At 38.3% G+C, this 104,431-nt stretch overlaps 1 protein-coding gene across 1 annotated transcript; it reads left to right on the top strand.

Annotated features, from left to right (window-relative positions):
- The first annotated feature begins 34,443 nt into the window (after window positions 1-34,443).
- On the top strand, window positions 34,444-101,109 carry TMEM65 (transmembrane protein 65). The gene is made up of 7 exons (XM_023224335.1): window positions 34,444-35,298; window positions 81,907-81,951; window positions 85,304-85,371; window positions 89,340-89,394; window positions 90,571-90,613; window positions 92,551-92,656; window positions 99,057-101,109. Exons 1-7 carry the CDS (start codon window positions 34,983-34,985, stop codon window positions 99,156-99,158), a joined length of 735 nt encoding a protein of 244 aa, XP_023080103.1. The 5' UTR covers window positions 34,444-34,982; the 3' UTR covers window positions 99,159-101,109.
- Window positions 101,110-104,431: the final 3,322 nt, after the last annotated feature.

Raw genomic sequence — 104,431 nt, 5'->3', positions numbered from 1 at the left:
AAGGAAGGAAGGAAGGAAGGAAGGAAGGAAGGAAGGAAGGAAGGAAGGAAGGAAGGAAGGAAGGAAGGAAGGAAGGAAGGAAAATAAAAGATTGTGATCGTGATGCTCTTTACTCGCAGGCTTCTGCTCAGGAACAGGTGTGGATAATCAGCCAATTATCCACAACTGGGTTTAGCTAGAGTTGATATTTTGTCAAACAAGCAAGACAGAGAGTGAGGACAGCAAGCAAATTAATAGTGTTTCAAAGATAGTAATTATAAGGCCATGGGATTTAGATGGGGCTCAAAGGGAGGGGAAGACCTAAGAGGGTTGATGGGTAATGAAAAAGTTTTAAGAGTCAATAGGTTAGAGACCCTGATAGGGTCAAACAATCGTAGATGTTGAATAAGTCATCTAGAAGGATAGGAAGTGGTGGTCAGGGTACAGAGCTATGATTGAATTTGAAGCTGTTGAAATTATTTGTGCTGACCAGGCCAGGTATGACCATGAGGAAAGTGGCCGAAATACCGGGAGTAAATGATCACTGCAGGGAGAGGAGAGATCAGGATGTTTTGCACTGAGCTAGGTAGAGAGAAAGTTACCAATACCAATAAATAGGCGCAAATGAAAAAGACTGGGCTGGGCGCAGTGGCTCACACCTGTAATCCCAACACTTTGGGAGGCTGAGGTGGGTGGATCACCTGAGGTCAGGAGTTCGAGACCAGCCTGGCCAACATGGCGAAACCCCATCTCTACTAAAAATACAAAACTTAGCCGGGCTTGGTGGCATGTGCCTTTAATCCCAGCTACACAGGAGGCTGAGGCAGGAGAATCTCTTGAACCTGAGAGGCGGAGTTTACAGTGAGCCAAGATTGCGCCCCTGCATTCCAGCCTGGGCGACAGAGCAAGACTACGTCTAAAACAAAACAAAGCTACGTTAATCCTTTATGACAGTTTTTGTGTTTTGGTTTTCTTTTTTTTTTTTGAGACAGAGTCTCTGTTGCCCAGACTGGAGTGCAGTGGCACAATCTCGGCTCACTGCAACCTCCGCCTCCCAGGTTCAAGGGATTCTCCTGCCTCAGCCTCCTGAGTAGCTGGGATTAAAGGCGCATGCCACTACAACTGGCTAATTTTTGTATTTCTAGTAGAGATGGGGTTTTGCCTTGTTGGCCAGACTGGTCTTTAACTCCTGACCACAGGTAATCTGCCCACCTTGGCCTCCCATAGTGTTGGGATTACAGGCGTGAGCCACCGCGCCCGGCCCCAAATGGTTCATTGTAATTATATTTGCATTTCTCAATCTCTCTCTGTCCCTCTGTTTTTTTTTTTTGTTTTTTTTTTTTTTTTTTTTTTTTTTTTTTTGAGGTAGAGTCTCACTCTGTCATCCGGGCTGCAATGCAGTAGAACGATCTCATCTCACTGCAACCTCCGTCTCCTGGATTCAAGCAATTCTCCTATCTCAGCCTCCCGAGTAGCTGGGATTACAGGCATGCACCACCATACCTGGCTATTTTTTTTTTTTTTTAGACAGAGTCTCCCTCTGTTGCCCAGGCTGGAGTGAGTGCTGCGACTTCGGCTCACTGCAACCTCCACCTCCTGGGTTCAAGCGATTCTCCTGCCTCAGCCTCCCAAGTAGCTGGGATTACAGGCATGCGCCACCACACCCAGCTAATTTTTGTATTTTTAGTAGAGACGAGGTTTCAACATGTTGGCCAGGCTGGTCTTGAACTCCTGACCTCAGGTGATCCACCCGCCTCAGCCTCCCAAAGTACTGGCAATACAAGCATGAGCCACCACGCTATCATTGGTCTTAATGGACCTCGTATTTAGTGCATTTATGTTATAGAACTTTTCCTCAAATGATATGTTTTCTAATGCTTCAGGGACAACATTGCAGGAACAAATTATTTTGGATGATTAAGAAGGGTAGTGAGAATAGGAAATTCAAACTGGAGAGTAATAAAGTCATTAAATATGGAGCTAGTCAGGCAACAGATAATTTATTGAATGAAGTTGCTACTGGAGCTATGAAGAGGATAAATAGACTTTTGATTTTGAGAAAACTTGAAACTCATGCGGAAAGGTTGCAATGACTCAGTGTCTCTCAGCTGTAAAAACATGTCCATGCTTGAACTTGTTGGGCCTTTGAGGAGAAAAAGCTTTGAACTCTGGAGCCACAGAGACCAGAGATTTGAATCCTGTCCATCGTTTATTAGCTGTGTGACCTTGGGCAAGTTACTGAATCTATCTGCACCTCTAGTTTCTTATCTAAAAAATGGAGATTAAAAATAGTTCCTACCTGATAGAGTTATTAATGAAGATAAAGAGACATTATCTGTATTGAGGGTTTAATACTGTAACTGAATCATGGTAAGCACTCGATAATGGTGAGTTATAATCACTGTTATTACGGTTAAATATTATCTATAAATTGGAGACACCAAAAGCCACTTTTCAAGGCTAACAGAATTAAATGAGATGACGAATACAAAATACACAGCACAGTATCTGCCATGCATTGAATTCTAACTAATTGTTAGCTATTTCTATGAAATTGATCAGCAAATCTAATGATCTAATCATTTAACTGAGAAGTGATAGAGCAATTGAGAAGTAATAGAGGGAAAAAGTAGAGCCCTCCCTCTCTTGAACCACTTACTCATTAACGTTAGCCTTTGACATTCTTTCTGGGCCGAGTGTGGTGGCTCATGCGTATAATCCTAGCACTTTGGTAGGCCGAGGAAGGTGGATTGCCTGAGCTCAGGAGTTCGAGACCAGCCTGGGCAACATGGTGAAACCCTGTCGCTACTAAAATACAAAAAATTAGCCAGGTGTGGTGGCGTGTACTTGTAATCCCAGCTACTCGGGAGGCTGAGACACAAGAATTGCTTGAACCGGAGGTGGAGGTTCAATGATCCAAGATTGTGCCACTGCACTCTAGCCTGGGCAACAGGGCCAGACTCTGTCTCAAAAAAGGAAAGAAAGAAAGTCTTTCCAAATGGAAAAGCAGAAACTCTGATGGAAATAGCTTCAGGATATAGGATTCCTGGTGTGTTTGAAGCGATGAGGAAGATTTAAGCAAGCACAACTTCAATTAGCCACATTCTTTTTAAGAGCCTACATCTGTTCTCTATCTGCAGATCAAAGTGTTATGAGCATTTCAATGAATAACCCTCATTTTTTTTCATAATAAGAACTCTGCAGCTCTGTTTAATTCCAAAGCCAATGTTCTTGGCAACTTTGTAATAGGGATGTCACCACTGAAAAGAAAGCTTTCACTTATTGAATTTATGTGATGTACTCCAGGCATTATGAAAAACTCTTACATACATTATCTTATTTGAGTACAGTCATGTGCCATACAATGACATTTCAGTCAACAACAGACCACATGTTTATGTGCTGGTGGTCCTGAAAGATTATAATCTTTATAATCTAACCTATAAGCTGAAAAATTCTTATTGCCTGGTGATGTTGGAGACATTATAACCTCACAGCACAAAGCATTACTCACGTGTTTGTAGTGATGCTGGTGTAAACAAAGCTACTGCACTGCCAGTCATAAAAAGTATAGCACATACAGTTGTAACCGCCCAAGGGGTTCACCTTGCCTGCCACCTAGACAGAGCCAATTCATCAAGACAGGGGAATTGCAATAGAGAAAGAGTAATTCACACAGAGCCGGCTGTGCGGGAAACCAGAGTTTTATTATTACTCAAGTCAGTCTCTCAAGCATTTATTTGGGGAGCAGAGTTTTTTTTTTTTTTTTTGAGACGAAGTCTTGCTCTGTCGCCAGGCTGGAGTGCAGTGGTGTGGCTCACTGTAACATCCGCCTCCAAGGTTCAAGCGATTCTCCTGCCTCAGCCTCCCAAGTAGCTGGGACTACAGGCACCACCACCACCACGCCCAGCTAATTTTTGTTTTTAGTAGAGACGAGGTTTGACTATGTTTGGCCAGGATGGTCTCGATCCCTTGACCTTGTGATCCGCCCACCTCGGCCTCCCAAGTGCTGGGATTACAGGTGTGAGCCACCATGCCTGGCCTAGGGAGCAGAGTTTTTAAGGACGATTTGGTGGGTGGGGGGAGTCCAGTGAGCCAGGAGGGCTGATTGGTCAGAGTGAAATCATAGGGAGTCAGAGCTGTCTCCTTGCACTGAGTCAGTTCCTGGGTGGGGGCCACAAGATCAGAGGAGCCTGTTTATTGATCTAGGTGGTGCCAGCTGATCCATCAAGTGCAGGGTCTGCAAAATATCTCCAGCACTGCTCTTCGGAGCAGTTTAGAGAGGGTCAGTAACTTGTAGCCTCCAGCTACATGACTCCTAAACCATAATTTCTAATCTTGTGGCTAATGTTAGTCCTACAGAGGCAATTCAGCCCCAGGCAAGAAGGAGGTCTGCTTTGGGAAAGGGCTGCCATCATCTCTGTTTTAAACAATAAACTATAAATTAAATTTCTCCCAAAGATAGTTCAGCCTATGCCCAGGAATGAACAGGGACAGCTTGGAGGTTAGAAGCAAGATGGAGTCGGCTAAGTTAGATCTCTTTCACTGTCTCAGTCAGCGAAATTTCACTGTCTCAGTCGCCTTTGCAAAGTCGATTTCACAATTAGGTACAGTATAGAATACTTGATAGTAAACAACTACCTTAGTAGTTTATGTGTTTACCATACTCTTTTATCTTTATTTATTTATTTTTCAGACAGGGTCTCACTTTGTCGCCTGGGCTGGAGTACAGTGACATGATCTCTGCTCACTGTAACCTTTGCCTCCTGGGTTCCAGCAATCCTCCTGCCTCAGCCTCCCAAGTAACTGGGATTACAAGCATGTACCATCACGCCTGGCTAATTTTTATGTGTTTTCTTTTTCAGTAGAGATGGGGTTTCACCATGTTGGCCAGGCTGGTCTCAAACTCAAGTCATCCGCCCACCTCAGCCTCCCAAAGTGTTGGGATTAGAGGCATGAGCCACTGCACCTGGCCCTTATCATTATTTTAGAGTATACTCCTACTTATAAGATAAACAGCCTCAGGCAGGTCTTCTTCAGGAGGTATCCAGAAGAAGACATTGTTATCATAGGAGATGACAGCTCCATGCATGTTATTGTCCCTGAGTGCAGGGGCCATTGAAAATAATATGCTAAGAATAAATAAGGCTCAAGGACAGTATCTCTAGCTAGTTGCACTTTTAATGAACTCCAGTAGTCAAGGACACTATCTCTAGTTGAACTTTTAATGAACTCTAGTAGGCGCCAAGAAGGCGGACAAATAAGAAAAAGTTTAGAGACAAGGAACTAAGCAGAAGGTTACATCTGGGTGCAGAAAGTTTGTTTTGCATTGTGTTATTTCTGCTGACGTGGGGTTTATGGAGTATAAATAAAGTGAGGCGGAGGCTCTAGGTGCGGCCGCCATGTTCTCTGTTTGTCTTTGTCTCTTGTGTCTATTCATTCTCCACCACCCCCGACATGGGCCCCAACACCTGAGGACCTTTATGTGAGACAAGATATGGAGGTGGAAATGCAGTGATAATGATTGTGACCCTGTGTAAGCCTAGGCTAGTGTGTATGTTTGTGTCTTCTTTTGAATAAGAAAAGTCTAAAAAGTAAAAAATGAGTAATTTTTTTTAAATGGAAAAAAAGCTTATCCAATGAAGACATTAAAAAAAAGAAAATATTTTGTTGGGGCACAGTGGCTCATGCCTGTAATCCCAGCATTTTGGGAGGCCAAGGCGGGTGGATCACCTGAGGTCAGGAGTTCGCGACCAGCCTGGTCAACATGGTGAAACCCTGTCTCTACTGAAAATACAAAAAATTAGTCAGGTGTGGTGGCAAGCACCTGTCATCCCAGCTACTTGGGAGGCTGAGGCAGGAAAATGGCTTGAACCCAGGAGGTGGAGGTTGCAGTGAGCCAAGATTGCGCCTTTGCACTCCAGCCTGGGCGACAATAGAGCACAACTCCTTCTCAAAAAAAAAAAAAAAGAAAATACTTTTATACAGCTATACAATATGTTTGTGTTGTAAGCTAAGTTTTTAAAAGTTTCTTTTTGTTTCAACAGCTTTTGGGATTTAAGTAGTTTTTGGCTACGTGGATGACTTGTATAGCGGTAAAGTCTGAGACTGTAGTGCACTGTCACCCAAGTACTGTCCACTGTACCTCCTAAGTAGTTTTTTATGCCTCAACCCTTCCCACCCTCCCTTTTCTGTGTCTTCACTGTCCATTATACGTCCATTCTGGGTTTGTTTTCTTTTTATTTTTTAGAGATGAAGTTTCGCTCTTGTTGCCCAGGCTGGAGCGCAATGGTGCGATCTTGGCTCACTGTGACCTCTACCTCCCAGGTTAAGGCAATTCTCCTGTCTCAGCTTCTTGAGTAGCTGGGATTATGGGCATGCACCACCATGCCTGGCTAATTTTGTATTTTTGGTAGAGACGGGTTTTCTTCATGTTGGTCAGGCTAGTCTCAAACTCCCAACCTCAGGTGACCCACCCATCTCAGCCTCCCAAAGTGCTGGGATTACAGGCATGAGCCATGGTGCCCTGCCTATACCTCCACTCTGTATGCCTTTGCATATCCATAGCTTAGCTCCCACTTATAAGCGAGAACATAGAGTATTTGGTTGTTCACTTAGAATAATGGCCTCCAGCTCCATTGAAATTGCTGCAAAAGACTTATTTTATTCTTTTCATATCTGAATAGTATTCCACGGTGTATATATATATCACTTTTTTTTTTTTTTTTTTTGAGATGGGATTTCACTCTTGTCATCTAGGCTGGAGTGCAATGGCACTATCTCGACTCACTGCAACCTCTGCCTCCTGGGTTCAGGCGATTCTCCTGCCTCAGCCTCCCAAGTAGCTGGGATTATAGGCACAGGCCACTGCACCTGGCTAATTTTTGTATTTTTAGTAAAGACAGGGTTTCACCATGTTGGCTAGGCTCATCTTAAACTTCTGACCTCAGGTGATCTGCCTGCCTTGGCTTCCCAAAGTGCTGGGATTAAAGCCATGAGTCACTATGCCTGGCCTATTGAAGAAATTATTATTTTTTGAAAAAGTAAAAAAAATAAATTTAGTGTAGCCTAGGTGTACTGTGTTTATAAAGTCTACAGTAGTGTGCAGTAATGTCCTAGGCCTTCACTTACTTACTACTCACTGACTCACCCACAGCAGCTTCCGGTCCTGCAACCTCCATTCATAGTAAGTGCTCTATACAGGTATACCATTATTTATTTATTTTTATTTATTTATTTATTTATTGAGATGGAGTCTCACTCTGTCACTCAGGCTGGAGTGCAGTGGCGTGATCTCGGCTCACTGCAACCTCTGCCTCCTGGGTTCCAGCGATTCCCCTGCCTCAGCCTCCAGAGTAGTTGGGATTACAGGTGCATGTCACCATGCCCAACTAATTTTTATATTTTTAGTAGAGACAGGGTTTTGCCATGTTGGTCAGGCTGGTCTCAAATTCCTGACCTCAGGTGATCCACTGCCTTGGCCTCCCAAAGTGCTGGGGTTATAGGTGTGAGCCACTGTGCCCGGCCAGGTATATAATTTTTTAACTTTTATACTGTATTTTTACTGCACCTTTTCTATGTTTAGATATACAAATACTTTCCATTGTGTTACAATTGCCTACAGTATTCAGTACAGTAATGTGCTGTACAGATTTGTAGCACAGAAACAATAGGCTATGCCATATAGCCTAAGTGTGTAGTAGGCTATGCCATCTGGGTTTGTGTAAGCTCCTCTATGATGTTCACACAATGACATCATCATCTCATGATGCATTTCTCAGAACATATCCCCACTGTAAGGTAATGCATGACTACATATAAACAGCTCTGGGAGGTAGGTAGCATTATTGTCTAAATTTTGCCATAGAAGGAAACTGAGGCTCAAAGAGAGTAATTTGTTCAAGGTAATTTGCAGCTAGTGAGGGGCAGAGGCAAAATGTTAGTCTAGGTTAGTCTGTCTCTGATGTCTCTGCTCTTAACCTTTATTTATACTATAAATACCCACCATGCACTCCTCTTATCTCCTTGAGCCCAGGGTTGGTAGCAGTACAACTACGACTAAGCTCTGGGTTACTGTGCTATCTCTTGTGGCTCCTCTACACCCATACCTTTGTAAATGGTCCTTCTGAAAATAACCCCTGTTCAAATGATCCTAGTTAGGGTATACCACCATAGGTGTCCTGCTGTGACCCTCACTGGTATAGCTCACTATGGAAGATATGGAAGAGAAGGAGTTAGTTTAACTACTCTTGCTTCCTTGCTACACAACATATATATGGGGTGCATACACACAGACACACACACACACACACACACACACACACTCTTCCTGTTATGAATCGAATGGGTACCCTTAAACTCCTATGTTGAAACCCTAGCCCTCAATGTGATGGTATTTGGAGATGGAGCTTTGGTGAGGTAAATAGGTTTAGATGAAGTTAGGAAGGCGGGGCCCTGGTCTGATGGCATTAGGGCCCTTATGAGAGGAGAGAACAGGCCGGGCGTGGTGGCTCATGCCTGTAAATGCACTTTGGGAGGCCGAGGTGGGTGGATCATGTGAGGTCAGGAGTTTGAGACCAGCCATGATCAACATGATGAAACCCCGTCTCTACTAAAATAGAAAAATTAGCTGGGCATGGTGGACACCTGTAATCCCAGCTACTCGGGAAACTGAGGAGAATGGTTTGAACCAGGGAGGAAGAGGTTGCAGTGAGCCGAGATCATGGCACTTGCCTGGGCAACAAGAGTAAAACTCCGTTTCAACAAACAAGCAAACCAAAAAGAGATAACAGAAGATGGAAAATTGGAAGCATTATTAGCATACTTCTCCCCCTTGGGAAGACAACATATTGTGTAGAAAATAGTGGTACAGATTCACACTGTGAACTTTTTTCCAATAAGCAATAGGAAAAGTGAAATAAACACCACAGGCCCTTTGAAAGAAGTGGCAGGCTAAGGCCTACACCGTGAGCCAGGTGGGAAACTGTAAGTCCCCAGAGTGTAAAAGAGGGATAAACTGCCCCACGGATATACGCTTACTGAGGGACCTGGCAATCCAGGCCATGGGGGAAGGCTTTAACCCTACCCAGTTCTTGAGCTGATTTAGTGAGTGGTGGGGAGTATATGAGAAGGAATGGCACCTGGACAGGCTTTGTGTGCATCCCCAGGCTCCAGCAGGGATGGAGCGAGGCGGTTCCTGAACCAACCTACCTCACAGGGGACTTCTGGAAGTCTGCTAGACCCAGGTAGCAGTCACAGGTTGTGAGAAGCTCCCAACTGAGATTTGCGATATTATGTTGAGCAGGAACAAATGCCCTTGGCCAGAACTGAGGGGCGAGTGGGAAGTGTGCTGCAGGCATGAGGACAGGAGCTGGGTGCCCCTGCTTCATGGGTGGACCAGGAGGGGCATGGCTTGAAAGTCAATGTTTCTGTCTTGGTCAGGAAAGCTTATGGCTTGGGGCGATTTTGAGTTCTGAGTGCAGACTGTCTGGAAGCAAGCTAGCTGCTGATAGCAGAACACTGCTGGTGTGACACCTGCTTGCCTCGACAAATGCATGGGAGCTGGATGGAGCTTACTGCCACCTACTATACCCCATTCCCCATGTGGATTCTTTTGTCCAGCAGAAATAGCTGTGCCCCTCCTGGGGACATTGCCCCAGTGGCCAGAGAACTGCCTTCCAATCCCCACTGGGGCTGCTACTTGCCCCACACATGAAGAGCCAGAGTGCAGACTTGCCTGACCCAGCCCCCCACCTGGCTTTACCCCTCTACCCACCCTGGTAGCTTTACACAAAGGATAGAAACTTTTGGGAGCTCAATGGGTCTGACCGTTGCTTGAGACATCAGAGTACCTCCCCTGGGTAACACAAAGCAAGCATAAATCCCATCTCTACCACTGCAGCTGGCACTCTTTCAAAAAAGACTGCTGCCTGGCTGTAGGCCAACGGACACAGGTAGAATAATACATGCACAGGAAGGAGAAAATGTGTGTGTGACTTCAGCTATCACCACTGCTTGCACTACCCTGGCTAATCAGGAGATCCTGAGCCTGTCTACGTGACCAGTTCATTATTACTATACCTGGCATTTGAGAAAGCCAACACAATAAGGCTATTTATAACCAAGGAATGTCACAGAGTTTCCATCACTCCTGTCACCCCATCAGAACTAGTGCTGGTACCCACTACTGGAAGACTCGAGGACAGGTCACATCACTGGATCCCTTGACGACATTCCCCAGTACCAGCTTGGAGTGCGGCAGCCCCACTGGGTGGCCAGACCCAGAGGAGCAGCAGCATTCACAGTAGTCTGGCTCTCGGGGACTGCTACTCTTAGGGGAAGGTGGAGCACACCACATCAACGGAGCACCTCATGGGACAAAATAATCCAGAAGGAAAGCCTTGAGTCCCAGAACTTTCTGCTTGTGGGAAGTTTTTTTCAGCAGAGGCGCAGGTGCGGTGCTGGGCTCAGCAGGAAAAGTCTCCGGCTGTACCCCAGCAGTCAGGCAGCTTTGGTACTTGTGAAGGGTTTTGGAGAAGGGGACTTCTTTTCTCTCTCATCTGCCACTGAAGATATGTCTGGGATACTCCCACGGGACCTCAGTGAGGGTGTACCTGCAGACAGCCTTTCTGGAACACTTTGGAGTGACTGCATCCCCACAGGAGGAGTACCCTCCAGGTTTAGGCTTGCACAAGGGGTAGAGTCACAGTTCCTTTCTACGTGGAATATCAAAATTGCTGCAGCCGAAAAGAGGTGCCCATTTGGTCTGAATTGCTGGAACACTGGGTCAAGAATGTAACAAGGAGGTGGATCACTTTCCTGCTGGCCTGAGGTGGCCTGAGCTGAGGTAGCTTCCATCCTTCCCTCTGATAAAACCTCAGTACATTTCACTGAGAGCTCCCTCAGCTGCTTCTGTCAAGACTGGGACCTCTGCCCACCATTTGGTATTGCTTTTACTCACCCGCTTTAGCCACAACCAGTTTCTACCCAGGGATACCTTCCTTACTGGTCTGAAGTCTGAAATGCTCAACCCAGTAAATCAAATATGTAAATATGTAAATATAAAAGTGCACCTCACTGGGGAATGTGATAAGCTTCAAGAGAGCTCTGACATTCCAACCCTACAGGAGATGATGAACCTGCTCACACACTCAGCATATTTCTACTACAACCAGCATCTGAGAAAGCCATCATACAAAGGCTGTCTATAACAAAGAAACTCATACAGAGTCTTCACCCCTGAAAGCAATGAGAGCTGAATTTGGCTACCGTAAACTGTAAACATTAAAGTCACATCCCCAAGGGAAAAAAGAAAGAATTTTCTTTTCTTTCTTTTTTTTTTTTTAAAGACAGTTGAATCAAAAATAAACTTAAGAATGACTAGAAGAGGCTACCCGGGTGCAGTGGCTCATGCCTGTAATCCCAGCACTTTGGGAGCCTGAGGCAGGCAGATCACGAGGTCAGGAGTTCCAAACCAGTCTGAACAACATGGTGAAACCTCGTCTCTACTAAAAATACAAAAAAAAAAAAAAAAAAAAAAAAAATTAGCCACATGTGGTGGCATACGCCTGTAATCCCAGCTACTCAGGAGGCTGAGGTGGGAGAATTGCTTGAACCTGGGAGGCGTAGGTTGCAGTGAGCCAAGATTGCACCATTGCACTCTAGCTTAGGTGAAGAGCAAGACTCCATCTCGGGGGACAGGGTTGGGGAGGGAAGAATAATTAGATGAAACAGTCTACCCAAATGAGAAGGAACCAAAAAATAATTCTGGCAATATGACATGATAAGGTTCTATAGTACCGCCAAAAGATTGCACTAGCTCTCCAACAAGGGATGCAAACCAAGATGAAATCTTTGAAATACTAGATAAAGAATTCAGAAAGCTGATGATTAAGTTATTCAAGGAGATACAAGAGAAAGGTGACAACCAGCATAAAGAAATTTTAAAAAATTCAGAATATGATAGGGCCGGGCGCGGTGGCTCAAGCCTGTAATCCCAGCACTTTGGGAGGCCGAGATGAGCGGATCACGAGGTCAGGAGATCAAGATCATCCTGGCTAACATGGTGAAACCCCGTCTCTACTAAAAAATACAAAAAAACTGGCTGGGCGAGGTGGTGGGCGCCTGTAGTCCCAGCTACTCGGGAGGCTGAGGCAGGAGAATGACGTGAACCCGGGAGTGAGCTTGCAGTGAGCTGAGATCCGGCCACTGCACTCCAGCCTGGGTGACAGAGCAAGACTCCGTCTCAAAAAAAAAAAAAAAAAAAAAAAAAAAAAAAATTCAGAATATGAATGAAAAATTTTCTAAAGAGATATATATCTTAAAGAAAAAACAATAAGAACTTCTGGAAATGAAAAACACATTTAGGGAATTACTAAAGGCAGTAGAAAGTTTTAAGAATACACTAGGCCGAGGGAGGTTCCAAGATGGTTGAGTAGGAATAGCTCCAGTCTACAGCTCCCAGGGTGAGTGACACAGAAGATGGGTGATTTCTGCATTTCCAACTGAGGTACTGGGTTCATCTCACTGGGGCTTGTTGGACAGTGGGTGCAGGACAGTGGATGCAGCCCACAGAGCGTAAGCCGAAGCACGATGAGTCATCACCTCACCCAGAAACACAAGGGGTCCCCTTTCATAGCCAAGAGAAGCTGTGACAGAAGGCACCTGGAAAATTGGGTCACTCCCAACCTAATACTGCAGTTTTCCAACAGTCTTAGCAAATGGCACACCAGGAGATGATACCCCACACCTGGCTTGGAGGGGCCCACGCCCATGGAGCCTCGCTCACTGCTAGCACAGCAGTCTAAGATCCAAAAGCTAGGTGGCAGCGAGACTGGGGAAGGGGCACCCGCCATTGCTGAGGCTTGAGTAGGTAAACAAAGCGGCCAGGAAGCCCAAACTGGGTGGAGCCCACCGCAGCTCAAGGCGGCCTGCCTGCCTCTGTAGACTCCACCTCTGGGGGCAGGGCATAGCTGAAAAAAAGGCAACAGAAACTTCTGCAGACTTAAATGTTCCTGTCTGACAGCTTTGAAGAGAGTAGTGGTTCTCCCAGCACGGAGTTTGAGATCTGGGAATGGACAGACTGCCTCCTCAAGTGGGTCCCTGACCCCCAAGTAGCCTAACTGGGAGGCACTTCCCAGTAGGGGCCGACTGACACCTCACACGTCCGGGTGCCCCTCTGAGACGAAGCTTCCAGAGGAACGATCAGGCAGCAATATTTGCCCTTCTGCAATATTTGCTGGTCTGCAGCCTCTGCTGGTGATACCCAGGCAAACTCCAACAGACCAATATTACACATTCTTAAAGAAAAGAATTTTCAACCCAGAATTTCATATCCAGCCAAACTAAATTTCATAAGTTAAGGAGAAATAAAATCCATTACAGACAAGCAAATGCTGAGAGATTTCGTTACCACCAGGCCTGCCTTACAAGAGCTCTTGAAGGAAGCACTAAACATGGAAAGGAACAAGTGGTACCAGCCAAGGCAAAAATGTGCCAAATTGTAAAGACCATCGATGCTAGGAAGAAACTGCATCAACTAATGAGCAAAATAACCAGCTAACATCATAATGACAGGATAGAATTCACACATAACAATATTAACCTTAAATGTAAAGGGGAAAATGCTCCAATTAAAAGACACAGACGGCCAGGTGCGGTGGCTCAAGCGTGTAATCCCAGCACTTTGGGAGGCTGAGACGGGTGGATCACGAGGTTAGGAGATCAAGACCATCCTGGCTAACATGGTGAAACCCCGTCTCTACTAAAAAATGCAAAAAAAACTAGCCGGGCGAGGTGGCGGGCGCCTGTAGTCCCAGCTACTCAGGAGGCTGAGGCAGGAGATTGGCATAAACCTGGGAGGCAGAGCTTGCAGTGAGCTGAGATCCGGCCACTGCACTCCAGCCTGGGTGACAGAGCGAGACTCCGTCTCAAAAAAAAAGACACAGACTGGCAAATTGGATAGAGACAAGACCCATCAGTGTGCTGTATTCAGGAGACCCATCTCACGTGCAGAGACGCACACAGGCTCAAAATAAAGGGATGGAGGAAGATCTACCAAGAAAATGGAAAAAAAAAAAAAAAAAGCAGGGGTTGCAATCCTAGTCTCTGATAAAACAGACTTTAAACAACAAAGATCAAAAGAAACAAAGAAGGCCGTTACATAATGATAAAGGGATCAATTCAACCAGAAGAGCTAACTATCCTAAATATATATGCACTCAATACAGAAGCACCCAGATTCATAAAGCAAGTCCTTAGAGACCTACAAAGAGACTTAGACTCCCACCCAATAATATTGGGAGACTTTAACACCCCACTGCTAACATTAGACAGATCCACGAGACAGAAAGTTAACAAGCGTATCCAGGAACTGAACTCAGCTCTGCACCAAGTGGACCTAATAAACATCTACAGAACTCTCCACCCCAAATCAACAGAATATACATTCTTCTCAGCACCACATTGCACTTATTCCAAAATTGACCACATAATTGAAAGTAAAGCACTCTTCAGCAAATGTAAAAGAACAGAAATTATAACAAACTGTCTCTCAGACCACAGTGCAACCAAACTAGAACTCAGGATTAAGAAACTCACTCAAAACCACTCAACTACATGGAAACTGAACAACCTGCTCCTGAATAACTACTGGGTACATAACAAAATGAAGCTAGAAATACAGATGTTCTTTGAAACCAATAAGAAAAAAGATGCAACACACCAGAATCTCTGGGACACATTCAAAGCAGTGTGTAGAGGGAAATTTATAGCACTAAATGCCCACAAGAGAAAGCAGGAAAGATCTAAAATTGACACCCTAACATCACTATTAAAAGAACTAGAGAAGCAATAGCAACCACATTCAAAAGCTAGCAGAAGGCAAGAAATAACTAAGATCAGAGCAGAACTGAAGGAGATAGTGGCACAAAAAAAACCCTTCTAAATATCAGTGAATCCAGGAGCTGGATTTTTGAAAAGATCAACAAAATTAATAGACTGCTAGCAAGACTAATAAAGAAGAAAAGAGAGAAGAATCAAATAGATGCAATAAAAAAAGATAAAGGGGTTATCACCACCTATCCCACAGAAATACAAACTACCATCAGATAATACTTTAAACACCTCTATGCAAATAAACTAGAAAATCTAGAAGAAATGTATAAATTCCTGGACACATACACCCTCCCAAGACTAAACCAGGAAGAAACTGAATCCCCAAATAGACCAATAACAGGGTCTGAAATTGAGGCAGTAATTAATAGCCTTCCAACCAAAAAAAGTCCAGGACCAGACAGATTCAGAGCCAAATTCTACCAAAGGTACAAGGAGGAGCTGGTACCATTCCTTCTGAAACTATTCCAATAAATAGAAAAAGAGGGAATCCTCCCTAACTCACTTTATGAGGCCAGCATCATCCTGATACCAAAGCCTGGCAGAGACACAACAAAAAAAAGAGAATTTTAGACAAATATCCCTGATGAACATCAATGCAAAAATCCTCAATAAAATACTGGCAAACTGAATCCAGTTTTCCACCATGATCAAGTGTGCTTCATCCTTGGGATGCAAGGCTGGTTCAACATTCGCAAATCAATAAACATAATCCATCATATAAACAGAACCAAAGAGAAAAGCTACATGATTATCTCAATAGATGCAGAAAAGGCCTTCAACAAAATTCAACACCCCTTCATGCTAAAAACTCTCAATAAATTAGGTCTTGATGGGACATATCTCAAAATAATAACAGCTATTTATGACAAACCCACAGCCAATATCATACTGAATGGGCAAAAACTGGAAGCATTCCCTTTGAAAACTGGCACAAGGCAGGGACGCCCTCTCTCACCACTCCTATTCAACATAGAGTTGGAAGTTCTGGCCAGGGCAATCAGGCAGGAGAAAGAAATAAAGGTTTTCAATTAGGAAAAGAGGAAGTCAAATTGTCCCTGTTTGCAGATGACATGATTGCATATTTAGAAAACCCCATCGTCTCAGCCCAAAATCTCCTTAAGCTGATAAGCAACTTAACAAAGTCTCAGGATACAAAATCAATGTGCAAAAATCACGAGTATTCCTCTACACCAGTAACAGACAAACACAGAGCCAAATCATGAGTGAACTCCCATTCACAATTGCTTCAAAGAGAATAAAATACCTAGGAATCCAACTTACAAGGGATGTGAAGGACCTCTTCAAGGAGAACTACAAACCATTGCTCAATGAAATAAAAGAGGACACAAACAAATAGAAGAACATTCCATGCTCATGGATAGGAAGAATCAATATCATGAAAAGGGCCATACTTCCCAAGGTAATTTATAGATTCAATGCCACCCCATCAAGCCACCAATGACTTTCTTCATGGAATTGGAAAAAACTACTTTAAAGTTCATATGGAAGCAAAAAAGAGGTTGCATTGCCACGACAATCCTAAGCCAAAAGAACAAAGCTAGAGGCATCATGCTACCTGACTTCAAACTATACTACAAGGCTACAATAACCAAAACAGCATGGTACTGGTACCAAAACAGAGATATAGACTAATGGAACAGAACAGAGTCCTCAGAAATAATACTGCACATCTACAATCATCTGATCTTTGACAAACCTGAGAAAAACAAGAAATGGGGAAAGGATTCCCTATTTAATAAATGGTGCTGGGAAAACTGGCTAGCCGTATGTAGAAAGCTGAAACTGGATCCCTTCCTTACACCTTATACAAAAATTAATTCAAGATGGATTAAAGACTTAAACGTTAGACCTAAAACCATAAAAACCCTAGAAGAAAACCTAGGCAATACCATTCAGGACATAGGCATGGGCAAGGACTTCATGTCTAAAACACCAAAAGCAATGGCAACAAAAGCCAAAATTGACAAATGGGATCTAATTAAACTAAAGAACTTCTGCACGGCAAAAGAAACTACTACCATCAGAGTGAACAGGCCACCTACATAATGGGAGAAAAATTTTGCAATCTACCCATCTGACAAAGGGCTAATATCCAGAATCTACAAAGAGCTTAAACAAATTTACAAGAAAAAACAAACAACCCCATCAACAAGTGGGCAAAGAATATAAACAGACACTTCTCAAAGGAAGACATTTTTTGTAGCCAAAAGACACATAAAAAAATGCTTATCATCACTGGCCATTAGAGAAATGCAAATCAAAACCACAATGAGATACCATCTCACATCAATTAGAATGGCGATCATTAAAAAGTCGGGAAACAACAGGTGCTGGAGAGGATGTGGAGAAATAGGAATACTTTTACACTGTTGGTGGACTGTAAACTAGTTCAACCATTGTAGAAGACAGTGTGGCGATTCCTCAAGGATCTAGAACTAGAACTACCATTTGACCCAGTCATCCTATTACTGAGTATATACCCAAAGGATTATAAATCATGTTGCTATAAAGACACATGCACACATATGTTTATTGCAGCACTATTCACCATAAAAAAGAGTTGGAACCAACCCAAATGCCCATCAATGATAGACTGGATTAAGAAAATGTGGCACATATACACCATGGAATACTATGCAGCCATAAAAAGGGATGAGTTCGTGTCCTTTGTGGGGACATGGATGAAGCTGGAAACCATCATTGTCAGCAAACTATCGCAAGGACAGAAAACCAAACACTGCATGTTCTCACTCATAGGTGGGAATTGAACAATGAGAACCCTTGGACACAGGAAGGGGAACATCACACACTGGGGCCTGTTGTGTGGTCGGGGGAGTGGGAAGGAGTAGCATTAGGAGATATACCTAATGTAAATGACGAGTTAATGGGTGCAGCACACCAACATGACACATGTATACATATGTAACAAAACTGTACGTTGTGCACATGTACCCTAGAACTTAAAGTATAATAATAAATAAAAACACAAGAAAACTTTATTATGAACCCCCCCAAAAAAACCAGACTCAAAGTTAGCAGAAGAAAATAAGTAGCAAACATCAAAGTAAAACTAAACGAAATTGAAACAAAAATACAAAAGATCAATGAAACAAAAAGTTGATTATTTGAAAATATGAATGAAATCAATAGACCATTAGCTAGATTAAGCAAGAAGAGAGGATTTAAGTAAGCTAAATTAGAAATAAAATTGGAGACATTATCACCAACACCACAGATATATAAAAGATAATTTGAGACTACTATGAACACCTCTATGCATACGAACTAGAAATTCTAGAGGAAATAGATACATTCATGGAAACATATAACCCTCCTAGATTGAATCAGGAATAAATAGGAATATTGAACAGAACAATAATAAGCAATATGATTGATCAGTAATAAAAAATTGCCAAAAACAACAAAAAAGCCTGGGGCCAGATGAATTCACAGCTGAATTCTACCAGACATTCAAAGAAGAGTTGGTACTAATTCTGCTGAAAGTATTCCAAAAAATCGAGAAAGAAGGAATATTTCCTAACTCATTCATGAAGCCAATGTCACCATAATCCCAAAATGAGGAAAGCACATAACAAAAAAAGAAAACTAAAGACCAATATCCTGATGCAAACAGATGCAAAAATGTTCAACAAAATGCTAGCAAACTGCATCCAACAGCACATCAAAAGGATGATACACCATGATCAAATGAGTTTCGCCCTGGGATCCAGGGATAATTTAACATATGCAAGTAACTAGATGTGATACATCACATAAACAGAATTAAAACAAAAACCACATAATCATCTCAATAGATGCAGAAAAAGCATTTGATAAAATCCAGCATTGCTTTATAATAAAAACCCTCAACAAACTAACCATAGAAGGAACGTACATCAAAATAATAAAAGCCACCTATGACAGACTCACAGGCAACATTAAACTGAATGGAGAAAAGTTCAAAGCATTCCTCCTGAGAATCGGAACATGACAAGGACACCCACTTTCACCACTTCTACTCAACACAGTACTGGAAGTCCTGGCCAGAGCAATCAGGCAAGAGAAATAAATAAAGGGCAACCAAATTGGAAAAGAGGATGCCAAACTACCACTGCTGATGATGTGATTGTATATCTAGAAAACCCTAAAGATTTACCATTTTTTTCAGAATTAGAAAAAACAATCCTAAAATGCATATGGAACCAATAAAGAGCTTGAATAACCAAAACAATCCTAAGCAAAAAGAATAAATATGGAGGCAGCACATTACCCAACTTCAAATTATACCAAAAGGCTATGGTAACCAAAACAGCATGGTATTGGTATAAAAGTCGATACACAGACCAATGGAACAGAGTAGAGAACCAATTAATAAAGCCAAATACTTAACAACCAACTGGTCTTTGAGAAGCACACAAAAACATATGTTGAGGAAAGGACATCCTATTCAACAAATGGTGCTGGGAAAATGGATAGCCTCATGCAGAAGAATGAAACTGGATCCCTATATCTCACCATATAAAAAAATCAACTCAGGATGGATTAAATACTTAAATCTAAGACCTGAAACCATAAAAATTCTAGAGGAAAACATAGGGAGAACTCTTTTAGACATTGGCCTAGGCAAAAAATTTATGACTAAGACCCCAAAAGCAAATGCAACAAAGCAAAAGTAAATGGGACTTAGTGAAACTAAAAAGCTTCTGAACAATGAAAGAAATAATCATCATGGTAAACACATAACCCAAAGAATGGAAGAAAATATCTGCAAACTGTGCATCTGACACAGGACTAATATTCAGACTCTACAAGGAACTCAAACAAATCAGCAAGAAAAAAACAAATTGTCTCATCAGAAAGCAGGCAAATGATACGAATAGACATCTCTCAAAAGAAGACATAAAAATGGCCAAGAAATGTATGAGAAAAATGCTCATAATCACTAATTATCAAGGAAATGCAAATTAAAACCACAATGAGATACCCTCCTACCCCAGCCACAATGGCCATTATTAAAAAGTGCAAAATCTATAGATATTGGCGCAGATATGGTAAAAAGGGAATGCTTGTATTCTATTGATGGGAATGTAAATCAGTACAGCCTCTATGGAAAACAATATGGAGATTTCTTTTCTTTTCTTTTTTTTTTTTTTGAGACGAAGTCTCACTCTGTTGTCCAAGTTGGAGCGCAGTGGCGTGATCTTGGCTCACTGCAACCTCCACCTCCCAGGTTCAAGTGATTCTCCTGCTTCGGCCTCCCAAGTAACTGGGACTACAGGTACATGTCTCACTAATTTTCATATTTTTTCTTTTTAGTAGAGATGGGGTTTCACTATATTGCCCAGGCAGGTCTCAAACTCCTGACCCCATCATCTGCCCACCTTGGCCTCCCAAAGTGCTGGGATTACAGGCATGAGCCTGTAATCTCATGGTTAAGAAATCTTCACGCCTAGGTGGAGATTTCTTAAATAACTAAAAGTAGACCTACCATTTGATTCAACAATCCCCCTACTGGTTATCTACCCAAAGGAAAAGAAGTCATCATATACAAAAGACACTTTCATGCATATGTTTATCAAAGCACAGTTCACATTTGCAAAGGTATGGAATCAGCCTAAGTACCCATTAAGTGATTATGAGTGGATAAAGAAAATGTAGCACACATATATGTGCCCTGTAAAAGAATGATATAATGTCTTTTGCAGCAACTTGGATAGAGCTGGAGGTCATTATTTTAAGTGAAGTAATGCAGGAATGGAAAGTCAAATACTATATGTTCTCACTTTTAAGTGGGAGCTATGCTATGCATACACAAAAGCATACAGACAGGCATAATGGACATTGACGACTCAGAATTGGGGAGCGTGGGAGGGAGGTGAGGAATAAAAAAGTACTTATAGGGTGCAATGTATACTATGCAGGTGACAGGTAAATTAAAAGCCCTTACTTCACCACTATACCATTTATTCATGTAACAAATAACCATGTGTACCAAAAGTTATTGAAAGGAAAAAATAAATACATATAATGTTTTAAAAAGATAGGCCCCATGGTGTTTATAGAAGTGTAAATCATCATCTATACTCACAGAATCCACAATCTCACTGGAAACAGAAATCCAGAAGATATAAAAAAGTAAAGTGACTTTGGGTATTTGATAAATTCTTGCATGACTTTTTTTTTCAACAGTTTCATATCACTTAATTTAGAAACCATCTTACTATCAGTTGTAACTTACAATGTATGGTGTTTGTCTTGTAGTGTGATATAAAGTAATGTTGTATTTCAATCCATACAGTTTTGGGGTTGTTTATGGAATATACTATTAAAGATTAAGTCATTTGCTACAGCAAAAAGAAGAGATAACAGAGAACTTGCTTGCTCCTCACCACTTCCCCCGTTTACATGCACACACACAAAAAGGCCATTTGAGTACATGGAGAGATGATGGCTGTCTATAAGCTAAGAGAAGAGGTGTCAGAATAAAACCTACCTTGACAGCACCTTGATCTTGGACATTATAGCCTCCAGAACTCGGGTTAATAACTTTCTGTTGCTTAAGCCACCAACATGGTATTTTATTATAGCAGACTGAGCAGGCTAATACTTCCTCTCCCCAGTCTGCTCAGTTTAGATATATCATAATTTTAGGTTAAATCAATATTCTGTGTTATTATGGTACTGTAAACACTGCTTACCTGTCACCTTTTAATGCATTGTATTTCTTCTCTAACGGAATTTTTATTAGTAGAGTTAAAAATTGTCTCAGTTTTTGTTTGGCAAATTTTCTAGGAACCTGTTACTAATTAATCTCCAAACTCCCATAGAGTGCAACTCTCCACTCAGTATTTCAAACATATCAGATAAACTGATTTTCTCTTCGTTAGAGGCACACCTTCCAAAACTTTCCCTTGCCTTGGTCCCACAGACTGGTTGCTTCCTCTGCTTGTTCCTCTATGATTTCCCTTTGTCTTCCATTCTTTTTTCCTCACTACTGTCTTAGATCTCGTTTCCTGGATCTCTTGGTTTATTCCTTCAATTTAACAGAGCACATCTTCCAGGTTCTTCCTGATATGAAGCATGAGATATGAATATTTTGAGTCTCTGACATGTGAAAAAGTTGTAATCAGCTCTCACACTAGATTGCTGGATATAGAATTCTAGATTGGAAATAAGTTCCATTGTGTTCTGGCTTCTAGCATTGCTGTTGAGATGTCCAAAACCATTCTAAAAGGGAATCCTTTTTACTTGAACTTTCCTTGATAGTTATCTGCCCTCCACCATTGACTTTGCTGCTAGACACTTAGTATCTTCCCTTTGTCCCTAGTAATCTGAAATGTCATGATGACATGCCTTAGGGTGGGTTTTTTTTCATCCAGTTTTCTGAGCCCATAGCAGACCTTCTCAATCTGGGAACTGTGGAGGCTAAAGAAACTCCATCCTGGAAGTTAATCCACCATGTTGGCCTCTAATTAACCCCTATTCCAGGAAGGCATCTAAGATTTCCAACTTATCTGTTGTCTTTGTGTAAGAGCAGGTACTTACTATAAATCCTGCCCCTAGGTCAAACAACCTTGATGTTATCATACTTCAGTTGTTCTAAACATCTTTTCTGAACAACCTCTCCCCTATGATACATAAGCCCTGGGTCTTGGGCTTAATGGTATGGGGATCCACCATTTTATCTTGCAGTTGCCTGAGACACAGACATGGCTTCTGTTGGTAAATCTCTATTAAATGATTTCTTTGTAAGAAACTAGGTTTGTCAGTCTCTTTCTTTGGCCTCTCACCTTCCTCAGACTTTGGGGGTAGGTTTACATAGGCCTGTGCACTGCACAATAAGAACAAATGACCTCCACTTTGGGGAACCTTCCTTCAAACATTTCTTTGATACTTTTCTCCCTTACATTTTCAAAACTGTTATACCTTCTTTAGCTATCTTGTACTTCCTGACCTAATTCTCTGATTTTGTCATTTATTTTCTATTTTCTATGTTTTGTATTATCTATTATCTACTTTTAAAGCATTTTTTCTCAATGTTATCTTAATCCTTTTTCTACATTTTTTATTTCAACTGTCATATTTTTATTTATTTATTTAATTTCATTTTTGAGAGACGGTCTTGTTCTGTCACCCAGGCTGGAGTGCAGTACAGCAATCACGGCTTACTGTAGCCTCCACCTTGCAGACCCAAGTGATCCTCCCACCTCAGCCTCCCAAGTAGCTGGGACCAGAGATGCCCATTACCAGGCCTGGCTAATTGCTTTTAAATTTTTTTTAAGAGACGGGGTCTCCTGTATTGCTCAGGTTGGTCTCAAACTCCTGGGCGCAAGTGATCCTCCTGACTTGACCTTCCAAGGTGATGGGATTACAGGAAGAGCTACCATACCGGGCCAAATTCTCACATATATATATATATATATATATATATATATATATATTTTTTTTTTTTCTCTTTAGATGGAGTCTTGCTCTGTCACCCAGGCTAGAGTGCAGTGGCATGATCTGGGCTCACTGAAACCTCCACCTCCTGGTTTCAAGCCATTCTCCTGCCTCAGTCTCACAAGTAGCTGGGATTATAGGCCTGTGCCACCACACCTGGGTAATTTTTGTACTTTTAGTAGAGACGGGGTTTCGCCATATTGGCCAGGCTGGTTTTGAACTCTTGGCCTCAGGTGATCCACCCACCTCGGCCTCCCAAAGTGCTGGGATTATAGAAGTGAGCCACCACGCCCAGCCCCATATTTCTAATTTTCAAAAAATCTTTTTCATTTTCTAGATGTTCCTGCTTTTATAGATTCCTGTTTTTCCACAGATTCAGTTTTTCACAGATTCAGTTTCTCTTCTTATTTTGCAAAGATTAACATTCAGGCTTATTTAAATGTTAAATGTTATTCTATGTTATGCATTTTCAAAAGTTTTATTTTGCTCCCTGTGTCCTCAGGGTTTTTTTCAAAACAATACTATTTTGGTTCTGCCTTTCCATTTTTAAGGCTTTCTTCAATTGCTTAATGATTTTAGGCTTTTGGCTCATATTTCGTATTCAAGACTGTGACAGCCGGCCTGGTGTGGTGGTTCACGCCTGTAATCCCAGTACTTTGGGAGGCTGAGGTGGGCAGATCACCTGAGGTCAGGAGTTTGAGACCAGCCTGACTGACATGGCGAAACCCTGTCTCTACTAAAAATACAAAAATTAGCTGGGCATGGTGGCCAGTAATCCCAGCTACTTTGGAGGCTGAGGCAGGAGAATTGCTTGAACCTGGGAGGCAGAGGTTGCAGTGGAGTGCACCATTGCACTCCAGCTTGGGCGACAAGAGTGAAACCCTGTATCAAAAAAACAAAAAACAAGCAAACAAAAAAACTGAGACAGTCAAAAGTTATTTGGACACACTAAGATTGTCAGGGCTGGTTAATTGGTGGGTTTCACTGTAGGGTGGTCTGGCTGAACTCTTACTGGGTGCTCAGAAAGGAGTTCTTTAAAAGCATGGCTACCAGTGTTCTTGAAGCAGACCAGAAGACTGACAAGGGATCCATGAGGAAGTGTGGCCTTAGCATCTTGCTTTTGGTATGCCTCCTCTCTCCTAGATGTGTTGGTACTCTAAGCCCAATGATGTCGCCCTGCTAGTAAGCATCTAGACTTCCGGGATGTGAGGAAGAGGCATGGATGGGGGAGGGATCTGGGCTTACAACTGTTCCTTTTAGATATCTTCAACTAGTTCTTTTTTTTTCCTTTTTTTTTTGAGAGACTAGTCTCCAGTATGTTGCCCAGGCTGGGCTCAAAATCTCAAATTCTTATGCTCAAGTGATCCTCCCTATTCAGCTTCCTGAGCAGTTGGGGACTACAGGCATGTGTCATCATGCTCAACGTAGTTCTTTTGTTTTTAGGTCAATTGTATCTCTACTTTCAGAAGTACCTGGTGCCTCCAATTCCTGCAGTCTTTTGAGGCTTTGCTTGAATTAACCTTCTTCTAAGTTGTTCCATTCCAGCTTAATTTTCACCATACTCTGGTCCATTAGGTTAATGACCACTCTTTCATCTGCTTTCCATCTTATATTAATGTATTACTGTCATCTCTTCTCTCGTTAACTCTGGGCTTGTGAGGCTATGTCTTTTAAAAACTCATTAACATTCCTTTTAGTGTGATTGTCCAACAGCATGATCATAATTATATGTGTTCAATCCACCATTTCTAATGAGCACTTTCTGTCCTCAATTTACTTGATTTTGCTGCTGTCTTTGTAACTCTAGACTACTCATTCTAGAAATGTTATTATCCTTTGGCTTCTGTGGCCACAGTATTTTTTTTTTCTCTTGAGGTATCATCTCATTTCTTTCCTAGGTTCTTTCTTCTTCCACTCTGTATCCCTTAAATGTTGTTGTTCCCCAGGTCTCTGTCCTAAGTCCCTTTATGTTTTCATTTACACATTTGCCATAGACAATAAAATCCACTTGCTTGGATTTAATCACTTCCTTAAGAATGTTGACTTGAAAATCTATGTCTGTGGCTCCAGACTCACATAAAGGTCAGAAACTGGATAGAGGAAAACAGGACCCTGTCTCTCTATATCCTAATCAGGTCAAACAAACGTCCTAGTGTCAAAATAGGTCCTCCCTTTAGGTAAAGGAAATAGCAGTAAGAAAGGAAGGCATTCAACTTTATAAAAACAAAAAACAGAGCCAAGGAAGAGCTGTATCACATATGTGAAGTTTTGTTTTGTCTTGTTTTCGAGATGGAGTCTTGCTCTGTCACCCAGGCTGGAGTGCAGTGACATGATCTTGGCTCACTGCAACCTCTGCCTCTTGGGTTCAAACAATTCTCATGCCTCACCCTCCCAAGTAGCTGCAATTATAGATGCATACCATCACACCGGGCTAATTTTTTTTTGTATTTTTAGTAGAGACAGGGTTTCACCATGTTGCCCAGGCTGGTCCTGAACTCCTGAGCTCAGGCAATCCGCCCTCTTTGGCCTCCCAAAGTGCTAGGATTACAGGTGGGGGCCACCATGCCTGGCCTCATATGTGAGGGATTTTTTGTTTGTTTTGTTTAGTTTTGTATTTTAATTTAATTTTATTTTTTTGTATTTTTAGTAGAGATAGGGTTTCACCTTGTTGGCCAGACTGCTCTCGAACTCCTGACGTCAGGTGATCCACCTGCCTTGGCCTCCCAAAGTGCTGGGATTACAGGTGTGAGCCACCATGCCGGGCATATGTGAGCTTTGGATGCGGTAAGAACCAATCCCCAAATCACACTGACAACACACAAGAGTTTATTTCTCTGACATGAGAAGTCTGCTGTGGGTTGAGGAAAATCCCCAGGAAAGCTGTCATATATTGGCTCACTATTCCGAGTCTCAGCAATTTCATGGAACATCAATTTCGGAACAGGTTGCAAATCTCACCATGGTAGGAGATGAGAGAGCTGCATAGTTGAGCACAGACATTCAGAAATGAAATATGTCAGGTCTCTATTCGTTGTCCAAAGCAAGCCACAAGATCGCCTGTAACTTCAAGGGGTCAAGGAAGAACAGTTCCCTTGGACCCTGAGAATTGAACACTATTGAATAGCAATAATCCATAACATTTAAAATATGAGACCTTAAACAGATAATTTGGCTTTAAACAAAGTATCTTTCTATTTGTATGCTCCTAGTACCTAGCGTGATAGCTAGTACAGACTGGGTGTCAACGTGTTGAATTGAGATATGTTTTAGAAGATGATTTGATAGGGTATCTTGGAAAAGGTGTTCAGCATATCTGTATCGACACCTTATTTTCCCTTCAACACAAACAGGAACATTGAACGTCTTTCAAACACTGACCTTTCTGCTGGGCTCAAAAGATGGAGCCATTTTTCAAAAACAGTTCTTGCAACATTTCTCAAAAGGAGACCTACAAATGGCAAACAGGCATATGAAAAGGTTCAACATCATTGATCATTAGAGAATTGCAAATCAAACATACAATGAGATACCATCTTGTTCCAGTTAAAATGGCTTATATCCAAAAGACAGGCAATAACATGTGCTGGCAAGGATATGGAGAAAAGGGAACCCGTGTACACTGTTGGTGGGAATGGAAATTAGTACAACCACTATGAAGAAAAATTTAGAGGTTCCTCAAGAAACTAAAAATAGAGCTACCATATGATCCAGCAATCCCACTGCTGGGTATATAAGCAAAAGAAAGGAAATCAGTATATCGAAAAGATATCTGCACTCCCATGTGTATTGCAGCACTATTCACAATAGCCAAGATTTGGAAGCAACCTATGTGTCCATCAATAGATGAATGGGAAAAGAAAATGTGGTACTTATACACAATGGAGTACTATTCAGCCATAAAAAAGAATGAAATCATGTCATTTGCAATAATGGAACCAGAGGTCATTATGTTATTAACATAATGTGAGAATAACCAGGCCCAAAAAGACAATCATTGCACGTTCTCACTTATTTGTGGGATCTGAAACTCAAACAACTGAAATCATAGACATAGAGAGTAGAAGGATGGTTACCAGATGCTGGAAAGGGGTAGTGCGGGTGTGTGTAGGGGAGGCAGTGATGGTTAATGGGTACAAAAACATAGTTCAAAAGAATGAACAAGACCTAATATTTGATAACAAAACAGAGTGACTGTAGTCAATAATCATTTAATTGTGCATTTAAAAATAAAAGAGTATAATTGGATCATTTATAACATGAAGGATAAATGCTTGAAGGGACTCACACCCCCCATTTTCCATGATGTAATAATTATGCATGGCACGCCTGTTTCAAAACATCTCATGTATCCCATAAACATATACACCTGCTATGTGCCCACGAAAATTAAAAATTAAAAAAATAGTTATCGCAGCTTCTAAATATTTCAAAGCCTCACTAAGAATTTGACTTTAAAGTTTGAAGAGGGGGCGTTTTATAGCCTTGCTTATATTTACTTTAATCAAAACCCTTCCCCAACCTCAAAGGCAAAGGTCAGCATGGAAGGGGAAAAAGTTACAAAACATTGTCTCAAAGAGTCAGGTAGTTGTTTGTGTGTTTGTGCCTGTATGTGCATGTGTATGTATGTGTGTGTGTGTCTCTCTGTGTATTTGTGCATGTATACACTTTTTATGTTGGGTGTGGAACAAAGACTTGTTGCGTATAGGTGCGTTATTGTAGGTGTTGCATATAAATGTGATATTATAGGTAGATAAACATGAGCCTCATAGAGTATGAAATGAAGCACAGAAGTTTTGAGTTTCCAATTGACAGTCCCTTTCTTACATTTTTCATCCTGTTTTCATGAAATAATATGTCTTGCCCTGTGCTTGACATTTTTTAGCATGTAGATTAAATCTTTTTTTTTTTTTTTCACGCAGTCTCACTCTGTTGCTCAAGCTGGAGTGCAGTGGCATGATCTTGGCTCACTGCAACCTCTGCCTCCTGGGCTCAAGCAATTCTCCTGCCTCAGCCTCCCAAGTAGCTGGGATCAGAGGCACCTGCCACCATGCCCAGCTAATTTTTTGTATTTTAGTAGAGAGGTTTCACCATGTTGTTCAGGCTCGTCTCGAAATCCTGACCTTAAGTGATCCACCCGCCTCAGCCTTCCAAAGTGTTGGGATTACAGGCGTGAGCCACCACACCCAGTCTAGATTAAATCTTTAGAAATGAAGTGCCCCAGTGGTGATGATGAAAAGCTGTATTGAAAGAATGGTGTAGAGGAGTACAAAGGACTCAAAAGAGGAGATTGTCTGTTTGAGATTTATTTAGGATTTCTCAGGTATTTTACACCAAAAGAATTCCATACTTTCTTTGTTTTTGTTTAAATTGTATATGCTTATCATAAACAATTCAAGCAAGAGAGACAAATGCAAAGGAGAAAGTTACAAAAATCATCCAAGTTTCCAACAACAAAAATGACCAATTTTACATTAGGTGAACATCATTTCAGGCCATAAACCTCACCATTCTCCAGTTTTCCTCTTACCTTGTTGCCTCCTGTGCCTCTTACAAGCTCTCATCCACGAGGAGTCCCAGAGTCAGGACCAGACTCTCTGCTCATCTCTATCTTTACCCCAATGGCATCCTGATCAGCTTATAGCTTTAAGTGATACCTGGATGTTGATGACTCCCAAATTTACAGATCCAAAATTCTTCCTTTGAAACCTGGACAGCTAGAATGCAAGGGGTTGTTGACTGAAGGAAAGCTGAGAAAACAGAGATCCTAGTTGTGTTCTCTTTCTTTTAGCTTTAAAGTTGAATTAGTCTCTGACACTTCTAGGTATTTAGCAGTAGACTGTATACCTAGAAGTGTCAAAATCTTGAGGCTTTTTAATACTACCGGTCATTTGTTGAACATCTACTACATGTTACGTACTGTGTCTTTCTTTTTTAAAACATACATTGTCTCATTTTACCCGCATGATTCTGTGAGGTAGATTTTCATAAAAATCAAAACAAAACCAAAACCAAAAAACAAAGGCTTAGAGTGATAAGCAACATGTCCAAATTGATACAGCTAGTAGGTGTTGGGATTTGAGCTCAGGGGATCAATCCTCTTTCTGGTATGCTATATCTATTTGTATTTCAATGTGAATTTTCACATCAGTTTGACAATTTCCATACACACATATATAGACACACAAACCCAGATGGGATTTTGATTGGGATCATACTGAATTCATAGATTAATTTGGTGTGATGATTAATTTTATGTGTCAACTTGACTGGGCCAAGGGATGCCCAGGTAACTCGTAAAATATTCTTTCTGGGTATGTTGGCAAGGGTATTTCTGGAGGAGATCAGCATCTGAACTGGTAGGCTGAGTAAAGAAGATCACATTCACCAATGTGGGTGGGCATCATCTAATACACAGAAGGCTGAAATAGAATAAAAAAGGCAGAAGAAGGGTAAAAATACTACCTCTGCCTGAGCCGAGGCATCTGTCTCCTCCAGCCCTTGGACATTGGTGCTCCTGGTTCTCAGGCCTTCAGACTTGCACTGGGACTTACACTTGTCACCCCCTGGTTCTCAGGCTATCAGACTTGGACTAAATCCACCAGCTTTCCTGGGCCTTCAGCTTGCAGACAGCAGATAATGAAACTTCTCAGCCTCTATAACCATACCAGCCAACTCCTCATGATTCATCTCTTTCTGTGTATATTTCTATATCCTATTGGTTGTGTTTCTCTGGAGAACCCTGACAAATGCATTTAGGGAGAACTGACATCTTATACTACTGAGTTTTTCAATCTTGAATTGGTATTTCCCTCCACCTATTTAAGTCTTCTTTAATTTTTCTAATAAGACTTTGTGGTTTCCATTGTGAAGAAACAATTTATTCACCACCACTATGGTGGGGCAGAGGCCTTCCAGGGGTCAGGATACTAAGGCAGGAACTTGATGGACGCGAAGTGCAATGAGGAAATTGCAAAAATATGGGCAGAAGAAATGGTTAAACGTTCCACCAGGTAAAGCAACAATTTCAAGAATTTTAAAGCAGAATAGCTGAGTGTATAAAGTTTCATCAATGGCAGGCAGCAAACAGCTGTGTGTCCTGCCAGCAACAGAGGAGCCAGGAGCTCTGGAGTGTATTTATATGATGCAGCTTGCCATGAACTGATGATTCAGCAGCAATTTTTCATGAGGAGGAAACTGATTGTTAACTGAGGTATGAGGGCTGTCCTCTTTAAAAGCGAAGAACAGGCTGGGCTGAAGCCAGGCCAAGTTTGCCTTCTGGGCGTCCCTTCCTTCTGTCTTCCATTTCCGTAACCCCCTCCAGCCTGCTAGCATTTCCTCTTCAGCACCATCATATTTCCTCGGAACCTCCCGTTTGCCACCTGCATCTAGACCTGCTTTATCCTATACCTCTCCACAGCCCCATAAATGATCCCCAAATCATCTCCCTCCCTAGCTCCTTCATTCATTCATATTTAGGATATTCAGCTGTTCAGAGAAGGAAGTGGTTAGGGGATCCAGTTAATACACATCTATGTTTTAAATGACAGATAGCTAGGTGGGCATTTCTCAAATGAGGGTCCAAAGACATAATCCTAGAGATTTGAGAGGTTCATGGGCATTTAGATAATAATAGCTGGTATTTAGTGCATGCTTGTCATGTATCAGGTACTGTTTGAAATGCTTTACATGTATTAATTTGGTTTCACTATAACACTACAAAGCAGATGTCCTTATCTCTATTTAACAGGTGAGCAAATTGAACATGTTCTTATTCCCATTAAACAGATGGGCAACCACAGAAAGGTTGATCAGCTCAAGGTTACACACCTAATAAATGACAGTATAAAGACTCAAATCCAGGCAGTCTGGGTCTACAGCTAGTGCTTTCAACCTCAGTGCTGCCATCTGGGGCTCAATTGAGCCTGGATGGTCCAAGATGGTGTCATGCATGTCTGGCAGTTGGCTGGGGCTGTTGGCTGGGGCCTCCTCCTCCATGTGGTCTTTCCAGCAGGATATGTCAGACTTCTTTATGCAGCAGCTGGATTCCAAAAGGTAAATGTCTTCGAGGCAATTTTCCCATGTGGAAAATTACTTTGATGCAATGGCAGCCTCCATGTATACACCTACAGGTCACGAAACAGATAGGCTTATGGGCCAAATTAAGAAGCTTAAATCACATTGCTTATCTGGCGGTTCTAAAACATATCCTCAAATGCTTTGGCATTACTCCTATTAAGATGTGGGGTCTATATCCCTTCCCTTGAATGTGGGCTGGCCCTAGAGGTTGGCCTGTAGGCAGCAGAATACAGTGGAAGTGATACTGTGTGACTTCCAAGGAGAGGTCAGAAAAGGCCACAAGCCTGGTTCTTTTCAGACATTCACTCTGGGAACGCCAGCTGCCTGGTGAGAAGTTCACCAAGCTGGAGTGGCTGTGTGAAGGTGCTCTGCTTCTCAGCCCTATTTGAGCTAGCAGCCAGCCATGTGAGTGAGCCATCTTAGCTATTCAGCCCAGCTGAACTTTCAAATGACAGCAGTTGTGTTGAAATCTGATTGATAACTACATAAACAACTCCAATAAAATAACTGTCCAAGTAAGTTTTTCCCAAATTTCTGAGCCTCAAAATTAACAGCAAAATAAATTGGCTACTTAAACTACTAAGTTTTGGCATAAATGTGTTTATCCAAAGAGCAGCAGTAATAACCAGAAGAGTTTACCAACCAACATAAAACAAAGTGAGAAGCAAGGGGAAAGGGGGTAGATTAATAAGCTTAGGATAGGCTGAAGGACCACAGAACCTAAATTCTGTTTTATGCATTGTTCTCATGTCTTATCCCTCTCCACCATCCAGTCTTCTCAGCACATAGTGTGGTTACAAGGACCAGATTGGAGAGTAAGTAGGGTGACTCAGCAGACTGAAGGGGCCTGGGTTCAACATACACTGTTCTGTTAGAGAGCTGAGGGGCAAGTGTGTCTGGTTATAATGGTAACTGGCATTAGTTGGCTTTGTAGCTAGGGGTTTATCTGCTTTTCTTGGGCAGAGATTACATGAGGCATAATAGCGCTACAATGGGTGTTACCAGTAGGTGTGCAATTTAGGGATGACATGGCTGTCAATCTGAAGGTAGTATGTTCTGTACCTTATTAATACTTAAAAGTCCACTTTGTCTTTCTGCCTCTATCTAAAGCAGCATTTTCATTTGTTTCATCCTTTTTATCTATGTTCAACACATATCCATTCATTCTATGTGTAACATTTCTCATAAGTGACTTGCTTCTACATTTTAGTTTCTCTTGTTTTATAATAGAATTAAATATTCCATAATAATATAGCAAAAGCATTACAACAACCCCCAATGAGCAAACATGTGTCATATCAGGTTTATGATGTCCTCCTATGTATTGACCAAAACAAGTCAAATAGCCAAGCCCACAGTCAATGCAGAGGTGGACTACACAACGGAGTGGATAACAGAAGGTGTAATTCATTGGGGATCACTACTGTAACAATCTAATACTAACACATAGCTAGGAGATGGTTGATGCAGGGATCAAACTTTCCACAGTCTGTCTCTGGAGTCTACACATTAAACTGCTATTCTGGAGGTGGTTGGGAATGGGTTCTTACTGAAGAGCTTTCTACAAACCTTGCTTCCCAGGCCCCACCCCAGTGAATCAGAGTATCTTGGGGGTAGGGATTGTGGGGGGATGTGGGGTTACTCCCATGAGCCTGAGACTGAAATAACTCTGCAGAGGATTCCAATGCACACTGGGGAACGAAGGGGATTTCAAAGACAAAGAAGATATACTTTCTGCACTCAAAAAACTTTCATTTCCACAGAGAGCATTCTTAATTGTTGTTATTACATCACAGAGGCATTACCTTGGAATTTTAAAAAAGAAGCGATTGCTTTCCATGTTTAAGTGACATCAGTGGTTCTCAAGCTTTCGTGTGTGTTATTAACTGGAGGGCTTGTAAAAACCCACACGACTGGGTCCAATGCCTACGTTCTGATTCAGGAGGTGTGAAGTGGGGTCCACTATTTCTCATGTCTAAGAAGCTCAGGGACACACTTTGAGAACCAGAGTTAGAGAAGGAGGAGGCTTTAGTGGTAACAATCCTCCATTATTCAGCTTAATATTCTACTTACACGTAGCACATTTACTACATACAAGTTTCTGGGCTGAGTGCAGCACTGTATGATAAGGATGGGATTTAGATCTTGATTACGCTTGAGCAGATTTATTAAGTGGATTTATTCTCTAAGGGTGCCTAAGCGTCATTAGACAGGTTCAGATAAAGCAGAGATCTCCCTTAGGAATAGATTAGGGACAGCTTAATGAAGTAGGAGACCTTTCACCTGGGCCTTGAAAGATGCCTAGGACTTGGACCAGGGGAAATCGTGGACAATCAAAGAATTCTTCCCGCTTTAGCACGGAGACAAAATCACAAGCAACCGCTAGGAAAGGTCTATGACATTCTTGCCTCTGCCTCTAGCATTAACAATTTGCACGCCAGCTGCTGGAATCTGAACGGGGAGGACTGTTCTCGTGTCAAGGGTTCAGTGTCAGACCCTCCTTGGGCAGGGGTGGAACTGGCCTCGCTTTCCCTTTGGGGCGCCCAGAGCGGGTGCATCAGAGCCGGCCTGGTCGGCCGAAGCGGCGGTGGGCGCTGACTTGGCAAAGGGCGCAGCTGGGGCGCTTCGTTCCGGAGCAGAGCGCCGTGACCCCGCCGGGGCTGGGGCGGCAGCGCAGTTCTCCGCCTGGCCAGAGCGGGGCCGCATGCCGGCGCACCTTTCAGAACGAGTTCCAGATGTGGGTTTGGCCCCAGGTTGGGGGCCGGGTGGCAGCTGTACTACCCTGGTGGGCGAGGGGTCCAGAGCTCTTTTTCCCTATTCCGACCTGTAGATTTAACGCCAGCACAGGGTGGCGCACCCTACCTCCTTCCACCTTCACGCACCGGCCAGGAGGGGACGCGTGTGCGCGCTCCTCCCCTAGGCGGGAGGGCGGCCCAAGAGCCTGCAGACTGCGCCTGCGCAGCCCCGCTCACACACGCCCCCCCCCCCCCCCCCCAACCTCCTTCCCCCTTTGCCCCGCCCCGTTCCCACTTCTGCTGCCGCTAGGGGTAGCGGCGGCTGCTGCTTCCCGGGAGCGTGGTTTCTTTGAGGGCTCGGAAACCCTACAGAGTGGGGACGTGGAGAGGCTAGAGGGTGAGAAAGCCGGCGGGAGAGGAGGGCGGCGCTGGAGGAGGGCGGTGCGTGGCTGACTCATCCCTCTTGAAGATCAGACTGGCAGAGACACACACTCGCCCGCCCCCCCCGCCCCCGCCGCTCCCCCCCAGCCGGGAGGCGCCCGCCCGCACCGCCCGCCCGCCCTCTGCGGGCGCTGTCCGGGCCCGGCCGTCTCAGAGAAAGTTTTTCCCATCGGAGGGTCCGGAGCCGCAGCAGGCCTTTTGGAAGGGAAGGGGGACGGAACAGGAGGCCAGAGCCGCTCGGGCCCGCGGAGTGCATGGTGCCCGGCGCCTCGGCTGCCTGGCAGGAGGACCTCGGGGCGGGGTCGAGCTGAGCCCAGCTCCTTCTTCTCCCCTCAGCCGCCCCAGAAACCGCCCTCTCGGACGGCCGCGGGGGTTCCCGCTCCTCAGCTCGCCATGTCTCGGCTGCTGCCGCTGCTGAGGAGCCGGACCGCGCGCAGCCTGAGGCCGGGCCCGGCCGCTGCCGCCGCCGCCGCCGCCGCGCCCCGCCCGCCGTCCTGGTGCTGCTGCGGGCGGGGGCTCCTGGGGCTCGCGGCCCCCGGAGGCTTCCCGGGCGGCCCCCGGCGGCTGGGCACGCACCCCAAGAAGGAGCCCATGGAGGCGCTGAACACGGCGCAGGGCGCGCGCGACTTCATCTACAGCCTGCACTCCACGGAGAGGAGCTGCCTGCTCAAAGAGCTGCACCGCTTCGAGTCCATTGCCATTGCCCAAGGTAAGGGGGGACCGGTGCGGGGCGAGCCCGTGGTCTCCGGCGCCCTCCTCTTCCCGCCAGCCTACCGGGAGCCCTCCGCGGCTCTGGATCTTAGACCCCCGCTGCCGCCCCCCTTCCGCCCCCTGGCTTGTCTGGCCCCACGCCTGGGACGGCTGGGGGCGGGGAGACTTTCCGCCGCCCGAATTTCCCCCAGGCAGGTAGGATGGGCGCGGGTCGTGCCAGGCAGCCGAGGCCAGCGCCTGGCTACTTCCTCCCCAGCCTCAGAGTCCGGAGCTTTGGCCTAAAATGCCAGTTAACACCGTTGGGATTGTGTTTTGATTTGCCCTGTGCCTCCCCTCCCCAACCCTCCTGTCACTTAGCCCTTGCTGCTTTCTTGCGAGTGTGCACCTGTATGCTGTGCCTGCTCCCAGAAAGTGCTACAAACCCGCCTGGCAGGAAGAAACTTTTTGAACGGTTATCAAATGAAGATGTATGGGTGGGTAGCCAAAAGAAGGCGTGTAGCTTCAAAAGTCAGGGATGCTCTCAGCTGCTTGTTTCCACACACCTCTGGTTGCGTTAATTTCAGCAGCCAAAGGAAACATTTTCCCCAGAAATGGAAAGATAGATTCAAGTTAAACTCCAGTTTTGGTTTTTCCCAGAGGTTGAAAGAATGAAATAAGGAGGTGTATTTTTTGGAAACCTGTGGCTCTGCAGTAGAAGTCAGACTTGTGCTCAAAAATAATTTGAAACGATGAAAGCAAAACAATTTTTAAGCTGGCATGTTAAAATAGGGTATTTCTAAAAGAAGTCCAGAATGGGGTAGGTCAGAATTTGAGTCTAGGTGAAAAGGCTAAGAGTTCAGAAAATAAAAAAGATGAAAGGAGCAGACGACTAAAGTGGATGTCTTAAAATATTTCTGCCACTTAAATACAGTTATGTAAACAAAACACATTGCTTCAGTTTGTATTACATTCTGATGTGTTTGAAAGTTTTAAAAAAGTTTACTTCCCCCTCTAAACTTGGTAGGTACATAAACATCTCATAGATTCCAAAGTGTAGAGCACATTGATTTGGATCATGGCATTTGATTTGCCAGACTTGAAAGTATATCTTTAGCTGATGTGCAGGAATGGAGGAAAGAATTATCTACCTCATGTAAGCATGACGTTATCTGTACTACTTCAGAAACTTGTTTTAGTTGTGGCTTTTAATCACATTTTTTTCCCCCTCGGTTCAGGGAATTGTGGACCAATTTACAGTGGTTGATTGATTCCAGACATTGTTTACCCACAGTGCTTTTACAGGAAAATGTAACATCCGATTAATTCCGTTATTCAATATGTAATCATGATGTTATATGGAATCATAAACACTAGCACATTTGTAATCTATGTGTGCACTCAATATGCAGTTCAAAAATAGTCAATTCTGAAAGTATGCTCCTTGGAAAATAATATAGTCGGTCATGTACTAGAACATTAACTTTTGAACCTTTCTCCACTGACACGATTATTTGAACACACATTTTACCTTTTCCAAGTAATTTCTTGGAAATTCTACATTGTCAACAAGTTACAAGATTGGAAGGCCCTATGAATATAGTTTCATGGCAGTTCTTGAAAATCATGTCCTGCAAGGTGACTGAATAATTTTTTCTCATACATTATTATTTTTGTACATGCCAGCAGTATTGCAGTAGCAATGCTACATTTCCTAATAAAGATAATATTTTTAAATTTAACAAGGTTTTAAATATTCTGAAAGGGACCTAAACGCTTTAGTCAATGGAGATCATTAGCATCAATTAAAGTTAGTTATGTTACTAATATGAGAGAGAAATTAGTAATTTAAATTGTTTTCTTTGCTCAGGAGAAACAGTCAATGATATTTGAAACAATGGTTAGTCAGATGCTTATCTCTCTTGTTTATAAGCTAAAGAACATCAAAGTTTAAATCAGCTATTTTTGCTGATGTTGATGACAAAATGATTGTCCTATGAATCAAATGACACAGATGCTGCTGCTTTGTTTGTATAGTCTTGGTGTTCACTTATTTTCAGTATCAATACACAGAGTTATTATGGAGAAAACTAGGATCATCACTTAGGAAATTACCTTATTCATTAATCATTTAAGGTAAAAGGGATTTTATTATGTTGGGAATGCATACAGCTCATTCCATTGCTGAAATCAACATTTTTTTTTCTAGTCAGATAAGTGAAAAACTCCCATGTTTTCTTTTATTGTTGCTTTTCAAATAATGTTTTCAAGTACTCAACCAATGTATTAAATGTGTATGAACTAAGTGCACTTTCTAACAAAATTAATTCCATTAAAAGAGCTATTTCTTGCCATAGGAAATCTTATGTGTCTTTAGATAGGGTGCTTGTATAAACTAATGAAGTGTTTTGGATTTGGTATGGAAATGTTACTGAAAAAATATCATCCATGCTTTGATATGGCAGTGGAATGTGCTGCTGAAATTTGGCACATTTGCCCTTATCTTTCTTATATGTTTTTCAGTAGGCATGTGATGTAATCTGTGATGAGATAAAACTTTGGAATCAGTTTGTAATAGATAAGGCAGACCTTGTGGGATGTCTTATCATAGTTAAATAGAATATTGTGATTTTTAAAATTACAAACTGATTTCTTCCCCAATTTTAAAAAAAGTTGAGGTTGCGCCTTGAATTTACCTGCTCAGCCTGATCGCTCTTCTTCCAGAAACAGAACATATTCTGCTGATAGAGCATTATTCATGTTTTTACAAGCAGTACTGGCAAGCTGACATTATTACAGTTGCTTTTCAATGTTAGCCAAAAATTTTAAAACAAATTTTCTTCCCAATTTTTGTAAATAATATTTCCATTTATAATTATTTTTAAAAGCTTTTAAAATATAGCAATTTGGTATTGAAAGATAGACAGTGCTCATTGTATTAGTTATCCATTGTGGTAGAACAAATTATCCTAAAACACAGTGGCTTAAAACAAGCATGTATTAGCTCCTAATTTCTGAGGCTCATGAATCCTATAGCATCTTAGTTGAGTATTTCTGGACCAGGATCTTATGAAGTTGAAATCAAGCTCTCAGCTGGGGTGGCATCATCTGAAGTCTTGACTGGGGCTGGAGGATCCATTTCCAAGAAGTCTCACTCACATGGCTGTTGACTGGATGTCTCAATTCCCTCCTGTGTGGTCCTTCACAGGGCTGCCTGAGTAGTCTCATGACATGGCAGTGGGTTTCCTCTAGAGCAAGTGATGAGAGAGCGAGTGTGTTTGCAAGACAGCACCTGTGAGCACCTAAGCTGGAAGCCACAGACTTTTATAACGCAGTCTTAGAAGTGATAGTCCATCTCTTTTGTCCTGACACATTGTGGGAGAGTACTATACAAGGTGTGAATACAAGGGAGTGGGAATCATTGGGGGTACATGTTTGAGGCTGGCTTCCACACTTTAAGGTGGTGTAATTAACGTTCATCAGAGAGTTACACAGGGAGACAAGAACTGGTATTGGAGAGGTACAATGAGAAATATGTTTTGAAAAAAAGAGCCTCTTAGGGAATATTTTTGTTATAATATGTATACTTAAGATATTTTAAAAATGAGATTCTTTTTACATGTAGCAAATAAAATACGTATTGTGGTGAATAGAGCAGTTTTTCTATCAATGTTATATCTTAATTAGCTTGCATTTTTTGGTTCCTCTATATGAGTGGTAATTGTGTGCTTTTGACATTTTTTACCATTTAGCTACATCTGTATACATTAACCAAATAATTCTAAACTTTAATCTTGTAGTCCCCCGGTTTTTGTGATTGTTTAAGGTAAGGTGAAGAGTTTTGTTTTGAGAACTTGCCATATAGTTTAAGAGGACTTTGACAAAATGAAAGAGTGGAAGATAAAGAGCTTATACTAAATTGAATATCTAGAACACTTAAAAATAAATTAGGATTTCTTATGGAATCCCTGTTCACTAGAGATCTTGGGCCTTTAACAAGATTATCCTCATTTTTTTTCAGCCCATTGCTCAGGATTATGTGAGAAAATAAAAATTCTTTATTTTTTATTTTTTTATTTTTTGAGACAGAATCTCACTCTGTTGCCCAGGGTGGAGTGCAGTGGTGCAATCTCGGCTCAGTGCACCTGCGTCTCCTGGGTTCAAGCTGGGATTGCAGATGTGCACCGCTGCGCCTGGCTAAGTTTTGTATTATTAGTGGAGGTGGGGTTTCACCATCTTGGCCAGGTTCGTCTCGAACTCCTGACCTCAGGCGACCCGCTCAGTTTAGCCTTCCAAAGTGCTGGGATTACAGTCGTGAGCACCGCGCCTAGCCGAAAATATAAATTATTTTAAGCTGTTAGCCTCTGGAATGGATTGAGAATAGTTTGCTTTTGTCCAGTAAGAAAAAGGGCGAGAAAAACATTTTATACTCCAAATTCAGATACGTGAATAAAGATATTTCAGTGTCTTTGTTGAGATAGTAAAAGGGAAAAAGGGAAGTATAGCTCCACCTAGGCCCGGCAAGAGGGGAAGAACAAGGACGTGGATAAGAAGTATGAATTGAGGCAAGAGGAGTGAGAGATCTCTGATGAGCCATGGGCTTCTGTAAGTTGAGTTGGGCTCAGTTAAATGAAGCTTTGCTACAATCAGTTATTTTAGCAGTATGGAAAGAACGTAATTACAGTAGTATATTCCAGCGAACTTAATTCTGAGTTCTTTAGAGTTACTGGGTATGTTATGTTGGATTGGTCTTATTACTAGGGATTACTGCCAGTAGAAGACAGATAATCAAGTAAAGTTTTTTTTTTTCCATTATAAAAGGCATATATGCTATTTAACAATGTTTAATCATCACTTACATATAACTGATGTCCAGAGTTATGTGTGACTTCAAGTAACAACCCTTCTATTATATCTCATGATTTTGTAGATCAAGAATATAGACAGTTGCAGGTAGAGAGTTCATAGGAAATAAAAAAATAAAAGAAAAAAGGATATAGGCAGGGCTCAGCTGGATGCTGTTTCTTATGGCCTTTTTGGAGGTCATTACATAAACTTCGGCTGGCTGATGGTCTGGTCAGAAGGTCCAACATCGGTTTATTTACATGTCTGGCACTTTGGTAGAGATGACTAGAGGGCTGGACTCAACTGGAACTGTTGACCCAAGGAGATGGATCAGCATGACAGTGTTAGCATGGTTGTAATACTTAGGTCAGGGCTCCTAGAGAAAGTGTTCCAAGGGGGCTGGGTCGAAGCTGTAAGACTTTGTATTAGTTTTCTTTCTTTTTTTTGAGACGGAGTCTCATGCTGTCACTCAGTCTGGAGTGCAGTGGTGTGATCTCGGTTCACTGCAACCTCTGCCTCCCGGGTTCAAGTGATTCTTTTGCTTCAGCCTCCCTGAGTAGCTGGGACTACGGGTGCACACCACCACACTTGGCTAATTTTTGTATTTTTAGTAGAGATGGGGTTTCGCCATATTGGCCAGGCTGGTCTCGAACTCCTGACCTCAGGTAATCTGCCTGACTTGGCCTCCCAAAGTACTAGGGTTACAGGTGTGAGCCACCACGCCTGGCCTGTATTAGTTTTCTATTGCTGCTGTAACACCACAAATACAGTGGCATAAAACAACATATTCTCTTAGAGTTCTCAAAGTCCAAAATAAGTCTTAAGGGACTAAAATCAAAGTGTCAGCAAGGTTCTGTCCTTCTAGAGACTCCAGGGGAGAGTATGTTCTATGCTTCTTTCATCTTTTGGGATTCGTTAGTTCCTGGACACATCACTAAAATCTCTGCTCCCTCATTGACTTTTTTGCCTCCCTATTATAAGAACCCTCATGATTATATTTAGGTTTTACCTGGATAATCCAGGATAATCTCACTCTCTCAAAATCCTTAATTTAATTACATTTGCAAAATTCTTTTTGGCATATAATGTAATGTGTTTACAGGTTAGGGAATTAGAATGTGGGATATCTTTGGGGGTCATTATTCATCCTACCACAGACTTGTTATGACCTAGCTTTCGAAGTTCCAGAACATGATTTCTGCTGCATGTAATTAGTCAAGCAAATCACTAAAACCAGTTCAGATTCAAGGAAAGGGAAATTAAAAGGAGGACAGAAAGGTGATTCCTTATGTATCAGACTCTTCACCTATTAAATAAACTTTTGGGTAATTGTTTTCCTTGATTGTGTTGTGTCTTCACTTCTCAGTTCTTGACTAAATTCTAAATATTAGAAATTTGGGAAATACGGCTTCCAGGTAAGTCAAACACTTATATCTATAGTTTAATTTACCAGTATTAATTTGCTGTTTTTCACCTTAATAGTCATTTATTGCCTGTTTTTTGTGACAAATTTTTATGAACAAATTTGTGGATAGGAAAATTGAAGTAATATGAAGTCAGCAATTTATAGGGTCATCCAGAGGGTCAGGTGGAACTACAGATCATGATCTTGAAAGTTTGGGATGATGTGATATTTTGCCATTATTAGTGGAGATTGTTTTCATTCTTCTAAAAATAGTGATGAGTTTGCATAACCACACTCTTGTCTGGTTTCCTTTGGTATGTTTGGGTATAACATAACTTGAACAAATAGGGACTAAATCCTTGAGTGTAGATTTTATTAGCATCTTGCCCAAGTCATCTGAATTCGTTAGTATGTAGCTTTATAGGACTCTAGCCTTGTCTTTGACTCACAGGTTTATGTCTGCTTTAAGTAAAGGAAAACACGTAAAAATATATTAAAATTACCTCAGACAGACAATAAGAGGTAAGAGTAAGAGATTCTTGTAGATAAAAGACTGTAGGTAACAAAATCATTTCTCCTAAGCTCTGAGACATTTACTTTGATTGCTTTTGATGATAAAGTATTTGAACATACTGCATTTTTTATCTGCCTTAGTAAAAGTATAATGAGCATAATTTAGCTTCTACCAGATGTCAGAGTCCTTAAATACTGTATTTTAATACAATAAGTTTCTTTGGGGCTACTTCTATTTGTAGACATGCTAGTCATTAAACCAAGTGCCTCCAGAACACTGCTGTTTCAGTTGGCATGCTTTTTAGACTGCGTCATTGTGGTAGTGAAATGTGTTGGGCTTAGTCTGCCCCTCCCTCCTCCTCAGTGCTCTCAGACTTTTCTACTCTGTTCTCATTCATTCCTTGTAGTTATGGTAAACTCTTTTCTGCTGTGTAAGGAGTTCTGCTTCATGGCATCCTGTTATTGTTTCTAAAGTCTGCTTTTACTTCTGCCAATTGTCACTCTTCCATTGTGTTTAATTTTCTTCTTTTTCTTTTCTGTCTCTTTTTGCTTCCTCCCTCTGCTTTTCAGTAGGGTTTAATCCTGAGACACATTTCAAGGATCACTATTCTGTTTGTGTTTTCAGCTAACTAGTTGCATCTATCACATTATCATTGATTTTTGACTCTTTAGCTCTTGCACTAAAGATCTTTCTTTTGATAATATCCCTCATAATAGGTTTTATAGTAGATTCTACTGCAAAGGCTATGGTTGCACAACAAAATCCTTTAAATTGTCTTACTAAAGTTGTACTAGATAATAGAATTGCTCTAGATTACCTACTGGCTAAATGGGGAAGAATCTGTACAGTTGTTGACACTTCTTGTTGTACATGGATGAATATATCAGTTATTATGGAGATTCAGTTGTAGGGTATTAATGAACAGGCTGCTTGGTTGAAAATGCACCAGAATTCAGCAGTTAACTGTGGAAATGACTTAAAATGGCCATGGTTAAAGACACAGTTGACAAGAAAATTTGGTTATTTCTGTGGCTTACAATAATTAATTTAAATAATCACCATAATTAGGACTGATAACATACCAAGACACTCCAGAATTTTAGGAGGCTCATGCAATTTTGGAATATATATTAGTAACATATCCATAAACTATAACTCAAAGAAGGTTAAACATCATTTCTTATTTGACAATGACTCCCATGTAATTTAACTTACCAGATAAGCTTGTTTATTATCTCTCTTTTGGATGCTGCAAGGACCCTCTGTGTAACGTTCCAGAGTTAGTTTGAGGTCAAAAGACTTAACTTTGAATTCGAAATTTGATTTTGGAAGTGCATCCAATTTGTCAAAGATTTAAAGCGCTTAATCAAAATAGGATCAAAGATCACTGTAAAATAATCGTCATACTTTTAGCCAGAGTGGTAATTAAAAGGTTTTTAAAAGCAAAACCCTTTATTCTTCGATAGAGGAGTGACTCTGTTTTCCACACAATTCGAAATCTTAGTAAAGATAGCATGAGATGGAATCTGTTTCTTCTCTCCCCTCTTTCATTTTTTGCAGTTTACTTAAAAGGTAAACAAACATATTTGCTCTCTCTTCTTACTACTACACAAAATTCTTGTTCCGAAGAGAAAACCAAATTTTACTACTTCTTTTTTTATACTTTAAGTTCTAGGATACATGTGCACAACGTGCAGGTTTGTTACATATGTATACCTGTGCCATGTTGGTTGTGCTGCACCCATTAATCCGTCATTTACTTTAGGTATATCTCCTAATGCTATCCTTTCCCCCTTCCCCCACCCCATGACAGGCCCTGGTGTGTGATGTTCCCCATCCTGTGTCCAAGTGTTCTTACTGTTCAGTTCCCACCTATGAGTGAGAATATGCTGTGTTTGGTTTCCTGTCCTTGCAATAGTTTGCTCAGAATGATGGTTTCCAGCTTCATCCATGTCCCTACAAAGGACATGAACTCATCCTTTTTTATGGCTGCATAGTATTCCATGGTGTATATATGCCACATTTTCTTAATCCAGTCTATCATTGATGGGCATTTGGGTTTGTTCCAAGTCTTTGCTATTGTGAATAGTGCTGCAGTAAACATGTATGCATGTGTCTTTATAGCAGCATGATTTATAATCCTTTGGGTATGTACCCAGTAATGGGATGGCTGGGTCAAATGGTAGTTCTAGTTCTAGATCCTTGAGGAATCGCTACACTGTCTTCCACAATGGTTGAACTAGTTTACAGTCCCACCAACAGTGTAAAAGTGTTCCTATTTTTCCACATCCTCTCCAGCATTTGTTGTTTCCTGACTTTTTAATGATCGCCATTCTAACTGGTGTGAGATGGTATCTCATTGTGGCTTTGATTTGCCTTTCTCTGATGACCAGTGACGATGAGCCTTTTTTCATGTGTCTGTTGGCTGCATAAATGTCTTCTTTTGAGAAGTGTCTGTTCATATCCTTCGCCCACTTTTTGATGGGGTTGTTGGATTTTTAAGTTCTTTGTAGATTCTGGATATTAGCCCTTTGTCAGATGAGTAGATTGCAAAAACTTTCTCCCATTCTGTAGGTTGCCTATTCACTCTGATGGTAATTTCTTTTGCTGTGCAGAAGCTCTTTAGTTAAATTAGATCCATTTCTCAATTTTGGCTTTTGTTGCCCTTGCTTTTGGTGTTTTAGACATGAAGTCCTTGCCCATGCCTATGTCCTGAATGATATTGCCTAGGTTTTGTTCTAGGGTTTTTATGGTTTTAGGTCTAACATTTAAGTCTTTAATCCATCTTGAATTAATTTTTGTATAAGGTGTAAGGAAGGGATCCAGTTTTAGCTTTCTACATATGGCTAGCCAGTTTTCCCAGCACCATTAAATAGGGAATCCTTTCCCCGTTTCTTGTTTTTGCCAAGTTTGTCAAAGATCAGATGGTTGTAGATGTATGGTATTATTTCTGACGGCTCTCTTCTGTTCTGTTGGTCTATATCTCTGTTTTGGTGCCAGTACCATGCTGTTTTTGTTACTGTAGCCTTGTAGTATAGTTTGAAGTCAGGTAGGGTGACACCTCCAGCTTTGTTCTTTTGGCTTAGGTTGTCTTGGTAATGCAGGGTCTTTTTTGGTTCCATATGAACTTTAAAGTAGTTTTTTCCAATTCTGTGAAGAAAGTCATTGGTAGCTTGATGGGGTGGCATTGAATCTATAAATTACCTTGGGAAGCATGGCCCTTTTCATGATATTGATTCTTCCTGTCCATGAGCGTGGAATGTTCTTCCATTTGTTTGTGTCCTCTTTTATTTCGTTGAGCAGCGGTTTGTAGTTCTCCTTGAAGAGGTCCTTCACATCCCTTGTAAGTTGGATTCCTAGGTATTTTATTCTCTTTGAAACAATTGTGAATGGGAGCTCACTCATGATTTGGCTCTGTGTTTTTCTGTTATTGGTGTATAGGAATGCTTGTGATTTTTGCACATTGATTTTGTATCCTGAGACTTTGCTGAAGTTGCTTATCAGCTTAAGGAGATTTTGGGCTGAGACGATGGGGTTTTCTAAATATGCAATCATGTCATCTGCAAACAGGGACAATTTGACTTCCTCTTTTCCGAATTGAATACCCTTTATTTCTTTCTCCTGCCTGATTGCCCTGGCCAGAACTTCCAACACTGTGTTGAATAGGAGGGGTGAGATAGGGCATCCCTGTCTTGTGCCAGTTTTCAAAGGGAATGCTTCCAGTTTTTGCCCATTCAGTATGATATTGGCTGTGGGTTTGTCATAAATAGCTCTTGCTATTTTAAGATACGTCCCATCAATACCTAATTTATTGAGAGTTTTTAGCATGAAGAGTTGTTGAATTTTGTTGAAGGCCTTTTCTGCATCTATTGAGATAATCATGTGGTATTTCTCTTTGGTTCTGTTTATATGCTGGATTACGTTTATTGATTTGCTTGTGTTGAACTAGCCTTGCATCCCAGGATGAAGCCCACTTGATCATAGTGGATAAGCTTTTTGATGTGCTGCTGGATTCGATTTGCCAGTATTTTATTGAGGATTTTTGCTTCAATGTTCATCGGGGATAATGGTCCAAAATTCTCTTTTTTTGTTGTGTCTCTGCCAGGCTTTCGTATCAGGATGATGCTGGCCTCATAAAATGAGTTAGGGAGGATTCCCTCTTTTTCTATTGATTGGAATAGTTTCAGAAGGAGTGGTTCCAGCTTCTGTTTGTACCTCTGGGGTACAATTTGACTGTGAATCCATCTGTTTCTGGACTTTTTTTGGTTGGCAGGCTATTAATTATTGCCTCAGTTTCAGAGTCTGTTACTGGTCTATTCAGGGATTCAACTTCTTCCTGGTTTAGTCTTGGGAGGGTGTATGTGTCCAGGAATTTATACATTTCTTCTGGATTTTCTAGTTTATTTGCATAGAGGTGTTTATAGTATTCTCTGATGGTAGTTTGTATTTCTGTGGGATCAGTGGTGATACCCCCTTTATCATTTTTTCTTGTGTCTATTTCATTCTTCTCTCTTTCTTCTTTATTAGCCTTGCTAGCAGTCTATCAATTTTGTTGATCTTTTCAAAAAACTAGCTCCTGGATTTGTTGATGTTTTGATGGTTTTTTTGTGTCTATCTCCTTCAGTTCTGCTCTGATCTTAGTTATTTCTTGCCTTCTGCTAGCTTTTGAATGTGTTTGTTCATGCTTCTCTAGTTCTTTTAATAGTGATGTTAGGGTGTCAATTTTAGATCTTTCCTGCTTTCTTTTCTGGGCATTTAGTGCTATAAATTTCCCTCTACACGCTGCTTTAGATATGCCCCAGAGATTCTGGTATGTTGTGTCTTTGTTCTCATTGGTTTCAAATAACATCTCTATTTCTGCCTTCATTTCGTTATGTACCTAGTAGTTATTCAGGAGCAGGTTGTTCAGTTTCCATGTAGTTGAGTGGTTTTGAGTGAGTTTCTTAATCCTGAGTTCTAGTTTGATTGCACTGTTGTCTGATAGACAGTTTGTTATATTATAATTTCTGTTCTTTTACATTTGCTGAGGAATGCTTTACTTCCAATTATGTGGTCAGTTTTGGAATAAGTGCAGTGTGATGCTGAGAATAATGTATATTCTGTTGATTTGGGGTGGAGAGTTCTGTAGATGTCTATTAGGTCTGCTTGGTGCAGAGCTGAGTTCAATTCCTGGATATCCTTGTTAACTTTCTGTCTTGTGGATCTGTCTGATGTTGACAGTGGTGCGTTAAAGTCTCTCATTATTATTGTGTGGGAGTCTAAGTCTCTTTGCAAATCTCTAAGGACTTGCTTTATGAATCTGAGTGCTCCTGTATTGGGTGCATACATATTTAGGATAGTTAGCTTTTCTTGTTGAATTGATCCCTTTACCATTATGTAATGGCCTTCTTTGTCTCTTCTGATCTTTGTTGGTTTAAAGTCTGTTTTATCAGAGACTAGGATTGCAACCCCTACTTTTTTTTTTGTTTTCCATTTTCTTGGTAGATCTTCCTCCATCCCTTTATTTTGAGCCTGTGTGCATCTCTGCACGTGAGATGGGTCTCCTGAATACAGCACACTGATGGGTCTTGACTCTTTATCGAATTTGCCAGTCTGTGTCTTTTAATTGGACCATTTAGTCCATTTACATTTCAGGTTAATGTTGTTATGTGTGAATTTGATCCTGTCATTATGATGTTAGCTGGTTATTTTGCTCGTTAGTTGATGCAGTTTCTTCCTAGCATCGATGGTCTTTACATTTTGGCCTGTTTTTGCAGTGGCTGGTACTGGTTGTTCCTTTCCCTGTTCAGTGCTTCCTTCGAGAGCTCTTGTAAGGCAGGCCTGGTGGTGACAAAAATCTCTTAGCATTTGCTTGTCTGTAAAGGATTTTATTTCTCCTTCACTTATGAAGCTTAGTTTGGCTGGGTGTGAAATTCTGGGTTTAAAATTCTTTTCTTTAAGAATGTTGAATATTGGCCCCCACTCTCTTCTGGCTTGTAGAGTTTCTGCCGAGAGATCTGTTATTACTCTGATGAGCTTCCCTTTGTGTGTAACCCAACTTTTCTCTCTGGCTGCCCTTAACAATTTTTCCATCATTTCAACTTTGGTGAATCTGACAGTTATGTGCCTTGGAGTTGCTTTTCTCAAGGAGTATCTTTGTGGCATTCTCTGTATTTCCTGAATTTGAATGTTGGCCTGCCTTGCTAGGTTGTGGAAGTTCTCCTGGATAATATCCTGAAGAATGTTTTCCAACTTGGTTCCATTCTCCCTGTCACTTTCAGGTACACCCATCAGATGTAGATTTGGTCTTTTCACATAATCCCATATTTCTTGGAAGCTTTGTTCTTTCTTTTTACTCTTTTTTCTATAAACTTCTGGCTTCATTTCATTCATTTGATCTTCAACCACTGATATCCTTTCTTCCAGTTGATCAAATCGGCTACTGAAGCTTGTGCATGCATCATGTAGTTCTTGTGCCATGGTTTTCAGCTCCATCAGGTCATTTAAGGACTTCTCTATGGTGTTTATTCAGTTGGCCATTCGTCTAATCTTTTTTCAATGTTTTTAGCTTCTTTGTGACGGGTTCAAACATTCTCCTTTAGCTCGGAGAAGTTTGTTATTGCTGATCGTCTGAAGCCTTCTTCTCTCCACTCGTCTAAGTGTTTCTCCATCCAGCTTTGCTCCATTGCTGGTGAGGAGCTATGTTCCTTTGGAGGAGAAGAGGTGCTCTGATTTTTAGAATTTTCAACTTTTCTCCTCTGGTTTCTCCCCATCTTTGTGGTTTTATCTACCTTTGGTCTTTGATGATGATGACGTACAGATGGGGTTTTGGTGTGGATGTCCTTTCTATTTGTTAGTTTTCCTTCTAACAGTCAGGACCCTCAGCTGCAGGTCTGTTGGAGTTTGCTGGAGGTCCACTCCAGACCGTGTTTGCCTGGGTATCACCAGCCAAGGCTGCAGACCAGCAAATATTGCAGAATGGCAAATGTTGCTGCCTGATTGTTCCTCTAGAGAGTTCATCTCAGAGGGGCACCTGGCCGTATGAGGTGTCAGTGGGCCCCTCCTGGGAGGTGCCTGCCAGTTAGGCTACTCGGGCATCAGGGACCCACTTGAGGAGGCAGTCTGTCTGTTCTCAGATCTCAAACTCTGTGCTCTCTTCAAAGCTGTCAGACAGAGACATTTAAGTCTGTAGAAGTTTCTGTTGCCTTTTGTTCAGCTACGCCCTGGCCCCAGAGTTGGAGTCTACAGAGGCAGGCTGGCCTCCTTGAGCTGAGGTGGGCTCCACCCAGTTCAAGCTTCCTGGCTGCTTTGTTTAGGTACTCAGGCCTCAGCAGTGGTGGGCACCCCTCCCCCAGCCTCGCTGTTGCCTTGCAGTTTGATCTCAGACTGCTGTGCTAGCAATGAGCAAGTCTCTGTGGGCATGGGACCCACCGAGCCAGGCGCAGTGTATAATCTACTGGTGTGCCATTTGCTAAGACCATTGGAAAAGTGCAGTATTAGGGTGGGAGTGATCCAATTTTCTAGGAGTCGTCTGTCACAGCTTCCCTTGGCTATGAAAGGGAATTCCCTGACCCCTTGAGCTTCTGGTTGAGGTGATGCCTCGCCCTGCTTCGGCTTACACTCCGTGGGCTGTACCCACTATTCTGTGCCCACTGTCCAACAAGCCCCAGTGAGATGAACCCAGTACCTCAGTTGGAAATGCAGAAATCACCCATCTTCTGCGTTGCTCACTCTGGGAGCTGTAGACTGGAGCTGTTCCTATTCAGTCATCTTGGAACCTCACTCCAAATTTTGCTTTTGTATTAGTGTATTACCAATACTAAAACTAAAGCTAATTTTAATAAAAGCTTATAAACAAATTGGATTTTCATAAACCTTTTATAATCTCTCATCATTTCTTTCTTTCTTTTTTTTTTTTTTAAGACAAGAATCTTGCACTATCACCAAGGCTCGAGTGCAGTGGCATGATCTTGGCTCACTGCAACCACTGCCTCCTGGGCTCAAGCGATTCTCATGACTAAGCCTCCTGCCTCCTGAGTAGCTGGTACTACAGGCGTACACTACCACGCCTGGCTGATTTTTGTATTTTTAGTAGAGACAGGGTTTCACTATGTTGGCCTGGCTGGTCTTGAGCTCCTGACCTTAAGTGATCCACCTGTTTCTGCCTCCCAAAGTGCTGGGATTACAGGCATGAGCCACTGCACCCAGCCAATTTTTTCTATTTTTCTTTTTCTAGTTTGCTATATTAGTTTAGTTTTATCTGTATCTTAAAAAAATTCCTTCATTTTGAAACAACCTTTAAATATCTTCTAAGCTAGATAGATGAAATTATTTTTTCTCAGCAAATACACATTTTCATGCTTTTTACAACTTTCCTTATCAAAAACATATCTTGACCTGCTGCTGTGACTCACGCCTGTAATCCCAACAGTTTGGGAGGCCAAGGCAGGTGGATCACCTGAGGTCAGGAGTTTGAGACCAGCCCGGACAACATGGTGAAACCCCATCTCTACTAAAAGTACAAAAAATTAGCTAAGCATGGTGGCAGATGCCTGTAATCCCAGCTGCTTGGGAAGTTGAGGCAGGAGAATCGCTTGAACCAGGAAGGCAGAGGTTGAAGTGAGCCAATATCCTGCTGTTTCACTCCAGCCTGGTCAGCAAGAGCGAAACTCCATCTAAAAAAAAACCCCCAAAAAACCAACCAAAAAAAATCTTGCTTTTTAAAATTTCTTTCTTTTTTTTTTTTTTTGAGACAGAGTCTTGCTCTGTTGCCCAGGCTGGAGTGCAGTGGTGCAGTCTCTGCTCACTGCAACCTCTGCCTCCTAGGTTCCAGCAATTCTCCTGCCTCAGCCTCCCGAGTAGCTGGGATTACAGGTGCATGCCACCATGCCCGGCTAATTCTTGTATTTTTTTAGTAGAGACGGGGTTTCACCTTGTTGGCCACACTGGTCTCGAACTCCTGACTTCAAGTGGTTCGCCTGCCTCTGCCTCCCAAAGTGCTGGGATTACAGGTGTGAGCCACCATACCTAGCCCAAAATCTTGCTTTTTTTTAAACACTCTGTATACAGACTTGTTTCCTCTTATATCTAGTAGTTTTAATTATATATGTTAACTACGGGATTTTTTTTTTTTTTTTTTTTTGGGATGGAGTTTTGCTCTTGTTGCCTAGGCTGGAGTGCAGTGGCATGATCTCAATTCACCGCAACCTCCGCCTCCCTGGTTCAAGCCATTCTCCTGCCTCAGCCTCTGGAGTAGCTGGGATTACAGGCACCTGCCACCACACCCAGCTAATTTTTTGTGTTTTTAGTAAAGACAGGATCTCGCCATGTTGGCCAGGCTGGTCTTGAACTACTGACCTTGGGGGAGCCACCTGCCTCAGCCTCCCATAGTGCTGGGACTACAGGCGTGAGCCACTGTGCCCAGCCTACAGTTTTAACTCTTAGTAGCCTTAATGTCTAGTGAAAACCTGTGAAGTAATCTTGAACTGTTTCATATCAGTATTTGTAAATGAAAACCATTTTGCATTTTTTTAGAAAGATGTTTTCTCAGTTTTTTTGTTTCTTAACAGATCTAAGTATATTTAGCCTTTCTGTGCCGTATAAATGAATTATATATAACTGACAATTCGGAAGCCAATCCTATTTAATTTTACTAACAATTTAAAAACTAGTTTTATTTATCAAATATTAACACATGTACAGACACACAGACAGAAGCAGATCTTACAGCTTTCATAAATCTCATTTGTTGGCTTTTAAATAATTTTTTTTTCCTCCATTCTACTACCAGTCTTCCAATTATCTGTTTCATTGCCCTACTCAATTGTTAGCTGGGCAACCCTAAATTCGCATTTTCAAAGGGGTGGCTCTTAGATGAAACAAGGTAGAAAATTTATATCTCAAAGCACAGAGCTGGGATTTCAGGCCTAAATAATTTGTTGTGTAATCATTTGCCCAAACCAAGGAAGGAAGTTGTTGGTAAAGGCCCAGCTAAGGCAAGATAGCCAGGAAGAGCACCTTAAACAAAGGTTAGATTTGTTTTGTAAATTCAAACCAATGGTAAGAGTTTCTAGTGACTCGGTTCTCCCTCTCTTCCTGGTGCACAGAGGCAGACGACACCCTTACAAATGGATATATTTATTTTTTTCTTTGAGACAGAGTCTCCCTCTGTCACCTAGGCTGGAGTGCAGTGGTGAGATCTCGGCTCACCGCAACCTTGCCTCCTGGGTTCAAGTGATTCTCCTACCTCAGCATCCTGAGTAGCTGGGGCTATAGGCGTACACCACCATGCCAGGCTAATATTTTGTATTTTTAGTAGTGACTGAGTTTCACCATGTTAACCAGGATGGTCTTGATCTCTTGACCTCCTGATCTGCCTGCCTCGGCCTCCCACAGTGCTGGGATTACAGGTGTGAGCCACCGCACCTGGCTGAGATTTTTTTTTAATAGATGTAAATTTCTTTTACAAAAGAGTTTCAAAATAGCCAGCTAAATGCCAGAAACGTATGTCTTGAAGACTTATTTAGTTGAATAGGCATTCTTTTTAACTTAACTACTGTTTCCTAGCTAAAATTATTGAGTTCAGGTTGAAGGCCATTAAGGAAAAGGACAAAAAAGCATTCTTGGTGCCTGGACTCAGTATGATAGCTCTGAAAAAGAAGCAAGGCTGCTTTACTTGAGGTCCTAACTTTTATAAACACTTGATCCAGGATAGCTTTCTTTTAGCCTTTAGTGTAGTATAATAACTAAGCCAAAAGGTTAGCAGATTTAATTTTTACCAATTCGTTGTTTAAGCTTTTTATTTGCCTTTATAGTGTTTTTCCTTTCCTGTTTTTTTTTGAAACAGAGTCTTGCTCTGTTGTCCAGACTGTAGTGCAGTGGTGTGATCTCAGCTCACTGCAGCTTCTGCCTCCTAGGTTCAAGCCTCCCTCGTGCTTCAGCCTTTCGAGTAGCTGGGATCACAGGCGTGCACTACCATGCCTGGCTAATTTTTATATTTTTAGTATAGATGAGGGTTCACCATGTTGGCCAGGCTGGTTTTGAATTTCTGGCTTCAGGGATCTGCCCACCATGGTCTCCCAATGTGCTGGCATTACAGGCATGAGACACCATGCCCACTCTCTTTTTATAGTCTTTAAAAAGAGGCAGTAAAAATGTTGAAATCTTTTTTAGAAAGTTCTGCACATCAATAGGCATCCTTAGATGAGACTAATTGAGGAGTTCTCACTTTCAAATGTACGGAATTACCTTTGGTAAGATTTTGCTCTCTCTTTAAGTGTTTGCTGCTTCCAGGGCTTAATATTTATACATGTATAGGTAAGCATAGCCAGAAGGTGGAGTACTCAGTTCTTCAGAAATTAAGGATCTCATCTATTTGGCTTTGGCTTTTAGATCACCTTGATCAGTTTAACCAATGATTTTTCCCTACCTCAGGGTGAAAGAAAAAGAAACAAATGGGGTAGAACACAAAAATTCCTATGGATTTCCAAAAGCCAAAGCTTGCATCCCCGGCAGTATTGCCATTTACTACTAGTTTCTGTCTGACCCAGTCAGACGTCTGAGGCCTCTAACTGAATCCGGACCAGTTAATGATAAGATCCAATTCTGTCGTGGACCCAGTCTAGTTTCTGTCACAACTTCCAAATTCAATTCAGATAAAAAAAATTGCTGAAACTCAAATAGCTCAAAACATACATCCATGGAGCTTTGGAACCCTGGAGAGAACTTACCCATAATCCCCATTCGCTGAGAGAGAGCAGTAGACACAGTGGATCTTGTGGGTACCTCACTTGGTCACTTGTTTCTGGGGGTTGCTGGGAGCTCGACTTTGGATCCTACTTCTGACACCATCTGTTACAGGAAAACTTTGGACAAATTTAACAGAGTTTATTTGAGCAAAGAATGATTTACGAGCTGGGCAGCCCCTGAACCAGAATAGATTCAGAGCCACTCTTAAGTTGTTGTGTTGTCAGAGAGGATTTATGTATGGAAAAAGGAAAGTGACTTATGGAAAATGGAAGTGAGGCGCAGAAGCAGGCAGATTGGTTACACCTTGGCATATGCCTTATTTGAACATGGTTTGAACAGTTTGCTACCTGTGAATGTGTTGAAGTATGGCTGCTGTGATTGGCTGAGACTCGGCTATTTGTTATAAGAATAGATTATGACCTGCTTACATATCTGCTTAGGTTATGGTTCATTATATATGGAGAAACCTTCAGGCTTAAAATATGTAAGGAGGCAGCATTAGGCTAAACTTAATTTAACAACACCATCTTCACTACCATTACTTAACAATTATTGAATACTTCTGTGCCAGACATAATAAGCTGAGTTTTTATGTGATTATTTTGTTTACTTCTCTTGGAGGGAGAAGGAATTATCTCTATTTTATAGATTAATATACTGATGCTACAATTAACTTGCCCCAAATCCTTCAACCAGTGTGTCAGAGTACAGTCAGTAACAGCTTTGGCCGGGCGCGGTGGCTCACGCCTGTAATACCAGCATTTTGGGAGACCAAGGCGGGTGGATCACCTGAAGTCAGGAGTTCGAGACCAGCCTGGCTAACATGGTGAAACCCTGTCCCTACTAAAAATACAAAAACTAACTGGGTGTGGTGGCAGGTGCCTGTAATCCCAGCTACTCAGGAGGCTGAGGCAAGAGAATCATTTGAACCCGGGAGGCGGAGGTTGCGGTGAGCTGAGATCGTGCCATTGCACTGCAGCCTAGGCAACAAGGGCAAAATTCCATCTCAAAAAAAAAAAAAAAAGATAAAAAAGTAAAAAAATAAATAAAAGCTTTGTCTGACCCCAAACCTCTCTTCCTACTACTGCCTCTCTCTGGATACTTATACCCAGGGTTTTAAACACATGGGGAAAATAACACCTCACGCTCAATAAAAGTTTAATTTTTAAACTAACTGGATGTGCTGGTAACATATCTCAGTCTCCTGTATCTCCTGTGCGTTTGCATAATATGCACCATTCAATGCAAAAGCAAATAAGGTATTGTTACTTTGAAAATAAAGGGAATCAATGTGTAAAAAATATATAGTGTGAAAAGTTTGAAAAAGTCAGAAAGCTAGTATTTAGGCTTTGTAACTCATAAATCTCTAACCTTTAGTTTTCCTTTAGATTTTTTATTTTTATTTGTTTTAGAAATGAATTCCTAACTCGAATGACTTTTTAAAGCAAAATCTAACATTTAACCCATAGGAAAGCTTTCCAGACTTTGAGTTCATTTTCAGCTTTCTGGGTACTGGGCACTTGTGAGATAACTATATAAAGATATTCAGTAATTAATTGTATATATCAACTCTAGAGTTCTAGAGTAAGAGTCAAGTTTGGGAATTCTACCCATATAGGTAGTAACTAGGGCTAGGCAGTATAAATAGAGTGATAGGAGAAGATCCAGGAGAGAATGCTGAAAAACACCAGTGTTTGTTGGAAGAGAACAAGAAGAACAAGAACTAGAAAGAGAGTGAGGAGTAATGTCCAGAGAGACGGGAAAAAAAAATAATCATGATATCCTAGAAGCTAAGAGTGGAAGAGGCATTTCAAGAAAGAGGGAATGAGACCAGAAACGGTGGCTCACATCTGTAATCCCATCACTTTGGAAAGCCAAGGTGAGAGGATTGTTTGAGTTCAGGAGTTTGAGACCAGCCTGGACAACATGGTAAAATCCCCGTCTCTACTAAAAATACAAAAATTAGCTGGGTATGGTGGTGCATGCCTGTGATTCCAGCTACTTGGGAGACCGAGGTGGGAAGATCACTATAGCCTGGGAAGCAGAGGTTGCAGTGAGCCGAGATCATGCCACTGGACTCCAGCCTGGGTGACAGAATGAGACACTCTCTCAAAACAATAAAATAAAAAAAAAAAGGAGTGATCTGATGCATTAGATAGGTCAAGTAAGAGGAATTTTGGGGCTGAGGTGTGTGTGGGGTCCATTAGATTTAATAATGTGAAAGAGATTGATGTCTTTATAAAAGCAGTTTTAATGATAGCTGTGTGAGGAGAAGCCAGATTTTAGTTGGCTGAGAAGGGAGTATCAGTAAGGAAGGATTCAACTGTCTGAAGGAAGCCTTGGATATGGAAGGGAGATGCTGGGCAATAGCTTGATTTTATCTGAGATCATCTCTTTACTCTTAAGTCAGAAATCTGAATTTATTGTAAGTATATGTTACTGGTGTAGAGACAAAGGGAAAACTCCTTTGCCCTCTGAAGATTCACTGACAGAAGGCAGATTAATAAGAGAAATGGCCTACAAATGTATTAGCATGCATGGGGGAAAATCAGAGTGATTACCCACTATCCTAAAAGGGCCCACATACTTATATAGCCTTATTTAAGAAGGGAGAGAAGAGATGGGTAAAATAGGTATGTATTAGGCCATTCTTGTGCTATTATAAATAAATGCCTGAGACTGGGTAATTTATAAAGAAAAGAGGTTTAATTGGTTCACCACTCAGATTAAGGATTGACTCATCGAGATTGGGAGAAGGATCCAGGTAGAGTTTCATGTTCTTAACAATACTGCTATTCCCCTCCTTCAGGTTTCTACCAAAGTGGGCACTTTCTTAGGGCTTTCTTATCTTTTTGTGTGTGTCTGGTGGGATTTCTGGCAACAGAACCTGTAAGAAGGTGTGGACTCCCCCAATGTATGCATCCCCTAGTAGCTTCATACTGTCTCAAAATCTCCCACTCTGCCTTCACCTATTCGCCTACTCTTCAGCTATACCTTTCTTATGGTGTCCAGTTGCAGCTATCCTAAGTAAGCAAGTGCTAACATCCTGTCTATCCTTATAGGTGCCTGCCCCCTTTTGAGTTAGGGTCAGTTGATTGCTCTGTGACTTCAGTTCTCTTATGGTTTAGAAATAAGCCATCAGTTTGAATTGAATTTGACTGTGTTTCATTATAAAGGTGGGACGAAGCCCCTATGTTATATCACACAGTGAAAACTAGACCCCTGCTTCCCAAAGTTTAATTTGCATACATCATCTGGGAGTCTTATTGAAATGCAAATTGTGTTTCATTAGGTTTGAAGTGGGGCCTGAGATTCTGCATTTCTAACAGATTCCCAGGGATTTCAGTGCTACAGGTCCAGGGACCATATTTTGAATAGCAAGGTTACAGAAAGTATTTTTGTTTTTAAGATAGGACAGAGTTGAAGACATAGATAATAGCTTCAGGCATGCTTGAATTGTGAAAGGAAGCAGGCAAACATGTGATAATGATAATATAAGTTGTGGTACATTTTGTGAACTGGCTGAATTTTATGTGCATAAGAAAGATCTTCTGGTTTAAAAAATCCTAGAATTTTTATTTTTTCTGCTCAAAGGGATTTCTTAATGACAATTTGAAAAAAGTTGAATTGTTAACCCTGATTTTGTAGCTGTGCAACAATCACATTTGAGAAATAAATGCCGTCTAAGAGATGTATTCTTTTTGCCTATCTTCTTTTACTTCCCATTATTACCTGGAATACACTGTCCATTGGTTAGTCTAATTTCTTTATTGAACTGTGACCTCCATCATACTTTTTTCTTTTCTGCTTTTCTTCATGTTGTTCTCCCATAGTTTTCCCACCTAATTTTTTTTATTCCTTTTTACATTTTGAAATAGTCTTAAATTTATAGAAGAGTTGCAAGTATGGCACAACAAACTTTTTTTCTCCTCCCCTAAATCATTGGATAATAAGTTTCTGATATGATGCCCTATCATTCCTCTCACAGATTGAGTTCCTTGGCAAACAGTTTCTGAGACAAAGATTAACATGCAAGTAGTTGATTGAGTAGTGCTGTTGAAATCCTCACCTTGGGAAGGGAAGGGAAAGAAGCAGGCTTGGGCAAAGGTAGAAGTAAAGTTGTGATATAGTTTCAGGGGAAGCCTCAGCTGACACTGTAGGAGATGGGATGACACTTTTGTGTTGTCTTGAGCTGGGCAAAAGAGTTTGGGCCTCTGCCTCTGTGAAAACAAGCTATTAGATGTGGAGTGCCCTGGGCAGGGTGCAGATCCCTGAGTGAGGCAGCATTCTTCAGCTGAGTCAGTCCCCCAAGATGACTGATTGTTGAGGGCTGTCTCTTTTCAGGACTCCTGGCAGCTAAGGATCAGATTATGTACCACTGTCCACTGCAGCTGGAGTACTGTGGTATGGATTTCCTATAAACAAGAACATTGTCTTGGATAGCCGCAATATAATATGGGTACCTTATTACCATCTAATACTCTGATGTCATTCAAGTTCCACCAATTATCTCAATAATTCTTTAGAGCAAAAATATTCGGATCGGAATTGTGCGTTGCATTTAGTTGTTACCTATTTTTAATTTCCATCCATCTGGAACAGTTCCTTAGTCTTCCCCTTGAGTTGCATTGATCTTGACACTTTTGGGGATTACAGACCAGTTTTTGTAGCATGTCTTTGGGTTTTTTGTAGCATGTCTTTGAGAGAAGCCAATTTGGGTCTCTCTCTTTCCTCATGAATATATTTCAGTAATGCATCTTTGGCAGGAATATCACAGGATTGATGTTATATTCTTTTTCATCCTATCATTTGGCCCATGCTTTCAATTTGTCCTTGGTGATGTTAACTTTGGACATTTGACTAACATGGTATCTGTCTGACTTATGCACTCTAAAGTTACTATTTTCCTTTTTATAATTTATATGTCTTTTGTGAAGTGATACTTTGAATCTATGAAATGTCCCATTCCTCATCATTCAGTCTAACAATTTATATCAATGTATTCTATTCAGTAGATTATAATTCATTATTATCATTTTTGATCTTCCAGCTACCCCATATTTGGCCAGTAGGAAGCCCTTCAAGTTGGTTTCTGTGTCTAGGGTGTGTCTTCATTACTCTTTGAATAATTCCTGGCTTGAATACTCCACAAGATGTTCCAGACTCATCTTGCACTTTTCCTGCCCTAGCCTTAGAATCAGCCATTTATACAAGAATTTTTTTTTTCTTTCAGTGTAGAATGGTATTTAGAAACCAAGATCTGGGCGTTAGGTGTGCTCATAGCTATTAGGATGTTGCCATAAGAGTGGACAGAGCTAGTAAATAAATGAATATGTATGTATTTATATATATATATATATATATATATACTCTATTATTTATAGTTCTGTGTGTCTTTCTATATAAAGATTCATTACAATTTCTTCAATACTAAGCTAGAACCACAGGGCACGTTCTAGTTTTCTCACTTTCTGTATTTCTAACTCCATTCTCTGATGGAGAAATTCCTAGCTCCTATTATTTTTAATATATTTACTTACTTTTCATCACTGCTCCTGTCACCAAAATCTCATCACCACTACTGCCCACATATTCCTATACAGATGCCCTCCTCACACCAACTTTGGCACTGACACCCTGAGCCACAATCCCTTCCCCTTCCATGTGGAAGCCTTTCTCAACCAACTGGGCTTTTTTTTTTTTCTTCTTTTTTTTTTTTTTTTTTTGAGACAGTCTCCCTTTGTCACCCAGGCTGGAGTACAGTGGCGTGGTCTCAGCTCACTGCAACCTCTGCTCTCTGGGTTCAAGCAACTCTCCTGCTTCATCTTCCCTAGTAGCTGGGATTACAGGTGTGCACTACCATGCCTGGCTAATTTTTGTATTTTTAATAGAGACGGGGTTTGCCATATTGGCCAGGCTGGTCTCAAACTTCCGACCTCAAATGATCTGCCCATCTTGGCCTCTTAAAATGTTGGGATTACAGGCATGAGCCACTGCACCAGGCCCAACTGGGTTCTGACACCTTGTACCAGACCAGCCTCCCTGTGTGGATAGACCTCACACTGCTTGAGCTCTAAAAGCCTGTTCTAGGCTACTGTGGCTTCCCCTGCCTCCTACACAGATGCCTGCCTCACTCATTTCCTCCTCATGGCTTTTGGACAGAACTTTTTGGGAAAGGGAAGAGAAATCCCACCTCCCTCACTTACTTAAATCCTGCAATACTGTAAGGCCAAATCCTACCTCTTCTTGGAGTCTGTCTCCCACTTCTTAGGGAAATAATTTCTCCTTTCTGGAAACTTAAACCATATTTTTATTTTATTTTATTATTATTTATTATTATTATTATTTTTTGAGATGAAGTCTTGCTCTTGTTGCCCTGGCTAGAGTGCAATGGCAAGATCTCGGCTCACTACAAGCTCCACCTCCCAGGTTCAAGCCATTCTCTTACCTCCCAAGTAGCTGGGACTACAGGCACCTGCCACCATGCCTGGCTAAGTTTTGTATTTTTTTTTTAGTAGAGGTGGAGTTTCACAATGTTGGCCAGGCTAGTGTCAAACTCCTGACTGCAGGCCATCCGCCCGCCTCGGCCTCCCAAAGTGCTGGGGTTAGAGTCGTGAACCACCACGCCCAGCCGACCTACACTGTATTTTTTGGTTCTCTAATCATCTCATGTCTGTTTGTACCTCCTACTGACTCCATGTCATACTTTGCGATCAGGGGCTATTTTCTGTAATTTTTTTTACCTTTAATAACTTTTAAAAGTTTTTTTTTTAAGTGATAAATACAAAGGCAGATACAAAAAACCCTACTAGTTGAAATATGATGGTTTTTTTGTTTCTAAATACAAAATTTAATCATTGAACTCTCCTTTATTATAGATTAGCTACTCTTTGATAGTTGAATGATAGTAAATTCAAGGAATTTAAGTGTAAAACATTTGACTTCTAAGAAAGAGAATCTTGTTCCTTTGATTTTACATTAATTTGTATAGGCAGAAAAAATGTATATTAAATTGTAGTGCCCTATTATTTCTCTGGATTTATGCAAATTTCATTAAATAATTCATTTTTCATTATTATAGGCAATCCCTACTTTATATAATTTCTATATGCATGAATCTCAGTAACCGCGTTTTAGTTAAATAACACCAGTTCCCAACAACTGAATTCAAATTTCATTTAATACAGTATAATAACTTCTGGTAATTGCGTAAAGTATAAACTTTGCTGCTAGCTCCTCAGTCCATAAACCACTCTGTAAAAACATATGTACATCATGTTCATGATCAATCACATTGCTTTTTTTTAATAGTCTGTTGGTGATTGGTTACTAAATATCTGTCATTCAGTTCACACACACACAGCAAAGCATGTAGGTGCGTTTCCTCCTTGTCTCCTAGTGATAACGTGATGTTTTACAAAAATGGATAATCAAAAGGAAATTGACCAAAAAAAGGTGAAAGTGCAGCCAAGATACAAAAAGTGAAAATGCTCAAGTGAAATTCCAGTGAAGTGTAAGTGGAGTACAGAAGAAATAGTTGACTGTGGGAATGTTGACACTGCTATTGAACTGCTGCCATTTAAGAGACTCCAGATGTACATCCAGAGGAGGTTAGGGAGGGTGAACTTATAGATATAAATGAAGAAAGTGAGGAGGTTGTGGTAAAAAGATGAATCCCAAAAGATGAATCCCCTTTCAGGGGAAGTGATCCTGGCAAAAAGTTCACATTAAAGGAACCCTTGGAAATATTTCATGACGTTGAAAATATAAAGGATAAAATGTTACAAACTAATCCAGATTTAGAAACGTATGTACAGTTTATCAAGGTATGGAAAGATGCTCGCTGCATATTGTAAGTTATATGATGAGAAGTTATATGAGAAGACTAGTACTATTAAGCGTACTTCTCATAAGTTTTTTTCACACTTTATCAGTGTTTCTAATGTTTTAAATTAAAGTATACCAAATAAACATTAGTTTTACTATTTTCAAAATTGTCCTTTACATTTATACCTGTCAATAGGAGAGTTTTTCATGTTGTGACAAAAAAATTTGAAAGGTCACAGAATAATTACTTTTCTCATTGGTTGCTAAGACTGCTTTGCACAGCTTAAGCTTGCATTATCAGTTATATGACCCCACATTACTGTGCAAAGCAAAGACTGCCTGTATACTAGCATGTGGCACTTCTAAGTTTTATATATATTTTAAAGTTTATATATATTATTTATTTTGTTGCTTGAATGTATTTTGATTTTAAAATATTTTTAGCATGCAGATATCCCAAACCTGAGATTGCCATTGTGAAGCGTGCGAAGGAAGTATCCTCAGCGGAGACCCCTGATAGTTTTGGTATAATACAATCTTACAGTGTTGATTGCAAGTAGTGAAGCATCTATTTGGTGGAACTTCTTGCTTGTTTGAAATAGAATGCCCAATTTTTCTGTTTTTGCATTAGTGTTTTTGAGTGTCTGTATGATGGAACAATAACTGCATGCTCAACTAACTGAAGGATTAAATTTATAACTTTAAGAAAAGGCAAAATGTTTATATTTAATTATATTTAAATAGAATATTTAAAAATTGTTGAAATAACCATAGCAGGTAAAACATAAGAAGCAGCAAAGTCTGTGAATTTCTTTAGGACAAATGAGTAGGAGAAAAGGGCCACACACAGGGAAACCTTCAGAATATTGCAAAGAGAGACTGTATTTTAGATTCAGCCACCATTCAGCTTGATATCTAGCTCAGGTTACATGCTACGGTGATGGTAGAAGTGTGTGTGTGTGAGAGAGAGAGAGGGAGAGAGAGAGAGAGGGAGAAAGAGTGTAGGGGTATGTTATGAAAGAGGGAGTGGTGAGAGAGAGAGAAAGATTAAAACAAATATCTCTCTGTCCCTGTTTTATTTGTTTCTGATTACTATTTGATTTAGATACTTTGCCTAAGAAGTATAACACAGTGTATGAAAGGGAGTCTGAAATATTTTGTGGACCAATTGAAATTTTGTAGGGAGAAGAGTTAAATAAAACTCAGACTGTATATAGGATGTCAGGCAAAAACAGCAAAAACTAAGCTGTAAGAACTTTAGAGAAATATAGGCGCATAGTGTGTTTACACACACACACACACACATTGATGTATTAGTATGTTGTCTGCAAAAATACCCCAGTATATTCTTACTTTGCCACCTCCAATATTAAAAATTTTAAATCTCAGTTTGCATGTAGAAGTTAAACATTTAATGCAAATGTATTTTGAAGAATAAAATGTTAATTTTGAAATATTCTGAAGATATTTTAATTAGCCCTCAAATACTTATTTGATACTTATTCAAATTTATTCAAATAAAACTCATATTTTATTCTATTAAGAATAAGATACTTATTCTCATAGATTATGGCACACAGTATCACTAGGAGATCAGGTGCGGCTGAACAATAACTGATAGTAGGACTTACCTGTCAGTGCTCTTGCCTTTTGAGACTCAGTATTTGGTTATATCCCTACTTAGAGTAGTATGCTTCTTTATGAATGTTTAGGTGGTGCCTCTCTTGAAAGGATCACGAGGACCTGAACTCATTTTTTGTAACATAAAACTAAGACCCCGAGGGCTTGTAACCTGCTGAAGATTTGGTTACTAATTATATATCAGAGTAGGTATTTGTGTTAGGGCTTTTGGGTTTTTAGTTCAGTTCTGTTTTTCACTCTAATACATTTCTTCAGTGTTAGCAGTGAATTAGCCCTAGGCTATAGGGTATCCAGTTGTTTTGGAACCATATAATAGTTTCCAGTGGTTCTGAAACCATCCAGCAGAAACCACCTAATACTTCCATTCAAAAAACATTTTATTCGGTAACTATGATGTATCATTTGATTTTCTCCTGTTTATTTTAACTTCATTTTTTTAAAAAAAATGTATCTGAAGGGGAATTACATTTTATGAGAGGGAAAAAAAGCAGTTTGAAAAAGGTATTAGTATTTTAGCTAATTGCAGTTTTATTTCAAGTACTAATGAATAACCAGTGTTTTGACAATGTTTTATATATGCACATACGATTGATTCTTGGTTCTTCCATGTTTTTCTATTGAGAATTTATTAACTGAATGAGAAGTAGAATGGGAAAATGAGAATCTGAGTTCTAGACCTAGCTGTGTGTCTTTGAGTAAGTCACTTAACATCTCTGGACCTAAGTGGTTACATCTTCAAAGTGGAGAATTAAGTCAGTATTTCACAGTGAGTGTGCTTCTGGTATTTGGGCTGGATAATTCTTCATTATGAAGGACTCTGTTGCGCATTGTAGGAAGTTTAGAATCCTTAATGCTGGCGGTAGCATTTCCCAGTCATTATCATATCCCAAACAACCCTGCATATGTAAACCTCTTCTAGGGGGGAGGGACCACTTCATATTGAGAACTACTGGCAAGTGGTCTCTAAAAATTCTTTCAGCTTCAACATTCTGTGAAAGAATTCTTATTTGGGGCATGATTGAAGGGGACGAAGGTAATATATCATACACCGAAAAACCTCTGCTGCTTCTTAGATATGAAACAATTTTATTTTAAAATGAATATATTTTGCATATCTGTGTAGCCCTTCTCACAGATCTACCATTTATGATGTTCCAAGATAAATTATTTTATTCTAGCTTGCCTTAGGCTTTTTCTCTACAGTATTATCCATAGCTATATGATTTTTTAAACTAAAAGTTATATAGTACCATCTCTTTATCTAATAAGTAAAAGCAACAAGATTATTTTTTAAGTTGTACTATTGTTTTAATATCTTAGCCTTTAAAAAAGGAATATCATTGTATATAGTAATTATTTTCTTTATCTTTCATAGGCATAAAAGAAGGGAAGGAATATAATTTCTGTGTTTAGAAATATATATAGTCGTTGAAGTACACAAGTGTAAAACCACAGATCAGTAGTATATCTGACTATCCTAAAAAAAAAAAAAAAAACTACCATGAAATGCAATAAGAAAAATAAATTATTGGCCAGGCACAGTGGCTCATGCCTGTAATTCCAGCACTTTGGGAGGCCAAGGCGGGTGGATCACCTAAGGTCAGGAGTTTTAGACCAGCCTGACCAACACGGATAAACCCCGTCTCTACTAAAAATACAAAATTAGCCAGGTGTGGTGGCGCATGCCTCTAATCTCAGCTACTCAGGAGGCTGAGGTAGGAGAATCGCTTGAACCCGGGAGGTGGAGGTTTCGGTGAGCCAAGATCACGCCATTGCACTCTAGCCTGGGCAACAAGAGCGAAACTCCATCTCAAAAAGAAAAAGAAAAATTATTGTACCTCTAGTATTTACTATTACGTAAGTCAGAGTTAAATAGTTAATAGGGATGGTACATTAATATAGTTGATAAAGGTGATGATTAATTGAGTACTATAGTTATCTTCGTGATTGCTTATGGCCAACTCCTGTCCTTAGCTGTTATACCACTGGCCTCCACCAGTCTGAAATTCATTAGTTACTTCTAGGTAACAGGTTGCAGTGAAGTCCCAGGTCACATGGTAAGTTCCCTGGAAGGTTAACAATGTGACAGTTTTAGTTCTTTTATTTACTTATTGATTTAATTAAAAATATCATTAGTCTTTGGGGGTGCAAGTAGTTTGTAGTTACCTGGATGAATTGTAAAGTGATGAGGTCTGGGCTTTTGGTGTACCTATCACCTGAACAGTGTATGTTGTACCCAATAGGTAATTTTTTGTCTCTCACCTTTCTCTTGCCTCTTCCATTCTAAGTCTCCAATTTCCGTTACAATATTAGTTTTTATAAGACATAAGTAGAAATTTCTTTTCTACGTAATATATATGTTGCAGTAATTACTTTTAAATGCTAAATAAAATTACAAGATTACACTCAAATGCCTTTATGGGTTTTACGTGAGACATATATATTTAGAAATAATTAAAAAGTCCTTTTACAATTAAAATTTCTGTTTAAAAAGACAGGTTAATTAAAATCTACTAAATTAAAAGTTAAGCTTTGCTATTTCTGAAGAGCTTAACTTTAGAAAGCTTAACATTCATTTTTCAATTTTGAATGTCAGGTTTTGTAAGTATATAACTTGACCATATTAATTTGTTTCTTTTTAAAAAAAAGAACATTGCCGTGTTGCTTTATAAACCGCTTTTGGTGCATGTTAGACTTTTTGGCATTTGATTTGCTTAAATTATTTTGCTTACAGCATGGTTTGCATTTTAAGTTTGTATTCTTTAATATGTTGTATTTTTATTGTAAATTTTACCTTACCCATTTGAACTTTTGGTTCTATTAAAGGACGAAGCAGTTATTCATAATGTTCAGAATTATGGGTAACTGAGACTCTTAGTCCCCAAATTGTTGCTGAAACTCACTAGTTTAATATCTATTATTTTCATAAACCTTCTAATTAGGCCAGACTGTGATTTGTATTGCCATGTCTACTTCCTGTACGTTTTTGGGAAAGATATTGGGGTGAGTCTGGAATAAATATTAGGTGGTCAAAGATCAGAAACTGCATAATTAGACACTTAAAGAATACTGAGTTATTTGTAATAAAGGAATAGTATATGCATTAAACTGTTCCTTTTCTGTCATCTCAGGGTGAAGCTGCTTTGATACTTTTCTTATTAAGTTTATTATAAATGATTTGGATTTTTCCTTTCCTTTATGATTTTATATTGCTTTTCACATACGTGATAATAGGCTGAAATATCACATTAAGAATCATGATTTCCATGAAAGCATAATAAAAAAACAATAGACTAGGAAATAAGACTGTTTTTCAGATTTTCTTTTATTTCAAGTATGGATTTGTGCACCTTTTAAAGTGTGTGCTATAGTTTGGCTCTGTGTCCGCACCCAAATCTCATCTCACATTGTAATCCCCACGTGTCGAGGGAGGGACCTGGTAGGAAGTGATTGGATCATGGGGGCGGTTTCCCCCATGGTGTTCTCATAATAGTGAGGAAGTTCTCACGAGATCTGATGGTTTTAAAAGTGGCAGTTTTCCCTGCATGCTCTGTCTCTCCTGCTGCCATGTAAGATATGCCTTGCTTTCCATTCATCTTCTGCCATGATTGTAAGTTTCCTGAAGGCTTCCCAGCCATGCAGAGCTGCGAGTCAATTAAACCTCCTTTCTTGACAGGGCACGGTAGCTCATGCCTGTAATCCCCAGCACTGTGGGAGGCTGAGGTGGGTGGATCACCAGGTCAGGAGTTCCAGACCAGCCTGAACAACACGGTGAAACCCCGTTTCTGCTAAAAAATGTACAAAAATTAGCTAGGCGTGGTGGCATGCACCTGTAATCCCAGCTACTCAGGAGGCTGAGGCAGGAGAATCACTTAAACCCGGGAGGTGGAGGTTGCAGTGAGCTGAGATTGCGCCATTGCACTCCAGCCCAGGTGACAGAGCAAGACTCTGTCTCAAAATAAATAAATAAGTAACCTCCTGTCTGTATAAATTCCCCAGTCTCAGGTAGTAGCTTCATAGCAGTGTAACAATGGATTAATACAGTAATGTTAAATTTAATGGAACATTCAACATGAAAATGACAAAGTATAGTTTCTGTTAAATAATAGAACTCACTCTATATGCCATTAGCCCTGTTTCTGTGTTTCAGCATCACCATTGTTGTAAACATGTTTTGTAATTTTATGATGGAGGCTAAAATGTAGAAACTATAGGTGTTGCACATTTCTTTTGCTAAAGTCTATTGATTTTCAATTTAGGATGTATCTCTTAGTAGTGTTAAAAGATAATCTTTAGAGAAATTAAAGTCAGCAGAGTTCATTTGAACAAAGAGACAGACAACTCATGAGTTGGGCAACTCTCTGAACCGTTACTGGTGACAAACTGGCACAGGTTTAGAGAGTTCTTCCCAGCAACACATGGGCAGGCAGTATTTATAGAGAGATGGAAGTGCTATACAGAAACAGCTTTTTGTTTACAAGTTGGTGTTTTCATTATTTGGACATGTCTGAGCAGTATGAAGCCTGTCATTGGCTGAAAGGTCAGCTCCTATGATAGGCCAAAGCTCAGCTACTTGTTACAAGAATATACTCTTGAGATAGATTGCAGTTTGTTTACACACAAAATTAGATTGCAGTTTGCTACATATAGAGGCAGCTCTAGGCCAAATTTAATTTAACAATTTTGCCCTTTTGATCAGTCTCTCAATTTCGAGAGATTGACCAAAAGTTTGGGCATTGACACCGTTCTTTGTCACCATCATAACAGACTTGTTTGGCCGGGTGCGGTGGCTCACGCCTGTAATCCCAGCACTTTGGGAGGCCGAGGCGGGTGGATCACAAGGTCAGGAGATCGAGACCATCCTGGCTAAGACGTGAAACCCCGTCTCTGCTAAAAATACAAAAAATTAGCTGGGCGCGTTGGCAGGCACCTGTAGTCCCCGCTACTTGGGAGGCTGAGACAGGAGAATGGCGTGAACCCGGGAGGCGGAGCTTGCAGTAAGCCGAGATCGTGCCACTGCACTCCAGCCTGGGTGATGAGCAAGACTCCATCTCAAAAAAAAAAAAAAAAAAAAAAAATCAGACTTGTTTGGTCTCTATGGAATTCACAATGGTTAATGTCAGGTAAGCTTAACGTTTATGTTCTTTTCATGTTTTTATTATTCTAACCATAGCGCAGCCATTTGATGTGCATTGGATGGCTATACATGAGCATTTAATACTCTTGAGAGGATACAGTGCACCAGGGAGACTATTATCATGGCTATCAGGAGGATAATACTGAGAGACTGAAGTATACTTAACAGGAGCTCCTGTCAGTTGAACCAATCAAAATCAAATATACTTGTTTTAACAAAGTAGCTTACTTACTGATTTCTGGCAACTGAGTTTCTATCATACCAGATGTATTTATGCAAGTGCAGCAGGAGGTGTTAGCTATTGCATACAGTCTTCTTTGTTCAGACAGCAGAGTCCAAAGCAATGATACTGTCTGAAGCAATTTTAGCAAGATAATTTGAAGAAGTTTGCTGGGCAGCTATAGCCTTTGCAGTAGAATCAGCTGTAGTAGCTAATGTTTGAGACAAATTTCTAATCATAACCTCATTTACATTTATACCAAGCCAGGGAAGGAGTATTTTACCAAAAAATAAAAATAAAAATAAAAATGCCCATTTAGAGTCATTTGCCCTGCTGGCAAATTCCCCTTTATTTTATAGTGCAAATTAAGAGGTATAGACCACTGTTCATTTTCCAGTTGGTTATGGAGTGACACTGATACCATTAGAATCCGTAAACCACATTGGTTCCTTATTTTCCACTTACTGATACATGGAGTTATGTACGTATATGATTGATCATAAAATCCTCCACAGATAAAAATATATCTTGGAGGTGCTCAACAGGCAGTCCCTTATGGAATACTTTGTACATTAGAGGTCACTATTAGAGAAGCACTAGCAATATTTGTCTAAGGCTCCATTATTGAATCATTGCAAGGTTGGAGGCTACTGACAAGGAATTAGGGTTACACATTTGCCTACGAACTGTCAAATCGTCTTCCTTTGGTTTTCTTATACAATTTCCGGCCTAATTTAACTGCAAAACCCTCACTATAGGTTTTGCCCACTGTTAATAGCATGACATATCTAACATTCAATTGCAGAAGCTGTTGGTTATGAAATCTTAATTATCACATTATCTTGCCATTATATAACAGAAAAGGAATACAGGCCAAAGAGGAAAAAAGGCACAGGTTTCATAGTGACAGAAAAGTCTTGATCTGTAATCTTGGGAAAGCTGTTCACATCCAGGATGCCATCTGCTTCTGGGTAAAATAAAAAGCTTTCCTGGTTAGCCTTACCTTGAGGTCTCTGATTGGTATACAGTCTCAAGAGTCTAGAGAGGCCCTCTTGAGTTCAGAGATGTGGATCAAAGACTCAAGGCCCTGAAATTTTACTACAGAGAACAATTTGGTATTGTTTCTTCCAACAGAATTCAAGGGCATTCTTTCTATGGTGTCTTTTTCAAAAGACCTAAACTCCTGGTTCTAGATAGTGAAAGGTCTGATTGTCATCAGTTGGTGGATCATGGAGGGCTTCTTTTACCTGATGATAATATACTTTGGCATCTTGCATTTAAACCTCTCAATATTGAGTCATGTCAATATTATAAGAGTGGTAGATACATGAGGTTCCAATGTAAGAGTTCAATAATATAAGAGTGGTAGATACATGAAGTTCTATTATCGGGGACATAGGCCTTCCAGTAACTGTTGTATAAGGTATCAGTCTATGTTTTCTAGTGGAGCGGATCTGATTGCCATCAATTGGTAATACCTTTGACCAAGGCCATCAAGTCAATTCAGTTAGCTTTGTTTAATGCCATTGTGTTTGTAATACCTTATTCAATTGTTTTACAACTTGTCCATTGAAATGAGCTTTGTTTAATACCATTGTGTTTGTAATACCTTATTGTTTTACAGCTTGTCCATTGAAATGAGTACCTGTATTACTGGAGATTTCTCCAGAAATACCCTATAAAGGAAACATATTTTCTAATAACCTTTTAGTTGCTCTTATAGCATCGGCCTTATGTACAAGCAGAGAGCTTCTATATAATCATAAAACCTATATTAAATGTGGTAATTGAATGAAATTCATCTGTAAGTGTTCAAATGATTCATTAGGTGCTAGAAATGTATTACCTGAGGTTTTATATTATCTTACCAGAATTATGGGTTTGCCAAACCAAACATTAGTTATAAACCACTTTAGCAATCTTAGAACAGTCACTCAAACAGTTTTTCCCCATAATTTGGATCGTTTTATCTCTCCTATGATGAGTCATGGAGTGCAGAGCTTTTAATAATGGAAGCTTTCAGGATTCAGGAATGACCAGGCAGCTGTCTAGGCTTTCCATGAGCCCATGCTTAACATTGGATTTATATCCTTTTAAATAACAATTTTATTTCTCTAATTCAGGTGCATAGCACTTGTTTATTATATAAGTTATCATAGGTAATTTGCCTTAGAATATTATCTCATAGAGTTCATTCGAATTGCATATCTTAAAAATTTCAGTACTGGCTGACCTACTGTGAAAATCTGCCAAGGTATTTCCTTAGTATTTAATTAATTCTTGTTCTGCTTTATGTTGGGTTAGCAGCTTTATGAACCAATGAGTTTCTTCCTTAGAGTTCTTGGACTCAGTTCAATGGTATGATCTTAAAGTTATCAGAAACTTGTACTTCTCAGAGTTCTTTACATGAATCTCCTTGAGGATGTAACCCTTTAGGCTTATGGTTGCTCAGGAAAGTACATGAGTAAATAATTAACCAAATATGAATGATAAAACTTAAAATGGCCATGATTAAATATGTAATGAGAGTTCATTACAGTGATGATGCACTTGACAGGAAAATTTAATGATTTCTGTTGCATACAACATTTGAATATAATAACTAGAATGATGACTGATTGCTTTATACCAGAACTATCAGATTGCTATGAATTTCATACAGTTTCTGAAACACATCAATACAAAAGAAACTCAAAGTTTAGCATTACTTATTTGGCAATACTTTTCATATAATTTAATATGTCAAATAAGCCCAGTTAGTTTAATATCTGTCTTTTTATATGAGGAGAAACATTTTTTTGAATGCTTCTCCTTATATAGGAGACGTTTCAAGGGCTTGCCCAGAAAATCAAAGATGAGGTCAAGAAAAATACTTTACTAAGAATCTAATTTTAGGAAATGTGTCAAAAATATCAAATATTTAAAATACATGATTAAAATAGTGTCACAGGTCACTGTGAACAGTAGTCATTCATTTAACAAAAGTGAAAATTACAAGACTTCAAAGGTAAATACAGAAAGTCACATAGTTGTAGAGAGAAACCTTAGCTCTAAATTTTAATAGAGAAGATTTTGTTTTCTTAAGTGGTCAGACACCTAATAAAAGCAACATGGACCGCAGGAAATTACTTTGGTAAAACACAGAATCTTTGTTTCCTGGATCAATTACCTAAATGGTAAAGAAAAACTTTTCACAATTTCCTATTAAAAGTAGACCAGTAGTCCAAGAAATTCTTACTGTTTTAATATAGGGGACCAAATTCTAGTTTTGTATTAGTATACTTTTGATATTAATGCTAGAAAAACTTGTAAATAATTCCCTTCTAATCTTAGCTGGCTTTGTCACACATAAAATTCTTTTTCCAAGATTCATCCTTTGCAAACCTACAACTTTCTTCTGCATTTAGATTTTGTTTTATACTTTTCCTGTTCTCATCTTGGGACGACCATTCTACTTTCAAACGAAAATTACATTTTCCCTTAATGAAACAAAACATCCTCATACTTTATAGCTTTTGCTTACCAAAATCATGTATTATTCTTTTATACTTTATATAAAATTATTTCTCTTATTTCTAGTAATTTTAGTAATTTATGTATTAATTAGAATTCTGAACTCTTAATGACCTTAATTTCCAAAGGACACTAGGAAGCAAATAATTGTGAACTATTTGTCACACCAGCCATCTGAAGATTTGCAAATCTATGAATCGTAATATCTGGAAGCATGTATTTTCTCATAGCACAGTTTGTCAGTGTGGGGCAGAGCATGTTTACTAATGGCCCCAAGTATCTTTAGTCTCTGTAATAAGAAACTGTAGAAGAAGCAAAATATTATCTATATTCTTTTGATTTTTGGTTAGGCCTATTGTTTGTGCACATTATTCTCAGCCTCAAGTTTCCATTCTTGATAATAAGAATGTTAAAACCTTCTGGTACAGGGAAGACATTGTTCACATGAGACTTTTATCTTACCTCTATTTAACTCACTCATTTTTAATAATTATGCTTGGATTGCTTAGCAAGATGGGACATCAAACAGCTAGTCATCATCTTAAGTTACTTTTCTTGCTGATGAATTTTGTAATGTAGAGATAACATAAGTTTATTTTACCAACTGTGAAGATATGTCTGTTTTAATCAAACCAATAATATTCTTATTTGCCGAAGATTACCCAAGTTATGTGAACTTCAAAAATCATTTAGGTCATTTCCTATTTTTCTGAGCAAATACTTCATTTCTATAAGTGCTTATTTTTCTTTAAGTCAATTAAATAGCATTCTTATACAATTTGACAATATCATAAGGAAGTAGAAAATATCACACATATGTAAATATACATCATAGATGCAGACATACATAAACATATAAACAGAAACAGATCTTACACCTTTCATTTAAAACTTTTAGCCATGTTCCACGTACAATAATACAACACTCATGAATGATTATTAAAGAATACCTGGATCCAAATTGTTTTTCTGGCCAGTGGAATAATATTTCCTGCCCAGATAGCTACAGCTTTTGAATGATATTTGTGAAAAAGACTTTAAGATATTTTTACTTGCCTTCTGTAAAGAACCTTTTAAAGAGGCCATCTTTGATTTATCTTTTAAATGCCTCTGCTTGCCAGTTAAAGAATGCATCCCATTGCTTTTGTGGCATTGGGATCCTTTCTTTTCTGGTACACCTCACAAGTGAGCAATTTAATCTAGGTTAAAACTTCCCTATTGTGATCACTGTAATTCTAAGTTGTCCTTAGTAAGATTAAGGACTTTTTTTTTTTTTTTCCCCAAAAATACACAGGTTCTGGGCCTGTAATTCTTTATAAAGTTAGCCAGTGTCCCATAAGGTGGAGTCCCAGACTCTTTAGATTTAGGGGAAACCACTTTGAAAAGGTACCTACCTGAGTCCAACAACTGGATCCAATCCAGTCCAATCCTGAACCCCATCTAGTAAAAAATGCTCAAATAAAGTCAGCAAGCTCAAAACTCAAATTCATGCTGCTCTAATCAGAGGATTCAATGTGCACAATGGGCTCTGGCTCTTTGCATGGACACTTGGTGCTTCTGGAGGTATACTTCAGATCTCACTTTTGATGCCAAACTGCTAAAAGAAAAACATTAGACAGATTAATTAGAACAAAAGTTTATTTGAGCAAAGAAATAACTCATGAATTGGGCAGCACTCTCAACCTTAAAAGGTTCAGAGAGCTTCATCCACCAATGTGGGCATACAGTATTTATAAATAGAAAAAGGAAATTATATACAGAAATAGCTTTTTTGCTTACACCTTGTGTCTGCCTTATTTGGACATGTGTGAGCAGTTTGCAGCCTGTAATTGGCTCAAAGCTCCGCTGCTATGATTGGCCAAGATTCATCTACTTGTTGCAAGAATGAATATGTATATATGTGTGTGTGTGTGTGTATATATGTGTGTATATGTGTATATATACACACATACATATACGTGTGTGTGTATATATACACATATATATACATATAATTTTTTTTTTTTTTGAGATGGAGTCTTGCTCTGTCGCCCAGGCTGGAGTGCAGTGGCGTGATCTCGGCTCAGTGCTGCAAGCTCTGCCTCCGAGGTTCAAGTGATTCTCCTGCCTCAGCCTCCTGAGTAGCTGGGACTACAGGCGCCTGCCATCATGCCCAGATAATTTTTGTATTTTTAGTGGGGATGGGGTTTCACCATATTGGCTAGGCTGGTCTGGAACTCCTGACCTCATGATCTGCCCACCTTGGCCTCCCAAAGTGCTGGGATTACAGGCGTGAGCCACTGAGCCTGGCCAAGAATATATTCTTAAGGTGGGTTGCAGTTGGTTTACATACTGTATCAGCTTACAGTTCACTATGTACTCCGGCAGCTTTAGGCCAAATTTAATTTAACAGTAGCATAACTTATTTAAAAAAGAAATTTATCAGGTGTAGTTTATCCTAAAAAGTATTTTAGATGCATTTGTTAATATTGGACTGAAGATTTTTTATAAAGAAGTTATTTTTAAAGGGAAGTGTAATAAAGAGGAGAGATACAGGTTAAATCTTATAATGAACATTCAAACTTGTGCTGTTTTATGTATTAGAATCTTGTTGTCAATTAAAATAAGTTTGAAATCGTTGCTTGGAACTTTCTTTTAAGGATTTTGTCTTAATGACATTTTGCCTGCGTTCTGAAAACATGAAAATGTGAGTGTAACATTAAAAAAATAAAAATGCAGTGAGATGGGGGTAACTTGACATACTTTTTCTGTGATGAGTTTTGCAGAAATTAAAAAAAAAAGCCCTTACATATATTCTCTCTTGCTGTTGCTCTTTCTCGCTCTCTTTGGTTCAGTAATGCCACTTATAAGAATCTATTCTAAGGAATTTTCAGAGGAGCGCAAAATGATTTAGGTACAAGTTACTGTTATTTGAAAGTATGAAAAATAGCAAATATCTAACAATAGGCTATTAATGAAATGACTATATCATGATGAAATAAGTGTTCACAAATAAAATTATTTTCTTAAAAAATTTAAAGATGTGGGAAATATTCATTAATGCTTTGTGGAAAAGGCAGAATACAGTTTTGTGTATGTATCTTTGTAGGAAAAAGATTGAAGGGCAATACATCAAAATATTTATTTCTGATAAACTGTGGATGCTTTTAAGTTTCTTTTCGTTTTCTGAATCTCATTAACTATATATAATTATATAACCTTTATAATTAAAAATAAACCAAATAAATTTAGTGTTTTAGATGTTATTTTCTAATTTTTACCTCAAAATTCCTTTTAATAAAAAACTCAATATCTTCATCCTTTTAACATATGCAGCTATGAATATAAGTATGTAATACTTTTATATAAAAATGGCTTATTTAATGTAAAATATTTGCATTCAAACCCTTATTATAACAATCAGTTTTGACTAAAAAGCGGAGTGAAAGGAAAAGGCTTTGTTGGCGTCTTAAAACTCTTATTTCCTCATAAACAGTTTGGAGACTCTCAGACAATTTTCATTTGACTTACTACAACATAGATCAGCAGTTTATAGTAACTGTCTTATCTTATGTACCCTTTAGCAAAGACTTTAAAATGTGAAACCTAAAGGAAAGAAATTTATATGTAAATATTATCTCATGGATTCTTGTAGATAATTTTTCTATCCTATGTATTTCTACACATGGAATCCTATTAAGAGCAACTTTTCCTTCATTGGGAGGTGTCTAAGAAAGAGGACATGTAAGGAAGTTTGGATGTTGGTTATTTTTGCCACTGTTATGAATAAACTCTTATACTTAGGAAAGCAGAATATTTATTATGCCATTAAGGCTTTTTGTTCTGTGTTCATGAGGAATAGTCATCTGGTTTTCTCATCTTTGTAAATGTCTTGGTTAGGCTTTGTTTTTAATGTTATTCTGTCCTCATTAAATGAGTTGAAGGTATTTCCTCATCTATTTTTTGGAAGAGCTTTTGAGTTTGTAGGATTGGTGTTTTTTCTTTAAATGTTTTAACAGAATTCATCAGTGCAACCATCTAGGTTTGGAAGGGGTGTGTGTGTGTGTGTTTATGTATAGTCTTTTGGTAACAAATCAATTTTGTTACAGCTAGTCAGATTTTTGTTTGCTTAGTCTGCTAGTTTGGATAGGTTGTATTTTTCAAGGAATCTGTCCATTTCACCTATGTTGTTGAATTTTGGGTATAATGTTTTTCATAATACTCCTATCTTTTTAATATCTGTGGGATCTGTAATGATGCCCCCTATTTCATTCCTGATATGAGTAATTCTTATTTTCTTTTTGTCTATCAGTATAGCTAGGGTCTTATTAATTTTGTTGATCTTTTCAAAGAACCAATTTTGACTCTTTATTGTTTGCTTTCTGTTTCATTGCTTGTTTCTACTACTTAGTTTATGTTTACTTTGTAGCTTCTTAAGATAGAACTGTAGATTATTTATTTTAGACATTTCTTCTTTTTAATGTAAATATTTCAAACTGTAAATTTCCCCTCAAGCATTCATTTAGCTGCATTGTACAAATTTTTATATATTGCATTTTCATTGTTACTCAGTTTGAAATATTTTCTAATTTCCTTTTTGATTTCCTCTTTGGTCCATGTATTTAGAAGATGTTTAATTTCCGAATTTGTTTTTTCATATATCTTATTGTTACTGATTCTATTATAGTCAGAGAACATATTTATGATTTTAATCAAATTTATTAACACGTTTCATGGATCAGCATTTGTCCTATTTTGAGGAATGTGCTATCTGCACTTGAAAGTCATATGTGTTCTACAGTTGTTAAGTATTGTTTTGTATAAATATCAATTAGACTAACATAGTTGGTAGTGTTCAAGTTTATATCTTACTGATATTTTTGCCTAGTTTTCTATCAATTACTAAGAAAAAGGCTTTTATATCTCCAAGTATGATTATGGAAGTGCTTGTTTTGCCCTTTAATTCTGTTAGATTCAGCATCGCGCATTATGGAATTCTGTTATTAGGCATAAACATGCAGTTGTTACGCCTCCTGATACATTGACCCTTTTGTCATTTTGAAATGTCCCTGTTTTATTTCTGGTAATACTCTTTGTCGTTAAGTCTACCTCATCTGATATTAATATAGCCGCTCCAGCCTTTATAAGCCTACTGTTTGTGTAGCATATATTTTGCCATCCATTTACTTTCGACCTATAAAACTGTAATCCTTGGGATATCATATAGTTGGGTCTTACTTTTTTTATTCGTTTTTATAGTCTCTGCATTTTAATTGGAGTGTTTAGTCCATTAAAACTGAATGTAATTATTGATTTGGTTGGATATAAGTTTATTATTTTACTATTTGTTTTCTGTTTGACCCTCTGCTTTTTGTTTCTGTTTTTCTTTCCTGCATTCTTTTTGCTTTATTGAACATTCCTTCAAATTCTCCTTCAAGTTATTTATTAGGTTCTTAACTATGTTCTCTTTGTATTTTGTCTGTATGTGTAGTTACTCTAGGGATTACACCATGTATTCTTAACTTTTTGCCAACTCTTATAGCTAATATTGGACCATTTTATTTTCATCATATAAATGTTGCAACTAATTACCAAAGCAGTCCATTTACTGCCCCGTTCATCCTTAATGTTATGATGTCATATGTATTTATCTACATATTTTATAAACACTGTAAGACAGTGTTATAATTTTTGCATTAGATAGGCATGTCTATTTAAATTAAATTACTAGGAAAATGTAATCTTTTATATTTACCCAGACATTTACCATTTCTGATACTCTTTATTCCTTCCTCAAGAATTTACTTTTCAACTGCTATTTCTCTTCAGACTAAAGAATTTCTCTTGCACTTTCTGTATTGCAGGTTAACTATTAACACATTCTTACAGCTTCAGTTATCTGAAATGCATTTTGCCTTCATTCTTAAATGATACATTTTGGATGTAGAATACTGGACTGACACCCATTTTCTTTCCTCCTGAGTAGCTAGGATTACAGGTGCCCCCTACCATGCCTGGCTAATTTTTGTATTTTTAGTAGAGACGGGGTTTCACCACATTGGTCAGGCTGGTCTCAGACTCCTGACCTTGTGATCCACCCGCCTCGGCCTCCTGAAGCGCTGGGATTACAGGCATGAACCACCGTGCCCGGCCCCAGTTAATTTTATAATTTCAAATAATGTATTTTTCAGTTCTAGAACTTCTTATTGGTTCTTTTTTTGATATTTTCTTCTGTTTCTCTGATGAGATTTCCTGTCTTATTCATTTAAGCATATTTCTATTTACATCTTTGAATACAATTTTAATTGCTTCTTTAAAGTTTTTGTCTGCTAATTCTAACATTTGAGTGACTTTGGGATTGGTCTCTATTGTCATCTGAAAATGAGTCACATTTTTCTTTTTCCTTGTTTGTGAAGTAATTTTGTATGTATCCTAGTTATTACTGTAATTACTACATTGTAGAGACTCTGGATTCTGTTTTATTCATCTGAAAAGCATTGATTTTTGTTTGTTTTAGCAGGCATTTAATGGTTAGGTTTAAACTGCAAACTCTCGTGGGCTGCCCTCAAATCTTTACTTATTTTGCCCTTAGCTGGTATTTTTGGAGTTTTCCCTGCACATATGTGGTTCCACAAGTCAGCTGTAGACTTGAACTGAATGTATGCACAGAATTTAGGACTCTTCCTTTCTGACTCTATCCTTTCCAGGATTCCTCCCTCACTTTCTAGTTGTTTGGTTACCTGGCACCTCATCCTCTGGTTCTTCAGACAGATAGACTGAGGAATTTTCATCAGAGCTTTAGTTGCTCTGCATGTTGTGACTGGAGCCTGCCCACAGGCTGAAAGCTGCAACAAACAGGTAACTAACTCACTCAGTGTCATCTCTTTTTCTGTGTTGATTCCCCTCTAGGATCAACCTGATTTCGATAATCTTCCAGTGCTTTCAGGTAGTTAATTTGTTGTACTATTGTTTGTAGCTTGTAGTTGTTCCATGCAGGAGAATTCCTCTGATAAGAGGTTAATCAGCCATTGTGGAAAGTAATGTGGCAAATGTGGTATGTTGAAGTACAAGCTTAATAGTTATCTTATTGTTTTAAAATATCCAGAAAAGGAAGAGAGTATGGTGTATATAATACAGACACACACACACACATACACACACACACACACGCGGAAAGAACCGTTTTAACTCCATAGTTCACTTAATAAAACATTGGAGCAGAACACATTTTCAATGTAAGTGTAGATAGTTTATTATATGTCAAAAGAAAATTCTTAAATTCATAAAAAACATGTATATGGAAATAAACCTGGGATTTATTGTGACTATTTTCAGGGATATTATACTAGCAGTAATTACATTTTAAAACCTAATCAGATGACTGAAATCTTGGACTGATTTACAAGTTCTGTTGTGTATTTTATAGGTAATTTTTTTTTTTTTTTTTTTTTGCTTCTGATGTATGTTTTGATTTGCTTCAGTTACCATAAGACAGAATAATTTCTGATTTTAAAAAAATTTGGGCTGGGCATGGTGGCTCATGCCTGTAATCCTAGCACTTTGGGAGGCCCAGGTGGTTGGATCACCTGAGGTCAGCTCAAGACCAGCCTGGCCAACATGGTGAAACCTCATCTCTACTAAAAATACAAAATTAGCTGGGTGTGGTGGCGCACACCTGTAGTTCCAGCTACTCCGGAGGCTGAAACAGGAGAATCGCTTGAATCCGGGAGGTGAAGACTACAGTGAGCTGAGATCGCGCCACTGCACTTCAGTGTGAGTGAGACAGAGGGAGACTCCGTCTCAAAAAAAAATAATAATAAAATAATTTGATGGATACTTCCTAACAAGATTGTTGCTTTCTAGGAAATGTTCTTTTCTTGATTCCTCTTGTACTCCATAGATTCTTTGTGAAGCAGGAGGCAGAATCTGTGTTTTGATTTTACTTTCCCCTCTGTGCCAGTAGTTTTCCTCCCTGCTGTATCTCCTTTATATTTCTTTCTCTTAACCTTTTTTTAATTGCCTCTAGTTTTTAATTTTTTATGTGTAGTAGGAAAGAAAGATTAGGAATATTGATTACATTATTTGATTTTTTTCTTTATTACTACACATATTTTACTTGCCTAGCCCTTATCTTTTCTTCTTTGCTGTTGTAGAATATTTTTAATGTTTTACTCAATGAGTTGGGAATTTGAAGAAGTAAAAGCAAGGACTCCATATACTCTCATTCTACTGGGGAGGTCCTGCTTGTTGAATTTTTAGGTATTTCAAGATGTTCCAGTCAACTGACAAGGGCTTCTCACAGTGTCAGAACTGTAATCATGATGAGACTAATGCAACTAACAATAGTTCTGCTATGTGAATAACCACTTTTGCATGTTTACTTCACCAGAAAATTATCTGGAGTATAGCAGTATCCTGTATTCTTAGTTAGAAATTTGGCAAACCACTTGGATGCTTTCAAAGGAGATTTTGAGTTAATCATGCTAATCAAAGAAGAAGAATATGTTTTAATAAGATGTGATATTCTATAAGATTGGTATATATCTTCATTTCTTAATTATTCTAAAAAAGGAAAAATAAAGCTTAAGTTTGCTTTCTTAGAACCTTCTAAATAATATGAAAGTTAATTAAACTTGAGGTTTTAGTGTATTTCTTACTGTAAAGCCATTGTGGAACTTGTAAAATACCGGTCACTAATGTGGACCATATTTCCTTTCATGTAGGTTATCAGTGGAGATTTATTTGATTTTTACTTTTTTTTACTAAATTCCTTAGTTCTTTTGTTGTCATAAAATATAAATAAATATTTTTGAAGATGTATATCTAGTTTGTAATGTGTTTGTTTGGATAATCTGGTTGTACTAAATCTTTAGAGTGATCCACTATATGGGTTCTTCTCTATATGATAACAATTAATTCTGTCCAGTTGGTTGACCATAAATAAGGTAGAATTTTCTACCCTTTTACCTTAGTTTATTCTTAAACAAATGGTGAGATGGTTATTGTTATGAGACTAGGTAGGCTGCTTCTTGTAATAATTGTTAATTTTTACGTATAATGATGACACATAGATACTCTCTGGCTTATACTTGGGAAAACTTTGTTACTTGTGATTCTGAATAACACCCTACTTTTAAAAGCTTTTTTAATGTATAGAATACCCTATTATCCAGTGTATAGGTTCCAAAGTTAAAATATTCCATTATATTATATATTAATAAATATATATTTATTAATATATATTAATATATTAACACTATTAACATATTATAAAAGTTAAAATATTCAGTTATATCAACAGAGATTAAGGAATAGAATACAATTCACTGAAGTCATTGTTTTCATTCATTGCTTTAAAAATATTTTCTTCATTTTAAAGATGTCTAGATCTATTTGAATATTCATGTTTTCCACTATCAATGATGCTTGTTTGTGTATTTCTTAAGTCATCTAGGGTTGCCATCTTAAGGAAGAGTAGCTTTATTTCCAAAGTGTTTTTCTAGTGTAATTAATGCAAACAGACTCATTATCTAGATGCAAGGACTTTAAAGAAATCTGAAAAACAGAAAACAATGAACTTACCCAGGGCTAGAGTCCATGTTAGGCTTGTAACTAAGCTCAGTTTCATTCGCTGGCCTTTTATTTAATCCATACCAATTAATATTTTCTGTATGGACAAGTTTGGTCCATTAACCTAAAGATAATTTGTGAATAAACTCTGATGTTCTCCCACATTGTAAATCTGGTATTTTCTTCATTGTAATAAAAAATATCATGCTATAGTAACTAATTCTTGCCCCATACCCTTTTTCTCCCCTTTAGAAAAATTGGAAGCTCAACCACCCACCCCAGGACAGCTGAGATATGGTAATGGTTCTATAATTGTTAAATATATGTTCATCTATCTTTTGGCCTTGAAATAACTGTATCATTCATTGATAGCACAGAAGAGTCAGTAAATTAAATCTTTCCAGATAGAGTGGATTATCCTGTTCATTATACGAAGCACAAAGTTTATAAACTTGGCTAAGGATGTAACACAATATTGTAAAATATCTAATTTTGTTAAAAATATCTAATATTATTAAAATATTGTTGCCATTTAGAAATAGAATTATTTTATGATAAAAGTTTTCTTGATTTCCAGGAAAAATGATGTATTTACTTTAGTTTGAATTTAAGTTGGGTAAATGCAGAACTAGAATTTGTAGACCCAAGGCTAGATAGAACTGTTCTCTGGTGGAGAAAATGCTTCTGGCTGGCTGTTTGTAAGAATGAAAAAAGTAAAGTTTATTTAAAACTGCCTGAAGAAGGACCTTATTACAATGCTGCTAGTGTTCTTTCTTTTCTCTATTGTGATAGGAATAAATATTCAAGAATAAATAAATATTCAAGAATATACCAAAATAATGTAAAACAAGTTTGGATGTTATTTATAAAGATGGAAGAAGTGAATTATTTAACAGTATAGTGAATTAGAGTAGGTTGTAAATTAAAGCTAAATATGAAATGTGATTTCCTAACAACTGCCAATTTATAGAATAGTGTTTCTGAGAGTAAATTGAAGAAGCCACAAATTAGTAGGAGATCATTACATACTAGAGAGCAAATTTATATAATTTTTAAAAAAACCTAATGGCCAGTTATTTTTTTCTCTGACAGGTAGAACGTAATTTATATTAGAAATTAGTAACTTGCCTCAAATACCAAAACAATTTAAGAATTCTTTAAGGCTTGTCTTCCCAGTTAATTTGTTATGGTTCTCCCACCTTAGATTCATACAATCTATAGTTTGTAATACTGTATACTATTATTATTTTTTGTAGGTGATATTGAAATTTACTGTTTATATGGCTGTGTTATCATACCTAAACCCCTTTAGGGCTGGGAACCAAGTCTTATTTATCTTTGTATCTCAGGTGCCCAGTGGAGTGCCCTGTACATGTTTATTTAACTTTTTGAAAAACTTAATTTTTTCCTTTTAGTTAAAATAAAATTTAATTTTTAGGACATAGTTATATAGGCATAAACACTAAAAACATATATCTTATAGTTCAAAGTGATTATTATAACAGAGTGCCTTGGTTTTACTGACCAAGTAAAAATTGCTAAGATAGCAATTACTGTAATCTTAATTTAATGGCTTTATCACCTAATTTTAAGATATTTGTAACTGACCAATTTTAGAGATGCTATTAAGTAAATCCCAAAATGCTAATCAATCCTAACCAGTTTCATCATTATTTTTCTGTACTTAAGTAGCTTTCTCTTCACTGTAAATGTTTTATTTAGTGAAGTTTTAGAATTTCATTATACTCTTTTAACCTGTTAAATTTATAATCTGTTTTAACCTGTTAAATTTATATTGGTTCTGGAAGCTGCTTTTCATAAAAGTTTGAGTGTTCAGTAAATAACCAGATTTAGGCAATAAGTTAAAAAACTAAGGCTAGACTCTTTAATTTAAAAAAAAAAAATCCCATTTTGTTAATGTTACACTTGATTTTTACCACCTTTAATAACTTAAGTAATATTCTTTGTAATTAAAAATGTCCTTGATCTTGGACATTCTTACTTAAAAACAAGAAGAAATTTTAAATGACCTATTTTATACCTATTATGTACTGGTTTATATAATATTGTATAGCTATAATAATATTGAATATAATAGTATTCTTATACTGTGTATAGTATTGTCCTGTGGTCTTGGTCATTTATAGTGGTTGAGGGTACAAGTGCTTTTTTTTGAGTGCTTATTAGCCTTCCCTGCTAGGTGCAGAGCTCAATATAGTAATATCAAATTTTTATAACTTCTGGATTATATTTCAATTATACTTTCTGTGGAGATAACCGCATTAAAAGAAAAAAAGACTCTAAAAATTAGTAAACACATATAACCAGTTGGTTTAAGGGATTTTTTTTTTTGGACCTAGTATAAAACTCAGCATTTTAATGTTTGTTGAAAAAAGGCCTCAGTTGAACGGATGTTCACTATACATTGGCAATTTTATAGATTAATTAGAATAAAGTCTTTTACCTATTCCCAGCTTTTAATCTGTTTCACAGTCTGCCTTCAATTCTCTCAATCTGGAATTCTCTTCCTTTCCAGGTTAGTGGTCTTCAGCTTAATGAAATAATATTTTTTGAGCATCCACCATGCCCTCGATATTCTGCTGAAGATGTAAATATGAAAGAAATGAGAATAAATGTATAAAATATGTAGGTATTAGTTCTTCCTAGTTACTTTTTTTTTTTTTTTTTTTTAGATGGAGTCTTGCTCTGTTGCCAGGCTGGAGTGCAGTGGCGCAATCTCGACTCACTGCGACCTCTGCTGCCTGGGTTCAGGTGATTCTCCTGCCTCAGCCTCCCAAGTAGCTGGGACTACAGGCACGCGCCACCACACTCAGCTAATTTTTGTATTTTTAATAGTGACAGGGTTTCACCATGTTGGCCAGGATGGTCTTGATCTCTTGACCTCATGATCTGCCTGCCTCGGCCTCCCAAAATGCTGGAATTACTGGCGTGACCTAATTACACTTCTAATATCTCAGATCATTGAATGTATACACCCAATAGATGAAGTAAGGTGTATTTTTGGTAGCAAGAGGTGAAGTTACAGTTTGACTTAAATCAAATATTGTTTATAATTTGCAATGGCATTTAGGAATATTGATGAATTTTGAGGGGAGAAAAAGACTGCACATAGATGAGGTAATAAAGATGAGATAATCACCTTTTTCTAACATTTCTTTAAAAAAATTAGTGAGGAAAAGCACCCAAATAGCTTTTCTGACATTTGATTTAGAACATTTTCATTATTTCTAATACAGAAATCAATTTTATAGTATCAGACTTTAGTCATAAGAGAAAAAGAGATTGATGTCAGTAGCAATCAGGTAAAACGTGGTACTCGTGTATGTTTACTAACTTGTACTCTTAATTGTATGTATATATTTGTGTGTGTGTGTGTTACCAGCAAGAAAACACAAAAGCCTAACACAGTTATTTTTACATATTTTATATTTTTTTCTGGTTTGTTTTGTTTTTTCCCAATATAGTTTCTCCTTGTAGCAGTAGCAGCATCTATTGGCTCTGGAAAATGAGAATCAAATTCTAGAGATTATCAAGTCTGTTTAGGATACTTTGATCATATCATCTGTTTTTGTCATTCTAAGTTAATAGAAATCTTTAAATATGTTTTTCTGTTTTTGATGTTTTTCAGTATTCATCCACAATGCGATACCTTTCATAGGGTTTGGCTTTTTGGATAATGCAATTATGATTGTTGCTGTAAGTTCTTTCTCTCACTGCTTCTATTTTGAGTTCATAAATTAATGTGGTCTACATTTTCCTAATGATTTCTCTATTGTGGTTATAAAGTTTTAATATAATGAACAAGAATATTTTTTACTATATCTCATATTAGACTATAGCTCAATTTTAAGGCATTATATTTATTAATCATTAAGACTTTAGGTAAAGCATTTAGACAAATAGAGTTGGTAGAGCATTTAGACAGAACATTTAAGGTCTATATTATCCTATTCTAATTTCAACATTTTTAATAAAGAAAAATAGTATGTAAAATGTTCTGATGTTCTCTAATGGTATTGGCAATTATCATCACATATATAGGTAACTATTTGATTTAGTTCCTTGTTCAATTTTCCAATGTGAAAATGTTTTAAAGCATGTTTTGATACATAGTCTATCTTTCAGTCTAGCCATTGTTTAAAGTTTCAATTCAGTTAAGTGACTGTATCTCCCTTTTGCCTTGTTCCATTGTAGTGTTAAAAAAAATTCCCCTTTGCTGTGGTATTTTAATGCAAGGGTGCTCCTTAAAAATGTTTAATCTCAGAGTTGGCTGACTTACCTTCCTTACTACTCTATAAGGCCTTTTGTTAATGGATATGAATATTGGGTTCATATTCTAAAGTCAGAAATAGATCCATGATTAAAATGCAAGTCTTCAAAAACTGCCCAGTGCTCTGTTTTCAAGAACATACCAAGTGTTAGCTACAGCTTATGAATTTGTCATAATGGGATTTTCATTACAATTAGATTTGATTTACATTAATTGTTTGAATATCTAGCCAACTCAGATTTTAGTAGTTTCCGAGAAGCCAGTGTGATTCTAAATAGTTGAGTAAGTTTCGCACATTCACAGTTATATAAATTGGCCAGTTTTATTCTTACATACGTATTATGAAAATGCCATAATCAGTCAAAAAACTATTCATTTTCTTATTTTGTCCAAGTAAAACAGATCGATCACAGTCCAGTTAATATGTCAATTATCAACCTCCAATACATAGTTTTAGAATACCTTATGTGAAGTCGTTATTTTCAGATATTAGCATTAGATAGAAGGTAATAGATCCTCAATACATTTAGTGGGAGGAGAAAAAAATATCATGTACTTCGAATACCAGTTTATGAGTTCCCAGTTGGGGTCTTTATTTAAACTCGTTTGAGAAAATCAAAGTGCCTCACAACTAGAAAGTTTTCTCATTTAGGACTTAGAGAGTTTGTTGTCAGCTTCACTGACTCTAACTTTTAAAAACATTTTGTAAATGATAGCTAAAGTGTAGGAGACTACTGAAAAAGTAGAATGACCTTAGGATTGTTGAATGTGAGGCAAATAACATATGAGAGATGCAGGTTTTCTTTTTGGTGTTTTGGAGATCATGTGTACTACAAATGGACATAAATAGAAGATTTGGTTTCAAAGTAGGAATTTTAAAAGTAATTTACGTTATGTAGATTATAAAATTTATGTAAACATGGTTTATTCAAGAATAGTTTTGTTTGCTATGTAGTCTAGCCTTATATCCAGATTGATGGGGATCAGCTACCAAACCAAACACCCACATTCTAGAGTCAAATTATCGTAGTAATTTGTAGTTCACTATTTGGCGTTCCCCAGGTGTGTGCCTCACTATTAGTATAACTGAGAGTACACTATTTTTCCAGGCCTGAGATGGCTGACTCCAAATTAGTAATACTTGTTATTCTGTTTATATTGAAATCCAGTTTCAGGGGCGTATCAACCGTTTTGTTTATTTTTTCTTAATTTTTTTCCCCCAGCACATCCAGAACACAGAGAATCAGTTTTTTATTTAAATAATACTGAAATAAATGTTTAAGCCACTGACTTCAGTATCTGGTTAAGAGTAGTAGGTATGGCAAAAATATTATCCTGTGATAGTTGCAAACTAATTCAGAGACAATAACATTTTCCAGTGAGGCTTTGTAATATAGAATGCTGAGACTAAAACATACAAATAATGTAACTGTAGAATCTATGAAAGGGGAAATAAGTGATTATTATCTTAAGAATGTTTTTCATCTTGTAATTAAAAAAATACTGATCAGCCCGTCTCATTGTGGGATAGCTATGACTGTTTTAAAATAGTAAGTTGAGATAGTTGATTCTTCTTTTTTTCCACACCATAGACGTTTGATGTTTTCCTCCTTCCTGTTAGGTGTACTTTCCCACCCTAGTTGTACTCGTAGAAACAAATTCCTCTGTAAACTCTTGTAATAGATTTGGCCCTTATCTTGGTTGGTATTCATATTAAGCCTTTTGTTTCATAGTTTAAAAAATATTTTTATATTATTGGATTGCTTTTTATAACATACTTTAGGGTTAGTTTTGGGTTACTTTACTAACAGTTTAATTGGATAGAATTTATTAGGATTCTAGAGTAGATTCATTGTATTAAGGATAATGAACCAGGTATAACTTTAAGACAACTATTAGTATTCGGTTTATTTATAATTTCTACCTCACCTATTAACACAATATTTGATGTTACTATGGGACACAGTAAAGAAGTCCATTGCCCCCAAAGCACCTTTGACTTCATATGGGGCTTTTCCTGCTGTTAGAAGGATCTTCAGCTGTATTACATTCAACCAAATGATTAAGCACTTAACTATTTTTTTAATATATGTATTGCAAAGAGATTCTTCTTTGGTCACTGCCAGCGATTCATTGCTGTTAAAGATGCCATATTTATTTATTAGACTGTTGTTATCAGGTGCCTCTCTTCTATATTGGTGCTCCAGTTTTTTTGCATTCAGATATGATGATACACATCTCTATTCTTTTTCTCTGCCTATTTTTACCTTTTCTTTTCTTCCTCTTTATTTCTTCTTTGAAATCTGTTTCTTGGGGTATATTTACAACCTTTTAATTTGAACTTTGTGCATCAGGACAAAAGACTTTTGAACTTTAATGCATCATCAGGCTATTGAGTCCATATTCAGCAAGAATTATATCTTAAAGTGATGCAACCAAAAGCTCTAGGGGAAAGAAACTTGAGGAAAACTCTTTTCAGTTTTGTAAATAATTGATGAGTAATGCATTATTTCTACATAAAATATAGGGCATTTTTTCCCTCCACAAATATCATTGAGATTTGAAACATTTGTTAGAAATGTTCAAGCATCAGTGTTCAAGAGAACTCTTGAAAATTAAGTCTTCTAATGGCAGCATTGCTCAGGGATTAGAATTGAATTAGCACAGTAGATCCTAGGATTTCTTCTTTATTCTATTAGAATAGTTTAATCGTTTTCACTTCAGTTCCTCCTCTCTAAAATGAAAGTAAAATGTGAGCCCCTCTTTCCTTCAAAGGAATGATGATATACATATAGAAAGTCTTAAACTCTGTCATTAAATTCAGTGGCAATACAATGGGGCTTTGCTTTGAGTGTAGATCTATTGTACTAAATGCTGTTGCTGCTTATAAATGATTGTATAGTTTCACTATTTAATGATTAAAGAACTAAGTGTTATAAGGATAATTTTATAAACCCCAACTTCCCTAGAAACTGGTTTAGTCTCCTTTTAATCTTTTGATAGAGTAAAAACCAGTAGTATAGACGTATAGTTCAGAATTTAAAATCAATGTGAGTTGGTCCTGTTTTCAAAGAGCTTTAAAGCATTTTTCTCTGTGGTAGAAAAATAGAAATTCTAGATTTTTTATGATGAACTATATTTCTACATGTGTTGCTAATTTTATTTTTATAAACCTAATTTGAATGAATGAAATGTTATTGATGTTATTTCTGTATGAATGCATATATTTAATAATTTAATGAATTACTACATTATATGTGCATATATGATGTATGTAATTTTGCAGCACTAACGTATTGATTTAACTGTTATATCTGTTTTTATTAGTGCTTTGCTATTCTTTTATAGTCACTTCAGCTTTAATTTTTAAGATTAATTTTTTATCATATTTCAGGGAACCCATATTGAAATGTCTATTGGAATTATTTTGGGAATTTCAACTATGGCAGGTATTTAACAATAGTAAATGTTATTATTTCATTGTCTGTACATTTATAAAACATTTCAGTAGATTAGGTTTCGAAGAGGGTAATTTATTTGAATGAGTTTACTCATTGAGATACCTGTTTTCTTCATCATATTCTTTGGATTCTTAGTTTTATATATGTAGTACTTTTTCTGAAAATTTTAGGTACTTTATATTATGGTTATTGGATAACACTACTCTGCTATATTGATTGCATTAAGACAAGATTTTCTGGCAATTCAGTGTTACCCCTAAACATTTCTACCCTTGGTCTTATTTATTTATTTATTTATTTATTTACAGAGTCTCACTCTGTCACCCAGGCTGGAGTGCAGTGGTACGATCTCAGCTCACTGCAACCTCCACCTCCCAGGTTCAAGTGATTCTCCTGCCTCAGCCTCATGAGTAGCTGGGACTGCAGGCGCCCACCATCATGCCTGGCTAATTTTTGTATTTTTAGTAGAGACGGGTTTCACCATGTTGGCCAGGATGGTCTCGAATACCTGACCTTGTGATCCGCCCACGTCAGCCTCCCAAAAATGCTGGGATTACGGGTGTGAGCCACTGTGCCCAGCCTATTATTTATTAATTAATTTATTTATTTTTGAGTTGGGTAGATTTTTTTTTTTTCTTGAGTTGGGTAGAAAAAATCAAAGAAGGAAATACAGGATTAAACATCTGTCTTCTCTGTCCCATTTACCACACTCTATTTTTCATGGAGGTAAAATTTGGGAAGAGTTCTATGTTGTATTTGTTGTAGAAAGCATTAGGTAAATGAGTTAATGAAAGAAACATTTTTTTCTCCTTGACTTTCTTGAATTTCATAGCTGTACATGCAGCTTTACTAATTCCTTTAAATATTATATGAAAGATACTACAAAATATTGTACAATTAATATTGAAACCAAATGGAAATTGGCTGCCATAACAGAAAAAAACCTACTACTTAATGGAGGTAGAATATTATAATTTCAAAATTGTGTTCTATTCAAAACCTTGAGAGTAAGAGCTGTCCAATGAGTTACTTTGGATATAGTTGCTTTAGTTTGAGAAATGTGAGAACTCTTCCAAGATCAGTGCTTTGTTGATTACATAGTGACATGTTATAATTATTCTTCTTTTATGTAACAGTTCATTTGTTTATTTTTCAAATTTTTAGCTGCTGCTTTGGGAAATCTTGTGTCAGATCTAGCTGGACTTGGGTAGGTTCATTCACTTATTCATTTGTATATTCTGTACTTGCTGTCTTTCTGTTCCCCACTCTTCTTTAATTGAGAAGCATAACAAAGGGATATTTAATTTTTCTTTGTTTTCTAGAGTTAAAATTTTGAATTTACTTCTTCTAAACTAATAGTACTAAATCTTTGGTATCCATCAAATATAGATGCCTGGGTGATATCCCAGTTATACATTATTAGTATCTCTGGAGAGGGAACCCGGCATTTGTGTTTAGTAATTTTCATGAGTGGTTCTGATGTATGCAAAAGTTTATTCTAAATCTACCATAATGTAAACAAAATGGAATTTGTGTTTACTGAAGTATTTATATGTATTTTATAGACATCTCTAAGGGTAAGGCAGGATTAAAAGCAAGAACCTCTCTCATTATTCCACCTCACCCTACTCCTACAAAACCCAAAGAGAAAGGATATGGCTCAAACTTAAGGATACTGATGACATACATGTTTTCTAGAGGGGGGAGCTTTCAAAGGAAATAATGGCCAAAGCATATATGGGTTTGGCTATTTTTTGCTTTCTTTACTTTATGTGGCAGGAATAATGAAACAAACTAAGGACATATATTTAGAAAAGGCCAACTTTCTCTCTCTCTTCACATTCTCGTTCCCAGTGGCAGATGGCCTGAGCTGCTTCCTGAGCTTGGGGAAGGCTGGGGGAGTATAAATTAGACTAAGTGGACATTATTATGATAAATATGTTCTCTCTTGCTGTGTCTTTGACTTTGTCTCTTCTTTCCTTGGCTCATTTGAGTGTTACAGTTTCAGATTTGAATTTTCTCTTAGAAGTTTACTTAGCCCTATAATCTAGGCAAAGCAGCTTTATAAGTGATCTAACTTTAACCTTCTATATTAGACTTCTGCACCGGAGTCTGGGGCCAAAGCCACAGTTTTAAAAAAAAAGTTTCTTTGCTTTAGGGCCATGGCAAGAATTTTATATTCTTGGAATTCCTGGCATAAATGCATCATGATATCATCTCTTAAACATTCTATTCCCAGTTTCCAACATTAAAGTAAATAATGAGAATATTACAGTCATTGTATAGCTTTCGGATATATTTAATAGAACCAAATGATCTAAGAGATTTTAAAGACATTTAGCTATATATTGTATCATAAAACAATTATTTTTGTTTAGAGATGAAGATTTTTCTTGAAGTCTTTGTATTTAAAAACTATTTCTTGTCTCTCTTTTTTGGGGAGCATATCATTAAACAACAAATACCACATTTTATGCATTCTCAGATGCATTTTAACATATCTGATATCAGGATCCATCTTACTGTTGGTAGTATACACAGTTTAATTAGCAATGTTTTTCTTACAGTTCATAAAGTAAGAGTATATCCAATAAATGATGGCAACTTAGAATTGATAAAATACTTGAGATTGGCCTGAAAGTTCTAGGGTGCTTTTGTTAGTTTACCAGTCTGAGGAATTGTGTTTGTTAGTTTACCAATCTTTGGAAACTTTTGCTGTCTGATAAGTTACTAATTTGTATCTCATGTTTAAGTGCTTTGCTTTGAGCTTGGAATAATTGCAGAAATTCTAATTATCTGTACAAATTGTTATATACCTTGAGTTTTTTTAAAAATAATAATAGAGAATAATTGCTCTAAGTCAATTAATTTTCCTTTGTGTTAAATATGTTAATAAAATATTTTTAAACAATATATACAATAAAAATTAAAAGTTGTAAAGAATGTTTATGCCATTTCTAGAGTACCAAGTGCAAATGTAAAATTATCTTGCTTCTCCTTGTAGTAATTAGTTTACTATATGAGGACATTTGCATGTCTTTTTAAAAACCTACATTTTGTCCTCATTGTCTTTTGTTTTGTTTGCTTTTATAAAGGCTTTATTGAAACATAACTTATATATCGTATTGTCTTGTTTCTTCAAAGACTTGCAGGCTATGTTGAAGCATTGGCTTCCAGGTTAGGTCTGTCAATTCCTGATCTCACACCAAAGCAAGTTGACATGTGGCAAACACGTCTTAGTACACATTTGGTAAGTAATTTACATGGTTTATGACAATGAATTGGGTAGCCAGAACAAGCTACTGTGTAGTTCAGGATCTTGAGAAATTTGAGACTAAAATGGGTTTGAATGGAGTTTTTAACAAAAATTGTCCAGACCTTGGCAGTTTTCAGAAGAACAGTAATTTGTGTTATTAACTCCTTATTTTTTGTAGGTATACTGAATTTTTAAAAAATATTTGTGCAATTCACTTAGAATTAGGGAGTATCTCTTATAGGTTGGGGTCCAAAAAACATAAATGAATAATAAACTGTGGTTATCCTTGAGGAACTTGTTTAGGTGAAAAACCAAACATGTAAACAAATTATAATTTAGTATGACATATGCAGTAATGAATTATGTATAAGATATAACAATGATACAGGTAAGGGAATTAACACTGTGGCCAGTAACTTCTTTTGGTGGGGAGATTTCTTGGTGATTATTAGATCTAAGCTGATTTTTGAATTATTGATGAGACATTTACTAGATGAATAAGAGGAATTCCAAGCATACTGGCCAGCAATTAGAAGAGGATGATAAAAAAGGGTATATTTAGGTAAATACATGAACCTATTTTAGGAATATAATATGTAGTAGCTGTAGGTACAAGCAGCAGCAGAAGACAACATTGGAGAAGTCAGCGTGGATCAGACAGGAAAGGTATTGTATGTGAATGCTAAGGAGCTTCAGCCTCTTACCTAAGTGATGGAGAGCCAGGGGAGTTTTAAATAAGAAGGAAACTGGATGGATCATGATGCCATCAATAAAATCAAGAAAAAAAGGAGGAGGAATAAGCTTGTAAGGGAAGATAATGAGTTCTATTTTGGACACATTGAATTTGAGATACTAGTAGGACATTCAAGTGGTGACACCTAGTAAGCATTTGGGTTAAAGTCAAGAGTTAGGTAGGTCCAAGTTAGTGATAATGGGTATTGTTACTCATTCATTCAACAAATACTTATTGTTTACATATTATATGCCAAGTAGATATACAGGAGTTTTTAATACATTGGCTAACAAAATAAGATCTTATTTCTGATAGATCTTGCATTCAAGCAGTGGGGAGACAGACAATAAACAATCTGATAAATAAAAATATTTAGCATATTAGAAGCTTATATGTGTTATGAGAATAAAAAGGGAAAGCAGAGCGAAGTAGAAGAGGCTGGGAGTGCTAGGATAGAAGCAGACTGCAGTATTCAATAGGAGCGTCACTGTAGGCCTCACTGAAAAGGTAGGTGATTGTTAAAACCATGGGAGAAGATGAACTTTCATAGGGAGAGTGGTTCTCAAAATGTGGTGCCAGCATCAGCAGGATCAACATTACCTGGTAACTTCTTAGAAATGCAAACACATAGTCTTCATCTTAGACCTATCTATTATTGTGTAAAAAATTATTGCAGCTGGATGGGGTTGCTCATGCCTGTAATCCCTGCACTTTGGAAGGCCGAGGCAGGTGGATCACCTGAGGTCAGGAGTTTGAGACCAGTCTGACCGAGGTAGTGAAACCCTGTCTCTACTGAAAATACAAAAATTAGCTGGGCCTGGTGGCCAGGCGCCTGTAACCCCAGCTTACTCGGGAGGCTGAAGCAAGAGAATTGCTTGAATTTGGGAGGCGGAGGTTGCAGTGAGCCAAGATCAAGCCATTGCACTCCAGCCTGGGCGACAGAGTGAGACTCCATCTCAAAAAAAAAAAAAAAAAAAAAAATCATACAAATTCAGCAGCTTAAAACAACATATATTTGTTATCTCTTATTTTCTGTGGGTCAGATCAGGTATAGCTTAAACGGGTCCTCTGGAAGACTGCAATCATGTCCAGCTAGGACTTGGTTCCTGTCTAGAAGCTCAACTGTTGATGAATCCACTTCCAGGCTCACCCAGGTCTTTGGCAAAATTAATTTTTTTGTGGCTTTGAGGGACCCAACCTCTGGCTTGCTGTTGCACTCTCATGTCCTAGAGGCCTCCCTCCATCTAGAGCAAGCTTGTGCAACCTGCTTTTGGTAATCCAAAAGTTTACCAATTTTCTTAAAACATTATGAGATTTTTTTCTGTGACTTTTTTTTTTTTTTTTTTTTTTTTTTTTTGAGACGGAGTCTCGCTCTGTCGCCCGGGCTGGAGTGCAGTGGCCGGATCTCAGCTCACTGCAAGCTCTGCCTCCCGGGTTTACGCCATTCTCCTGCCTCAGCCTCCCGAGTAGCTGGGACTACAGGCGCCCGCCACCTCGCCCGGCTAGTTTTTTGTATTTTTTAGTAGAGACGGGGTTTCACAGTGTTAGCCAGGATGGTCTCGATCTCCTGACCTCGTGATCCGCCCGTCTCGGCCTCCCAAAGTGCTGGGATTACAGGCTTGAGCCACCGCGCCCGGCCGACTTTTTTTTTTAAGCTATCGTTAGTGTTAGTGTATTTTATGTGTGGCCCAAGAAAATTCTTCTTCCAATGTGGCCCAGGGAAGCCAAAAAATTGGACACCCTGATCTACGGGTCACCTGCAGTTCTTTGCCATGGGGCCCTCTCAGTAGACCCTCTCACAACATGGCAGCCTGCATCTTCAGAGCCAGCAAGAGAAAAAGAAAATGAGTCTGCTGGCAGGATGGCAAGGTGGAACCTTATGTAATGTGATATAATCGCAGGAGTAACACCCCATCACCTTTCCTATTATTCAAAGCAAGTTAGAGCATCCTACCGATGCTCAAGGGGAGGAGACTATGCAAAGACTTAAATATCAGAAGGAAGATACCATGAAGGCCACCTTAAAATCTGCCTGCTACAGGTTCACAAAATGAAAAACTCTGAACCCAGCAATTTGTGTTTTAATTCTGCTGTACATTAAAATTTGAGAACTGTTGTTCCAGAGAAAATGTGCAAAATTAAAGAACCCTAGAAAATACCTAAGAGCTCATGGTCTTATGGGAGCTTTCAAGGAAGAAGTTTTAAGAAGCAGTGAATGATAATTAATTCCTCTTGATATAAAGAAATCAAGTAAAATTTCTGAAAATTTTTTTTTTGTTTTTTGTGTTTGGATTTGGTATGTAGTTGCTCATTGATAATCATTTCTGAGCAATTTCTATGGACTAATGGAAGAAGAAAAATCAAATGACAATGGATGGAAACGGTAATGAGAGCTGAAGAAGAGTAAAATACAAAATGTTAAGCTAGATGGAATTTATTTTAATGAAGATATTAAATGTTTTGGAAGTAAACAGAATTTTTACCTGCAAAATATTCATACAGAGTATAAAAACATACACATAGGTAAAAATTAAACTCTTCACTAATCACTTTAAATCACTTTAAATCTGCAGTAATTACTACCCTTTAAAATATGAGCAGTAGAAGGATCACAAGTATAGCAGGGAAAGTGTTTGGTTTTCAATCAAAATGTAGGAAGAGTGTGGAGAAACAAAATGAGGACCTATTTGCTTGTTGTAATTTTTACTTTATAAAGGTTGAAAAGTCTTTTAAGAAAGTAGAATGTTAATTTTGGGCTTTTCCTTTTAGTTTACATGTGTCCATATCTTATAATTTGTAAGTAAAGTGAGACTAGCCCCTGATACCAGCTGGAGTTTTGAGGGAATAAGGATTTTCTAACATTCTAGCAATTTGTCTTAAAAATTTTAGTATTAAAGTTGATCAGAAGTTTATTTTTCTGGGGCATAATAATTGTTTTCTTTCCATATTAAAAGTAGGTTCATTTTTTCTTCTCTATGACAAAAACATCTAAATTACTAAACTAGTGTTAATATATTGAGTGTATGTGTGTCTGTGTGTGTATTGCAGTAAACCCCTCACTGGTTTATGGCAACAGTGATTCTGTTCCTTAGTTGTTGACTGTGCTTGTTTTATGTTAGAATCGAATCTTCTACTCTGTAACATAACATTTTGATTCTATACAGCCTGAAGTATTTGAAGTTAGTGATCAGCCTTCTATTCATGACAAAAGCTAACTCTGAAATCTACCCGTGATAGAATAAATACAAATACACCTGCAGGTTCCAATTGACATAGGTGTATTTTAAAACGTCACTTGTAATTTGGTTGTTTGAAATTCAAAAAATATTTTCTTAGAAAACAGTATTACAGATGGGACTCAAGTTCTACAATTAGCCCCAGTGTGGTTAACTGTGGGGCCTAGAGTATTGTAAGACATAATAATAATGTGTAAATAAATGTTTTCACAGTGAAAAAATTTGTTTCAGGTCCTGGATCAGGGAGTAAGAAAAGTATGTCACTTTTTTTCTTCCTCTCCACCCTATTGACGCTGTATCTCTTGAGATAATTGGGTCAGAAATCACTGACCGGTATTCCTAAACTGAAGGGTGAGGAAAGCCTTGGTTGCAACAGGAATTCTAACAGAATGGGTGGGAAGTGAAAGTGGGGCCAAATTACAAGTGAGGTTTTAAAATACGCCTGTGTCAACTGGAACCTGCATGTGTATTTGTATTTATTCTATCACGGGTAAATTTCAGAGTTAGCTTTTGTCATGTTATCTTCTGTATATGGGAAAGTCAGGAGTCTGAAATAGGATATAATGATTTCTCTATGCATATATTCAAATGAGTATGTTAAAGTAAAAAAACAAGAAGCTAAAGATTAAATTTATCAGCATGTGGAATGAAGAAAGTTTCTGCTTGTTAAAACTGTGCATGAGTGATACCTTTTAAAGTTTTGGCATAATGAAAATAACAGTTTTGACTATTAGTATAAAGCATTGGTCATACTACTAATATCACTACCACCACGAAAACCCTCAAAATAACAAAGTTGAAAATTTTTATACAAGCTATTGTCAAAATATTAATGTCTACTATTAAATTTGGTAGAAAAACTATAGGATGTGGGCCGGGCGCACTGGCTCATGCCTATAATCCCAGCACTTTGGGAGGCCGAGAAGGGGGCGGATCACGAGGTCAGGAGATCGAGAGCATCCTGGCTAACACAGGGAAACCCTGTCTCTATAGACTAAAAATACAAAAAATTAGCCAGGCGTGGGGGCGGGCGCCTGTGGTCCCAGCTACTCGGGAGGCTGAGGCAGGAGAATGACATAAACCTGGGAGGCAGAGCTTGCAGTGAGCCAAGATAGCGCCCCTGCACTCCAGCCTGGGTGACAGAGCCAGACTCGTCTCAAAAACAAAAACAAAAACAAAACCCGAAAAACTGTGGGATGTGATAGCTAAACAGACAATGTATAAGAGAAAACATTTCATTCAAGACTAAAGATTACGTAGCTATCATAGTATCTGTAATGTTTGATGGAACTTATTTTGTCTTTCCCTGTGTACATAACTAGAAGTTCCTGGAGGAGAGAGAGAGACGGCGTAAGATGAGTCCATCTCCATGGTACACTCAAGTAGAGAGTTTGACACATAGTAGCTTCTCAATAAATATTTGTATGAGGAAATGAAACTTAATTGAAAAGTATATAAACTTGATAGTCATCATAGGAATGCAAATTTTGAAAACCATTTACAAAAATAAAAATTTTAAAGTTTTATAATGATCTGGGTGTGGTGGCTCCCAGAGCCTGTAATCCCATTTGGGAGGCAAAGGTGGGAGGATCTCTTGAAGCCAGGAGTTCAAGATTAGCCTGAGCAACATAGGGAGACCCTGGCTTTACAAAATAATAATAATAATAATAAAAGTAACAAAATTAGGCATAGTGGCATGTGTCTGTAGTTCTAGTTACTGGGGAGACTGCGTCAGGAGGCTCGCTTGAGCCAAAGAGTTCAGGAAGAGATCAGGATGGCTTGAGCCAAGACTGCAGTGGGCTATGATCATGCCACTGCACTCCATCCTAGGTGACAGAGGGAGACCCTGTCTCTAAAATAGATAAATAAATTAATTAAAATGAAATAAAAGTTTTATAATGTAGTGAGGTTGCAGGAAAATTGGTATGTATGTCTACATTTGTGTATACTGAAATTGCTATGTAAGTATGTGCAGCTTTGTCAAGGATGTACAGCATGACAATCCTCCATGAAGATGCACAAATATTAATACTGTTTGATTTTTAAATAAATCATTGGCGAAGAACTATACACGGAAATGCTCGTTGTTATTTCACTTATAATGTTGGAGAAGTAGCAGTGGCTGTTGTAAAGAGAGATTTAAGTAGAATATGGACCCGTCAATTCAGTTGAACTTTAAGTTTAGCAGTTTGGAAAAGAGTTTGTAAGAAAATGTGTGGCTATGTAGGGGTATGGATTGAGGAAGAAAACAAAGCTATGTTTACATAATTATATCTACATATAATTAGGTATACATAGAAGAGGAATATATATGAAGGGTAGCAAATCCAAATATATTGAGAAGAGCTGGTGAGATTTTTTTTCCTGCCTTCTTGTTATCAGAGATAAAGTAACTTTTTAAAAATGTTCTCTTTTGTTTCCTTAGGGCAAAGCTGTTGGGGTGACTATTGGCTGCATTCTAGGAATGTTTCCTTTAATTTTCTTTGGAGGAGGTGAAGAAGATGAAAAACTGGAAACGAAAAGTTAATCCTCTTAGAATACCTATAAAAAGATGTAAACTAATGTACCTCAGTAATTAAATATGCTGTCACAACATTTAGGAATTAAGACAGTAACAGTATAGATATGGGATCAAATAATTTAGCATGTATTATGGAAAACACTAACTTATTGTGGCTTGATCTTCTTAGGACATCTTTTTTAAAAAGCTGTGTAGTATCATTTTGTGTAAATTGTTGAAATGCTTTTTCATCAGTAGCAGTCAACATTTTATCTTTTCTTTCTTTTATATTCATAATGTTATTTAAGTGTCATTGATGTACTGTATTGACTTGGGGTTTGCTTATTTGTTACTTACATGCATGAAAGCATTTTTTGTTGTTCCCTGATAGTTACATTTCAACCTGGGGATTTTTCCAAATTACTGAAGATGTTTAATATCAGTTAAAGATTTTTTTACCCTCTTTTTAGGAACATCAATTTTGTACTGTTACACAGTAAACATTTATAACCATATAATTTCAGTCATTTTCTTAACTCGCACATCTATTGAAAATGGATATAGATACAGATTTTAAGTATTGTAAGTATATATTACTTATTTTAATTTTCTGACTTTACTATTTTAAGGGCCAGAGGTTAATCAGAAAGAGCAATGATGTGGTCGCCCTGCTACGTGAAACCATATGTACTAACAAGCATACTATCTTTAGTTGATTTTTTTTTAACCTTTAGTTTCCCAGTTTTGAATAATTACATGGTGGATTCCGACTTTTGAGGGGAAGAAAATGAGTATTTTAGAGTCTTTGAAATGGGGATTGTGGAATTAGATTGAACTAAGGGATTTAATATGATGCTTGGAAATTAAGAGGCTAAAGCTTTTTTTTAAAATAGGTAATAGGAACTGTCAAGAAGGTTTATGGCATAAACGGTGAAGTTGAAGTGATGTTTGGAAGGTTAATGAGATATAAATTGTATTATTTGGTAAGGTTTTTTTTGTTTGTTTCCTCCAAAGATGTCATCTTCTCATCTGAATGGTATTTACTCCTAATCTCATGATATCTTATTCAGTGAATTTTATTTATGAATAATTTCTTTTGAAGTGAAAACTAGATATTTAATATTTTGCTTTTTTGCTACATAGTCCACTCAAAAATTACATGAGGCGAAATCCTTTTTCCCTTTGTTTTTCTTTTTTCTTCTTTTGTGGTATTTAAAGTGTTTTTTAGGTTGAAGTTACTTATTTCTAGTCTTATATATCTGACTTAAGTATAACCGTGTAAGAATTATAAATTTTAATTTTCTGAACCCTTAAACTTTTTTAGCATGTGGTCTGTTACACATACTAAAAAATTACTCTTACTTGTAACAGCATAATTAAATACATCATGGAGGAGAGAAACTTAAATTAAAATTAAAATAATATTTTGGCTATTGAAGTTATTTGTGTTGCTAAATAGATGCAGAGGATTTACAGCAATTTTATTTAAGGTTTTATTTATACATAATTACTTTGAACTCTTCAGAGGAGATATTTTTTCGCAAGGCAATTTGTCATAAGTTCTCTCATGCACTTCAGAATGAATAAGTGCCATCCTTTAATCATAGACTTTGAAGGGAGAAAGCATAAAAATATAGCATATAATCTAAAACTAAATATATACCATGCACAAATAATATGACATTCTTACTGGATCAAATCATGATTCTAGAACTTGAGATCTTAAATCGAATTTCGGTTTGTATCTCCCATATAATATCCACACACACATAACCACACAAAAAATCCTTTGTAAAATTTCAGATTGATAGGATTAGAGTGTTTAAATTTTTTGGAGGGGAAAGGGTAGGAGGTAAAGTGTAAGTGCTTTCTTTTGTCCCTACCTTGTGTATTGATGGCAGTCCATTCTGTTTTCTAAAAATGTATTTTATTGTGGTGCTTAACTTCTTATTAATTAAATCCCATATCAGAAACCTTGCCTGTGAGTTTAGAAAGGGCTTTTGATTATTGTTTTTTCTTTTTGCTCTTGAAAGTAATCCAGTCCCAGGGAATTATTGGTGTAACTGAGCATCTCCAGAATTATTTAAGGTGTCAAATATATATAACCTTAACATTGAAAGATAATTTTAATTTATGGGCATAATAAAAATTTGAATCATTCAGGTAATTAATTTTCAAAAAATGGAGACCTTTTGTCTTTAACTGAAGGTATATGTTTTTTAAGATCATAGTCTACACTAGTATGGTGCTTTGCACAAAGTGATTTCTGAAGAATGGTTCTTTTTAAGATAATGACTTCATGTGATCATTGTTTCATGTTACTTGCCACAAAGAACTTTAATTCAGGTTGAAACTGGAACTGTTTGTTTCTCATATTAGCTACTTCTCTATTAGGAGCACAAGAACTATAGTTAAATGCAACATGAGCTACTTTAGTACTGTTTGTTTGAAATTTGTGTTGTCCATGTATTATGATTTATTAACTTGTTGATGCATGTAAATTGGGTGCATTTTGTTGCCATGTATGTTAAATGGTGACCAATGTTTTTACAAAGAAATTGAACAAAAAAAAGTATCTTTTAAGAAATTTGGAATGTGGTTTTGATTTTGAAATTTGCTTTCTTACTAGAGGACCTTGGTATATTCTATTACTAAAACAAACAGGATTAATGAATACGGATTTGTTATAAGGTGGCAGCAATGTCACTGAGACAGTGAATGGAACAATTTACCACCTCCCTGGAATCTGCACCTGAGATACAACATTACAGAGTGTGAGTGAAGAGTGAGCCCGTAGAAAAGCTTTAGATAGACTCACATAAGTCACACTGATGGGTATTTACAGCAGAGATATCCAAGCTGTTTATGTAATAATGTCTCATTTACTTTATTCTTTTTCTCTAGAACATAAATTTTGAAGGTAATGGAAGTTTATCTTTTATACCAAAAGTTTGTATGAGCCATTTTGAAGTAATCTTTCTAATTTTAGAATTATATTTTCTCACCATCTTAAGACAGTATATTAAATATAATATATAAGCATTATCTTTACATACATTAATATTGTGTGGTAATGCAGTACCTTGAGAATCTAGTTTTTATAGTTTTCATTTTTCTCCTGATCTTGCTTCTGGCAACTTTTATCTCTCTAACCTGCTTTTTTTATCTCAGTTGTCTGGACTTAGAAACTAGTTAGCCTATCTTACCATAAATTATTTGTGAAATACTAAAAAATTGGCTTTCGATCCTGACTGAGATGATGATGATGATAGTAGTAGTAATAAGAATAATAGTTCCCTTTTATTAAACGCTTATTTGTTCCTTTATGCACTAGTAATTTACACACATTATTGCATTTAATCACCTTAATGACAACATGAATTTGGGGCTATTATCACTATCATCTCTATTTTCTCGTAGCTAAATTGAGGCATGAAGAGAGTTTGCCACTACGAATAAGTGGACTGGAATCCTATTTTGTCCGAGTATGAAGCCTGTCTTCTTAACTGCTAGGCAGTAGGGACATCAGTTGTATGGGTTTTGTAATGTCTGCTCTCTGCCTAGGTTCCTTTTTACCTCCAGATTCATGGAGTCATTTTCTTATCTATAATTTAAGAGTATTGTGCTTACAATCTCAAGATTCATTTAAGAAATCTTGTGTTCTTTATTGCATACTATGTGCTAGGAACCATTCAAAGCACTGAGTGAACAACCAGAACGTCTGTACTGAAGCTTCTTATTTTGGGGTGGGGAGGGAGGGTAGTAATAGGGGAAGAGAACCCAGAAAAGCAAATACACTTTTTTTTTTTTGAGATGGAGTCTTGCTGTCACCCAGGCCGGAGTACAGTGGTGTGATCTTGGCTCACTGCAACCTCTGCTTCCTGTGTTCAAGTGATTCTCCTGCCTCAGCCTCCTGAGTAGCTGGGATTTCAGGCACGTGCCACCGAGCCTAATCTGTTTGTATTTTTAATAGAGATAGGGTTTCACCATGTTGGCCAGGCTGGCATCAGACTCCTGACCTCAGGTGATCCGCCCGTCTTGGCCTCCCAAAGTGCTGGGATTACAGGCATGAGCCCCTGCACCCAGCCTGCAAATATACACTTAAATATTGTTTATGTCAGATGGTGGTAAGTTCTATAGAGATAAATGAAACAAGATAAAGAGGATAGAAAGTACCAGTGGTCACAAATGAAGATGGTCAGTGAAGACCTGAAAGAAGCGAAGGCACAAACAGTGCAGATCATCTGTGAAGAGAAAGTATCATGCTAGGTACTAGAAATTTGGTGTTAAGAAAATCTCAGATGCATTAAATATGTTTCACTTTGGAATGCATTATAAAATGTTATCTTTTTGTTTCATATTACTGATGTCTAAATTAAGCCTAAAGAGTAACAGTTAAATATTAAGATTAATACTCCTTGCATGTTTACTGACAGCAGTAGGTGGAAATGGCACAGAAGCATGGGGAAGCAACCCTAGAATTCACAAAAGTCTGTGGATACTCCCATCAGCAGAACATTTACAGTTGACCCTTGAACAATGCAGGGATTAGGGACACCAACCCCTGTGCAGTTGAAAATCTGAATACAACTTTTGACTCTTTCCAAATTTTACTTATAGCCTACTATTGGCTGGAAGCCTTTCTGATAACATAAACAGTAGGTTAACACATATTTTGTCTGTTACATGTATCATATATTGTATTAAAGTAAGGTAGAAGAAAGAAAATGCTATTAAAATCATCAGGAAGAGAAAATACATTTACTCTTCATTAAGTGGAAGTGGATCATGATAAAAGTCTTCATCCTCCTTGTCTTCATGCTGAATAGGCTGAGGTGGAGGAGGAAAAGGAAGGATTGGTCTTGCCCTTAGTGATAGCAGAGGTGGAAGGGGAAGCAGGAAAGGCAGGCACACTAGGTGTAATTATGAAAATGCGTTGTAACTTATGTCTGATGTTTTGCTTTTTTTCATTTCTCTAAAAATGTTTCTAAATGGTACTAATCCTTCTTCCACCATTTGCTTTACTTTTAGTGCTTGTGTGGTAGAAGGTTCCATGTTGTAAAATCAGTCTTGAATAATCAGAACACAGATTGTCTAATGTTGAGTTGTTTACTGGCACTGCTTCTAAATGTCTTCCTCCTTATTGTGTGGCACTGACTCAGAGGCACTCATCTCCAAAAGCTAAGCTTTTGAATTGCTTAGCTTTTGACTCACTCCAGGATTCAGATCTTGAAACTTTTTACCCTCTATCATTTTATTTATTTATTTATTTATTTATTTATTTATTTATTTATTTATTT

Source organism: Piliocolobus tephrosceles, chromosome 7 (genome assembly GCF_002776525.5).
Source record: "Piliocolobus tephrosceles isolate RC106 chromosome 7, ASM277652v3, whole genome shotgun sequence".
In the NCBI taxonomy this organism is placed as follows: domain Eukaryota; kingdom Metazoa; phylum Chordata; class Mammalia; order Primates; family Cercopithecidae; genus Piliocolobus; species Piliocolobus tephrosceles.
This window is presented reverse-complemented; position numbering and strand designations above follow the sequence as displayed.

Coding starts and splice junctions, on each gene's coding strand:
- TMEM65 (XM_023224335.1), top strand. CDS start 34,983: ATGTCTCGGCTGCTGCCGCTGCTGAGGAGCCGGACCGCGCGCAGCCTG. Junction 81,952..85,303: donor CCCAGGACAGCTGAGATATG/GTAATGGTTCTA, acceptor GATGTTTTTCAG/TATTCATCCACAATGCGATA. Junction 92,657..99,056: donor CACGTCTTAGTACACATTTG/GTAAGTAATTTA, acceptor TTGTTTCCTTAG/GGCAAAGCTGTTGGGGTGAC.